This window comes from Oncorhynchus kisutch, linkage group LG14 (assembly GCF_002021735.2).
Source record: "Oncorhynchus kisutch isolate 150728-3 linkage group LG14, Okis_V2, whole genome shotgun sequence".
In the NCBI taxonomy this organism is placed as follows: domain Eukaryota; kingdom Metazoa; phylum Chordata; class Actinopteri; order Salmoniformes; family Salmonidae; genus Oncorhynchus; species Oncorhynchus kisutch.
Window position 1 is genome coordinate 23,101,539 of NC_034187.2, and position 129,129 is coordinate 23,230,667.

At 42.6% G+C, this 129,129-nt stretch overlaps 5 protein-coding genes and 2 long non-coding RNA genes across 9 annotated transcripts in view; 4 read left to right on the forward strand and 3 right to left on the reverse strand.

Annotated features, from left to right (window-relative positions):
- Window positions 1–13,230, forward strand: part of LOC109904172 (protein LBH-like) — a 20,421-nt gene extending 7,191 nt beyond the window's left edge. Inside the window, exons 2-3 of the mRNA XM_020501366.2 lie at window positions 599–701; window positions 11,288–13,230. Of these exons, the coding sequence (XP_020356955.1) occupies window positions 599–701; window positions 11,288–11,485 (301 nt within the window). The 3' untranslated portion in view covers window positions 11,486–13,230. The remainder of the gene's footprint in view (window positions 1–598; window positions 702–11,287) is intronic.
- A 22,672-nt stretch (window positions 13,231–35,902) lies between these two features.
- On the forward strand, window positions 35,903–42,753 carry LOC116353350 (uncharacterized). Its single transcript, XR_004202711.1, has 2 exons — window positions 35,903–39,501; window positions 39,982–42,753. It is a non-coding gene; the product is annotated as an uncharacterized LOC116353350 (long non-coding RNA).
- A 3,354-nt stretch (window positions 42,754–46,107) lies between these two features.
- Window positions 46,108–48,781, reverse strand: LOC109904171 (protein yippee-like 5). 2 transcript variants are annotated; one of them, XM_020501365.2, is made up of 3 exons: window positions 48,472–48,781; window positions 47,962–48,154; window positions 46,108–47,613 (listed from the first exon to the last, which is right to left on the reverse strand). In XM_020501365.2, exons 2-3 carry the CDS (start codon window positions 48,100–48,102, stop codon window positions 47,389–47,391), a joined length of 366 nt encoding a protein of 121 aa, XP_020356954.1. In that variant the 5' UTR covers window positions 48,103–48,154; window positions 48,472–48,781; the 3' UTR covers window positions 46,108–47,388. The 2 variants fall into 2 exon arrangements, with proteins under 2 accessions (XP_020356954.1, XP_020356953.1); XM_020501364.2 differs by having other exon boundaries at window positions 47,962–48,120; window positions 48,472–48,778.
- A 3,497-nt stretch (window positions 48,782–52,278) lies between these two features.
- LOC109904168 (b(0,+)-type amino acid transporter 1) lies at window positions 52,279–57,052 on the forward strand. The gene is made up of 6 exons (XM_020501360.2): window positions 52,279–53,084; window positions 55,670–55,803; window positions 55,893–56,022; window positions 56,159–56,283; window positions 56,374–56,461; window positions 56,620–57,052. The coding sequence occupies exons 1-6, from the start codon at window positions 52,350–52,352 to the stop codon at window positions 56,848–56,850; spliced, it is 1,443 nt and encodes a 480-aa protein (XP_020356949.1). The 5' UTR covers window positions 52,279–52,349; the 3' UTR covers window positions 56,851–57,052.
- A 2-nt stretch (window positions 57,053–57,054) lies between these two features.
- Window positions 57,055–60,664, reverse strand: hs1bp3 (HCLS1 binding protein 3). Of its 2 annotated transcripts, none has more exons than XM_020501363.2 (7): window positions 60,517–60,664; window positions 59,674–59,839; window positions 59,133–59,340; window positions 58,508–58,718; window positions 58,187–58,308; window positions 57,843–57,903; window positions 57,055–57,756 (listed from the first exon to the last, which is right to left on the reverse strand). In XM_020501363.2, the coding sequence occupies exons 1-7, from the start codon at window positions 60,597–60,599 to the stop codon at window positions 57,513–57,515; spliced, it is 1,095 nt and encodes a 364-aa protein (XP_020356952.1). In that variant the 5' UTR covers window positions 60,600–60,664; the 3' UTR covers window positions 57,055–57,512. The 2 variants fall into 2 exon arrangements, with proteins under 2 accessions (XP_020356952.1, XP_020356951.1); XM_020501362.2 differs by having other exon boundaries at window positions 57,843–57,978.
- Window positions 60,665–68,721: 8,057 nt separating this feature from the next.
- On the forward strand, window positions 68,722–112,494 carry apoba (apolipoprotein Ba). The gene is made up of 29 exons (XM_020501358.2): window positions 68,722–68,847; window positions 70,320–70,364; window positions 72,433–72,545; window positions 72,671–72,816; window positions 73,052–73,196; window positions 73,284–73,436; window positions 73,975–74,099; window positions 77,406–77,482; window positions 77,799–78,255; window positions 78,663–78,771; window positions 78,900–79,052; window positions 79,224–79,435; window positions 79,773–79,977; window positions 80,153–80,332; window positions 80,424–80,627; window positions 84,249–84,416; window positions 84,569–84,774; window positions 85,048–85,230; window positions 85,341–85,471; window positions 85,585–85,795; window positions 85,888–86,060; window positions 86,171–86,346; window positions 89,215–89,312; window positions 93,518–93,891; window positions 101,348–108,937; window positions 109,037–109,148; window positions 109,255–109,284; window positions 109,528–109,714; window positions 109,927–112,494. Exons 1-29 carry the CDS (start codon window positions 68,793–68,795, stop codon window positions 111,016–111,018), a joined length of 13,110 nt encoding a protein of 4,369 aa, XP_020356947.1. The 5' UTR covers window positions 68,722–68,792; the 3' UTR covers window positions 111,019–112,494.
- LOC116353351 (uncharacterized) lies at window positions 80,193–81,787 on the reverse strand. Its single transcript, XR_004202712.1, has 3 exons — window positions 81,539–81,787; window positions 80,517–80,656; window positions 80,193–80,304 (listed from the first exon to the last, which is right to left on the reverse strand). It is a non-coding gene; the product is annotated as an uncharacterized LOC116353351 (long non-coding RNA).
- Window positions 112,495–129,129: the final 16,635 nt, after the last annotated feature.

Here is a 129,129-nt window from a genome sequence, read left to right on the forward strand (position 1 = left end):
TTGTACTCTGTCATTCTCGCTGATAGGATTAATTTGCATAACACTTGCCAAAGTAATAGCTACATGTAAATGATATTGCACCAACCTATCCGTTTTCCATTATGCGGCCTCTTGTACAGCACTATGATTGGGACACATGTACCGGCTCTGCATTGATGTAAAGTACTCAAGTAAAAATATTTAAGTCGTTTTAATTTTTTTACTACTTATATTTTGGACAACTTTTACTTCACTACATTCCTAAAGAAAATAATGTAATTTTTACGATTTCCCTGACACCCAAAAGTACTTGTTACATTTTGAATGGTTAGCAGGCCAGGAAAATGGTTCAGTTCACCCATTTAACAATAGATCATCCCTACTGTCTCTGATCTGGCGGACTCACTAAATTACACATGCTTTGTTTGTAAATTATGTTTGAGTGTTGGATTGTGCCCTGGCTATCAGTAAATAAAAACAAGAAAATGGTGCTTCCTGGTTTGCTCAATATAAGGAATTTGAAATGATTGTATTCTGCTCCTCAGTGTGAAAGTTTGGGACTGATATTGTATCCTGAATGGTGGAATAACCCAGTCCTTTCCCTTATGTCTCTGTCCAGCCCAGTGTTTGTGCCGTGCGGAGACATGACTGAGGTGATGATCAGTAGCACCCCCATGGAGGACATAAGGCTCAGCCCCAGCAAGGACCGGCTCTCTTTCCAGGTAACTAACACACATACTAACACCAGTTTTTGTCCTAAAGGGAAATTGGTTTGCAGCAAAATCATGGTATATAACCCATAAGGGCAGGGCTCTACGCTGACTGTTTTTTACAAGAAGTACTTGTATGCTTAAATTGGAACATCTGAGCACACACAGAGAAATATAGGAGCACACTTAAAAATATTTGATGTAATAAAGCTAGAATCATACTTGTATTTTTTTAGGCACTCTGGTACTGCTTAATTCAAATTCCAGGTCGCACAGGAAAATATTTAGGCGCATATGCGAGTAAAATGGTCACACTGTAGATCCCTTTTATATGGGGGAAGCCAAACTAGGAGGCAGAGGGTGAACTAGTTTTAATTGGTTTATGGTACACGTCCCTGTTCAAAGTCCTCGCCACTATTAGTAACCCAAAAATGGTCTTGGATTTTTCACAAAAGATTGAGGTTGGATTAAGGACAGGGCTGCATGTTCCATCATGTTCCATCATGGCAGCTCACCCAGGGGACCATGGGTAAGGAGAGGTTTGTTTTCTAACCAGAAGGCCTAATCATTAGCATTATTATTGTTATAACAATTTATGCAAACAACCTTTTGGGGGGATTTCAAGAGGGTATATTTAAGAAAAAATATATATTTGCCTTGAGATGGAGTGCAGCTTTGCAGGGAGTTCGAGATGATTGCACAGACTTTTAAAAACATGCAAAGGACGTTAATAGGAGTTAGTTGAATCATCCGGTCTTTACTATGGGGGACTGATAGCATGTCACGACAATACAACTCACAGATGGGCAACTTTCTGAGTAGCAGGCCATCAGGTGGCCTTGACAAGTTTTATTGTTTGGAAAGAATCTGAGCCATTTTAAGGCAAAACCACTCCTTTATGAGTGTCTGTGACTGTACGTGTCAGAGACCCAGATGATGCAGACTGACCCTTTAGGAAGGTGAGCTGCCTTCCTCTCACAATTTACACCCAAGCTGTGTCTGTCCTGTGAGGCCACTAGGAAGCAGCACTCCTTGTCCTCTCTTTCTTTCTTTCTCTCTCTCGGAGGACCTGAGCCCTAGGACCATGCCCCAGGACTACCTGACATGATGACTCCTTGCTGTCCCAGTCCACCTGGCCATGCTGCTGTTCCAGTTTCAACTGACCTGAGCCCTAGGACCATGCCCCAGGACTACCTGACATGATGACTCCTTGCTGTCCCCAGTCCACCTGGCCATGCTGCTGCTCCAGTTTCAACTTCCACCTGACTGCTGCTGCTGCTCCAGTTTCAACTGTTCTGCCTTATTATTATTCGACCATGCTGGTCATTTATGAACATTTGAACATCTTGGCCATGTTCTGTTATAATCTCCACCCGGCACAGCCAGAAGAGGACTGGCCACCCCACATAGCCTGGTTCCTCTCTAGGTTTCTTCCTAGGTATTGGCCTTTCTAGGGAGTTTTTCCTAGCCACCATGCTTCTACACCTGCATTGCTTGCTGTTTGGGGTTTTAGGCTGGGTTTCTGTACAGCACTTTGAGATATCAGCTGATGTACGAAGGGCTATATAAATACATTTGATTTGATTTGTGGCTGGTGATTTTAATGCAGGAAACCTCATTTCTTCAAGCATGTCACCTGTGCAACTAAAAAAAAACAGATCACATGTACTCCACACACAGAGACGCATCCGCATGCCTCGCCCTGTATTTGACAAATCTGACCATATCCTACTGATTCCTGCTTCCAAGAAAAAAACTCAAATGGGAAGTACCAGTGATGTGATCCAATGAAGCGGATGTTAAGCTACAGGACTGTTTCGCTAGCACAGACTGGAATATGTTGCAGGACTCATCCAATGACGGTGAGGAGTTTACCACATCAGTCACCGGCTTCAATAATAAGGGTATTAACATTGTCATCTCCTACATGACCGACCATACATACACATCCCAAACAGAAGCCATGGATTAAAGGCAACAGCCACACTGAGCTAAAGACGACCTACCGCTTTCAAGGAGCGGGGCACCAGACGAGCTAAATGCCATCTATACTCGCTTTGAGGCAAGCAACACTCAACCATGCGTGGGAGCACCAGCTGTTACGGATGACTGTGATCATGCTCTCTGTAGCCAAGGGCTAGACGGATTACCAGGACTTGTACTCGGCGCATGCGCTGACCAGTTGACAAGTGTCTTTACTAACATTTTCAACCTCTCCCTGACCCAGTCTGTAAAGCCTACATCTTTCAAGCAGATCGATATAGTCCCTGCGCCCAAGAACGTTAAGGTAATGTCTAAATGGCTATCGCCCCATTGCACTCGCATCTGTAGCCATGAAATTCTTTGAGAGACTGGTCATTGCTCAGATCCACAGATGACGCAATCTCTATTGCACTCCACACTGCCCTTTCCCACTTGGACAAAAGGAACACCTATGTGAAAATGCTGTTCATTGACTACATCTCTGCATTCAAAAACATAGTGACCTCCAAGGTCAACATTAAGCTATGGACCCTGGATCTGAACACCTCCCTCTGCAACTGGATCCTGGACTTCTTAACGGGACGCCCCTGGGTGGTAAGGGTAGGAAACAACACATCCGCCACGCTGACCCTTAACACGCGGGCCTCTCATGGGAGTGTGCTTAGTCCCCTGCTGTAGTCCCTCTTCACCCATGACTGCATGGCCGCGCACGACTTCCAACACCATTAAGTTTGCAGACGACACCGGTGTAAGGCCTGATCATCGATGCCAATGAGACTATAGGGAGGTCAGAGAACTGGCCGTGTGGTGCCAGGACAACAACCTCTCCCTCAACCTCACAAAGACAAAGGAGCTGCTCGTGGAATACAGGGCCGACACGCCCCCATTCACATCGACAGGGCTGTAGTGGTATGGGTCGAAAGCTTAAAATTCCTCAGTCCACATCACTAAGGATCTATCATGGTCCACAGTCTTGAAGAGGGCACGATAATGTCTCTTCCCCCTCAGGGGGCTCCTTCTCAAAATGTACTGTTTTTTAATTTTTTAATTTAACCTTTATTTAACCAGGTAGGCTAGTTGAGAACAAGTTCTCATTTGTAACTGCGACCTGGCCAAGATAAAGCACAGCAATTCGACTCATACAACAACAGAGTTACACATGCAATAAACAACATACAGTCAATAATACAGTAGAACAAAAGAAAACAAAAAGTCTATATACAGTGAGTGCAAATTAGGTAAATTAAGGAAATAAATAGGCCATGGTGGCGAAGTAATTACAATATAGTAATAAACACTGGAATGGTAGATTGGCAGAAGATTAATGTGCAAGTAGAGATACTGGGGTGCAAAGGAGCAAGATAAATAAATGCAGTATGGGGATGAGGAAGGTAGGTAGATGGGCTGTTTACAGATGGTCTATGTGCAGTGATCTGTGAGCTGCTCTGACAGCTGGTGCTTAAAGCTAGTGAGGGAGATGTGAGTCTCCAGCTTCTGAGATTTTTGCAGTTCGTTCCAGTCATGGGCAGCAGAGAACTGGAAGGAAAGATGACCAAAGGAGGAATTGGCTTTGGGGGTGACCAGTGAGATATACCTGCTGGAGCACCTGCTACGAGTTGGTACTGCTATGGTGACCAGTGAGCTGAGATAAGGTGGGGCTTTACCTAGCAGAGACTTGTAGATAACCTGTAGCCAGTGGGTTTGGCGACGAGTGTGAAGCGAGGGCCAACCAACGAGAGTGTACAGGTCGCAATGGTGGGTAGTGTATGGGGATTTGGTGACCAAACGGATGGCACTGTGATAGACTGCATCCAGTTTGTTGAGTAGAGTGTTGGAGGCTATTTTATAGATGACATCACTGACGTCGAGGATCGGTAGGATGGTCAGTTTTACGAGGGTATGTTTGGCAGCATGAGTGAAGGATGCTTTGTTGCGATATAGGAAGCCAATTCTAGATTTAATTTTGGATTGGAGATGCTTAATGTGAGTCTGGAAGGAGAGTTTACAGTCTAACCAGACACCCAGGTAGTTGTCCACCTATTCTAAGTCAGAGCCGCCCAGAGTAGTGATGCTGGACGGGTGAGCAGGTGCCGGCCGTGATCGATTGAATAGCCACGGAAGGAGAGTTTTATGGCATTGAAGCTCGTCTGGAGGTTAGTTAAGTTTCCAAAGAGTGGCCAGAAGTATACAGAATGGTGTCGTCTGCGTAGAGGTGGATCAGAGAATCACCAGCAGCAAGAGCAACGTCATTGATGTATACAGAAAAAAGAGTCGGCCTGAGAATTGAACCCTGTGGCACACCCAGAGACTGCCAGAGGTCCGGACAACAGGCCCTCCGATTTGACACACTGAACTCTATCAGAGAAGTAGTTTGTAAACGAGGTGAGGCAATCATTTGAGAAACCAAGGCTGTCGAGTCTGCCAATAAGAATGTTGTGATTGACAGTCGAAAGCCTTGGCTAGGTCGATGAATACGGCTGCACAGTAATGTCTCTTATCGATGGTGGTGATGTCGTTTAAGACCTTGAGCGTGGCTGAGGTGCATCCATGACCAGCTCTGAAACCAGATTGCATAGCGGAGAATGTACGGTGGGATTCGAAATGGTCGGTAATCTGTTTGTTAACTTGGTTTTCGAAGACCTTAGAAAGACAGGGTAGGTTAGATATAGGTCTGTAGCAGTTTGGGTCTAGAGTGTCTCCCCCTTTGAAGAGGGGGATGACCGTGGCAGCTTTCCAATCTTTGGGAATCTCAGACTATACGAAAGAGAGGTTGAACAGGCTCGTAATAGGGGTTGCAACAATTTTGGCAGATCATTTTAGAAAGAGAGGGTCCAGATTGTCTAGCTCAGCTGATTTGTATGGGTCCAGATTATGCTGCTCTTTCAGAACATCAGCTATCTGGATTTGGGTGAAGGAGAAATGGTGGGGGCTTTGGCGGGTTGCTGTGGAGGGTGCCGGGCAGTTGACCGGGGTAGGGATAGCCAGGTGGAAAGCATGGCCATCCGTAGAGAAATGCTTATTGACATTCTCAATTATAGTGGATTTATCGGTGGTAACAGTGTTTCCTAGCCTCAGAGCAGTGGGCAGCTGGGAGGAGGTGCTCTTATTCTCCATGGACTTTACAGTGTCCCAGAACTTTTTTGAGTTAGTACTACAGGATGCAAATTTCTGTTTGAAAAAGCTAGCCTTAGTTTTCCGTAACTGCCTGTGTATATTTGCTCTTAACTTCCCTGAAAAGTTGCATATCACGGGGGCTATTCGATGCTAATGCAGAACGCCGCAGGATGTTTTTGTACTAGTCAAGGGCAGACAGGTCTGGAGTCAACCAAGGACTATATTCCTAGTTCAAAATTTGAGTGGGGCATGCTTATTTAAGATGGTGAGGAAGGCACTTTTAAAGAATAGCCAGGCATCATCTACTGACGGGATGAGGTCAATGTCATTCCAGGATACCCCGGCCAGGTCGATTTAGAAAGACCTGCTTAAAGAAGTGTTTAAGTGAGCGTTTGACAGTGATGAGGGGGTGGTTGTTTGGTCGCAGACCCGTTACGGATGCAGGCAATGAGGCAGTGATCGCTGAGATCTTGATTGAGAACAACAGAGGTGTATTTGGAGGGTGAGTTAGTTAGGATGACATCTGAGGGTGCCCGCGTTTACTGATTTGGGGTTGTATCTGGTAGGTTCATTGATAATTTGTGTGAGATTGAGGGCGTCAAGCTTAGATTGTAGGATGGCCGAGGTGTTAAGCATGTCCCAGTTTAGGTCACCTAGTAGCACGAGCTCAGAAGATAGAGGGGGGGGAAATCAATTCACATACAGTGCCTTGCGAAAGTATTCGGCCCCCTTGAACTTTGCGACCTTTTGCCACATTTCAGGCTTCAAACATAAAGATATAAAACTGTATTTTTTTGTGAAGAATCAACAACAAGTGGGACACAATCATGAAGTGGAACGACATTTATTGGATATTTCAAACTTTTTTAACAAATCAAAAACAGAAAAATTGGGCGTGCAAAATTATTCAGCCCCCTTAAGTTAATACTTTGTAGCGCCACCTTTTGCTGCGATTACAGCTGTAAGTCGCTTGGGGTATGTCTCTATCAGTTTTGCACATCGACAGACTGACATTTTTTCCCATTCCTCCTTGCAAAACAGCTCGAGCTCAGTGAGGTTGGATGGAGAGCATTTGTGAACAGCAGTTTTCAGTTCTTTCCACAGATTCTCGATTGGATTCAGGTCTGGACTTTGACTTGGCCATTCTAACACCTGGATATGTTTATTTTTGAACCATTCCATTGTAGATTTTGCTTTATGTTTTGGATCATTGTCTTGTTGGAAGACAAATCTCCGTCCCATTCTCAGGTCTTTTGCAGACTCCATCAGGTTTTCTTCCAGAATGGTCCTGTATTTGGCTCCATCCATCTTCCCATCATTTTTAACCATCTTCACTGTCCCTGCTGAAGAAAAGCAGGCCCAAACCATGATGCTGCCACCACCATGTTTGACAGTGGGGATAGTGTGTTCAGGGTGATGAGCTGTGTTGCTTTTACGCCAAACATAACGTTTTGCATTGTTGCCAAAAAGTTCAATTTTGGTTTCATCTGACCAGAGCACCTTCTTCCACATGTTTGGTGTGTCTCCCAGGTGGCTTGTGGCAAACTTTAAACTACACTTTTTATGGATATCTTTAAGAAATGGCTTTCTTCTTGCCACTCTTCCATAAAGGCCAGATTTGTGCAATATACGACTGATTGTTGTCCTATGGACAGAGTCTCCCACCTCATCTGTAGATCTCTGCAGTTCATCCAGAGTGATCATGGGCCTCTTGGCTGCATCTCTGATCCTTGTATGAGCTGAAAGTTTAGAGGGACGGCCAGGTCTTGGTAGATTTGCAGTGGTCTGATACTCCTTCCATTTCAATATTATCGCTTGCACAGTGCTCCTTGGGATGTTTAAAGCTTGGGAAATCTTTTTGTATCCAAATCCGGCTTTAAACTTCTTCACAACAGTATCTCGGACCTGCCTGGTGTGTTCCTTGTTCTTCATGATGCTCTCTACGCTTTTAACGGACCTCTGAGACTATCACAGTGCAGGTGCATTTATACGGAGACTTGATTACACACAGATGGATTGTATTTATCATCATTAGTCATTTAGGTCAACATTGGATCATTCAGAGATCCTCACTGAACTTCTGGAGAGAGTTTGCTGCACTGAAAGTAAAGGGGCTGAATAATTTTGCACGCCCAATTTTTCAGTTTTTGATTTGTTAAAAAAGTTTGAAATATCCAATAAATGTCGTTCCACTTCATGATTGTGTCCCACTTGTTGTTGATTCTTCACAAAAAAATACAGTTTTATATCTTTATGTTTGAAGCCTGAAATGTGGCAAAAGGTCGCAAAGTTCAAGGGGGCCGAATACTTTCGCAAGGCACTGTATGGTATTGAGGGCACAGCTGGGGGCATTGGGAGGTCTATAGCAAGTGGCAACAGTGAGAGACTTGTTTCTGGAAAGGTGCATTTTTAGAAGTAGGAGCTTGAATTGTTTGGGTACAGACTTGGATAGTAATACAGAACTCTGCAGGCTATCTTTGCAGTAGATTGCAACACCAACACCTTTAGTAGTTCTATATTGGCGGAAAATGTTATAGTTAGCGATGGAGATTTCAGGGTTTTTGGTGGTTTTCCTAAAGCCAGGATTCAGACATGGCTAAGACATCTGGGTTGGCAGAGTGTGCTAAAGCAGTGAGTAAAACATACTTAGGGAGTAGGCTTCTAATCTTAATATGCATGAAACCAAGGCTTTTACGGTTACAGAAGTCAACAAATGAGAGCACCTGGGGGTTGGGAGTGGAGCTAGGCACTGCAGGACCTGGATTAACCTCCACATCACCAGAGCAACAGAGGAGAAGTAGGATAAGGGTACGGCTAAAGTCTATACGAACTGGCCGTCTAGCACATTCTGAACAGAGAGTAAAAGCAGCAGGTTTCTGGACACAATAGCATAGATTCAAGGCATAGTGTACAGACAAAGGTAAGGTAGGATGTGAGTACATTAGAGGTAAACCTAGGCATTGAGTAATGATGAGAGAGATATAGTCTCTAGAGATGTTTAAACCAGGTGATGTTGTCGCATATGTAGGAGGTGGAACAAGCTAGCAAGCTAGCAGTTAGTAGACCTACTAACTGCTAGCAAGCTAGCAGTTAGTAGACCGGGTTAGCAAGCTAGCAGTTAGCAGGCCGGGGCGGGCAAGCTAGCAGTTAGCAGGCCGGGGCGGGCAAGCTAGCGGTTAGCAGGGCGGGCAAGCTAGCGGTTAGCATGCCGGGGCAGGCAAGCTAGCGGTTAGCAGGCCGGGGCAGGCAAGCTAGCCTTTGGGAGACGTCGCGATGGGGGTAAGTCTGTTTTTGCCTCTTCGTGCAGTGACGTCGATAGACCAGTCGTGTAATTAGTAGGGATCCAAGTAGCTCTAGGTAGCTAGCAGGCCTAGCTGGTTAGCAGAATGGGCCTTCAGCTGGTGTCGCGCCTGAGGGGCCTGTTGGAGTCCTCGGGCAGATTATGTCGGTATTCCAGTCGTAGAGGATCGGCGGGGTTCCGTGCAGTAGAAGGGGTCCGGATAATTGTACCCCAGGAGTAGGTGGTTGGCCGGGATAGCTTCAGGCTAATTGGTGCTTGCTCAGGGATGTAAACGCTAGCCAGGAGTAGTCACCCGAGATTGCGGTGAGCTAGTTGCGAAGATCCAGATGAAAATGCTCAGTTTGCGGGGATATGGTGGGGTAAATAAATAATAGGTCCGTTATGCTCTGGTTAGAGTCACGTTGTTCGAACTGGCAAGAGCTTTCTGAGCTAAAGGTTAGCTGATGACTGCTAGCAATGGTTTGCTGACAGATAGCTGGATGTTAGCTGGCTAGCTTCAGTTGAGGGATTCCAGATCCGAAGTAAATATAAATACTTTTTGAGAAGAAAAAAAAAACTGATCCATTCCACATTGGGTGAGGTGGGTTGCAGGAGAGCATTTAGAAGTTGAGGTTTAGCAAAATATTTTAAAGATATGTGAAGAAAAAGATGTAAAACGATATATACAAGGGACACGACAGGACAAAGACTTCTGACTGCTACGCCATCTTGGATTACATGTTGACTTTGATACAATTTGTGAATCCATCACCTGAATGCCAACTGCGTCTCTGACTGTTAGGCAACACAGCCTTACATTTTGGAATAACCCCCATGTTTGAGAGTTGCTGTAGAAAGAAATCTGCAAAACAATGAAGCATGGAGGCATTTATAGAGCAAAGTAACTGGATGTTGGTTACAGAGGTGAGGGCTTCTCTGCAGCAGATTCATTTGGAGTCTGCACTTGAGTGATTCCTGATTGCCCAAAGCTCCTATCCCCCCCACCCTACCACAACTGAAAATAGCTGTCATTGTGCCTCGCTAGCGATGTGTTGCCATTTCCTGCAGCTGGAAGTGAACTGAGCTGTGATGATGTTGCTGGGGGTCTTATAGCAAGGTCACTCTCTGCCATCCCCCTCGGTGCTGACGCACAGACCTTCACAGCACAGACATTCACAACACAGGCAAGGATATGCAGATACTAAACCTCCCTGCGCACACATGCACTAACACACATACTCACACACACAGGCACTGACTAACATTCATACCCACTCCCACATATGCACACACTCAAGCTGATGTCTGGAGATGCAAATGCTAAATCTGTCCCACTAACCAGGCACTTGCAGCCAAACATACTGAAACACGGCAGTTTTCAGAACATTTAGTTGTTTTCCTCCTCATCCCCCTCTCATGGTATTCAGGGAGACTTGGACCCTCTCTCTCTCCTGCCTCTCCCTCCTTCTCTTCCTCCCTCTCTCTCACTGTGTCTCCCTCTCAGCCTCATCTAATGCTTTATTTGCACTGGGCTTTTTGCCCAGACAGCAACATCGCTTTCCCCTTCCAATGTCTCCCACTGAAATATGCAGCTCTAAAAATATTCTTCCACTTCATCCAAACAGCAAAAAAATGCTGTTCTTTGACTAGGAATGGCTTTAATCCCTTGTCAGAGTATCTCTCATGCTCTTCATTTTAGATCCAAAAAAGTCTGCACATCGTCCTGGGTTCTTTTTCAGCAAGTCTGGCATTGCACACCCACAACCCATTTAGGTCTAGCTTTTATTGCAGACAAAATCATAAAAAAAGAGCAGACTCCACAGAGATATATTACCCATTGCTTAGCTTTCAGTATCATGCGATTATTGGTTATTTAGTCATCCTATCAGAGTGAACCTGATGATGAACCTGCAAGTAAGCATTTCATTGACTGTAGCCTGTGCATATGACAAATAAACTTTACTTGTCAATATCTACCACCTAGTGTTATGTTGGTTAAGCTAAGAGAAAGCTCTACTGCCTTAAAATGTGCTGTGTGTCTTGACTGTAACAAACTTACTGTAGACTTGCAATACTATGATTAGCTCTCGTATAATCTCCCCATTTGTAAGCACTTAAAAGCAGCTTTGGCCCTATGCCTTCCGAAGCTATTAAATGTAGCCGCATGAAAGACTGATCGGGCACCCAGGACTTTAACTGTGTGTTTTTGTCCTTTCCTCAGATCTTCCCGGACCCCTCGGACTTCGAGCGCTGCTGTAAGCTGAAAGACCGCCTGCCGTCCATCGTAGTGGAGCCCACGGAGGGGGAAGTGGAGAGCGGTGAGCTGCGTTGGCCACCGGAGGAGTTCATTGTCTGTGAGGAGGAGGAGAACCATGGTAAAAGCCAAACAGGACAGCCGATGCAGAACAACAAGCACTAGAAGCCAAACAGACCCCACCCACCCTCCTACACACACCAGCAGGAGATCCCACTCGCACCTAACCACTCAAACAGACTGAACAGGGGCAGACATGTCAGTGATGCTCACTTTCCTTCCCTTGACACCAAAGCATCACTCTCAAGAGAAGCAATATGCAGTACCTTATCTACTCTCCAGATTTCACCTCTGTTGCTTTACCTTACACTCACACTCCATATGCATGAAAGTGTACACACACACACACACACACACACACACACACACACACAGTTTAAACCAACTTCAAAATAGAGTCCCAGTTAAATGGTAGCAGCTCTGGGCTTTATGGACAATTCTAGTACTGCAGGATACTACAGTTCCCACACCATTCGGTCAAATCTGCTGGCCACATGACTCCAGAGACTCCTCATACCCATATAGACTACTGCTGTGGTACCCAAGCGGTCTTCTGTTTTTCATACTTTCCTTCAGTATATGGATTGAAATATACATGACTGTGATTGCCATTGCAGTCTATGGATCTCATAGCCAGTCTTTAAAAGTCAGGGCTTGTGCATAGGTTGGTGGGGTTTGTTTTGTTAGTTTCGGTGGATTCTGGTGGTTGACAGGAAGTAGGGGTTACTGTCTAAACACAAGGAGACCTTTGGTCTCCGTTGGGTAAAGTACTAGTTTTTTACACTGAGATGGAAAGAGAGGAAACGCTTCCCTAATTCTGTAACAATGAATAATATGTACAGTATGTTATGAAGGCTGGTTGTGCCCTGAAGCACTCATGTGCTTTTATTTTGTTCTTATTGTGTACCCCTGATGTCATTGGATAGGTATTGGAAGTGGGAGACAGTAAGAGTCTAAATATTTTTGAGATTATGTAGTGATTTAAAACCAACAGTGTCACTATAATGGACAAAGACTCACTGAAGGACATGTAAATATATGTTTGCCCTCAGAACCAATACCTGAGGTTACTGTTGATGGTTGGTTTATTTTATTATTGTCGCAAAACATTCATGAGACTAAAATTAGTTCTTGGTTATTCTCACCTGAGCTCAGAGTTCCCTAATCTAGTCTTCCTTTTCTTTTGAAATCCATGATGGGTATGTCAGCCTCAATGTTCAAAAAGTAAGGTATAACATGATGCGTGGTCAGTGACTTTGCCAGATAACTTTTGTAAATTTCTGAAGCTCCAATTTTCCAGTTCATAAAATTGGGCATTGGTTCATGGACTCTGCACTGTTACTAACCAGTCCTCAAAAGTAGCTTAATTTTCTGATCTTGAAAACAGTTACCGGTGTCTGTCACTTTGTCAAAGTTAGTTAGTTGGCTAACTCATTGATCGTGTCTCATAAATTGCCACTTGGTTTGTATGCCATTTGAATGACCAACGGTGGTTTGCTCTCTATTTATATTCTACATCACCAGCTCCATGTCCAGGCTTCTTGGAAGGATGTATATTGTTAAAAGCATGTTGTTTTCTGCAGAAAAAACAACTTATATATTTCATTTATGATACTGTATATGAAGCGTTGTGTACGTCTCTCTCTCTCTCTCTCGCACATTTAATTTCCCTGTACATGGCATTAGAACTCTGTACAGAATATCTCTGTCTCTCTCTGCTGTCACCCACAAGTCCTGTGTAGTTTTTGTAAAGCTCAGGGAGATTAGCTGCCATTTTGCTGTAATTTTTTGTATTTAGACCACTTTACTCTGAACAGAGGTTGTAAATAAACATTTGAATTTGCTTTCAACTGTCTGACTGATTCCTTGTGCTATGTCAGAGGTTGCAAAAGCAGATCCACTGCTATGGGGTAAAATCCACTTTTTCTGGGGTAACCCTATAGTCATCACCTATAATTATATTGTGTTTCTTGAAAGCAAACTTCTTTTGTAAAACAACATTTTATCCCCCTTACGTGCCATGGTTACAGGATCTAGTGCCTTTGGTTTTACTTCCTGCACATCATTGCGTCTTTATCCTGCCTTGTTCTTGATGCATGTATACATAATATATATATATAGCAACACAGACCACACGTCTTCCTGTTTTCTAACCTCCCCCCTCGTCTCAGGCACTAAAATGATTTAATCTCTACATCCTACTAAAGCATATTGCTAATTCTGAAGTCAGTTAAGATATTCGTAGATTGCTATGAGTTGCTAGCAACCGTGACATAGTACAATGCTGAAAACACACATGCTTATACTTCACAGGAACAAATGAAAAGTCTCTATGAAAACACACTTTACAGGTCATTCACTGCTTTGTGCTTGTAACATGGTCTGGTCAAGTTTGACTTGTACCTGGAGCTGTCCATCAAAGTGAAGGGGTTGGGACTGAGGGGGGAAAGGGCCTCCCAGATTGTCCAGGGAGCACTCCCAAGGTCTTTGGGACACTCCCTGGAAACAGAACAATGAGCTGACATTTTCTCCTTGCTGGAAAAAAAGCTGTGCATAAAGAGTTATTAATACACAGAGGCTGATAATGATGAGGTCGTGGGACCGCAGGGAGAAGTTTTTATTTTATTTGAGAACAAGATCTCAGTTACAACTGCGACCTCCTGGCCAAGATAAAGCAAAGCAGTGCGACAAACAAGAGTTACACATGGGATACGCAAACGTTCCGTCAATAACATAATCGAAAAATCTATAAACAGTGTGTGCAAATGTAGTAAGATTAGGGAGGTAAGGCAATAAATATGCCATTGTGCCAAAATTATTACAATTTAGCATTAACACTGGAGTGACATATGTGCAGATGATGATGTGCAGGTAAAGATACTGGGTTGCAAAAGGGGGGAAAAATATGAGGTAGTCCGGTGTGCTATTTACAGATGGGCTGTGTACAGGTACAGTGATCGGTGATCTGCTCTAACAGCTGATGCTTAAAGTTAGTGAGGGAGATATAAGCCTCCAGCTTCAGTGATTTTTGCAATTCGTTCCAGTCATTGGCAGCAGAGAACTGGAAGGAAAGGCGGCCAAAGGAGGTGTTGGCTTTGGGGATCACCAGTGAAATATAACTGCTGGATCGTGTGCTACGGGTGTGTGTTGCTATGGTGACCAGTGAGCTGAGATGAGGCGGGGCTTTGCTAGCAAAGACTTAGATGACCTGGAGCCAGTGGGTTTGGCGACGAATATGTAGCGAGGGTCAGCCAACAAGAGCACACAGGTCGTAGTGCTGGGTAGTATATGGGACTTTGTTGACAAAACGGGTGGCACTGTGATAAACTACATCCAGTTTGCTGAGTAGAGTGTTGGAAGCTATTTTGTAGATGACATCACCGAAGTCGAGGATCGGTAGGATGGTCAGTTTTAAGAGGGTATGTTTGGCAGCATGAGTGAAGGAGGCTTTGTTGCGAAATAGGTAGCCAATTCTAGATTTAATTTGGGATTGGAGATGCTTAATGTGAGTCTGGAAGGAGAGTTTACAGTCTAACCATACACCTAGGTATTTGTAGTTGTCCACATGTTCTAAGTCAGAACTGTCCAGAGTCGTGATGCTAGGCGGGCGTGCGGGTGCGGCCAGCAATCGATTGAAGAGCTTGCATTTAGTTTTACTAGCATTTAAGAGCAGTTAGAGGACACGGATGGAGTGTTATACGGCATTGAAGCTCGTTTGGAGGTTTGTTAACACAGTGTCCAAGGAAGGGCCAGATGTATACAGAATGTCATCTGCGTAGAGGTGGATCAGAGAATCACCAGCAGCAAGAGCGACATCATTGATATATACAGAGAAAAGAGTTCGGCCCAAGAATTGAACCCTGTGGCACCACCATAGAGACTGCCAGAGGTCCGGACAACAGGCCCTCCGATTTGACACACTGAACTCTGTCTGAGAAGTAGTTGGTGAACCAGGTGAGGCAGTCATTTGAGGAACTAAGGCTATTGAGTCTACCGATAAGAATGCGGTGATTGACGGAGTCGAAAGCCTTGGCCAGGTCGATGAAAACAGCTGCACAGTACTGTCTTTTATCTATGGAGGTTATGATATCATTTAGGACCTTGAGCGTGGCTGAGGTGCACCTGTGACCAGCTCGGAAACCAGATTGCATAGTGGAGAAGGTACGGCGGGATTGGAAATGGTCGGTGATCTGTTTGTTAACTTTGCTTTTGAAGACTTTAGAGAGGCAGGGCAGGATGGAAATAGGTCTATAAGAGTTTGGGTCTAGAGAGTCTCCCCCTTTGAAGAGGGGGATGACCACGGCAGCTTTCTAATCTTTAGGGATCTCAGACGATACGAAGGAGAGTTTGAACAGGCTGGTAATAGGGGTTGCAACAATTTCGGCGGATCATTTTAGAAAGAGAGGGTCCAGATTGTCTAGCCCAGCTGATTTGTAGGGATCCAGATTTTGCAGCTCTTTCAGAACATCAGCTATCTGGATTTGGATGAAGGAGAAGCAGGGGAGGGGGCTTGAGCAAGTTGCTGCGGGGGGTGCAGAGCTGTTGGCCGGGGAAGGGGTAGCCCAATTTCTGTTTGAAAAAGCTAGCCTTTGCTTTCCTAACTGACTGTGTATATTGGTTCCTGACGTCCCTGAAAAGTTGCATATCGCAGGGGCTATTCGATGCTAATGCAGTACGCCACAGGATGTTTTTGTGTTGGTTTTTGTGTTAGTTCTATATTTTTTGAATGGGGTATGCTTATTTAAGATGGTGTGGAAAGCACTTTAAAGAACAACCAGGCATCCTCTACTGATGGGATGAGGTCAATATCCTTCCAGGATACCCAGGCCAGGTCGATTAGAAAGGCCTGCTTGCTGAAGTGTTTTAGGGAGCGCTTGACAGTGATGAAGGGTGGTCGTTTGACCGCGGGCCCATTATGGACGCAGGCAATGAGGCAGAGATCGCTGAGATCCAGCAGAGGTGAAATACAGCAGAGGTGTATTTAGAAGGCAGGTTGGTCAGGATGATATCTATGAGGGTGCCCATGTTTACGAATTTAGGGTTGTACCTGGTAGGTTCCTTGATAATTTGTGTGAGATTGAGGGCATCTATCTTAGACTGTAGGACTACCGGGGTGCTAAGCATATCCTAGTTTAGGTCACCTAACAGTACGGACTCTGAAGATAGATGGGGGCAATCAATTCTCATATGGTGTCCAGGGCACAGCTGGGGGCTGAGGGGGGTCTATAACAAGCGGCAACAGTGAGAGACTTATTTCTGGAAAGGTGGATTTAAAAAAGTAGAGGCTCAAACTGTTTGGGCACAGACCTGGATAGTATGACAGAACTCTGCAGGCTATCTCTTCAGTGGATTGCAACTCCACCAACTTTGGCAGTTCTATCTTGACGGAAAATGTTGTAGTTGGGGATGGAAATTTCCTAAATTTTGGTGGCCTTCCTTAGCCAGGATTCAGACATCAGGGTTGGCGGAGTGTGCTAAAGCAGTGAATAAAACACATTTAGGGAGGACACTTCTGATGTTAACATGTATGAAACCAAGGCATAATGTACAGGGTATAATGTACAGACAAGGGTATGGTAGGATGTGAGTAGAGTGGGGGTAACCCTAGGCATTGAGTGACAATGAGAGAGCTTGCATCTCTGGAGACACCAGTTAAGCCAGATGAGGTCTCCCCATGTGTGGGATGTGTGACAAAATAACTATCTAAGGCATGTTGAGCTGGACTGGGGGCTCTACAGTGAAATAAAACAATAATAACTAACCAAGACAGCAGAAGACAAAGAAAATTGACATTAGAGAGAGTCATGTGTAGCCGATTGATCATAGGGTCCAATAAGCAGCAATCGGTAAATCAGGGAGCTATTCAGTAGTCGCTACTATGCTAGGCAAGCAGGAGGCATGGTGTTCAGAAAGCTAGCAGGCCAGGGATATCAGATGGGTCTTTGGCGACATCGCAACAGAAAAGCCTGTTGAAACCACATCGGACGATTACGTCGGCAGACCAGTCATGATGGATCGGCGGGGCTCCATGTCGGCAATAAAGGGTCCAGGCCAATTGGCAAAAGAGGTATTGTATCCCACGAATTAGTGGGTATACCGCTTCGGCTAGCCGGGAGATGGGCCTAGCTCGAGGCTAGCTCAAGGCTAACTGGTGCTTGCTTCGGGACAGAGGCGTTAGCCAGCAGTAGCCACTCGGTTGCAGCTAGCTAGCTGCGATCGATGATCCGGTGTAATGGCCCAGAGCTTGCGGCTGGAATCCGGTGATGTGGTGGAGAAAGGCAATCCGATATGCTCTGGGTTGATATCGCGCTGTGCAGATTGGCAGGTATTGACCGAGCTAAAGCTGGCTAGTGTGCAAGCTAAAGGTGAAGACTGCTAGCCGTGGCTAACAGTGACTACTAGCTAGTTAGCTGGCTAGCTTCTGATAGAGGTTACAGTTATAACATATATAAAAATAGCAGATCTGTACCACATTGTGTGAAGTGGGTTGCAGGAAAGTATATTTGGATCATAGGTGGAAAGTGAGATTAAAATATATACAAAAAAATTGACGAAACCGACTATTTACATGGGACAAGACGGGACAAAACAAACACACGTACGACTGCTACACCATCTTGGATTCTCTTAAGGTTGGGCCCAGCCAATCAGTAATCATGACTTGCTTTGTCTTGTCGCCACCGCTATATAGTCATGACACTGGTGATAAGAATGCTAAAAATGTATAGGATACAATACAGTAAACAAACAAAAAAGCCATGGCAGGTTCTAATTGTTTATAGTATATAGGTTAGAGAGGTTTTTTGTTCAAATCAGTTATCTGGCATCATCGTAACAGCAGCATTAAATCCACTCAGTTCAAAGGTCCAACACTCCATCCCTCAATCAAGTTGGAGTAAATCGAGAACTAATCATGTAGTTGTTACATCAAATCAAAGTGTTTATTTGTCGTGTACACAGATTTGCAGGTATCATGGCAGGTGCAGCAAATTGTTTGTGTTACTAGCTCCAACAGTACATAACGCAACCCCTTAGTGAACTGACATCTGATTTTAATCAATTTCTTTCTTTTGCCCTCCATGTTGTTCGATAAATGTCATTTCTTTGGCAATGTCCTTGTGTGAACAACCATTTAAGTACATGGTGGTCAGCAAGGGCGACAGCTTTCATTTGGGCAGCGATAACATCAGAAATTCCACAGTGACACTGGGGACGGATTGTGTCTCGCACACCGTTGTTGGCTTGGGGTGCTGGGTGCTGGAATGTGCCTGAGTGAGTGTGTGTATGGGTGCCTGGCTGTGTATTAAACTGTTGTCGGAGTGCTCGCAGCATATTACTGATAGCTCTCCTAGCCAATTCTTGGAATTCTTTCCTATGGAAACAATCTGCCACAGATCCCAGTGTGTCAGCACAGTCTGACCCCTTCACCCCCCAACTTTTCTCTGATTCCTGCAGTCAACAGCTCACTTCGGTCTCTCATTCACTCACTCTCCCCTCTAACCCCAGCACCATTCCCCACATTCACACACACTCACACCTGGACTCACACCCCTCACATTCACTATACTGCTCTGTAGTTCAAGTAAGTTTGCCATAATTGACTGCCGTTACATACACAGCCTCATGATTCATATTATGTTACATGACATTTTATTATTTGTTTTGTGCCCAACCATGGTATACTTTCTGAGTGTGTGTGTGTGTGTGTGTGTGTGTGTGTGTGTGTGTGTGTGTGTGTGTGTGTGTGTGTGTGTGTGTGTGTGTGTGTGTGTATGTGTGTGTGTGTGTGTGTGTGTGTGTGTGTGTGTGTGTGTGTGTGTGTGTGTGTGTGTGTGTGTGTGTGTGTGTGTGTGTGACATGATCGTTATAATAACTGGACCAAAGCGCAGCGTGATCTGGGTTCCACATCTTTTCATTACTAAGTGAAACTCACAGCAAAACAAATGGACTTACACAGTAATTATGACGACTTCCAGAGAACATCCTCCAACCTATCAGAGCTCTTGCAGCATGAACATCCAATCAAAGGATCAGAGCTAGTACTGAAAGCATAAGCTACAGCTAGCTAGCACTGCAGTGCATAAAATGTGGTGAATAGTTGACTCAAGAGAGAATGACAATAGATTAACAGTTTTAAACTAATTAAATTCTTCAAAAATTAAGGAGAAGCAGCAGAGCGAGAGATGACTATATTTCGTTGTATTTTTTCAGTTTCACTTACTTAGCTAGCTAATGCAGCTAATTTAGCTTACTCAACAACTTGACTCAAACAGAGAGGAATGCTATTTATGTTAGTTAGCTGGCTAAGGCTATCCAACTCTTCCAAGTCAAGGTAAACTTTAGGTTTTATTAATTTACCCAGGGGGGCCCACCGGTGTAACTGCTGTACCTACTGCACAATTGTACATATGGATTGGCAGTGCTGCCAACTCTCAGGCATTGGCCAGGGGCCACCCACATTTGACCCTCTTCACACGCTCACACAGCACACCTCTTATTTCTCAATCATGCTGCTTTTATTTTCTAATTAATCCACTATATATTCAGTGCGTTAACTTTTCAACTGTGCCTGCAAATAATTTTGAAATCGTAGCACATAATATGTGAGGTTTTCACTCAAAATCTCACGATACATGGCCCCATTCATTCTTTCCTTTACACGGATCAGTCGTCCTGGTCCCTTTGCAGAAAAACAGCCCCAAAGCATGATGTTTCCACCCCCATGCTTCACAGTAGGTATGGTGTTCTTTGGATGCAACTCAGCATTCTTTGTTCTCCAAACACGACGAGTTGAGTTTTTACCAAAAAGTTTTTATTTTGGTTTCATCTGACCATATGACATTCTCCCAATCTTCTTCTGGATCATCCAAATGCTCTCTAGCAAACTTCAGACGGGCCTGGACATGTACTGGCTTAAGCAGGGGGACACGTCTGGCACTGCAGGATTTGAGTCCCTGGCGCCGTAGTGTGTTATTGTTATTTTGCCAAAACAGAATGCCATATTACAACGTATGTGTTGTGATAATTGCATTGCTGGCTCTTTAACCTGTTAGTTCATATTTCTTACAACCGTGATATATAAGCCTAAAGGCCGATATAATAATAATAAGAATGGCATAATAAATTCATCCACACCTTTCTTTCATCACAAAACCAGATAGGAACCTCTGTCCGGTGAAGTTCACAAAGCATTTTGCATGTAAAAAACATTTACATGACCTACATCAAGCAAGTGAATGTTTCCCGGCATTTTCAGACCACTAAAGAACTATTGATTTAGAACCACAGAGTTACTACAAGTCGCAAAGAAAACAGGAGCTACCTCCACTATTCCAGCACCATTTAAACTTCAACATTTCATCATCATCAAATTATCTATGCGTAGTCCAATATAGTGACAAATAAAAGATACCAAAAACAATTGTATTTATTTAACTAGGCAAGCCAGTTATGAACAAATTCTTATTTACAATGACAGCCTACACCAGCCAAACCCGGACAACGCTGGGCCAATTGTGCACCGCCCTGTGGGACTCCCAATCACGGCCGGTTGTGATACAGCCTGAATTCAAACCATGGTGTCTGTAGTGACGCCTCTAGCAATGAGCTGCAGTGCCTTAGACCGCTGCGCCTCTCTGAGCATTTAGTCCAATCAACGTAAGCTAAATATGATGTGGCTGTCCATGTTTCTGATTTCGTGTGTTTCTGTGTGCGTGTGTGCGCGTTCGTACAAGAAGTTCAAATAACATATTCTTCTTCTTCTTTGGATTATTATGGCGGTTGGCAACCAACTGTAAGGTGCATTATCGCCACCAACTGGACTGGAGTATGGAAGAGCAAAAGGGACAGTCTAAATCCTACCCAGAATTCTCATATCCGTAAGGAAAGTCAATAGATAATTAAATACTACATCCCCGAAGATTTACCCAGCAGTTCACTTAATCTTGGCTCTTCAACCAAATAACTCCTCAAATCTAATAACAATTTCTCCTTTTCCCCTCCCATATTTCTGGCACTGCAATAGAACATGTTCCACTGTCTCAACTTCAGTTGAACTCTCCTGGAACTCTCCTGGCTGTATGTTCCACTGTCTCCATCTCCTCCTGACAATGATCACACCTCCCAGTTGGATGTTTCCAAACCAATTTCAATGTAATATTGAGCCTTATGTGTCCCAGTCTCAGCCTTGTGATTACTCTTTCCTCCCTTCTCTCTCAGCCTGATGACCTCCCTGTCCCCACCTTTTCCTGAATCTTATACAGGTGTCTTCCCTTTCCCTCCCTTTCCCACAACTCTTGACATTTGTTTTTAACCACTGTTTTTATCAACCCCTTGGCTTCTGCTTTACTGATTGACAATTCCATCTCAACATCAACATGTTTAAGAGCCTGCTTTGTGTTAAGATCCACCTCCTCATTCCCCTCTACTCCCACATGAGCAGGTACCCAGAGGAACAAATACCCTTATCGGTTTTACCCTATGGAAGCACTGCAAAGCCTCATACAATACATCCTGTCTGCTCTGAGACACAAAGGAATTTAAGCTCCTCAGTGCTGCACAGGAGTCAGAGCAGATCACTACTCTGTCTGGCCTCACCTCCTCCACCCACTCTGCAGCCAAGAGTATGGCCATAAACTCCATTGTGTAAAAATACAAATTATCTGATGCTCTTTTTGTCACTGCCACCTTAAACTCTGGAACACTAAAAGCTGCACCTGTCCTGCCTGTTTTAGGGTCCTTAGATCCATCTGTAAATATATTCTGTGTTCTTAAATGTTCACTTACAACTGAATATACTCCTTCCTCATCAGCTCTTACCCTCTCAAGCAACCCTAGATATATCACTGGCTGAGGGAGCAACCAAGGTGAGATAGCAGGAAGAACCACAGAGGGGCTAAACTCCCTCCCAAACCACCCCATCTCTCTCACCATGCCATTGACTATCCACCCAAAACTTGTGTTCAGTTTTTGTTCATGTTCCCAACCCACCGGGAGTATATTTTTTGTAGAATGTGTAACCTTATTTCCTTGTAGATTTACCCAATATGTCATGGCCAGCTGTTGTTTTCTTAACTTTAACGGCATCTCTCCCAACTCTACCTGCATCGCTGCCACCGAGGAGGTCCTGAGTGCTCCATAATATATTCTTAGGGCTTGGGTCTGGATTACATCTAGCGTTTCAAAAAATGTCTGAGCTGCTGATCCTTATGCTATACTTCCATAATCCAGTGATGACCTTAACATATTAACATATAACAGCTATTTATATCATTTGCAATGCCATTGTATCTGCCCTTCACTCCATTCCTGACAGGCAATGCATCACAATATTTTCTTTCCTTTGACAACAACTCTGTTAACATGCTCCGCCCGTGTCATTCGAGTGACAACCCAGACCCCTAGGAATCTAAACCCTCCCTCTACAGATTAATTCATACAACTTCAAGTATTATTTCCACCCCAACCTTCCTTCTAGAAAAAAACTGTCTGTGTTTTCTCAACTGAAAACATGAAGCCCCACCTTGAACTCTCCTGGCTGTATGGGTAATATTATTCCCTCTCTTCCACAGAGCCCCGTCCTCTGCAAACAGTGACCTATCAATATAACGTCTCACCTGAGAGAATACATTGTCAATCATAATGGAGAACAACAAAATACTAATGAAACTTCCCTGAGGGGTACCATTATCTACCTCATAACTTTCTGATTTTGAGTTCCTCATCCTCACTTGTATTGGTCGCCCAAAAAGAAAATCCTTTAACCAGTTAAAAACCCTTCCGCCAAACCCCATGATATCCAGCTTGATAAGTAGGCCTTCCTTCCACATCATACTGTATCATAGGCCTTCTCTACATCAAAGAAAATGGCTACCACCTCCTCCTTTTTTGCCTGTGCCTTCTGTATGACTGACTCAAGACACAGTACAGGATCCATCGTTCCCCTGCCTTTCCTGAACCCACTTTGATCTGGTGACATCAGTCCTCTACTCTCCAGAAAGTAAGTCAGCCTTTTTTGTTATCATCCTCTCCATAAGTTTACATGAGATGTCAATGTTATCGGCCTATAGCTTGAATGACTAGTTGGGTCTTTCCCTGGTTTCCTTACTGGCACTACTACAACCTGCTTCCAACTTCCAGGCAGTTTCCCCACCTTATTGTAAAGGCTCAATACTTTCCCTATTGCAATGTCACTTAGATGAGCCATCATGATGTAACACTTCTCATCCTTCCCAGACGATGCAACCCCAGCTTTAGCTAATGCTCTCTTCATCTCAGCCAATGGAAAAGGGGCATTCAATGTTCTCCTCTGACCCTCTCTCTCCCACTCTGCTCCTCTTCTGTCAGATTATTTGAGCTGTGCACCTTCACATATTCCTGTGCTAACATCTCTGCCATCTCTCACTACAACAATTCCCAACTTTTCAGCTCAGGGAGATCCCAATCTTGTCTGACCCCACTCTTAATCCTCTTAATCATCCCCCATACCTCTCCCACAGGAGTGGTCCTACCTATGTTTCCACAAAATCGGCACCAACTTAGCTGCCTGAATGATCGTCCTTACTGCTGCTTGTGACTGTTTATACTGAATCAGGTGCTGGTAATTATGGGACCTTTTCAACATTCTGAAAGCCCTGTTCCTACTCTTCACAGCTTCTCTACTCTCTTCAGTCCACTAGAGTTACTGCATTACTCTTTCTCCCCCTGTACCCATAGGAATGACCTGCCTTGCTCCTTCTCCCCCCTGTACCCATAGGAATGACCTGCCTTGCTCCTTCTCCCCCCTGTACCCATATGAATCACCTGCCTTGCTCCTTCTCCCCCCTGTAACCATAGGAATGACCTGCCTTGCTCCTTCTCCCCCCTGTACCCATAGGAATGACTTGCCTTGCTCCTTCTACCCCCTATACCCATATGAATCACCTGCCTTGCTCCTTCTCCCCCCTGTACCCATAGGAATGAACTACATCTGCCTGCCATTGAACTTGAGATCAGAGCAAGATCCAGTGCAGATGTATTTCCAGTTCCTGGATCAATCCTTGTTCCCCGGCTGTCATTAAGACTCACAAGCCCTTTCTCATGCAGGAAGTCCTCCAACGATTGTCCATTTACATCAGTCTGTACCCCTCCCCAGAGCGTACTATGAGCATTAAAATCTCCACACCACATTACCCGCATTCTATCTTGACCTTCTACATTCCCAAGGGTAATCAACTCCAGTCTCTCACACAGGTTGGAAAAAATCACTATTACCATATTCCTCCCTCCCAACCACACCTCTACACTGACATACATTTGTCCAACTCCCTCTCATACACACCTATATGGGATCCCCCGCATTATAAAGGTAGCACACCCTCCCACTGCCACCCAATCTCTAAGGTCTGCAGCATAACCTTGTATTACAAAATCTAGAGTAGGTTTAAGCCATGTCTCCTGGAAACATATCACATCAGGTTAGGCTGGTAACACCTCAAGAAACTGTTTGAACTCTTGCCCATTAGCCATCAAACTTCTTGCATTCCATGTAAGGATTAACACCATAATGCAAATTAACCAGTACATGATTCATCTCTGGACTGATTCTCAATCTTATTGAGGTCATCCTGTGCATTTTCCCATGTCAGTCCTGTGATCCCAAGATACTTCACTGCCTGTTCCACTATTATCTGTATCTTCTTATTTTTAGATTTAAATGTTTCTTTGCAATTGATTGCTGCTATCAGAAATGTAACAACCTTCCTCATGTCTACTATCAGTCTTGTGTTCTCCCCCAATCTCAAATCAAGTCAAATCAAATTTGATTTGTCACATACACATGGTTAGCAGATGTTAATGCGAGTGTAGCGAAATGCTTGTGCTTCTAGCTCCGACCATGCGGTATATATCTAACAAGTAATCTAACCTACAATTTCACAGCAACTACCTTATACACACAAGTGTAAAGGAATTAATAATAATATGTATAGAAAACTTATTGAATGAGTGATGGCCGAACGGCATAAGCAAGATGCATTAGACGGTATAGAGTACAGTACATACAGTACATATGAGTAGTGTAGGGTATGTAAACATTATATAAAGTGGCATTGTTAAAGTGGCTAGTGATACATTTATTACATCAAGATGGCAAGATGCAGTAGATGGTATAGAGTACAGTCTATACATATGAGATGAGTAATGTAGGGTATGTAAACATTATATAAAGTGGCATTGTTTAAAGTGGCTAGTGATAAATTTATTGCATCAATTTTTCCATTATTAAATCATTTGAGTCAGTATGTTGGCAGCAGCCACTCAATGTTAGTGATGGCTGTTTAACAGTCTGATGGCCTTGAGATAGAAGCTGTTTTTCAGTCTCTCTGTCCCTGCTTTGATGCACCTGTACTGACCTCGCCTTCTGGATGATAGCGGGGTGAACAGGGTGGTTGTTGTCCTTGATGATCTTTTTGGCCTTCCTGTGACATCGGGTGGTGTAGTTGTTCTGGAGGGCAGGTAGTTTGCCCCCGGTGATGCGTTGTGCAGACCTCACTACCCTCTGGAGAGCCTTACGGTTATGGGCGGAGCAGTTGCCATACCAGGCGTTGATACAGCCCGACAGGATGCTCTCGATTGTGCATCTGTAAAAGTTTGTGAGTGTTTTTTAAAAAATTCAAATTTCTTCAGCCTCCTGAGGTTGAAGAGGCACTGCTGCACCACGCTGTCTGTGTGGGTGGACCATTTCATTTTGTCCGTGATGTGTACGCAGAGGAAATTAAAACTTTCCACCCTCTCCACTACTGTCCCGTCGATGTGGATAGGGGGCTGCTCCCTCTGCTGTTTCCTGAAGTCCACGATCATCTCCTTTGTTTTGTTGACATTGAGTGTGAAGTTATTTTCCTGACACCACACTCTGAGGGCCCTCACCTCCTCCCTGTAGGCCGTCTCATCATTGTTGCTAATCAAGCCACTATAGGGTCGTCTACAAATTTGATGATTGAGTAGGAGGCGTGCATGTCGTGGGTGAACAGGGAGTACAGGCGAGGGCTGAGAACGTACCCTTGTGGGGCCCCAGTGTTCAGAATCAGCGGGGTGGAGATGTTGTTACCTACCCTCACCACCTGGGGGCGGCCCGTCAGGAAGTCCAGGACCTAGTTGCACAGGGCTGGGTCGAGACCCAGGGTCTCGAGCTTAATGACTAGTTTGGAGGGAACTATGGTGTTAAATGCTGAGCTGTAATCGATGAACAACATTCTTACATAGGTATTCCTCTTGTCCAGATGGGTTATGGCAGTGTGCAATGTGATTGCGATTGCGTCGTCTGTGGACCTGTTGGGGAGGTAAGCAAATTGGAGTGGGTCTAGGGTGTCAGGTAGGGTGGTGGTGATATGATCTTTGACTAGTCTCTCAAAGCACTTCATGATGACGGAAGTGAGTGCTACGGGGCGGTAGTCATTTAGCTCAGTTACCTTAGCTTTCTTGAGAACAGGAACAATGGTGGTCTTCTTGAAGCATGTGGGAACAGCAGACTGGGATAAGGTTTGATTGAATATGTCCGTAAACACACCAGCCAGCTGGTCTGCGCATGCTCTGATGACGCGGCTGGGGATGCCGTCTGAGCCTGCAGCCTTGCGAGGGTTAACACGTTTAAATGTTTGCTCCCAATCTGCTCCCTACATCACGCCCAACCTGCATCCCTATCTGCTCTTCTAGGTGCCCCAATTGTTTCTGCGTGAACTGCCTTCACTGCTTCTGCATACTACTGCACTGTTGGAGCTAGGAACACAAGTATTTCGCTACACCCGCAATAACATCTTCTAAATATGTGTATGTGACAATACATTTTGATTTGATCCCCCGCATTATAAAGGTAGCACACCCTCCCACTGCCACCCAATCTCTAAGGTCTGCAGCATAACCTTGTATTACAAAATCTAGAGTAGGTTTAAGCCATGTCTCCTGGAAACATATCACATCAGGTTAGGCTGGTAACACCTCAAGAAACTGTTTGAACTCTTGCCCATTAGCCATCAAACTTCTTGCATTCCATGTAAGGATTAACACCATAATGCAAATTAACCAGTACATGATTCATCTCTGGACTGATTCTCAATCTTATTGAGGTCATCCTGTGCATTTTCCCATGTCAGTCCTGTGATCCCAAGATACTTCACTGCCTGTTCCACTATTATCTGTATCTTCTTATTTTTAGATTTAAATGTTTCTTTGCAATTGATTGCTGCTATCAGAAATGTAACAACCTTCCTCATGTCTACTATCAGTCTTGTGTTCTCCCCCAATCTCAAATCAAGTCAAATCAAATTTGATTTGTCACATACACATGGTTAGCAGATGTTAATGCGAGTGTAGCGAAATGCTTGTGCTTCTAGCTCCGACCATGCGGTATATATCTAACAAGTAATCTAACCTACAATTTCACAGCAACTACCTTATACACACAAGTGTAAAGGAATTAATAATAATATGTATAGAAAACTTATTGAATGAGTGATGGCCGAACGGCATAAGCAAGATGCATTAGACGGTATAGAGTACAGTACATACAGTACATATGAGTAGTGTAGGGTATGTAAACATTATATAAAGTGGCATTGTTAAAGTGGCTAGTGATACATTTATTACATCAAGATGGCAAGATGCAGTAGATGGTATAGAGTACAGTCTATACATATGAGATGAGTAATGTAGGGTATGTAAACATTATATAAAGTGGCATTGTTTAAAGTGGCTAGTGATAAATTTATTGCATCAATTTTTCCATTATTAAATCATTTGAGTCAGTATGTTGGCAGCAGCCACTCAATGTTAGTGATGGCTGTTTAACAGTCTGATGGCCTTGAGATAGAAGCTGTTTTTCAGTCTCTCTGTCCCTGCTTTGATGCACCTGTACTGACCTCGCCTTCTGGATGATAGCGGGGTGAACAGGGTGGTTGTTGTCCTTGATGATCTTTTTGGCCTTCCTGTGACATCGGGTGGTGTAGTTGTTCTGGAGGGCAGGTAGTTTGCCCCCGGTGATGCGTTGTGCAGACCTCACTACCCTCTGGAGAGCCTTACGGTTATGGGCGGAGCAGTTGCCATACCAGGCGTTGATACAGCCCGACAGGATGCTCTCGATTGTGCATCTGTAAAAGTTTGTGAGTGTTTTTTAAAAAATTCAAATTTCTTCAGCCTCCTGAGGTTGAAGAGGCACTGCTGCACCACGCTGTCTGTGTGGGTGGACCATTTCATTTTGTCCGTGATGTGTACGCAGAGGAAATTAAAACTTTCCACCCTCTCCACTACTGTCCCGTCGATGTGGATAGGGGGCTGCTCCCTCTGCTGTTTCCTGAAGTCCACGATCATCTCCTTTGTTTTGTTGACATTGAGTGTGAAGTTATTTTCCTGACACCACACTCTGAGGGCCCTCACCTCCTCCCTGTAGGCCGTCTCATCATTGTTGCTAATCAAGCCACTATAGGGTCGTCTACAAATTTGATGATTGAGTAGGAGGCGTGCATGTCGTGGGTGAACAGGGAGTACAGGCGAGGGCTGAGAACGTACCCTTGTGGGGCCCCAGTGTTCAGAATCAGCGGGGTGGAGATGTTGTTACCTACCCTCACCACCTGGGGGCGGCCCGTCAGGAAGTCCAGGACCTAGTTGCACAGGGCTGGGTCGAGACCCAGGGTCTCGAGCTTAATGACTAGTTTGGAGGGAACTATGGTGTTAAATGCTGAGCTGTAATCGATGAACAACATTCTTACATAGGTATTCCTCTTGTCCAGATGGGTTATGGCAGTGTGCAATGTGATTGCGATTGCGTCGTCTGTGGACCTGTTGGGGAGGTAAGCAAATTGGAGTGGGTCTAGGGTGTCAGGTAGGGTGGTGGTGATATGATCTTTGACTAGTCTCTCAAAGCACTTCATGATGACGGAAGTGAGTGCTACGGGGCGGTAGTCATTTAGCTCAGTTACCTTAGCTTTCTTGAGAACAGGAACAATGGTGGTCTTCTTGAAGCATGTGGGAACAGCAGACTGGGATAAGGTTTGATTGAATATGTCCGTAAACACACCAGCCAGCTGGTCTGCGCATGCTCTGATGACGCGGCTGGGGATGCCGTCTGAGCCTGCAGCCTTGCGAGGGTTAACACGTTTAAATGTTTGCTCCCAATCTGCTCCCTACATCACGCCCAACCTGCATCCCTATCTGCTCTTCTAGGTGCCCCAATTGTTTCTGCGTGAACTGCCTTCACTGCTTCTGCATACTACTGCACTGTTGGAGCTAGGAACACAAGTATTTCGCTACACCCGCAATAACATCTTCTAAATATGTGTATGTGACAATACATTTTGATTTGATTTGACATGAGATCCATCACTGCACTATCCCCATATGCAATACTGTGGGCACCCAAACAATTAAAGCACTTTACTTGGACTTAAAGCACTTTACTTGGACTCATCTTCACATTCCCCTTATGCATGTTCTGCCCCAAACTTTGGACATACAGTTGAAGTCGGAAGTTTAAACCCAAATGTGGAACTGATTCTAGTTGGGGACAGTACATTGAAAGATAATTTGTGTTGAGTGTAGGGGTCAATTTAGCCTGTGCCATCTTGTCCTCAGAAGATTTTCTTATCAGTTTAATTCATCTGGTCTTCCACAATAGCTGATGTAAGGCATTAGAATAATTCTCATCCCCTACATTGGGCTAAAATTACACAATAAGGCCCTAGGGGATGTGGTATATGTTCAATATACCACAGCTAAGGGCTGTTCTTAGGCAAGAGTCAAAGCGGAGTACTTGGACATAGCCCTTAGCCGTGGTATATTGGCCATTAATCACAAACTCCCGAGGTGCCTTATTGCTATTATAAACTGGTTCCCAATGTAATTAGAGCAGTAAAAATAAATGTTTTGTCATACCTGTGGTGTACAGTCTGATATACCATGCCTGTCAACCAATCAGCATTCAGGGCTCGAATCACCCGGTTTATAATATAGAATCATTACTTGTGTAATTATTGCAGCAAAAACGTGTGCTTATTGCAGCAAAAACACTGTCATTCCCGATATTTTTTATTATTTCACTTCTTACCAATTAAATGATAAAATGAGGACAGGCTAATTTGAAATGCCCCTTGCTTCAAATATCCTGTTTTGTCATTTTAGTATTGTGCACAAGCTGCCAGGCAGAAACGGTAAGCGCAATTGCAAAAGATCTTGCCTATGTAGAGTAAGATGATGGCAAGTTTTTGAAAATCAGCCTCAACCACCTGAAGATTGATTTTTGTTAAATGTGGGATCATTTGTATAATGTCAAATGTCACATGAACATATTCAAGCCCGTAGTATTTGGGAAACATAGATCAGAGATGGGCAGCCAACCCTTTTGGAGAGTTACCTCTAGGCAGGATTTTTAATGGTCCTATTTTAGAGGGATCGTTCACCCAAATGTATTAATTATTTCGCCTGTTGGTTTCTTATGGACAAGGAGAAACTGCAATCTGTCCTATGGTTAGCCACTGCCACCTAATATTAATATTAGCTTATTCTAACCAAAAACAAATAGAACTAAATGTCTCCCAGTTAGCATTATCTAAATTCCATGCCCAAATAATCTTCAAACCAAGTCATCGAGTTTTGAGCGTGAATTCAACTTCAAAAATCCTGAATTCACCTGACCTGTGTTTTTTTTTAAATTCCACTCTGGGCCTAAGCCATGTGACAATATGTAACATTTCTGCAAATTAGCTTTAAAACAGATTTTGTTTTTAATTGGGGGAGAGATACGTACATAGGGGCATAACAAGAGAGATAATGATGGGAATGGGTAGAGACATAAAGGAGGGGTGGATGAGATCAGAGTAGTGCTAGGCCAAGAGAGAGTATAGCGAGAGGTACGTTGGCCAAAGGGAGCGAGCATAGCAATGAAGTACATTGGGCCAAGGGGTTCATCAACAGTCACGTGAATGATTTCGTGACATACAAAGTAGGCCAAAAAAGATAACATAAAGTCAAGATAGGATAAGATAAGGAAGGTGAAGATTTGAAAAGATTACAGCACAGCAAAGGAGCTTTGTCACTGTTAATTCAATCACTCTATGTTTGTATATTGTGACACATGATGGTGTGATTTCCCCCCCAAAACATAATCCTTATTGACTGGAGCCCAGAGTAGAATAAACAGCCTCACCTCACCATTCAGAGAGAGAGAGGGAGAGGGAGAAAGAGAAAGAAAGAAAAGAAAGAAAGAAAGAAAGAAAGAAAGAAAGAAAGAAAGAAAGAAAGAAAGAAAGAAAGAGAGAGAGAGAGAGAGATGTGTAATGTTTAATGTTTTTTTCTCATTGTGTATTTCACTTTGGTTTATTATCTATTTCACTTGCTTTAGCAATGTAAAAATATGTTTCCCATGCCAATAAAGCCCTTTGAATTGAATTGACATGCGGTAGAGAGAGAGAGATGAGGTAGAGAGGTGAGCGAGAGAGTTTAGATATAGAGAGGAAGGTAGAGAGAGAGATAAGGTAGAGAGAGAGAAAGATGGGGGAGAGAGATGAGGTAGAGAGAGAGATGGAGAGAGTTAGAGAGCGATGGGGTAGAGAGAGAGAGAGAGATGTGGTAGAGAGAGAGATGGAGAGAGAGTTAGAGAGCGATGGGGTAGAGAGAGAGAGAGAGAGAGAGAGAGAGAGAGAGAGAGAGAGAGAGAGAGAGAGAGAGAGAGAGAGAGAGAGAGATGTTGTAGAGAGAGAAAGAGTAACAAGAGAAAGACAGGAGATAAGGAAATTAGACAATTATGCAAGACCCAGGAAAAGGGGTGGGGTGAAAGGGAAGAAGACTTGAGTTAAATCATCCCTGTCTCTTTTCTGAACCCCATGCACTCCTTTCTCCTCCCCTCTCTTTTCTCCTGTGAAGCTGTCAGGGGCCCTCCAACCACGACCAGCACTACAAGTCAGGTGGTCAGCCTGAAATTCAGCTATCAGCTTGAATCCTTGGGATGGGTCATCATTGGTCCCCTGACGGCTTCCCTCATGAGAAGAAAGGACTATGGCACCATGAGGGTCATCAACCTAATGTCCATGTCCTCACCAGCACCACAAACCAATCAGTCAGCCGGGAAAGCACACTGGCTTGAAGATGAACAGGCACGGCTGACTTCAATAAACTCGTTAAGGGTGTGGCTGGCTACTCAGTCAGGCGCCACACTTATCAGCTGCTGATTTCCCTTCCCACGGGGAAGAGGACTGAGAGAGCAGGTACAGTAGCTCTAGTTGCAAGTTTTATTTGCTGAACATTTCTTGATTCTTGAAGAGATCGTTTAGGTTGGAACCTTATAAAATCTATTTTGTTTTGAATTTACCCTGCCTCATGAGCCTCTGTACTAGAAACCTAGCCTAGCTCTGGTCAGTGACATCACACCTCGCCACTGGCTGCCACATCTCCCGAAAAGTACAAGGGGTCAGAAGGGACAAGAATGTTTAAAAACCACACACCAGAAGAAATGTTTTCTCTCCAATAAAGTCTTGTTATGGCGCTATCTATAGACTCCTTTGAAAATAAACCCAAGACACAATGTCCAATGCCCGAAAAAGACATCCTCTGTCTCACTCACAGTCCGAGTCCGTCGCAGACAAAGTGAAATGACAATGTTCTTACACTGTTATGTGTTGAGTGTTTTCACCCTATTTTTTCACCCAGGTTCTTTCATTAAGAATCTCTTCTGAGAAATGGAAGCATTGAGTGTCGCATTGACATGTTTAATTAAAAGCCAAGTAGGCTATTTCAAGAGGGACTTGTAGTGTCACCTCTTCACGTGCTCCATTAACTTAAATACTCTTGTCAAAAATTCTATGGTATCAAATCAAATCAAATTTGACATGGTTAGCAGATGTTAATGTGAGTGTAGCGAAATGCTTGTGCTTCTAGTTCCGACAATGCAGTAATAACCAACGAGTAATCTAACCTAACAATTCTACAACTACTACCTTAGACACACAAGTGTAAAGGGATAAAGAAAATGTACATAAAGATATATGAATGAGTGATGGTACAGAACGGCATAGGCAAGATGCAGTAAATGGTATCGAGTACAGTATATACATATGAGATGAGTAATGTAGGGTATATAAAACATAAAGTGGCATAGTTTAAAGTGGTTAGTGATACATGTATTACATAGAGATGGCAAGATGCAGTAGATGGTATAGAGTACAGTATATACATATGAGATGAGTAATGTAGGGTGTATAAACATAGTGGGATAGTTTAAAGTGGCTAGTGATACATGTATTACATAGAGATGGCAAGATGCAGTAGATGCAGCAAGATGCAGCAGTTTAAATGAGTACAGTATAAACATATGCATATGAGATGAGTAATGTAGGGTATGTAAACATTATATTAAGTGGCATTGTTTAAAGTGGCTAGTGATACATTTTTACATCAATTTCTATCAATTTCCATTATTAAAGTGGCTGGAGGTGAGTCAGTATGTTGGCAGCAGCCACTCAATGTTAGTGGTGGCTGTTTAACAGTCTGATGGCCTTGAGAGAGAAGCTGTTTTTCAGTCTCTCGGTCCCTGCTTTGATGCACCTGTACTGACCTTGCCTTCTGGATGATAGCGGGGTGAACAGGCAGTGGCTCGGGTGGTTGTTGTCCTTGATGATCCTTTTGGCCTTCCTGTGACATCGGGTGGTGTAGGTGTCCTGGAGGGAAGGTAGTTTTCCCCCGGTGATGCATTGATGCGTTGTGCGTTGTGCGGTGATACTGATGATGGATAAGGTCATCACGTGTTTTCTTCTTCAGTTTGAGCTTGCAGGCACCATTCAACAGGAAGGATGCAGCAACGGCCGGGTGTGTGTGCTCATCTCATCTGTGTCTTTCTCTGTTGTCAAAAGTGAACTAGCAATGAAACAGAACTCATTGAGGTTTTTTCACAGCATAGCTTTCAGTGTCCTTCTGAAGTGATGTGCTGACCCTGGATATGTTAACTGATAAACCCCTACAGCCCACTCAGACACTCAGATAATGTGCATGACACAGGGAGCATGGCACAGGGAGCAGGCCATGGAAAGTTGCTGAGAGAGAGAGAAATAAACACTTCACTGACTGCTGTGGTAATTTAGTAACAGAGGAACTGGTCGCAACTTTGGGTAAAATAACAAAATGACACCAGCTTGATCTTTGTCATTCCTTTAAAAGGCTTGGAGCAGAGATTCCAGATCACAATCATTATGACACACAGTTGATTGCTAATTATATGCATCACAAATACACATAATCACCAACACTATCTTCTTCTCTCTTGTGCACTTGATTAGAGAAGGAAGTCTGATAAAGCTGTTTGAGTCCCCTTAAAGCCTTCAACACAGCAGGCCTGCTGTCCACTTTTCCTCACCCAGCCCACATAAACAGGGTCCCCTGATGGCATGTGCTTGGGTGAGAGTAAAGAGTTGAGAGGTCATTCGAGTTAAAAGGTTAGCTAGCTAGCTATGGCGGCAGCAAAGCATGCATCCATCTCACATTTAACTTTCATAAATGCAATGTTAATATACAAAAATAATAGTTGTGCATCTACCAAGCATGCGTTCACAACAACCAGTGTGTCCGCAAAAGAGGTTTCGCTTCAGCAACTGGTTTTATGCTAGCTTGCTAATGCTAGCTGGCTAGTAGCTATGTTGCAACCAAGTTGTTGACATTTCGTCTTGCCCCACCCGACAGGTGCTCATTTGTAGTGAATTTGAAATGAAGAACATTCAGGTGGGTAACAATTTTTGCCAAATGTTTACATTTCTCATGATCCTCTGATACAGAGTGAAACTTTCTTTTGGTGAACCAGTTTATAAGCCTGTGTTAGCAAGCCAGCCATTGCCAGCAGCTGTTATTTAGGCTAGCTTGCTAACGTTAGGCTAACTGTCTACCAGGACTGACAAAGCTGAAGTAGCAAGCGAATCTAGTGTGCTAACTAAGCAGCTAAGATAAAAGCATATAACTAGTTAGTAAAGAGTATATTACATTTCAGTTAAAGCATTGCTTTAGTTTTTTGGGGGGGAAACTAGCTAGCTAGCAATTATGGTTACAGCTGACACTACTATTTTACAGGAACACACATTACGACCTTTTTTATTTGTTTAGGGGTGGAGAACTAGCCTAGGTATTGCATGTGAAGGTGGAAAAGTTTTAAGTTTTAATGTCACTGTCACGCCTTGGTCTTAGTATTTTGTGTTTTCTTTAATTATTTGTTCAGGCCAGGGTGTGACATGGGGTTATTGTATTGTTTGTTGGGTTTTTTGTAGGCATTGGGATTGTGGTTGATTAGGGGTGTGTCTAGTGTAGGCTTGGCTGCCTGAGGCGGTTCTCAATCAGAGTCAAGAGATTCTCGTTGTCTCGGATTGGGAACCGTATTTAGGTAGCCTGAGTTTCACTTTGTATTTCGTGGGTGATTGTTCCTGTCTTTGTGTAGTGTTCACCAGATAGGCTGTATTAGGTTTCACGTTCCGTTTGTTGTTTTCGTATTTAATAGTTATTTCATGTGTTCACTTCATTAAAGTCATGATTATCCACCACGCTGCATTTCGGTCCGACTCTCTTTCAACAAACGAAGAACGCCGTTACAGTCACGTACACCACCTAATTTAGAGGTCCTGGATGATGTACTGGTTCTGTCCGCACCACCCTATGTAGTGGCATGCGATCGAGGGCGGTGCTGTTGCCATACAAAGCAGTGATGCTTTCCACACTGCCAGGTCATTGCAGTAGCTAAAAAGGATTTAGCTGGTAATTTATATAATCCCTGTCATTGAGTTGAAATCAAGGTGTGCTGTTGGAATGTGAAAATGGCTCAGCTCATGATGAATAAATGAAGTCTACTAACTACTATGCTTTTGATGTTTTTCTTCCAGTTTAGACTGCAGCATCAACCTCATTAAACTGCATTCTCTCTGTCAAATTGAGTTATTTTCCAATAAGCCCATTTGCCCTCTATGTGTTCTGACACCAACACAAATCCTCACAGTGGTGATGTCCATTAACGAAATGAGCAGGCTACCTCCTGGTCACATTCCAAACACTTCTAGGTCTTATCATTCTTGATGAGATTGTTAGAAAGCTTTACACACACTCGCACACACATTCTGCACAAGGTGTTTCTTTCTGGAGGAGGGATGGCAGTGCTTTATGTGGGCCTCTGTGGGCACTTATCTTTCATATCATCGAGAAAGAATCTTTCAAATAAAAAGTATACACTTACTGTAGCCGGTTTGCACAGATCCATACAGTTGTGTCCCTAAAACCGACGAACTACACTTTCACTACAATTCCTCCCCAGTTACACTTACACAAAGGTGTTCGAGCACGCTAGATAGCTAATTAGCACAGGTGGTCGCCTCTGTTTCCTCTGTCTTCCGTAAACAAACACTGTAAAATGGAGATATGGCTGTGTGGGAACACTAACCCCAACCTTATAAAGGTGTGTAGTAATTTAACCTTTTTATTATTATTATTACTTGCTGATATGAAAAATATGTTCCTTATGTTTCCAAAACTGTACCGCAAGAGATAAGTGTTAACAGAACTTACCAGGCCAGAAGATACCTTCACTCGTAGAGGCTAAAGGTGGTTAGCATCTATGAATGGGTTACACTGGCCCCATTGTCCTATTCAAGTGCAATCAGTGTGCCCTGTCTATTACAGGCACAGTTCATATTGAAAGTAGGCTAACCTTACAGTATGTACTGACTACGTCCACAGGCTGTGTATTGATCATTGGCACACAACTAAGCCTTTTTACTGGTGTGAATGTGTGTGTGTATCTGGGTGTGTGTTTGTGTTCTGGCTTTTTTTGTACTCTCCCTGATCTTTATCAGAGATCCAATGGGTAAAAGTTATTAAAGTGTTGTTCTTTTCCCCACTGACTAACCCTCACCCTCCCCTCCCTGCGAACTGCACCACTCATCACAGACAGCAGGCAGCAATTAGCTGTGAGCACAGTGGAGATGGAACCCAGGGGTTCAAGTCCTCTCTGTTTTTCCACTGCAACAAAGAGGGCTGTTCAGCTAGCCTAACTCAGAAGTTGAATTACTCTGCCTAATGGTTTTGAGAGCAGAGAACCAAGAATGGGCACGACTCGGCTTGCTGTTTAGACATGGTTGAATTCTCATTTCCATTTCCTCTATGGTGACATTTGGTCTCCACTCAAAATGATTTCCAGATTATGCAGGGTCAGACTACGAGCAGATATATATGTGCCATTGCAGTTGGGCTAGATCATATTTTGCTATGGTGATTGAATAAACATTTAATCAACCCTCGTTATATGGATTTAATCACATTTTCTATGATTTTATTAGTCCTACACCATTGAACATCGAAAGAAAATGTTTTCCGTGAGCGGGTGAATAGCCTACATCCCTTGTGTCCTGGGGGTTGGAAAAAATCATGATGACTTTATCACTTTTCACCTCTCATCCTCTGGGGACCATAAAGGTGTGTGTGCTCTAGCATGTTCCTGCCGACACGTGTGTGTGTGTGTGTGTGTGTGTGTGTGTGTGTGTGTGTGTGTGTGTGTGTGTGTGTGTGTGTGTGTGTGTGTGTGTGCGTGCGTGCGTGCGTGCGTGCGTGTGTGCGTGTGTGTGTGTGTGTGTGTGTGTGTGTGTGTGTGTGTGTGTGTGTGTGTGTGTGTGTGTGTGTGTGTTATGGGGGAGAGCAGTAACAGGGGAGGCGTAATTGTGACAATTGTGCTGAGCCAGCGTGTTCCTCACCTCTTCCGTGCTTCATATTTTCCATTGCTAAAGAACAACAACCCTTAAACCCCCATCCAAGCTCTGTATGACACACACACCTGAGTTGTTATTCCATCAACCACTTTGAATGCTGCTTACCGGGAGACCTGCCGTGTAATGGTACTGCTGTTGCTAAGCGTGGTGGTAATTACGTGAGGGGGATGGAACCGGGAGACTTGTGCGATTACAGCGGTAATGGAGGTGGAGGAGTGTGAACCACAGTTCAAAACACCTGCTTGGTAGAGCAGAACTCCCTGTAGCCGAGCTCAGGTTCACTCAAGACCAAGCAATAAAGACTAACAGCAAGAATAAAGCCATATGTTCTACTGATTTAGTGTTATGATTTGTTTTTTCTTCATAGGCTTATACTTTTATCCAAAGCCACATGCATAGCATACGTAGCCAAGATCCCCATTTTTAGGGTAATAGGTGACACTGACAGTAGTTCTGGGAAAGTTTGTCCTACCTGCTGGGTTTATACTTTTTGTTAGGATATGCTCATTGGTTCATGCTTGGCAATACTGAGCTGTTAAGGCCCCATAAACCTAAATACGATACACTCCTCCACTCAGCAACAGATTTCTATGAACACTAGTAGACACAAAGGGTCCCTGTGGGGCAAGACTAGATATCATCTGACATGATCATATGGAGATCATATGAGCTGTCAAAGTCTCTGTACACCTACTGTAATACAGCAGTAGCTTTGAAAAGAAAATGGGATATAGGCCAAGGCGTGTGACAGTATTGAGTGGGCCCCAGATGGCATCATTCTCGAAAGCATGATCCAACAAAAGACAGCTGTAGGCTGAGTTATATGCAAAAATATTTAGGCTATTCAGTGGAAATGTGAAATGTTCAGGTCTAAAAAAAGGTTGTCAGGTGAGCTGCATAAAATCCAGTCTCCCTGCTCACAGCATTTTAACAGTAAGAAACTCCTGGCTCCAACCCCTATTTACATTCCACAATAGGAATGTCTGCCTTGGTTTTTCCACTGTTTGTGTGGAAGTGTTTAGGAAGATGAACAGAACAGGAGGGTTTACTAGTTATGAGGACATTGATAACTCCATTTGTCTTACATTAGGCAACTCCATGATTCATCAAATCTTTCCTCGTTACTCCTAAGCTTGCAGTTCCATATCCGCCGAGAATTCTAGACAATTGATTAGCTTACTTTGGAAGTGTTAATGTCCTATGTACAGTATATCTGTTTCATGATCAGTTTAACTGCTTTTACTGTAGTGAACTAACAAGTTCACTGATGCATTAATAAGAGAGTCCAAATATAAATGTGAAATCATCTCTCTCCCTCTCCTCCAGGTATGGCGGTGTCAGTGCAGGGGCTTTACTTTGTGGTGACCCTGTTTCTGGGTAGTTTCCTTGACAGCATGTTAATGCTAGTCCCTGTGCTTCCTCTCATGCTGATGTCACCTGCCTGGTACCCTGGATCACAGACTCTATCTTGGCCACCTGGCTCACCCTGCATGTGGTTCATATATTTACACCAATCTGTTTCTGTCTCTGTCTGTGTTCCTTACCTCTGCATCTTCTTACGTATGTCTGTCTTTTTTATCACCTTTGTTTGACCACTGTGGTTTAACTGCTGTGCCTTTTTGGTTTTGACCTCCTAACCTTCTTTGATGTGTTCCCTAGACCTTTCTTGATCTCTTGCCCTGATGTTTTTTGACCTCTCACTGACCTTGTTTTTTGCACTATTCTTTTCCTTTTTGTTTTTGTCTAGAGATGATGAAATTTAGACGGGGTGCTCTTGTGAATAAGAATGCAAATACAGTAGGACCAAATTAAATGACAGTCTTCCTGTTCCTTCCTTCCTTCCCTCCCTCTGTGCAGGCCTTGCTGGAGCTGGTGTTTGGGGTAATGGTGGTGACTTCATCCCAGGGGAGCATAGTGTGATCATCATGAACCACCTGGGCTGGATGTTCCTGTGGTACTGCCTGCTGAGGTATAGCTACCTGTGCCTGGAGAATATCTACCTCAAGGTGGGTATAGGCAACATACGCACACACACACATAAACATGTGCGCACACACACCTCAGCATGGGTTACACAGTGCTTCATCAAGCGTCAGTGGGAGGAGGACCACAGCCACAAAGAGAACATGCTGGAATACTTCTGTAACATCAGAGAGCCCCTGCAGCTCCTCCTCTTCCCTGACCGGTAACAGCTTTTAGTGACATCAGCCAACCAGGGCAATGATTGCTGAATAGGACATGAGCACCCTGCATCAACCGTTTCCAGCTCTCATCCCCAAGCCTGTTAACATCTGTTTTATACTGTAACTATGTATGTTGCATATGTGGTCTATGTGTATCTCTGTGTATGTACATACAATGTTCTTAAAATTAGTTTGACTTACAGACCCAGATATATGACACATTAGGGTCAGCATCCACATCAGCATCTGCACAGACCCCACAAACAGTGGGTTAACTGCCTGTTCAGGGGCAGAACGACAGACTAGTACCTTGTCAGCTCGGGGATTTGAACTTACAACCTTTCGGTTACGAGTCCAACACTCTAACCTCTAACCACTAGGCTACCCTACCGCCTCTTGTTCTTGTGTACCCCATTATCTCTACTTGCAAATCATCATCTGCACATCCATCACTCCAGTGTTAATGCTAAATTGTAATTATTTAGCCTCTATGGCCTATTTATTGCCTACCTCCCTACTCTTCTACATTTGCACACACTGTACATCGATTTTTTTCTATTGTATTATTGACTGTACGTTTGTTTATATGTAACTCTGTGCTGTTTGATTTTGTCGCACTGCTTTGCTTTATCTTGGCCAGGTCGCAGTTGTAAATGAGAACCTGTTCTCAACTGGCCAACCTGGTTAAATAAAGGTGAAATAAAAAATGTAAAATAAAATGACCCAGGAGCACTGGGCTAAAAGGGAGGTCCGCCTGAGTGACCTCTACACCGCTGAGCCCCTGGGCTTTCCACAGGGAGTGTGCCGCGTGCCCTCCTGTAAGACGGAGCTCCACATGGCTCTGATCAAAACAGCCTCTCTGTTCTACTGGAGCTCCTTCATCACCTAACTTCACAGACCTCTGGCTCTGGGCCTTATCTGATTTTATTTCATATCATTCTTGAACCAGAGTGTCATAATAATAGCCAGAATACTATTTCTTAGTTCAGTTATAGCTATGTGTTTTAAATGGATTGTATTATTGTTTTGTATGTTGTCCATTGGTTATGTATTTATTTATTTTAAGTGATGGAACAGAGCCATAGTATACAGCACTCATACATTAGATGTGTGTATTTTTGCCATTATTGTTCTGTGTTTAGCCAATGTAGATGATCCATTAGTCAAGACAAATTAATCACTGTTTCTGCAAGCAATCATTAGCCAACAAAAAGTGATTACCGGTCAAACTAAATGCTTTCAGTCGAAGTGATGAGTCAATCGTGCACTAAAGTGTTTGCTGTAGGGATCTGAACAGAGTCTAGCACATTAAGGCTACTGTCAATCCATTTACATTGAGCCTTTATAGACGAGGTAAGTTGTTTTCATTGCTTACCTCTCGATAAACCTGTAAACATGATCATTTTTGTATACATGCTGGAAGTAGCTTTTGCACCAGGAAATCCAAAGGCAAAAATCAGCCATGTAATATAAAAAGGAATCAAACGGAATGTAGTAGTCTGCCAGAACTGGGCAGGGCAGTTCCACCATGCATCGCTGCTAAGGTTCTTGTGGAATGCAGCAACACTTTCATGCACTCTTTATTGGAATGGGCGACTGTTCAGGAATCGAGATCTGAGACTGAGCAACTGCAAAGCAGCTTACAAAGAGAGGGTGGAGGGTGGAAGAATGTAATTTAGACAACACCCACAACATCCTAGTGGGACACAGAGGACCAGACTTGGAGTGGAAAGTTGGCCTTGAAGTCGCCCTAATCCAAAAAAGCCTCATGCCCACCTCTTTCTCTTCCCAGCAAACTTGCATCGATGCTCTCAGCGCGCTAAACTCAATTAGCGAATGACAGCTGAGAAAGCTCTACCGATTATGACAAAAAAACAAATCCAACCTTGCCATATATAGAGTTCTGCCAATCCAGAACCATTTTTATGAAGGACACTGTTTGATCTACCGACCACCTCAATGCTGCAGGTCAAATTATAATTTTTGTAAGAAAAGAATGAGTCCTATGTACAAATTCATAGATGGTTATCGATGTGTTTTTGTTTCTTGAAATACGAGGCCCTGTGGTTCAGGTGTATGGGCTGGTTCCAGTCACTGTGATTAGACTGCATTAACAATTCTCTCATCAGGATGTCAATGGCTTACCAAATTACTACTCATCTCTCTATTAATAGAATCTCTGAAACAGCTGGAATTTACATATTTCACCCATCTCTCTCCATCTCTCTCTTATCTGTTCTCTTTGTTTTCCTTTCTCTATCTTTCTTGGTTTCTCAAAATTCTCTATTTCTCTGTTGGGTTGTCTCTGTGTTTTGTTATTATCCATAATATAATCAACTGTTGATGCTGGACTCATTTACAATCACTGTCCTCAGATAAATCTTTACTGGCCAATGTTGTCAGTTATCACGCTGTTCAATAAATATAACATTTCATCCCATGCAGATACCCTGCTCTGTGTGTCTTGTTTGAAAATGTGCAATGTAAAACTCATTCTTCACTGATTGGCGTTCAGGATGCTGACCCAACATTATATCAGCTCACTACCATTAGAATATTGTAGTTGTGGTCTCTTGGAGCAGTCCTAGTAAACATTTTAGTGAATGAATCAATAAGACCGTGCACGCTCATGTTACAGCCATAGTGAGCTCACACCATAGACCATATATATATAAACACACTCACCACACCAGTCTGCTGTGACACTGACAGACAGAGGGCAAGAGATTTGAAGGTGAAGCAGTGTTGCTGTGGCAACCAATGTTGACTCATCCGTTCCCTAGCAACGTGATGCAGAATGATGTCAATGGAAGCATGCTATTTTTTCCTCTACTGCTAACGGTATGATGCCAGTTGTGTATGTGTCAGTGTGTGTGCAGTGCATGGGTGTTGGGTCTATGAGCTGTGTCTGCAAGCATGAGTCTCTGCTCTGATTTTAAATTCCAGCTGCTCATTAATGCTGGAGGTAGAGAGGGAGGGAGTGATGCTGACATCCTTGGCAATAAATGAGGGCGAATGCAGGCCAGGTTGATACAGGACTTTTAGAAATAGCCACTCCAGGGACTATGAATCACAGGGCAATTATACATATGGCTCTAATTATTACCTTAATAACTGTTTTTTTCATCATCCTTGTGCTGTGGCCGAAATGATGTCCACACCCACTATGATAGATATTACAGTGGGTTGAAGGATGATGATACAGCTTCCAACATTCTGTTGGCTGGTTGCAATGACACATCACAAGACATGTTCCTATTCCTTCTCATCCCTGGAGGAATGAAACCAGGAGCTATTTTTAGCATAGCTTTCTTTATCCACAGATAAAAGGGGAAACCTAGTTAGTTTCTAGTAATCTCTTCCTTCAGTCTTCTTCTTCTTTTGTGAACTTTATATGGCGGTTGGCAACCAACTTTAAGGTGCATTACCGCTACCAACTGGACTGGAGTGTGGACCTCAGTTCATCTTTCAATCACCCACGTGGTATATGCTTCTAAAAACCAATGAGGAGATGGGAGAGGTGGGACTTGCTGCATGTCATGCGTCAAACATTTAACCACGTTCTATTTTAGCACCTGGCTACACAGTCGTGCGCAAGTGATTTGGATGAAATGATTGAATAACATGTATGTGTAAATGTATTTTGCAACGCTTGCACACGCAACACGGGCGATGTTGTCAGCATATCAGAGGGGAAAAGGATAACCAATACAATACATATTGGGGACAAGAAACTTGTTTGTTCATCTGATTGTTTCGTCTACCTTGAGTATTGGTGGAGCTGGTTATGTCTGGCACTCAACATGTTGCTATTTTAATCCACCCTCCTTTAACACCCTGACCCTCATCCTCTTTAGTTCAATCACCTGAGATGCCTCACAAGTACACTACTGTGCACAAACCCCAGCTAGTTCTAACAAAATGGATCACGCAGGGTAACCCATTCTGTCCTGCCAAACTTGTGCAGTTAATCAGGATTTGTTAGAGCCTGCCTTGTAAGTGATTGGTAGCACTCTTGCTTGAGTGATTGCAGACCCCTGCTGATTCTACCATCCATAACTCATAAACACACTCAGACTAACACCCACAGACAACGATGGCTTCCAACAGGATCAACTCTAAAAATAACCCCTGTGTTCGGCTCTGTAATATGTATGGGTGGATTAGGAATGCTTTGTCACTGCCTGTTAATAAGCCAATTTCACACACCACCAAACCCCTTTATAGTGGTGATATTTGTGGCCTGTGCCCAGACAGCTGTGCCTGTTTGACTCCTTATCTGGGTGGACTTGGTTCCCATTCTCACATTTTCCACTACTCTTTGTACCCACCTTGACGTTCTCCACTATCAGTTTGATGTGACTTAGTAGTTTTATATTGTAACGGCATTCTTCCTCCTCTTCTGAGGAGGAGTAGCGAGAAGGATCGGAGGACCAATGCGCAGCGTGGTAAGTGTCCATAACGTTTATTTAAAGACATAAACTGAACACTACAAAACAATAAACGTGAAACTAACAAAACCGAAACAGTACCGTGTGGCAACAAACACTCACACGGAAACAAACACCCACAACTCAAAAGTGAAACCCAGGCTACCTAAGTATGATTCTCAATCAGAGACAACTAACGACATCTGCCTCTGATTGAGAACCATACTAGGCTGAACTCAAAATTCAGAACGTGAAATATAGGCTATATAGAAGTAATGACATTCAAATTGAAAATAATTCTACGAAATAAAAGGATCTAATAGATTACAACACATTCCTGTGTTCGAACCTGTAACAAGGCTGCATGGGATTATTACTAATGCGACTCGGCGCATCCAATGACAATGTCCGCAATATGTATACCGCTAAAGCCACTTGCTGATTTGAGTACCCCAATGCAGTTACACCTCCAAACATCACTTTAATAAAAACAATCAATCTGCTATGCCGTTTTCGGTTATTGCAGGTTAAGGCAGATGTGATTGAATCTAGCCCTCATTCTATTAAAAAAACGATTAAAAAGACATTGGCTGTGTTAGAGCATCAAAACCCTGATGTATCTTGGGTAAATCGTGACTGACTCACTGATCTCCAAATACTATTGAGGTTATTTATGATGCAAGGCGATTTGTAGATCACTCAGTCTCGACCCAGCTGCAATGTCAAACGCTTCCACTGTCTAAACGCTTCCACTGGGTTCACAAACCTTTTTACTTGGGGCCCCCCTTCCAGCATTGGGGAAACTCCTGCCCACCCCCTGCGCCACATCTATTTCTACGGGCACAAGCACTGTTCATGACACAAAATGTCACCCCTGGTTTGCAGAGAGAATTGTGCAGGTTTAAAGCTTATTTCCTGCAATTCTACACATATTGTTATGGGGTGCAAAGAACTTTTTGCCGTTTAACTAAAGCAAATCGTCTTTAAATTCTATACATTTGGCCATGTCTAATGTGTTTTCATGTGATATTTGAGTGACAAAAAAAGTACAACAATATCTCTGGGCTAAAAAACCTAAATTAAAAAACCTTAGCTGACATAGGCTAGTTGATCTGGACATTTCTGACAGGTTATAAATAGCTCTCTACGGTATGCAATGACTAACATGACAATAGGAACTGATGATGCACTACCCAATTTCGAAATTGCACGTTGTGCATTCTACTATTACAGTTTGGAAACCACTGGTCTATAGGATAACCATAGTCACATCACAACACGCATTGTATTTTTTAGTATGTAATCAGTTTTCTGGTGCCATCTAGTGATCTAAAGCTCAAACTGTACCAAACAACATTTGGAAACATTACTTTTAGCAAGAATACACACTTTATTCAGAAATCAGAGGAAAAATTTCCCAAGCAGAATAACTGGAAAAAGAGACAATCTTACTCTTTTTTTTTACCTCATATCAAGAAAAACATTGGACGTTGTTTTTTAAAAATACATAAAGAAAAACAATAATCATAATAAAAGCAATATTTTTTTTTACTCATTCCGTAATTTCTTGGTTAATAAAAAAAAAAAAAATAGTATAACACCTGCAAATCTGTGTACTCGACTAATAAACTGATTTGAAAAGCAAACCAATTAAAACAATGACTCATCTGAGAATATAAATACAATAATGATACTAACCATTAATACAATTATAATAATTTCTGATAATCATGTGTTATTTCTATCTATTGAAAATAAAAGAGAGCCGCACACTCTAGGAGCTCAGCTTGGCTGTTGAAACGTTGGTATTACATTTTTGCATCTGAGCTCCTAGAGTGTGCGGCTCTCTTTTATTTTCAAGTTTCTACTCCGCTAGCCAGCACCTCGTCTTAATAGGTGTGCGTTTCTTTTTCTTCTAGATTTCTATCTATTGTACATTAACCTGGGCAGGGATTGGAAACAAAGAACAGCATGACAGAGAACACAGATCCCTTCATTCCAACTGGCTGGGAATTGTCAGAAATTGGGAGGAACAGCAACAGTTCATATGAAGGCCAGCCCAGCAGGCCACCAGTCTTTGGGCATGATACTACCCTGCTCAGCTCCTCACTTACTAAGAGGCAATAGGCTGCTCGCACTCCTCACACACAGAAGGAGGGACTTGTGGGGATGTGCATGGCAACAAGCAGGTCCTCACAATGCATGCACAGGCACAGCATCCAGATAGAGGATAAGGATACACAGTACACACAACACTGGGAGGGAGTTATAGTGACTGCAGCTGTAACGTTGACAAAATATCCAGTCAGTGAATACATCTACTAATCATGCATGTGAGCATGTCAAGTATGTAAATATGAGTCTGTGTGCCTTGCAGTGTGTGTAGTTGCCTACGTGTGTTTGCACGTATGTGAAAGCGGGCCCGTCGATGTCTCTAGGTGACAGAAGGTGGTCTTTGAAAGAGAGAGGGGTTTAGGAGAGGCCAACAATGCATCAAGAGATCCAGCCAATCAGGAGAGGTCAAAAAGTCCTAGCTAGGTCAAAGCTGTGGGTAGAGCCTAGACTATTGACCAGTGTCTGGAATAATGAGCTTGGGGCTATGGAGGGTTAGGGCAGGGGCGTAGGGATGAGCGAGTATTTTGAGCATCAGCTCAGGAATTGTCAGAGGGGACATGTTCTTCGAAGCCCTCGCTCTCCCTGACGAGTGCTCTCTCCAGGATGACGCGGCCCTCCTTATAGCGCTGGCTGTCCTCGGTGGCAAACTCATAGATCCAGCCCAGCTTGCTGTTACAGTTCTTACAGCTGACATCTCGCACCATGTGTCTGCCCGTCAGCATCACGCGGTCCTGTACCTCGCTGTACTGCAGGTTCACCACCTTACAGATAATGAATAAGAATGCAGAGGTTATTACACAGTCGTAACATGGTAATAAACATGTATGTGTTTGCTAGGTGTTACTTCTGTCTTTTGTGGAAGTGGGTTTTCTAGGTGTCACGTGTTGTGTAACTTGCTGTGTAAATAATGTGAGTACACTTGTGTGTTATACATAGCTAAGTATAGTGATAGTGAGCCTGGAATAAAATATATTAGTTTGAGTGTTTATGCATAAAAGGAGTTTTCACATTGGACTATTTCAATCAAGGGATAAAAGTACTCATGTGAAAACATGTCTTTGGCAGTAGCAGGCTGGTGTCATGGTGTTACAAGTGGAGGTGTCGCTTGCCTTGTTGAAGAGGAAGGCTCTGCCGGTGGCTCCGGTGAAGCGGGTGGAGATGAGTTCTGAGCGGTTGGTCAAGATAGTGTCACAGTTGGCGCAGGAGAAGAGGCGTGTGCCCCCGATGTGGTCCAGGAAGATCCGCCCCATGGTTCAGTACACACTCACCTGCAGGACCAAACGGAAGGTTAAACGCTGCTCTCTGAAAGACAGAGAGATCATTTAAATGACATCTCTATACTCTGTTAAAAAAAACTGTTCAATGAAGAACACAAATCCCTGACAACTGTCATTATAAAGTCCCTAACGATAATACTGTCAGTCCCTAACGATAATACAGTCAGTCCCTAACGATAATACAGTCAGTCCCTAACGACGCTGTGTCTCGCGCACGCAGTCTCTCTTTCATGGCCGGTTTGTCAAACTCAGTAACGCCATATTTAGCAAACGACGTCGATGGCATCAAGAGAAGGTCGGAAAAATATGACGTGTTGTTGCCTAAACACAACCCAGTCTTACCGTTTAAAGACTTTTCGACTAGTTGGGTTTTAGCTATTTGTAGCTAAGCCGTCCTTTTCCACGTTAATTATTTTATTCCCCAAAGTCTGTTGGGTTCTTTGTCGCTTTGTTGTTCTCTCCCAGCTGTTCCTGCGGATTCTGTATCAACATCCGGTACGATGACGTGACGTAGAACGTCGCACTGGCACTTACAGCCAGCCACAGCATTCCAGCTATGAACACAGTATTCTGCTCTCTAGTGGGTAGAGTTAGTAAGATTTTTCAACCAAATCGTTTGAGAAGGAGGTAGCTACAGCTCGATATGGAAACCGGAATATGGGCGAGTGGGTGTGTTGAAAGGAAAGTAGCAAGCATGTGGAAGGAAGTGGTTGTGTCCTAAGGAAAGTAGTAGGCGTGTGTAAAGGAGGGGGTGTGTCGAAGTGCTCTCCTATAGGTTAGAACAGTTCTCAACTGGTTCAGAGAGGGAAAGGAAGAGGCCCAACTCGATCAAAAAATAATACGGCCCAACTTCGTGGAAAATATGGCTCCCTCCAGCAGGTGGCATTTTTGCGTTGTTTTACCAAGGAATGCGTTTTAGTATTGAGGTCAATGAGAGAGTGTCGAATTTGGGCAACCGAAATGGCTATTTTGCTACATGAGGTTTATATTATGGAATATAAGTTTCGTAATGCTAACATTGTTTCGAGTGTACTGATATAGGACACGTGACATCCCAGCAGCTTTGATTTAAAAAAAAACACTATATCGGAGTTGTCTCGAGATGGCTATGCATATTCATGTAATGAGGCTAGTAGCATAGCATCTATCTCCATTGAATACAGGTGGTTGACATCAACAACTCTCATAGAATATTCAAAAATAAATTACAATAATGATCTCTATCCACCAATCCAAAGAAAGGATAGGCGGGAGCTAGGCCTCTACAGGATCGGTGTCCACTGCGGGACGGTTGAGCAGACTTTTCCCACATTTTGTTATGTTACAGCCTTATTCTAAAATTGATTAAATAATTCGTTTTTTCTCATCATTCTGCACACAATACCTCATAATGACAAAGCAAAAACAGGTTTTTAAAATGTATTGCAATTGTATGTAAATGTTTTGAACTGAAATATCATATTTACATAAGTATTCAGACCCTTTACTCAGAACTTTGTTGAAGCGCCTTTGGCAGCGATTACAGCCTCGAGTCTTCTTGGGTATGATGCTATAAGCTTGGCACACCTGTATTTGGGGAGTTTCTCCCATTCTTCTCTGCAGATCCTCTCAAGCTCTGTCAGGTTGAATGTGGAGCGTCACTGCACAGCTATTTTCAGGTCTCTCCAGAGATGTTCGATCGGGTTCAAGTCCAGGCTCTGGCTGGGCCACTCAAGGACATTCAGAGATTTGTCCCGAAGCCACTCTTGGGTTTTCTTGACTGTGTGCTTAGGGTCGTTGTCCTGGTGGAAGGTGAACCTTCACCCCAGGATGAGGCCCTGAGCGCTCTGGAGCAGGTTTTCATCAAAGATCTCTCTTTACTTTGCTCCGTTCATCTTTCCCTTGATCCTGACTAGTCTCCCAGTCCCTGCCGGACTGCTGCTGCCACCACTATGTTTCAACGTAGGGATGGTGCCAGGCTTCCTCCAGACGTGACGCTTGGCATTCAGGCCAGAGTTCAATCTTGGTTTCCTCAGACCAGAGAATACTGTTTCTTTAGGTGCCTTTTGGCAAACTCCAAGCGGGCTGTCAAGTGCCTTTTACTGAAGAGTGGCTTTTGTCTGGCCACTCTATCATAATTGATTCATGGATTCATGGAGCGCTGCAGAGATGGTTCTTCCATTTCTTCCCCTTGCTGTCTCTGCCTGGCCGGTTCCCCTCTCTCCACTGGGATTCTCTGCCTCTAACCCTATTACGGGGGCTGAGTCACTGGCTTAATGGTGCTCTTTCATGCCGTCCCTTGGAGGGGTGCGTCACTTGAGTGGGTTGAGTCACTGACGTGATCTTCCTGTCTGGGTTGGCGCCACCCCTTGGGTTGTGCCGTGGCGGAGATCTTTGTGGGCTATACTCGGCCTTGTCTCAGGATGGTAAGTTTGTGGTTGAAGATATCCCTCTAGTGGTGTGGGGGCTGTGCTTTGGCAAAGTGGGTGGGGTTATATCCTTCCTGTTTGGCCCTGTCTGGGGGTATCATCGGATGGGGCCACAGTGTCTCCTGACCCCTCCTGTCTCAGCCTCCAGTATTTATGCTGCAGTAGTTTATGTGTCGGGGGGCTAGGGTCAGTTTGTTTTATCTGGAGTACTTCTCCTGTCTTACCCAGTGTCCTGTGTGAATTTAAGTATGCTCTCTCTAATTCTCTCTTTCTTTCTTTCTCTCTCTCGGAGGACCTGAGCCCTAGGACCATGCCTCAGGACTACCTGGCATAATGACTCCTTGCTGTCCCCAGTCCACCTGATCGTGCTGCTGCTCCAGTTTCAACTGTTCTGCCTGCGGCTATGGAATCCTGACCTGTTCACCGGACGTGCTACCTGTCCCAGACCTGTTGTTTTCAACTCTCTAGAGACAGCAGGAGTGGTAGAGATACTCTTAATGATCGGCTATGAAAAGCCAACTGACATTTACTCCTGATGTGCTGACTTGCTGCACACTCGACAACTACTGTGATTATTATTATTTGACCATGCTGGTCATTTATGAACATTTGAACATCTTGGCCATGTTCTGTTATAATCTCCACCCGGCACAGCCAGAAGAGGACTGGCCACCACTCATAGCCTGGTTCCTCTCTAGGTTTCTTCCTAGGTTTTGGCCTTTCTATGGAGTTTTTCCTAGCCACCGTGCTTCTACACCTGCATTGCTTGCTGTTTGGGTTTTTAGGCCCGGATTTCTGTACAGCACTTTGAGATATCAGCTGATGTACGAAGGGCTATATAAATACATTTGATTTGATTTTGATTTGATTTCCACAGAGGAACCCTAGACCTCTGTCAGAGTGACCATCAGGTTCTTGGTCACCTCCCTGACCAAGGCTCTTCTCCCCTGATTGCTTAGTTTGGCCGGGCGGCCAGCTCTAGGAAGAGTCTTGGTGTTGCCAAACTTCTTCCATTTAAGAATGATGGAGGCCACTGTGTTCTTGGAGACCTTTAATGCTGCATAAATATTTCCCTACCCTTCCTCCAGATCTGTGCCTTGATTACAATCCTGTCTCAGAGCTCTAAGGACAATTCCTTTGACCTCATGGCTTGGTTTTTGCTCTGACATGCATTGTCATCAAATCATGTCCAATCAATTGAATTTACCACAGATGGACTCCAATCAAGTTGTAGAAACATTTCAAGCATGATCAATGGAAACAGGATGCACCTGAGTTCAACTTCTAGTCTCATAGAAAAGGGTCTGAATACTTATGTAAATCAGGTATTTCTGTTTTAATATTTAATGCATTTGCAAAAATGTCTAACAACCTGTTTCACATTGTCATTATGGAGTATTGTGTGTAGATTGCAGAGGATTTGTATTTATTTAAGCAATTTTGGAATAAAGCTATATCGTAACAAATGTTTAAAAGTCAAGGTGTCTGAATACTTTCCGAAGGCACTGTACACACATTCATTTTACAGAAATGCCTGGAGAAAAACCAGACATTGGTGAAAAATAAAGTTATTTATGTTTGTTTGTGTACTTATTTACTGCCCCAGTGACCTCAACCCCCCCCCCCCCCCCCCCTTCAAAAATCTATCTCTATCTAATCTGTAACAATCCCTTGGCACTGAAATGTGGTTGTAAAATAGTCATACTCACTCTTCCTTCTGTAATTATTAACCCACTCAATGGTGGTACAAGTGACTTGGACACAGACTTTAAAGCTTACTTCAGAAAATATCGTGTTGGTCTATGGCAAAACATGACTGGTGAGGACAAATGTCCAGCAGTTGAAGTTCTGGATGGCACATCACCCAAGCTCAGCCTGAAACGGGAAGTGGGACTGGTTGGCGCTGTGTCGCTCGTGGCTGGCACTATGATTGGATCTGGGATTTTTATGTCCCCTCAATTCGTTCTGGTCAACATAGGAAGCCCAGGAGGAAGCCTGGTGGTCTGGGCTGCTTGTGGCCTGCTGGCTGTGCTTGGCTCTCTCTGCTATGCTGAACTGGGGACAGTCATCCGAGAGTCGGGGGGAGAGTACATCTATATCCTACGGACGTCAGGCCCAGTATTGGCCTTCATTTTAATTTTCAGCTCAGTCATATTTGTGAGACCTGCCAGTGTGGCTGGGATCTCACTGAGCTTTGCTGAATATGCATTGGCACCTTTCTACCAGGACTGTCCATGCCCACAGCTGTTGGTGAAGTGTGTGGCTGCAGCAGGGATTGTGGTGACAGCCATTGTTAACTGTCTGAATGTACGATTCGCCATGTCAATGCAAGTGTTCTTCATGGTGGCCAAGGTGCTGGCTCTTTCAGTAATAATTATTGGAGGAGTGGTGTTGCTCGTCAGAGGGGAAACAGAAAGTTTTGAGGATTCTTTTAATGGGACCAACTTGGGCATCAATCCGATAGGTATTGCTTTCTACCAGGGACTGTGGTCCTACGATGGATGGAATAACTTGAATTATGTGACAGAAGAGCTGAAACGTCCTGAGGTAAAGAGATGCATTCACTTCCATTGTAGAAACTGTACATTGAGTTTATATTAGTGCTGATTTTGAGTACATAATACATTATATTTCTTATCTCATACAGGTTGATTACAAAGGAACACTAACACTGGTTTACACATTCTGAGTGTCACTGACCCTGACAAAAAGTGTTTTCAATGGGTGGTGATCTCAAATTTGTTTTATTCCGGATGGATTCTCCTCTGGTTTTCTCCTGCCATATCAGTTCTGTTATATTCACAGACATTATTCTAACAGTCTTAGAAACTTCCAAGTGTTTTCTATCCAATACTGCCAATACAGTCCAAGGACTATTGACATCTACTGGAAGCCATAGGAACTGCAATCTGGGAGGTATTCCATTGATTTTCCCATAGATAGCCATTACAATGAGTGGTGAGCTCATTTTTATTTTTTTTTGGATGGATTCTCCTCGGGTTTTCGCATGCCATATGAGTTCTGTTATACTCACAGACATTATTTTAACAGTTTTCGAAACTTTAGAGTGTTTCCAATACTTCCAATTACTTCCAATTATATGCATATCCTAGCTTCTGGGCCTGAGTAACAGGCAGTTTACTTTGGGCACCACAGTCACCTGAACGTCTGAATACTGCCCCCTATCCCTAAGAAGTTTTTAAGCAGGTCAACATTCACAAAGCCACGGGGCCAGATGGATTGCCAGGATGTGTACGCAAAGCATGCACGGACCAACTGGCAAGTGTCTTCACTGACATTTTCAACATCTCCCTGACTGAGTCTGTAATACCTACATGTTTCAAGCAGACCAACATAGTCCCTATGCCCAAGGAAGTGAAGGTAACCTGCCTAAATGATTACAGGCTCGTAGCACTCACATCAGTAGCCATGAAGTGCTTTGAAAGGCTGGTCATGGCTCACGTCAACAGCGTGAGCCGTTTTCTTTTTTGTACTACTGAGGTTATATTGCAAAGGAAATAAATAAACCAAAAATACAGAATATAGGATATACAGGCAAATCACCTGAGACAATACCTGACAAGTCTACTCTATCGCATCCTGCTAAATGGTTTTGATCTTTGGACCACCCCACCAACAGAGATATAGTGTGCCCTTATCTATTTATTAAATTGCATCTGATACACTAATCAGGATGGAAATATGGTTGAAAATGTATGCAGAACTACGTCATTAGCTAGAGGGCAAGTCTACACTAAAAAGACCTCGGCTGTCATTTTTACATTTACATGGCTTTTGACAGCAATTGCATGTGGCTTTATGACCAACACATATAAGAATGGTGAGATACTGTAGGTCAACCTTGGCCTTAACCTTTCAGACCTTCAGGGGATTGAATTATCCAATTGTACAATGACATACAGTAGCATCCATTTTCTCACTCTCCTAGTCAATCGGACCTCCTTTTTTTTGTTACAGTAATAATTTGGTGAATCTTTAACAAACACTTTGGGGGGGTAATCTGTATGGGCACCATTTTACATCTATAAACAAAGACACAACAATATACATTTTGCAACCTGAGAAGTTAATATTAACTACTAAGTACTTTGCACCCAGCATCAAAGATTTGCCAGGTCTTTGTATGTATTTGTCTTGCTTAAGAAGAAAGGATTGACCATTGACAACATTTTCTCATGTTGTTTGAATCAGTAAGCTGGCCATGGCAAAAACAGAAACAGAAGGGCTTCAACTGAAGTGCAAGTTGGGTTTAGTTGGTGCTGTTTCACTGGTATCAGGAATCACTATTGACAACATTTTCTCATGTTGTTTGAATCAGTAAGCTGGCCATGGCAAAAACAGAAACAGAAGGGCTTCAACTGAAGTGCAATTTGGGTTTAGTTGGTGCTGTTTCACTGGTAGCAGGAATCATGATTGGTATATTCATGTCCCCTCAGTTTATGCTGTCCTACATTGGAAGTCCAAAGGCAAGCCTGATCATTTGGGCCCTGTTTGGCCTAGTAGCCATGCTGGGAGGAATCTCGTAAACTGAGCTAGGAACCATTATTAAAGAATCAGGTGGGGACTTCATCTACATCCTTCAAATCTATGGACCTTTCCCTGCCTTCTTTGAGGCCTTTAACTTCCTACTAGTGGTGAAGCCAGCGAGCATCGCACCAATACCCCTCAGCTTTTCAGAATACGCTGTGGCACCTTTCTACCAAGACTGTTCTCCTTTCAGCTAATAGTGAAATGTGCTGCTGTTGCAGCCATCATGGTTGTAGCCATGGCCAGAATCTTGATGGACATTTATCCATGAGAATTCAGGTGGTCTTCTTGGTGGCTAAGCTACTTATTTGCCCTGATGGTTATAGTAATTGGAGGAGTAGTGAAAATTGCACAGGGGAATGTTACTGTACAAAAAAATGCTTTTGATAGTACAAACTTGGGTGTGAGCTCCATAGGGATGGCTTTTTACTAAGGCCTCTGGTCCGTCACTGGCTTGTACAACTTAAACTATGTGAAAGAAGAATTGAAAAGACCTGAGGTAAGAATGCACTGTAATAAGTAATGTCCTTTGTTCCATGATCTTAAGGACTTAACATATCTTTATCCATCTTGCACCCTCTCAGGTAAATCTGCCCAGGGCAGTTATGATTGCCATCCCCATGGTAACCATGCTCTATCTACTGGTCAATGTGAGCTACTTGGCTGCCATGACACCCAGAGAACTGATGTTGTCGAGTGCAGTGGCTGTCACCTGGGGGTGAGAGAGCTTAACTCCATCCACACACCTCTCTCAAAAAAAAATTCAATGTGTGATGAGATGACAAATGACATTGTTGTCTTTAACAGCAATAAGGTGCTCGGGAGCTGGGGATGGGTGATGTCCATTGCAGCTGCTTTGTCTGCTTTTGGCTCCCTGAATGGAACATTCTTTAGTGGTGGCCGGGTTTGCTTTGTGGCTGCAAGAGAGGGACACATGGTGAGAAACACATGCAAGAGACAGGCAATTTTAACTGACATTTTTCAAAAGGAAACTTTGGCATAGTCTGATGTAGGTGTTGAGTTAGATAGTTTTGTAGTTTTTATGTCAACATTTGTGTTGTCTTTGTCTCCAGCCTGATATTCTTGCCATGGCCCATGTGAATCGACTTACCCCCTCTCCAGCCCTGATCTTCACCACGGCTATTTCACTTCTGGTTCTCATCCCTGGGGATTTCCAGAGCATTGTCAACTTCTTCAGGTAGTTTATGCTTTGACTTCAAAATGTCTCAATACATTTATCAAATTGTTGCTTTATTTATCTTCCATCCCTCTGCATTGATATTACCAGTTTTACAGCCTGGTTCTTCTATACAATCACTCTGTCTGGGCTTCTCTACCTAAAGATCAAGAAACCTGAACTTCCCAGGACATATAGCGTGAGTCTCATAGGATATCTCATTCCTTATTTTATTTATAAAGGTCTGAGTCCTTTTGAACAACACAAGATTGATTTATTAAAATGCAATTGGCCAAATGGACCCATCTGCTTTCTCAACTCTTGTGACAGTACCACTGTTTTTGTTTATTCACCCAGGTTCCCATTGTAATCCCCATCTTGGTCATCATGGCAGCGATTTTCCTTGTGATGGCACCTATCATTGACAACCCAGCAATAGAGTACCTCTACGTCACCATATTCATCTTCAGTGGTGTATTGGTTTATGTGCCATTCATTCACTACAAACTCTGCCCTGGACTGTTGGAGAAAGTCACTGTGTTCCTGCAGCTCTTCCTAGAGGTGGCCCCAGCAGACAAAAATCTATGACAATGCTGTCTTCTGAGTAATACCTGGACCAAAATAATTTACATCTCGGATGGGCACCACCATAACCTGGTTTTCAATAGTATTTAAGATGGAACGTAAAAAAAAAAGAAATTGTTATCAAATTCGGTAAATATCAGACTTAATTTGTACTGATTGTACTGCAATATAGGATGCTTTCAATAAATAATGCAAGTAAACATACCATTTTGTAAAATTGTAGACTTTATTTGGTGAAAAAAAAGAAAAGAGAATTTGTTGTTCAATTGTTTTTTTACATTAATATGTTCCAACAAGACATTTAGTATGATAAATCCAAAATTACTGTGCAGGTATTACAAAAATGAGTTAGATTTCTTTGTGAAGTCATTGCATTTGGAGCCACTCAATCATGGTAATGTATACAGTATTTTCAGTATAAAAAGTAGGAAAGCAATATGGGTAAAAATAAATAACACCACACAGGCCCATTTCCAGCACTGATTGTAACTATACATGTTCAGTAGACTTTTTATTAGAATCAGACTTCCAAAAGTCATCCTTGATGGAATAATCCTGGGTAATGTCAAAATATAATCATAGGCATAATTTTAGGCTGTTATTTTCCTGTGTAGCCTGCTAACAACTTCATGAGTCCTAATCAGTTACTATCATTTAGTTGGCAATTAAAACAGATCCAGATCATCAATAGATGTAGACTCATTTTGTTGGATATACTTGAGAATGTCGATTTGATCCTTCACCTCATTTGCAACTGGAAGAACACCCACAACTGGGCCCCTACCACCTGAGACTAGAGAGGAGGGCTTCACAGGCAGTTTTGGCTTTGGGGCCAGTTTGGGTTTGGGGGCAGGAACTGGCCTGATACTTTTCTTCACCTGGAGGAGCTTGTCAAAGTTGTCTTCTATCCTGAAAAGGGAAACAAGGACAATGTTGAATGGCTAATACAATGTTGTAATAACCCCTTTGTCTCGCAAATAACTATAACTGTATACCTGAAAAGTTCATCTGTATCCTCATCCAGTCCTGAATCTGCAGATGCCACATCCTTGTATGCTGTTGGAAGTAGTAAAGGGTCACCCAACTTCACTTTCCACATCAAGTCTGGCTCCTTAAACAGCTTAACGTTGCCTGTTAGCACAATGAAGATATGAGTTGAACTTAAATTGGACAAGAGGCAAGCTTCCTTGGGAACAGATCTGATATCTTCATTTACGGGATGTCAGTCTGGAATCTCTGACACTGACACTGTTTGTAGAGAGCTAATGACATTGTCATTGCAGTTCCTATGGAAGCAATAAATGGAACACAGAATCTGTATTTAAATATTTATACTAACTGTCTTTGGCTGCAGGTTGAAACAAGTCGTCATCTATATCCTCAGCCTCATCAAACAGAGATAACTTAGGTTGGGTAGCCACTTTAGCCTGTGGAGGCTTTTTCTTCTTCTGCCTCATGCACCTGGGGGAAAGGGTGACAGAAAGCATTAAATACCATACAGTGCCTGTAGAAAGTATCCCCATTTTCAAATATTGTTGATTTACAGCCTGAAATGATATTTTCCCTTCAACCATTTGATCCAGAATACAGATATTTGAGAAGATGCCAAAACCATTGAGAAAAACATCTAAAATGAACACAACCTCAGCAAGGCTCTTACTTTAAATTTCCTAGAGGTCCAAGGTACTGATCATCATCGTCATGTTCCTGCTCCTCTTCCCTAGGTTTCACTGGTGGAACATGTTTGGTTACTTTCGCAGCAGCAGCAGGGGTCTCCTCACTTTCAAAGAAATTATAGCCTTCTTCTTTATCCTGGTCCTGCCAATCTGCAACGTTCCTGGTTTTCGAATCTGCCATTGTGGACTTCGCCCCTACAGAAATATGAACTGTGAGCCAAATATTCTTTTTGACATTATATTCTTGATTAAATAAGGCAACTTCTACACTACAGGGAAGTACTGTTTATTTTTTCTGTTTGGTTAATAATTCATACTTTTCTTAAATAACTAGCCAGGCAGATACATGTCAATTTGAACCCCTGACTGCCTTGATATACAGTAACCTCATTGTAATATCACAGTTTGGTGCAGTAGTATTAGTACTAATCCCCAAGGTTGAAAATTTTCTGACCTATGTAGTTTGCATTAAGATAGAGGGGTGGCATTAGTGTAGGCGAATGAGTTAGAAAGTGCAAGTTTCAGTCAGAGACAAGCAAATTAAACAAGTTATTTACCAAAACTCTATAGAAAAAATACTATTTACTGTAGTGCTTTGTGGTACATTACCTAAGAGCTCCAACACCTCTGGGCAAGTAGCAAGTGTAGAATTCTTGGAGATGAACTTGACCAGTTCGTCAAAGGCCACCCTACGCTCCCGGATGTCTGCCTCGCCTACAAACAGGGCCTTGCGAGGCATGGCTGGTAAGGTGATCTTCGGATATTGACCCATGAGTCTGTAGTAAAACTCATCAATTTCACTGTATTTCTTTGAAACCTGCAAAACACATGTAAAACATGCAGGGTCTAGGTATGCCTGTAGCTTTTATAGCAATGCTTTGGGGTTCAAATCTAACCGTTAGAATTGTATATTTGGTTGTTGTTCAAAATCTTTATGTTATTATGCATTATGTAGCTGTTATAAAGGGTTTAGGAATGCATACTGTACATACTGAATGCTACAGTGAAGTGTTACCACAATTTCACACCAAGCAGTAGCTGCAACACCATCACTTTCAATTTGAGGTGATTAGGGGCACAGGGGCAGGATGCTAAATACTTATGTTTCCACCTAACTTAAATGGGACTGGGACTACCTGTGACTACCTACCACCAGCTGTACAATATCTTCAGGTTTGTGCTTGGCGGATTTGAAGGCAGCCAGCCGAGTCACCACAATAATCTGGTACTCCACATGACCTGTCATCATCGTACCACGGATCTCCTGGTAAAGAGGCACCTGCAGATCTATGCCTGTCACCTCATTCTGCAACAGCCTGGGATGGAAAACATTGTGACATTGACCAAAAGTAATTCAAATCAAATCAAATCAAATGTATTTATATAGCCCTTCGTACATCAGCTGATATCTCAAAGTGCTGTACAGAAACCCAGCCTAAAACCCCAAACAGCAAGCAATGCAGGTGTAGAAGCACGGTGGCTAGGAAAAACTCCCTAGAAAGGCCAATACCTAGGAAGAAACCTAGAGAGGAACCAGGCTATGTGGGGTGGCCAGTCCTCTTCTGGCTGTGCCGGGTGGAGATTATAACAGAACATGGCCAAGATGTTCAAATGTTCATAAATGACCAGCATGGTCGAATAATAATAAGGCAGAACAGTTGAAACTGGAGCAGCAAAGTGCAAGATTCATTCAAGAACAGAACTGTGGAGTGACATCGTGACACTGTTCCAACGGTAAACAGCAAGAAAGGAATCCAGCAAACATGTCAATGACACCTTTTATTTCACTACATGCTGATATTAATTTATATGTGCACAATAGTTTGGTGAATAGTTGCAACTAAGTCAAAGGGACCCCTGGGTTGGTACAGGGAAAAACAAGGACTGGCTTCAACAAGTAAACAACGATGGGGATGTGTTTCACACGTGTTAATGTTATCAGGCAACCTCGAAACGTCAAAGAAAGATAGCTACGAAATGTTCTTTATTTTACCTGCTTGTAATAAGTCCGTCTGGCATTGTGGTAAGATTTCTGTCCTGTCTCTGTTTAGCTGTAATCAAGCTGACCACCCCCATTCCCTACTGTTATGATACAAGTCATGGGATGGGAACTAGATACTGTTTCGGCTGCAGGCATACAAAACAGGAACTTCCGGTTTTAGCCTTCAAAATAAAAGCGCGCTGCTGCACTCGTTCTGCACAGCACAAGCGCCGGGCGGTGAGTTGCGAATATTTTACAGTTGCTTGTCGTCTGGGAAGGAGGCACATCGACTGATAGTAAGTCGAGGCATATGTCAGTAGCAGAACAAGCTCAAATCAAGTAAAAACTAACTTGTTTCGACAGCAAAGCTAGGTAACTAGGTCATCATCTACATTGGCTATGATCAGCTGATAGCCCATCCGTCTTTGCCTTTATGGCTTTTGCGTGCAGCCCTGCTACACTAATAGCAATCGGGCACCCGTGTGAGAACTCGTTGGGCTAGAATACCGCCATACCAGCATAGAACTCTCCATAAGCCACGCCCCAGTGGGAAGCTCTAGGCATGTTGCCTAGAAAAAAAATACATTTACAATGTGTCCGCGGTGGTTCTGTGTAGCCTAGTAATGCTAAAATATTTCAGACCAGTGTATTGTAGTTAATTTCGTCTTTGACTCAATACGTTCAATATATTTGAGTAGTAAACAGGGAAACAACAACGAAGTGAAAGGAGATACCAAGTCAGTTTCATAGCTGAATGCTTTCAACCAAAATGTGTTTGCCGCAACCTTAACCCCCTAGGATCCAGGTAGTTCGCAAAAGAATATACCAGAGGGGGCATCGTTTTACTAGGCTACCTACTAGGCTACATTGGGATCATATGGTTACCACCAGTGTTCGAATACATTGAGTTCGTTGACAAAACAGCAGTGGTGGAAAAAATACCCAATTGTCATACTTGAGTAAAAATAAAGATACCCTTTTATAGAAAATGACTCAAGTGAAAGTCACCCTGTAAAAAAGTACTTGAGTAAAAGTCTAAAGTATTTGGTTTTAAATATAATTAAGTATCAAAAGTAAATGTGTAAATCTTTTCAAATTCCTTATTAAGTAAACCAGAAGGCACCATTGTCTTTGAATTTTAAATATACCTATAGCCAGGGGCATGCTCCAAACCTCAGACATAATTTACAAATGAAGCATGTGTGTGTTTAGTGAGTCTGCCAGATCAGAGGCAATCGGGAAGACCAGGGATGTTCTCTTGATAAGTGTGTGAATTACACAATTCTTCTGTCCTGCTAATCATTCAAAATGCAACGAGTACTTTTGAGTGTCAGGGAAAATGTATGGAGTAAAAATGACATACTTTTCTTTAGTAATATAGTGAAGTAAAAGTTGTCAAAAATATAAATAGTAAAGTACAGATACCCCCCAAAAAACTACTTAATTAAAATTACTTGAAAGTACTACTTAAGTACTTTATACCACTGCAAAACAGACTATTGGACGGAGATGCTCTTAAATACAAGTAAAACTAAATGCATGCTCTTCAACCGATCGCTACCTGCACCTACCCGCCTGTCCAACATCACTACTCTGGACGGCTCTGACTTAGAACACGTGGACAACTACAAATACTTAGGTGTCTGGTTGGACTGTAAACTCTCCTTCCAGACCCATATCAAACATCTCCAATCCAAAGTTAAATCTAGAATTGGCTTCCTATTTCGCAACAAAGCATCCTTCACTCATGCTGCCAAACATACCCTTGTAAAACTGACCATCCTACCAATCCTCGACTTTGGCGATGTCATTTACAAAATAGCCTCCAATACCCTACTCAACAAATTGGATGCCGTCTATCACAGTGCAATCCGTTTTATCACCAAAGCCCCATATACTACCCACCATTGCGACCTGTACGCTCTCGTTGGCTGGCCCTCGCTTCATACTCGTCGCCAAACCCACTGGCTCCATGTCATCTACAAGACCCTGCTAGGTAAAGTCCCCCCTTATCTCAGCTCGCTGGTCACCATAGCATCTCCCACCTGTAGCACACGCTCCAGCAGGTATATCTCTCTAGTCACCCCCAAGACCAATTCTTTCTTAGCCCAAACAACTACCTCTTTCCCAACTGTATTTAATTTTTATTTATTTATTTTGCTCCTTTGCACCCCATTATTTTTATTTCTACTTTGCACATTCTTCCATTGCAAAACTACCATTCCAGTGTTTTACTTGCTATATTGTATTTACTTTGCCACCATGGCCTTTTTTGTCTTTACCTCCCTTCTCACCTCATTTGCTCACATTGTATATAGACTTGTTTATACTGTATTATTGACTGTATGTTTGTTTTACTCCATGTGTAACTCTGTGTCGTTGTATCTGTCGAACTGCTTTGCGTTATCTTGGCCAGGTCGCAATTGTAAATGAGAACTTGTTCTCAACTTGCCTACCTGGTTAATAAATAAATAAAAAACCAAAACTGAAGTAATACTCCTTATTTTACTCAACTAGAGATTGAATTAACTGGTGTTTCTTTGAGAAGATGGGCCTGGCTGACATGAAAAAGACATTAAGTGGAAAGGATCCACACACACCACAGGCTGATTAACAATCTGCAAATCTCTTTATTTACAATGCTGGCTGCCATGGTTAACACAAACGCAGGACATTGAATGCTACCTGAATTGAAAAGTAACACAAATAGGCCTACAGTACCACAGCGAGGTCATACAGGTGTGTGTGTGTTTAGTCAGATTATCCAGTGTCCACAACAGCACGATTGATCATTCTTTGCCCCCAGTGCATGCTCGCAACCCTCATCTTGTCTCCGTCTCCTCTTCCGGAGAGCCTAAGGCTCTTGGACCGTTACTGAGTACATCCTGGCCTGACACCTGGACGTGCCTGGCCCAATCCCACCTGGCCCCCATCTACCTGCTAATCTAATTTTGCACGCCCAATTTTTCAGTTTTTGATTTGTTAAAAAAGTTTGAAATATCCAATAAATGTCGTTCCACTTCATGATTGTGTCCCACTTGTTGTTGATTGTTCACAAAAAATACAGTTTTATATCTTTATGTTTGAAGCCTGAAATGTGGCAAAAGGTCGCAAAGCTCAAGGGGGCCGAATACTTTCGCAAGGCACTGTACACCTTCTGGAGCGCGTGCTACGGGTGGGTGTTGCCATCGTGACCAGTGAACTGAGATAAGCATGGACTTGTAGATGACCTGGAGCCAGTGGGTCTGGCGACTAATATGTAGCGAGGGCCAGCCGACTAGAGCATACAGGTTGCAGTGGTGGGTGGTATAAGGTCCTTTAGTAACAAAACGGATGGCACTGTGAAACTGCATCCAGTTTGCTGAGTAGAGTATTTGGAAGCTATTTTGTAGATGACATCGCCGAAGTCGAGTATCAGTAGGATAGTCAGTTTTACTAGGGTAAGTTTGGCGGCGTGAGTGAACGAGGCTTTGTTGTGCAAGGACTTCTAACAATGTCCACTGAACATTTACAGTTGAAGTCGGAAGTTTACATACATTTAGATTGGAGACATTAAAAATCATTTTTCAACCACTCCACAGATTTCTTGTTAATAAACTATAGTTTTGGCAAGTCGGTTAGGACATCTACTTTGTGCATGCCACAAGTAATTTTTCCAACAATTGTTTACAGACAGATTATTTCACTTATAATTCACTGTATCACAATTCCAGAGGGTCAGAAGTTTACATACACTAAGTTGACTTTGCCTTTAGACCTCAGAAAGAATATTGTAGACCTCCACAAGTCTGGTTCATCTTTGGGAGCAATTTCCAAAGGTCTGAAGGTACCACGTTCATCTGTACAAACAATAGTACGCAAGTATAAACACCATGGGACCACACAGCCGTCATACCACTCAGGAAGGAGATGCGTTCTGTCTCCTAGAGATTAACATACTTTGGTGTGAAAAGTGCAAATCAATCCCAGATCAACAGCAAAGGACCTTGTGAAGATGCTGGAGGAAACAGGTACAAAAGTATCTAGATCCACAGTAAAATGAGTCCTATATCGACATAACCTGAAAGGCCGCTCAGCAAGGAAGAAGCCACTGCTCTAAAACCACCATGAAAAAGCCAGACTACGGTTTGCAACTGCACATGGGGACAAAGATTGTACTTTTTGGAGAAATGTCCTCTGGTCTGATGAAACAAAAATAGAACTGTTTGGCCATAATGACCATTGTTATGTTTGGAGGGAAAGGGGGAGGCTGCACGCCGAAGAACACCATCCCAACCGTGATGCATGGGGGTGGCAGCATCGTGTTGTGCGGGTGCTTTGCTGCAAGAGGGTCAGGTGCACATCACAAAATAGATGGCATCATGACATAGGAAATTATGTGGATATATTGAAGCAACATTTCAAGACATTAGTCAGGAATTTGAAGCTTGGTCACAAAGGGGTCTTCCAAATGGACAATGATCCCAAGCATACTTCCAAAGTTGTGGCAAAATGGCTTAATGACAACAAAGTTAACATATTGGAGGGGCCATCAGAAAGCCCTGACCTCAATCCTATAGAACATTTGTGGGCAGAACTGAAAAAGCTTGTGCGAGGAAGCCTACAAACCTGACTCAGTTACACGAGCTCTGTCAGGAGGAATGGGCCAAAATTCACCCAACTTATTGTGGGAAGCTTGTGGAAGGCTCCCCAAAACGTTTGACCCAAGTTATACAATTTAAAGGCAATGCTACCAAATACTAATTGAGTGTATGTAAACTTCTGACCCACTGGGAATGTGATGAAATAAATAAAAGCTGAAATAAATCATTCTCTCTACTATTATTCTGACATTTCACATTCTTACAATAAAGTGGTGATCCTAACAGACCTAAGATGGGGAATTTTTTCTAGGATTAAATTTCAGGAATTGTGAAAAGCTGAGTTGAAATGTATTTGCCTAAAGTGTATGTAAACTTCCGACTTCAACTGTACAAAAACTAATGTACATGAACAACAGTGCAAAATGTTGTAACATTTTCAAAGGACATTGTTTAAAGTAGTCACTGTGCACAGAGTTGTGTGGTTTGTTTAACATTGCATTTATTGGATTTTGTTTGACATACATTTTAAAAGGAAAAATCAGAGTCTCAGCATCTTGTTATCGTGGAATTGACCCTATGGCAACAGTTTTGCTTAGGAATTCCTCATCTCAAAGCCTATACCATCTGACTTGATAGTGATACTCCAACTACATGCCTGCTTCCCCTGTGTCATATATTGAATGGCTATAGTTGGCTATTGCCCAACCAGGTGAACTATACATTCATTATTTACAGTTTATCAGGGGTCACTAAACGTCAGGCTGTTGTGCTCTCACTGTACAATCAGCATTTTAAAGCTACTGTGCCGTTTGAAAAAGCTTAGAAAGCTTTAAAAAAAATCTTTAGCGAGTTTAGTGACCCGATTTTTAGTTAGGCATAGTAATTGTTGGGAAACCCATTTGCTACTTGTTTAAAGGCAGGCTTACACTGGGGATGTGAGTAGACTAGGTACAGCCAAAAAACAAAGACTACAGTTCATGCCAGAAAAAGTGAAATTTTTGCTTGTTGAAAAAACTGGTACTTTCATACTTACATATTTTCTCACCACCAAGTTTAAGCTAAATTCAAACAGTAAAAGGTCTCGCACCTCCAGGAAAACAAATGTATGGTGACCAATCAGCACACCCGCCTCAACATCCGACTATGGGGTTAATTGAAAGATAAAACATTTAAAAAAGTGCTTTGGCAGACCATGTCAGCTACCTCAGAGGTTATATTCAAATAACACTGTTTACTGAAAAACAAACATTACTTTGCATCTCAGGTGTGCATTAACTGGTGTGTTTGCTGTTAAAAATACAATGTTATCCTTATGTTTGATATCAAGTTACACCTTGTGCCATTTAACCTATGTTCTTTGCCAAGAATAGAATCCTTACATTTTTGTTGACAGGTTGTAGGTTGGCATAAGGTTTTAAACTTCGGCAAAAAAGCATAGAAAATAGGTTGAGTCTGATGGGTCACACGGCTCCAGCCAAAACTACACTTCAAGCATTGAATGTCTGTTTCTTTAATGTCCACCAGCTGTAGTTGAAACACCCCCACTGTAATCAATGAGGCACACTACATACACCAGCCGCAGAAGCAGCATGTCATGTTCCAGGCCGCCTATATAGCAGTAGGGTTGCACAGGTTATCAGATCGTTAAGTCATACTGATAGGGTTCTTGGAATGTTAAACAGATATTAAACTGAAAGTTTATCAGACCTGTATCAGATCTCTGCAAGTTCCAAACTCTTAAAAATACAGAGTACCAGTCAAAAGTTTTCTACATTGTAGAACAATAGTGAAGACATCACATTTATTAAATAACACATACGGAATCATGTAGTAACCAAAAAAGTGTTAAACAAATCCAAATATATGTTATATTTGAGATTCATCAAAGTAGCTACCCTTTGCCTTGATGACAGCTTTGCACATTCTTGGAATTCCCTCAACCAGCTTCACCTGGAATGTTTTTCCAACAGTCTTGAAGGAGTTCCCACATGCTGAGCACTTGTTGGCTGTTTTTCCTTCACTCTGCTGTCCAACTCATCCCAAGCCGTGTCAGTTGGGTTGAAGTCGGGTGATTGTGGAGGCCAGGTCTTCTAATGCAGCATTCCATCACTCTCCTTCTTGGTTAAATAACCCTTACACAGCCTGGAGGTGTGCTGGGTCATTGTCCTGTTGAAAAACAAAAGATAGTCCGACTAAGAGCAAACCAGATGGGATGGTGTATTGCTGAAGAATGCTGTGGTAGCCATGCTGGTTAAGTGTGCCTTGAATTCTAAATAAATCACTGACAGTGTCACCAGCAAAGCACACGCACACCATCACACCTCCTCCTCCGTGCTTCACGGTGGGAACCACACATGCAGAGATCATCCGTTCACCTACTCTGCATCTCACAAAGACACGCCGGTTGGAACCAAAAATCTCACATTTGAACTCATCAGACCAAAGGACAGATTTACACCGGTCTAATGTCCATTGCTCGTGCTTCTTGGCCCAAGCAAGTCTCTTCTTCTTATTGATGTCCTTTAGTAGTGGTTTCTTTGCAGCAATTTGACCATGAAGGTCTGATTCAAGCAGTCTCCTCTGAACAGTTGATGTTGAGATGTGTCTGCTATTTGAATTCTGTGAAGCATTTATTTGTGCTGCAATTTCTGAGGCTGGTAACTCTAATGAACTTATCCTCTGCAGCAGAGGTAACTCTTGGTCTTTCTTTCCTGTGGGGGTCCTCATGAGAGCCAGTTTCATCATAGTGCTTGGTGGTTTTTGGGCCTGCACTTGAAGAAACTTTCAAAGTTCTTGAAATTTACAGCATTGACTAACCTTCATGTCTTGAAGTAATGATGGACTGTCATTTCTCTTTGCTTATTTAAGCTGTTCTTGCCATAATATGGACTTGGTCTTTAACCAAATAGGGCTATCTTCTGTATATCACTCCTACCTTGTCACAACACAACTGATTGGCTCAAACGCATTAAGAAGGAAAGAAATTCCACAAATGTACTTTTAACAAGGTACACCTGTTAATTGTTTAACACTTCTTTGGTTACTACATGATTCCATGTGTGTTATTTCAGTTTTGATGTATTCACTATTATTCTACAATGTAGAAAATAGTAAAATAAAGAGAAACCGTGGAATGAGTAAGTGTGTCCAAACTTTTAACTGATACTGTATATACCAAATCCTACTGTTCAGCGTGCATCTCTATATTAGACTTTTGTGTAATTTAAATCATGTACGAAAACCTTCTCCGACTTTTCTAAAAGCTATACATGGATTAGGGCATCGCTATAATTCCTCATACAGTATACTGACCTACATAATGTGCAACTGGTAGTTGTTGCAAGTTGCTACAGGACAGTAGATCCCTGAGAAACAAAACAGGAGACAATGATATTTTGATCCAAAACAATTGCTAAACGGGAGAATCAATACTGACAAATGTGCAATTCACATATTCTAGAGTAGTGACAATTTTCTCCTTTGTTCAACTAAATCAAAGTTGATGACCTTTGGATTGGCCACAACATTTGCAACATTGATTTATCTACCATAGCTCTCAGTTGGGCTGTCTTTGGGAGGGACTAGGAGAGATATGGGGAGACATTATAAACAATCTAGGTCCTGTGGTTAGTGAATCAGTTACGGTTGAGAGAGAGCTCAACCCAACATAAGGGACAGAGCTTTTTTTGTTGTTGAGCGCCCATCATGGGGGACCCCAAGATCTGGCTATTACTTCTTCTGAGCACCAATGTCTTTGCTCGTAAGTTTTTATATTTTATTACTCTCCGATTTTTATAAGATAGTGAAAACTATTCATCACTTGCATTTTATTTAGTCAATATAGGAAGATACATATTTTAGTAATATATTAGGAAAATAATTATATTCTATACTACAATCTACTTTTATTAATGACATTAAATTATTATATTATTATTAATGTATTATCATACATTAAATTATTTTGGATAGTTTGAAAAATATATGTCTAAAAATGTATGCTCAACTGCATGTCTGACATTTACAAAGATTCAATGTAGCAAAGTATACTGAACAAAAATATAAAAACAACATGTCAAGTGTTGGTCCCATGTTTCATGAGCTGAAATAAAAGATCCCAGAAATTGTAAATACGCACAAAACGCTTATTTCTCTCAAATGTTGTGCACAAATTTGTTTACATCCCTGTTAGTGAGCATTTCTCCTTTGCCAAGATAATCCATCCACCTGACAGGTGTGGCACATTAAAAAGCTTATTAAACAGCATGATCATTACGCAGGTGCGCCTTGTGATGGGGACAATAAAAGGCTGCTCTACAATGTGCAGGATTGTCACACAACACAATGACACAGATGTCTCAAGTTTTGAGGGAGCGTGCAATTGGCATGCTGACTGCAGGAATGTCCACCAGAGCTGTTGCTAGAGAATTAAATGTTAATGTCTCTACCATAAGCCCCCTCCAACATCATTTTAAAGAATTTGGCAGTATGTCCAACCGGCATCACAACCGCAGACCACTTGTTTGGCATTGTTCGAGTGAGCGGTTTGCTGATGTCAACCTTGTGAACATAGTGCCCCATGGTGGCGGTGGGGTTATCATATAGGCTGGCATAAGCTACAGACAACGAACACAATTGCATTTTATCAATGGCAATTTGAATGTATAGAGATACCGCAACGATATCCTGAGGCCCATTGTCGTGCCATTCATCCACCACCATCACCTCATGTTTCAGCATGATAATGCATGGCCCCGTGTTGCAAGATCTATACACAATTCCTGGAAGCTGAAAATGTCCCAGTTCTTCCATGGCCTGTATACTCACCAGACATGTCACCCATTGAGCATGTTGGGGATGCTCTGGATCGACATGTTCGACATCGTGTTCCAGTATCTGCCAATATCCAGCAACTTCGCATAGCCATCGAAGAGGAGTGGGACAACATTCCACAGGCCACAATCAACAGCCTGATCCTTGTATGAGATGTGTCACACAACATGAGGCAAATGGTGGTCACGCAGATGCATATCTATATTCCCAGTCATGTGAAATCTGTAGATTAGTGCCTAATGAATTTATTTTCATTGACTGATATCCTTGTATGAAATGTAACTTAGTCACATTTTTGAAATTGTTGCATGTTGCATTTATATTTTGTTCAGGATAAATAAATGCTACACCAATGTAACATTATTCACAAAAATTAGGACTCTTTTATTTGCTTTTTAGAGAAAGGCAGTGAGAATGCTGATGAACAGATGTCATCATGCCCATGTAAGTCTCTAAGAATTTACTTGAACTGTTAATCTTACATTCAGTAAATAAATGCTTTTAGATCGATGCCTGTCCTGGTTTTTGAGTTTTAGTGGAACTGGAGATAACAGAGATAACATGGCTGGATCTGAACTCTTGCGCCATGATGTTCATGATTTGTACAATTGATGTTATTCACTAAGAGAATTTCCATTTACTCAGTAAAGGTCCAGAGTTCAAGTGGTGACTTGGAACTTCGACTGTGAACCCAGGATGTTGTGTAAAAAATATTGACTTTAATTAAGGGAAAACCCTTCTCTTTTTTTGTTCTTAATTTAAAAAAATGATGTTTTGTTTTGCATTATGTAGAAGTACAGTACCAGTGAAAAGTTTGGACACACGTACTCATTCAAACTTTTTATTTAAATTTTTTTACTATATTCTACATTGTAGAATAATAGTGAAGACATCACAACTATGAAATAACACATATGGAATTATGTAGTAACCAAAAAAGTGTTAAACCAATCAAAATATATTTGAGATTTGAGATTCTTAAAAGAAGCCACCTTTTGCCTTGATGACAGCTTTGAACAGCCTTGGCATTCTCTCAACCAGCTTCACGAGAAATGCTTTTCCAACAGTCTTGAAGGAGTTCCCATATTTGCTGAGCACTTGATAGCTGTTTTTCGTTCACGCTGCAGTCCAACTCATCCAATACCATCTCAATTGGGTTGACGTCGGGTGATTGTGGAGGCCAGGTCATCTAATGCAGCATTTCATCACTCTCCTTGGTCAAATAGTCCTTACACAGCCTGGAGGTGTGTTTTGGGTCACTATTCGGTTGAAAAACAAATGATAGCCCCACTAAGCACAAACCAGATGGGATGGCGTATCACAGCAGAATGCTGTGCTAGCCATGCTGGTTAAGTGTACTTTGATTTCTAAATAAATCCTAGACAGTGTCACCAGCAAGGCACCGCCACATTATCACACCTCCTCCATGCTTCACGGTAGGAACCACACATGGAGAGATCATCCGTTCACCTACTCTACGTCTCACAAAGACACGACGGTTGGATCCAAAGATCTCAAATTTGGACTCATCTAACCAAAGGACAGATTTACACCGATCTAATGTCCATTGCTTGTGTTTCTTTGTCCAAGCAAGTCTATCTTATTATTGATGTCCTTTAGTAGTGGTTTCTTTGCAGAAATTCGATCATGAAGGCCTGATTCACGAAGTGCCCTCTGAACAGTTGATGTTGAGATGTGTCTGTTACTTGAACTCTGTGAAGCATTTATTTGTGCTGCAATTTCTGAGGCTGGTAACTCTAATGAATGTATCCTCTGCAGCAGAGGTAACTCTGGGTCTTTTCCTGTGGCGGTCCTCATGAGAGCCAATGCGCTTGATGTTTTTTGGGACTGCACTTGAAGAAACTTTCAAAGTTCTTGAAACTTTCCACATTGACTGACCTACATGTCTTAAAGTAAAGATGGACTGTCATTTCACTTTGCTTATTTGAGCTATTCTTTCCATAGTATGGACTTGGTCTTTTACCAATTAAGGCTATCTTCTGTATACCACCCCATACATTATCATAACACAACTGATTGGCTCAAATGGATTAAGAAGGAAAGAAATTCCACAAATGAACTTTTACCAGGGCACACCAGTTAATTGAAATGCATTCCAGGCGACTACCTCATAATGCTGGTTGAGAGAATGCCAGGAGTGTGTGAAGCTGTCATCAAAGCAAAGGGTGGCTACTTTGAAGAATCTCAAATATAAAATATATTTTGATTTGTTTAACACTTTCTTGGTTACTACATGATTACATATGTGTCATTTTATAGTTTTGATGTCTTCAGTGTTATTTTATAGTGTAGAAAATAGTAAAATAGAGAAAAACCCTGGAATGTGTAGGTGAGTCCAAAATGTTGACTGGTACTGTACATCTAAAACGTAGCCAGTGGCTAGTAGCTAGTATATTAGAAGTATTGATACAAATTATATAATACTTGATATAATATTTGTACATTCAGTGACATTATTCAAATTGATTTGCCCATTATTTGTGATCTCCAGTGTCAGCAAGGTTTAAGACCTTTAAGAAATATGTGTACCAATACACAACAGAGAGCAAAAATGGTGTGACTGGTACATCCAAACTCAGGAATGGCCCCAAAGTCACATGTCAGGTAAGCCTATGTCTGTTTGTTTTTGTGGCTCCACTTTTTATTGTTTCTCCTGGTAAACGGGGGAGCTCTTGCCCCTCCCTCTCTCTGTTTGCTTCACCTCTCTTGTTATTATCCTCCTCGTTTAGGTTGAACTCGAAGTCCCACAAGAATGCAGCTTCGTTCTTCACACAGCGAACTGTGCTCTCAGTGAGGTGTCGGTCATCGACCCTCAGGGAGAGCCTGTGTATAGACAGGCCGCAGGAGCTGATGCCTTCCAGGCTGCTATGGAGAAGTCAGTGGAAACATTTACCATAAAGATAAAACATGTATTGTCAATTTGATTATTTGAACATAACATTTTCACCTTCACTTTCCATCATTTTTTATTAACCATTTCAATCATTTTTCACTTGTAAAATTAATAACACTATTTATTAGTCTATTATTATAAGTCCAGTGAAAGAACAGATCAACTATAATTAATTTGACCATGTTGACTTATTGTCTGGTGTGTCGTTTGTATTCAGGAACCCTCTGAAAATCACATGGGAGCCGGTCGTCGGGATACGCCTCTACCCAGAGCCAGATGAGCCTGTCAACATCCTGAACATCAAGAGGGGCATCATCTCCGCACTCAACGTCCCTGTCATGGAGGAGAGCAACAACATTATGGTAGGTCAGGTGTTTCTTAGATGTGCACTTTTGCACTGAGGGAAAGTGAGGGAAATATTGATGTATATTTTTCCCTTTCCTCATTAGAACACTGTGCATGGCCTGTGCAAGACTGACTACACAGTCAACTCCAGGAAGGACATTGATACAGATGTGACCCTCACCAGAGATCTGTCACAGTGTGATCAGTTCCGCAGAATGAAGCTCCCCAGCAGCCCCCTGGCCCTCCTCCCAAGCCTGGTGAGACCTGACTTCAAAAACATTAAACCTGTACAACTTCACTGTGTTGAAAATGTTGTGGGTTCCCTCTGGGTCCACACATACAGATATAGGATCTTAATTTGACCAGTTTCTCACAGTAGAAAAATAATCCTACAGCAACAGGAAATGTGAAACATTGTGTGGATTATAATGAATGGACATTTTTGTACAAAAAGTTTTTTTGATACAAAAGTGAAAATTACAAACTTTAGAAGCCTTTTTTACCTTAAATACACTACAAATTTCCTGCAACAACAGGGTGATCAAAATAAAATCCTACACCTGTACAAAAAATGTTGCTCTCAAAGTGACTGCTAAAAGTGACATATAATATGATATTATATGATGTCATGTTATTTTAGAGCAATTATAGTCTATAAATTATATGACATTTCAAGGAAGTCCTGAACAAACCATACAGCCATTTTGATAGATATGTGTCTTTTCTTATAACTTCAAAAGTTAGATAAAAAAAAAAGGTAATAATGTCATTATTTGGCTATCACTCTTTCTTCAGCATGGTCCTTTGTCCAAGCTCATCAGTAGTACTCAGGACTGCAACTATCAGTTTGACAACAGGAGAAAGCATATGACCAATGCTGTGTGCACAGAAAAGCACATCTTTCTGCCCTTCTCACATGAGTAAGTCACCGACAAACATTTATGTGTATGTGCGGTGTGCAAGTGTGCATGTGTGTGCTAGGGTTTAATTGTGGGAACTGGGTTACCATGATTTCCTGCCCAAACCCATTCTCATTTCCCGAGATAAATAATGGCATGATCAATCAACACAGTGTGTGTGTGTGTGTCTGTGTGTGTCTGTGTGTGTGTGTGTGTGTGTGTGTGTGTGTGTGTGTGTGTGTGTGTGTGTGTGTGTGTGTGTGTGTGTGTGTGTGTGTGTCTGTGTGTGTGCGTGTGTGTGTGTGAGTGTGATTGTGATTGTGAGTGTGCGCTGTTGTAGCCTACTGTGGGCCTATTACGCAAAGTCGCCATTAATTCAAAGCACTACGTGTGACGGGTTCTTCTACCATGCCATTGGAAACACTAAGTAGGCCTACATTCTACATCAGATCAGCACTAAAAAAATATGGCCATAGCCTACCCTCCCCAAGAATCCCCCAATATATCACAACTGGTGAGAGAATATGCAGAGAACGGGAAGGGCATATTAGCCTAGATGCAGAAATACAAACTATGCACTTGCAACATATCAACTCGCTGGCTTCATTCATACATTAGTCCAGTCATCACAATGCTAGCAGCTAACCATATTTACTCAAAATGAAGTCCCCAATAGAAAACATCCCTTACAAACTAAGAAAAGAGTGTTCCTCAAGGATTCTTTGAAAAGGGTGAGGGTTCTGTGTGAAACTATAATCAGTCAAAGAACCCTTTGAGCCTTTCAATGGTTCTTTGCGGTTCACAGTGGTGGTTTGCTCACAGCTCTTTTTGTGCAACAGTGAATGAGTGTCATTCCAGTTGATCTAATCTGTTGTGCTATGCCATTACATGTTAAATGTGATTATGTCCAGTGATGGTGTCTTGTGAAAGACTCATATATGGCCTTGCGTCAATTGAGAACTGATGTCTAAATCAGGTTCTCAAACCTCTCCTCAGGGGCCCCCAGCCATTCCAAAGCTAGCACACCTGATTCAACTTGTCAATTAACACAACAATAAAAATGATGGAATTTTAACCATACTTTAACCATGTCATTTGAGGGCTGAGGGGATAGGGTGTGTATTTTAAGTGTTTGGACCGCAGCCATAGACTGTTCTCTTTGCTACCGCACTTAACACTTATTTTTCTTAAAACTGCATTATTGGTTAAAGGCTTGTAAGTAAGCATTTCACTGTAAGGTCTACCTACACCTGTTGTATTCGGCGCATGTGACATTTGATTTGATAAAGAACATTTGAAAAGGGTTCTGTACAGCGGCAAAAATGGATGTAGCGATAGCGGAACCCTTTTTGGTGATAAATATAACCTTTTTTTAATAGTTATTTTTTGGGAACAGGTTCTCTATAGCACCATCACGGTTCCATTTACAACTGTATGAGCATGGTTCTTTATAGAAGCTTCAAAAAGGGTTCAATATAGCACCTAAACGGATATGCCATCTTTACAAGCCAAATAACCCTTATTTGGCACTATATAGAAACATTTTTTTTTGTGTGATAGCTACTTGCATGGTTTCGGTAAATATAATTGCTTACTAAGTGTGCAGGCTACACTCGACCTCTCGACGCAGTTACAGTAGACAATGTCCAATCTCAATATCCATACATTCAAATTTCCAAACTAACGTGTGGCACTGGCAGAGACTCAAAATATAAACTGTTGCTAATCACAAAATGGCAGATACACTGTGTCCACAAATGCGCTTGAGGAAATAGACATTTGCAATTTTGTTTCATGATGTTAGGCCTATGCTAACAAAAGTGAGCTCACGGTGGGATACTGGTCAGATTCACGGGCAATTTATCAACTGCAATATCCATGATTCTCCTCTGCTACCCTAGGCCTGCTTAGCTTATCTGTTTGTATAGCGGAGAATCTCATGTTCCCTGGGACAGAGTTACCACAATAAGTGTATTATCATCAAGTAAAAACAGCCACAACCTCCCCCAACTCCCCAATTGCCAGGTGCAAGCCAGGGAAGAGAAAAGGGACAACAAGCTGTCTGACATCTTTCAGTCAAAGATATACTAAAACAAATGTAATTTTCACTAGACCTCATAATATTTTACCAATCGGCCATCAGTGCTTCACAAGACTACATTAAAACTAGGCTACATCGCCTCCCGAGTGGCACAGCGGTCTAAGACAGTGCTGGAGGTGTCACTACAGACCCGGGTTCGATCTCAGGCTGTGTCGCAGCCAGCCGCAATCGGGAGACCAATGATGCAGCGCACAATTGTCCCAGCGTTGCCCTGGTTAGTGGAGGTTTTAACTGGCCGGGATGTCCTTGTCCCATCATGCTCTAGCGACTCCTTTCCTTGTGGCGGGCCGGACGCATGCACGCTGACTTCAAATGCTAGTTGTACGGCGTTTCCTCCAACGCTGGCTTCCAGGTTAAGTGAGCAGTGTTTCAAGAAGCAGTGCTGCTTGGCAGGGTCGTGTTTCATGGACACATGGCTCTCGACCTTCGCCTCTCCTGATTCCATAGGGGAGTTGCAGCAATCGGACTAGACTGTAATTACAAATTGGGGAGTAAAATGTTTTTAAAAAACTAAAAAAACAACTAGGCTACATCAAATAGTGTGGTGACTTTGAGAGAACTTTGAGTTGATTAAATTGCATCAAACAAATTCAACAACAACGTTAAATTCCTGTGTATATTTCTCCATTTACAGTGGCATAATCATGTCAGTATGGCTGATATTTTATGTTTAAAATGGCACTTCCGATTTGAACCGTGTCACGAACCGGCTCAAAGCCCGTAACAAAAGGGAGACAACGTGGAGATAAGGAGTAACAAAACATGTATTTATTAAATAAGTAACCAAGTACAATGGTGTGTGTAATCAGTAATCAGTAGTGTAAGTGAGTGTTTTGCATGCATGAATGTGATAATGCAGGGTGTTGAAAGATGCCAAAGCAAACAATCAAAAAACCACCACGATACACAACAAAATCTAGAAAGGTGTCTGCATGGAGAGTCTTTTCCATGAATGGAGAATTGTTTTTTTTAATCCTGGGACACACCGGGCCCAGGTGTTTCCCATGTAGCTGACGACCCTCCCAACTCCGCCCACCGGCATCCTAATAAGGAAACAAGAACAAAGAGAGAATACGGCAGACAGAGTGGGAGGGTCGTCACAACAGGAATACCTGAATCCCGGTCATTTCTTGTAATTATCACTGGAAAATATTCAACCTTAAATTGTGCGTGTTACAAAAATATTTGAATTGATTTCAGTAAAGCCAATTTTTACCCATCTGCAGCAATAGTGGAATATCATCTGTGGTGACACAGAGCCTGACCTTGAAAGACTCAGCAAAGATCAACAACAGAGTCGTTGGTAAGGAACATGAAGGCATGTACTGTACTATCAGGAAGTGTGAGTGTTGTGTTTGTTGCGATCTGTGATGGCTCTTGCTAAAAATATCCCCTTGTTATAAGAGCTGCATAGCATTGTGTTAACAATTACATACTGATACCATGAAAGCTGTCAGTTTATAACATTAAATTCAGCTCATTTGGCTTGGGTCATGACCCTGTCGTTTGGCCATTAAATGTCAAGTAAAGTGTCAATTATTAAGCAGATAACATGAGTTGAAGGGAACTTCTTGAAGGATTTTCCATACCTGTTCTTTTCTCCCTGTACGTTGACGTAGAGGTTGAAACCAGCCGCATTCAACCCCTTCGTATGGAGTACCCAGAGGACAAGGCTCCTACTCAGACCAAAGAAGCTGTGCTGAGCACGCTGCGAGACCTCAGCGGTCTGTCTAGCACTGACCAGGGCCAGAGGAGGCCAGGTCTCTTCCAGAAACTGGTCTCCGAGCTCCGTTCCCTTAAGAACGAGACACTGAGCCCGACTGTGGAAGAGATGATGGTGGAGGGTGGTATGCTGACCTGGCAGGCCCTGGCCCAGTGTGGAACACCAGAGTGCACCAGTGCCATCCTCCAAGTCATCAGGACGATGGACAGCAACGCTGTGGAGGGGGATGCCTTTGTGTACGCCCTTAGCCTCCAGTCGAGCCCTGATTCCCACCGGGTCAGAGATATGCTCAGTGTGGCCCAACACAGGCAGAGCAAAGCCATTATGTACGCTCTGGCAAACACAGTCAGGAAGTAAGTGAAATTACACTCTTTACTATTTTAACTCTACCTCAAAATAACTGAAATCATCGATATCTCATCAATTGCCTTTTTTGTGAGGGGGGAATATCGTTGAAGTTTATTTGACTGTAACCATAACAGCTTTGTAACTTTTTAGATTTTGTTATTCAATTAATTGTTGAAGCTAACCACCATAGGGCAATAATTACCATCACAACTAGGGTTGCAAAACTTTCAATAAATTCTCTGGTTTTCCCGAAATCCTGGTTGGAGAATTACAGATTTCCTGCTTAATGCTTATACTCCTCCAACCGGGATTTCAAGACAACCAGGGAATTTATTGAAAGTGCCCAGAATTTTGTAACCCTAGTCACAACACGATTCAGCACTGTTAACATATTCCCAACACTCATCTGCAGGTTCCACCCAGGACATCCCACCGCTGAGGTCAAAGATGTGAAAGAGTTCATGGATACCATGTTGGGAGACTGCTCAGGGAATGAGGATATGACTTTCCTGACACTAAGGGTATACAACCGCTTATACGCATTATTAAAAGTATTGTTTTAAGTATTGTGTTGTTGTATACCTAACATACATATACAGCTAGTCAGTATTGCACCCTGCAACTTAATTCTTTAACAAACATATTCCAGGTAGTAGGTGTAATGGGTAAAGCTATGAAATCTACCGGTGATGTTGGTCTGGGCTTGAAGAAGTCCCTCATGAACTGTATGCAGAAGGGGGCTTCTCTATCTGTCCAGAAGGCAGCAATTCAGGCCTTCAGACTCATGGACATCGACCAGGAGGTGATTCAATGCCCACCACCATACCCACCACCTAAACCTACTCAATAAATTCTCACCGTTCTTCTTTGAGTTCTCTTCAGTTATATACTTTTATTACTTAGCACACTGTTCATAATCCTATCAATAACAATCTGTACGAATAAGCTAAAAGGTTTGTGCTGTGAATGACAGGTCAGAGAAAGTCTCTTGGAGGTGTACCAGGATGCTAAGAACCCCGTCCAGAAACGTGTGGCAGCTTATCTGATGCTTATGAAGAGTCCTGACGATGCACTCCTTAGCAAGGTGATCACCACGCTGAATGACGAGCAGGACCCACAGGTCAGGAGCTTTGTGGCCTCCCACCTTGACAACATCCGGCACTCTGATGATCCCAAAACGCAGCAGTAAGTGACTGTTTTCTGTATGATATGTTCAGTCACTCCCTATTAGTTTATATACATAGTTTACAAGGTTAACTTAATATGTGTGATCACAGTGGTAGAAGGTGTCGTTGTTTTCTGCATCTCCTACTGTATATGTTTTTGACACCTGTGTAAGAAAATCATCTTCATTTAGTTATATTTTTCATATGTCTGTCCAGCTACAAAATCATGGACATGATTGTGTCCAATAGAATCACAGCAACAAAAGAATACCCTTTATTTTCCCAATCCCCATAATCACTTGTGCAACACAAACAAGTTGTGGGTTCTGAAAAGCGCTCTCTCTCTTTTCCTCAAGAACAAGACAGTATATCGAGGAGGCATTGCAAGACCATCAGCATCCTGCTAACCCCTTCACCACAATGTCCCGCAACTACAAAATGGACACTGCCATGGGCTCCATGAAAGGCAACATGATCTTTGATTCCACTGACTCCCTGCCAAAGGAAGTCCTGCTGGAGACCACCCTCAAAGCCTTTGGGTACAATAGTGACATGTTAGAGGTAATGTTTGAAAAGACTTTAGAAACTTATTTGGTAAATATGATACAAAAAGTGTATTTATCTAATAAATGAAAGAATAATTGCATCTATATTGGTGTGATTACATTGATATCTTGTCTCCCCTTTATGTGTTTTAAGTTTTATAACGTATTCACTTCTCACTTCTTTTTTTAAGGTTGGTATTGAAGGTAATGGATTTGAAGCAAGACTTGAGGCCCTTTTTGGAGAGCAGGGTTTCTTCCCTGACTCGGTCTCCAAGGCCATGTACTGGGCGGGTCACAAGATGCCAGACTCAGTCAAGCAGGTGCTGGAGAACTGGATCCCCCCCTTGAGGAGTGACAGAAGGAAAAGACAGGTAAAAGTGTATTATTTTATGAATTGATGTTCAAGGAATAGTTTTTTGGTTTGGCCTTTTAAGGACATGTTTAATCCTTCATATCTTACAGGCTCCACAGGACCTCATGAGAGACATTGGACAGAACTTCCAAAAGCTTGTCAGGGAACTTCGCTCTCAAGACTCCCCTGAGGCTATGGCATACCTAAGGATTCTTGAAAATGAAGTTGGATACATCAAGTCCAGTGAGATGGAACACATGGCCCAGAGCCTAGCCATGTACGCTGAGGTGTTCTTCAAGATCATGCCTCTTAAGGTAAATCATGGTTGACTGAACAGCTCTTTCTGAAGGAAAAAACACATACAATCCCATTGAAAAATGGTGCTATTGTTTTTGGTATGTGAACTAAGTGCGAACTAGATAACTCAACAAAACAGGAAATTACAAACAGAGCTAACCCACTGGACCTGGACTGGTTGAATCAACATTGTTTCCACGTCATTTCAATGAAAGTACACTGAACAAAAATATAAACGCAACATGTAAAGTGTTGATCCAATGATTCAGGAGCTAAAATAAAGGATTGCAGAAATTTTCCATAAGCACAGAAAGCTTTTTTCCTCTCAAATATTGTACACACATTTGTTTACATCCCTGTTAGTGAGCCAAGATAATCCATCCACCTGACAGGTGTGGCATATCAAGAAGCTGATTAAAGGCCTACCGGGTGGCGCAGTGGTTAAGGGCACTGTACTGCAGCGCCAGCTGGGCCATCAGAGACTCTGGGTTCGCGCCCAGGCTCTGTCGTAACCGGCCGCGACCGGGAGGTCCATGGGGCGACGCACAATTGGCCTAGCGTCGTCCGGGTTAGGGAGGGCTTGGTCGGTAGGGATATCAGCGTTCAATTGGCATGCAGGAATGTGCACCAGAGCTGTTGCCAGAGAATTGAATGTTCATTTCTCTACCATAAGCCACCTCCAACGTTGTTTTAGGGAATTTGGCAGTACGTCCAACCGGCCTCACAACCTCGCCCAGGACCTCCACATCGGGCTTCTTCACCTGCTGGATTGTTTAATACCAGCCACCAGGACAGCTGATGAAACTTTGTTTGCACAACTCTCAGAAACCATTTCAGGGAAGCTCTACTGGGTGCTAAGCGTCCTCACGAGAGTGTTGACCTGACTCTAGTTCAGCCTCATAACCGACTTCAGTGGGCAAATGCTCACCTTCGATGGCCACTGACACGTTGGAATCCCGGGTTTGAGCTGTACCAGGCAGATGGCAGACAGCGTGCATGGCGTCGTGTGGGCAAGCGGTCTGTTGATGTCAAAGTTGTGACCAGAGTCCCTCATGGTGGTGGTGTTGCAGGCATAAGCGACGGACAATGAACACAATTGCATTTTATCAATGGCAATTTGAATGCACAGATACCGTGACGAGATCCTGAGGCCCATTGTCGTGCCATTCATCCGACGCCATCACCTAATGTGTAACGGCTTTCTTCCTGGGAAGGAGAGGCGGACCAAAACGCAGCGTGGTTAGGGTTAAACATCTTTAATAAAGACGAATACAGAGAAAACACTACAAATATACAAACCAATAAATGTGAAAACCGAAACCAGTCCTGTGTGGTAAAACAAACACAGACACGGAAATAACGACCCACAAATCCCAACACAAAACAGGCTACCTAAATATGGTTCCCAATCAGAGACAATGACTAACACCTGCCTCTGATTGAGAACCATATCAGGCCAAACATAGAAATAGACAAACCAGACACACAACATAGAATGCCCACGCAGCTCACGTCCTGACCAACAATAAAACAAGGAAAACACACAAGAACTATGGTCAGAATGTGACATAATGTTTCAGCATGATAATGCAAAGCCCCATGTCGCAGGGATCTGTACACAATTCCTGGTAGCTGAAAATGTCCCAATTCCATGGCCTGCATACTCACCAGACATGTCACCTATTGAGCATGTTTGATGTTTGGGATGCTCTGAATGGACGTGTACAACAGCGTGTTCCAGTTCCCACCAATATCCAGCAACTTCGCACAGACATTGAAGAGGAGTGTGACAACATTCCACAGGCCACAATCAACAGCCTGATCAACTCTACTCAAAGGAGATTTGTCATGCTGCATGATGGTGGTCACACCAGATACTAACTGGTTTTCTGATCCATGCCCCTGCTTTTTTTTAAGGTATCTGTGACCAACAGATGCATATCTGTATTCTCAGTCATGGGAAATCCATAGATTAGGGCCTAATTGATTAATTTAAATTGACTGATTTCCATATATGAACTGTAACTCAGTAAAATCATAGAAATTGTTGCATGTTGCATTTTTATTCAGTGTACGTAGAACCATTGTGGAATAGACGTTGAATTGATGTCTGTGCCCAGTGGGAAATTTGATTTCAATTATCTCCATACACTAATTGAGTTAAAGTGAACTTACCCACACCAAAAGCAGTGTCGGTCGGTGATGTTTAAGATGAGGGAGGACGATTTTTTTTGTTATAAGCATACCTTATTTTTATTACAGCATATTGGCTGACTGTCATTCATATTCCATTCACCCAGCTCAACGTAACGTCGATAGGTTTAGGCTACTACATGATACTCTAATTTTCCCTATACCTATCATGAGGTTGCTACGACTTGGCCTATGAATTAAAGTTTACAACTTAGGTGCAAAATTAGAGTAGTCAAGGTGACATTCAATACTGCCTTTCACACTCTTGCCTGCATCTAGATTATCTAGGGTGTAATCATTAGTCCAACAGTTGCAAACGAGAGTTTCAATTGGATAAATTCAGGTATGTTTATCACACGCAAACAAAGCTCACAGCATGATCATTTTGCTCATTTTACAATTACTTCTCGCATCTACGCGTTCTCCTCCTCTCACCTTTTCCCTTCGCTTGTGGACTTCAGTGCACAACACATCAGCTGTCTGTGACCAGGCGAAAAAACCTTTCCAAGCCAAACCTTCATATCATAACCGCTAACCGCTACACACAGCTTACATCATTGTCACCATATTAGCTAATGTCATAGCTAGTCAACATACCTACTAGAACTAACGTGTTAGTAAACCCTCTACAGTCATGTGGTACAGTGTACAGTCAGCAAGCAGTTTAGCACTTACACCGGCAGGCCTCGATGGCAATGAATTAATAAATCCAAAATATTACCTTGACTTGGAAGAGTTCCAGTGTTGGATAGCCATTGCCAGCTAGCTAACATAGCATCCCTCTCTGTTTGAGCCGGCTATTTGAGTAGGCTAAACTAGCTAGATGCATTCGCTAGCTAAGTAAAAATGCAAGTGAAAAAAATACAACTAAATATGTCTCTCTCTCTCTTTCGCTTCTCCTTCATTTTTAATGAAATGAATTTGTTCAAAACTGTTCAACTGTTGTCTTTCTTTCTCTTTGACTCACCACATTGCATGCACTGCAGTGCTAGTTAGCTGTAGCTTATCATTCAGTAGTAAATTGAGTCTCTGATCCTTTGATTGGGTGGACAACATGTCAATTCATGCTGCATGAGCCCTGATAGGTTGGAGGACATCCTCGGAAAGTTGTCATAATTACTGTGCAAGTCTATGGAAGGGGCTTAGAACCATGAGCCTCCTAGGTTTTGTGTACCCAGAGGACGAAAAATAGCTGTCTTCCGGCTACACCATGGTACTACCCTACAGTAGGCTGTTGAGGCTACTGTAGACCTTCATTGCAAAACAGTGTGTTAGTATAGTTTTATAGTTTTATCTAAAAAGGATAACTTTTTAAATGTTTCACTATTTTAATTTGTATGAAATTCACTGAGGAGAATGTTCCTCCCCTTCCTCTTTTGAAGAGCCTCCACTGACCCCAAATTCCTTTTGTTTCAATTAACCTTATTCTCTTTATTTTTGCACAGGTCATGCAGTCTCTAATGTCGAGCACTGACAACGAGCTTTATGCCCACTATATCTTCCTGGATGAGAGCTTTTCTCTGCCCTCCGCATCTGGCTTACCCCTGAAATTCTCCTTGTCTGGTGTCTTTGCCCCTGGAGCCAAGGGAGGTCTGAGCTTCTCCCCTGGCATGGTAAGCTGCCTGCTCTTTTGTTTCTATTCAATTGAATGCATATGCCTTATGGAAGACTTTGAATGTATTCCAATCCTATTTGAACAAATTTTATGATTAATTTAGGATCTTAGGTTATTTTTAAGTGTGAATTATGCCTTTCTTACCTGTAGCAGCAGCTGTCTTTCATGCCATCTGTCGGTGTGGAGTTTATTACGCAAATGGGCATCCAAATTCCTGAGTTTGTGGTGGCTGGCATTGAGATGCACACCAACATGTACCATGAGAGTTCCCTGAACGCCAAAGTCACCATTAGCAGAAATGAGATCAAACTCTCTATCCCTGCACCCAAGGGAACCACTCAGCTATTCAGTGTCAGGTGGGAATTACTCTAACTTCTACTTAACATATGTCTACTTAAAATAATTGTTTTTAAATATAATTGGAACGTTAAGGGTAACTCACATACTGTTGTCAGTGTGAATCGCAGTACAGACTTAAGAATCCAGTTGTATCAAATGCCATCATCTTTTAACATAGAAAAACTTTACATAAACCAGCCTCAACTTGAATCAGTTATATTAAGCATTACTATGTAAAAAGTCATATTAAAGATTTTGTCATTATTTTCCTGCATCTCTTCAAAATCCAGCAACAAGCTGATGTCATTGTCCTCCACCCAGACTAAGATGGTGCCGTCGATAGGGGAGGGTATGACAGACTCCACTGAATGCCAGCCCCTGTTTACTGGTATGAATATCTGCACAACACTGCGTTACACCAATGCAAGCTCAACAGATGATGCTCCGTACTACCCCCTTACAGGGGAGAGCAGGTGAGAGTTGAGTCCATCGCCAGAATTTCCAAACACATTTGATTTCAACTGCATAATTTTATTGATTCAAAAGATAGTCTTTAAGAGACACATGTCTATCAATTCATTAGGCTTGCTGTGGAGATCCAACCAACAGACAAGGTAACAGAATACACTGCTGCCATTACTTCTGAAACTCTAAGAGAGGGTAAGGAGGGACGCCAGAAAGTGGACTCTCTGAAGCTAACCCTGAGGGCGTCAGGTATGTGTGTCAAATTTTTAAAAAAAGAACAAATTAAGACTGGCAAATTATATAGATACCCCAATAGAATGTACATAACATGAATTGAGGCACATCTGTCCTCTTCATATTAGGTTCTGAGCCCACAGAGGCGACCGCAACACTGAAGTACAACCGGAACAAGAACACTCTGACCACTGAAGTCCATGTCCCTGATTATGACATTGAGGCAGGGATTAAGCTGGCAGTCACAGACAGCAATGTGAATGGGAAGAAGATACGTGGCATCACCTTAGATGTGACCAACCACAATATTCCACAGTTGTCTCTAGTTGGTCGTGCCAGGTAAAAGAAAACCCAGAATTATACTTTACCATTTTGGCAAGGTTGGTAATACTGTAACTAACATGCCTTTCTTTGAATGTTTATTAACTTAGACTTGAGTCCATGGAAAATGGAATGCTGCAAGTCCAGATGACCATCCCGGCCCTGAGTTCAGATGCCTCTGTTACTGCAACCCTGAAGAACACCGATGGTCTAGTCATGCAATTAGAGACAGCAGTCAATATTCCAGAGACTTCCTCCATGCAAACAGTCATTGTGAGATATGGTAAGTGTCATACAGCCTTTTCTCTGTACTGTGTGACCCGACAAAGGCAATTGCTAAATGTAACTACAAACAGAAATTATTCAAGTCTTACATGTGGTTTTCCCATACAGATGACAACAAGTTTGAGGTGGAGATGAAGTCTGACCTGAACTCTGAGATCCCAAAACTCATCCCAAACACAGAAGATTACCAGAGGGCGCTACAAAAGTTAATTGATGACATACTAGATCAGAAGGTGGCTAAGACTGATATGAAAGTGCGGCACATTGTTACCAAAGCCATTGAGGTAAGAGTTGTGTTTTTAAAATACAGTGAGTTCCAAAGTAATGGGAATAATCACTTCTATATTAATAAGGATGCTACCATGATTACAGCTAGTTCCAAATGAATTGTGAATATTGATGAGTGAGAAAGTTACAGACGCACAAATATCATACCCCAAGACATGCTCACCATTACAATAACTGGGGAGGTTAGCATTTATTTTATTTTGAGGGGAGGTATGATATTTGTGTGTCTGTAACTTTCTCACTTATCATTATTCATGATTCATTCAGGACTATCCGTAATCATGGTAGCATCAACATTCATGTAGAAGTGTTTAGAAATATATTACATTTTTATTTACAATAAAAGTCACTCCAATTACACAATACATTATTTATCCTTAATTTCTATTGGGCACAAAATAATCTGAAACACAACCAAAACAAATAGAAAATGGATCTGTAACGGCCATTGTTGGTGGAAGAAGGTGAGGACCAAGGTGCAGCGTCGTGTGTGTCCATATTTATTCAAATGAACACGGAAATAACAAAAATACCAAAGAGAAGCGACCGAAAACAGTTCTGGCTGGTGCAGACACACAACAGAAAACAATCACCCACGAAACACAATAGAAAACAGGCTCCCTAAATATGGTTCTCAATCAGGGACAACGATTGACAGCTGCCTCTGATTGAGAACCATACCAGGCCAAACACAGAAATAGCAAACCATAGAAAAACTAACATAGACAACTCACCCAACTCACGCCCTGACCAAAGGTGCGGACTCCGGGCGAAAAAACCTGAACTTATAGGGGAGGGTCTGGGTGGGTGTCTGTCCACGGTGGCAGCACCGGACAGGCGGGAGACTCCGGCAGCACCGGACGGACGGGAGACTCCGGCAGCACCGGAAAGGCGGGAGACTCCGGCAGCTCCGGAGAGAAGGGCGATTCCGGCAGCACCGGTGTGACGGGTGATTCTGGCATCTCCTGGCTGAAGGACGGCTCCGGCAGCTCCTGACTGACGGACGGCTCCGGCAGCTCCTGACTGACTGACGGCTCCGGCAGCTCCTGACTGACTGACGGACGGCTCCGGCAGCTCCTGACTGACGGGCGGCTCTGGCAGCTCAGGACAGACGGGAGACTCTGGCAGCTCAGGACAGACGGGAGACTCTGGCAGCTCAGGACAGACGGGAGACTCTGGCAGCTCAGGACAGACGGGAGACTCTGGCAGATCCGGACTGGAGGGAGACTCTGGCAGATCCGGACTGGAGGGAGATTCTGGCAGCGCTAGACAGGCGGGAGCATCAGTAGGGAGGAGACGGAGAGACAGCCTGGTGTGGGAGGCTGCCACCGGATTCTGGTGCGTGGAGGTGGAACCGGATAGACCGGACCGTGAAGGCGCACTGGAGCTCTCGAGCACCGAGCCTGCCCAACCCTACCTGGCTGAATGCTCCCCGTAGCCAGGCCAGTGCGGCGAGGTGGAATAGCCCACGCTGTGCTGGCGAACCGGGGACACCATGCGTAGGGCTAGTGCCATGTACCCCAGCCCTAGGAGATGCACTGGAGACCAGATGTGCTGAGCCGGCTTCATGGCACCTGGCTCGATGCCCACTCTAGCCCGGGCAATACGAGGCGCTGCTATGTACCGCACCAGGCTATGCCTGCACACCGGGGACACCGTGCGCCTCACGGCATAACACGGTGTCTGCCCGGTCCACCTCTATCCACGGTAAGCACGGGGACTTGGCTCAGGTCTCCTACCTGACTTAGCCACACTCCCCGTGTGCCACACTCCCCGTGTGCCCCCCCCAATACATTTTTGTGGCTGCCTCTCGGGCTTCCTTGACCGCCGTGCCAACTCCGTTCTCTGGTATCCCTCCTCACATTGTTCCAGAGAATCCCAGGCGGGCTCCGGGACTCTCCCTGGGTCGACCGACCACCTCTCGATTTCGTCCCATGTTGTAACCTCCTCCAGATAGCGCTGCTCCTTACCACGCTACTTGGTCCTTTGGTGGTGGGTGATTCTGTAACGTTCGTCGTCTTCCTCTGATGAGGAGTAAGAGAGGTCGGAACAATTTACAGCGTGGTAAGTGTCCATTTTAATAAGACAAACTGAACACTACAAAAATACAAAATAACAAAGTGAAACAAACGAAACGGTCCCGTGTGGTAACTAACACAGAAAATAATCACCCACAACTCAAAAGTGAAACCAGGCAACCTAAATATGGTTCTCAATCAGGGACAACGATAAACAGCTGCCTCTGATTGAGAACAATACCAGGCCAAACACAGAAATCCCAAAACATAGAAAAAGGAACATAGACAACCCACCCAACTCACGCCCTGACCATACTAAAACAAAGACATAATAAGATAACTAAGGTCAGAACGTGACAGGATCAAACAAGTTTCTAGAGTCTCACGCTTTATGTAATCATTCTGTGCTATGAATATGGGAACAAATATAAAAATGTTCACTACTTTAATACACAATACAAATTTGCCCCAATACTTTTGGTCCCCTAAAATGGGGGACTATATACAAAAAGTGCTGTAATTTCTAAACGGTTCACACGATATGATTTCAAATACCCTCAAATTAAAGCTGACAGTCTGCACTTTAACCTCATTGTATCAAATCCAAAGTGCTGCAGTACAAAGCAAAACAACAAAAAATTGTCACTGTCCCAATACTTTGAGCTGACTGTATCTTTTGATTAATGGCATCGGCAGTAATTTTTCAAATGTTCTACTCCCAATTGACATGCCTAGTTAAATAAAGTTAAGATAAATACAAAACGTTAACAAATTGCAACAATTTAGTTTCCATTGATAACATTTCTCTACAACAATTCTCAACCTAAAAAGTACATCTCATTTTAGGCATGCAACATTTGGCTGGACAAAGTTGCTGGAAGAAACAAGAGGATCCTTGCAGAACTCACTCTACCCACCGTGCCTGAGAAACTGTTCCTTCAATCGTAACTATCTGACAATTCACATATTAAGTGGGGTTGGGATTACAGTGCATTCGGAAAAGTATTCAGACCCCTTCCCTTTTACACGTTTTGTTATGTTACAGCCTTATTCTAAAATGTATTAAATAGTTTTTTCCCCCTCATCAATCTACACACAATACCACACAATGACAAAGCAAAAACAGGTTTTATGTATTCAGACCCTTTTCTCAGTACATTGTTGAAGCACCTTTGTCAGCGACTACAGAATTGAGTCTGGGTATGACGCTACAAGCTTGGCACACCTGTATTTTGGGAGTTTCTCCCATTCTCCTCTGCAGATCCTCTCAAGCTCTGTCAGGTTGGATGGGGAGCGTTGCTGCATAGCTATTTTCAGATCTCTCCAGAGATGTTCGATCGGGTTCAAGTCCGTGCTCTGGCTGGGCCACTCAAGGACATTCAGAGACTTGTCCCAAAGCCACTCCTGTGTTGTCTTGGCTGTGTGCTTAGGTTCATAGATGACCAGCAGGGTCAAATAATAATAATCACAGTGGTTGTCGAGGGTGCAACGGGTCAGCACCTCAGGAGTAAATGTCAGTTGGCTTTGCGTAGCCGATCATTCAGAGTATCTCTACCGCTCCTGCTGTCTCTAGAGAGATTAAACAGCAGGTCTGGGAGAGGTAGCACGTCCGGTGAACAGGTCAGGATTCCATAGTCGCAGGCAGAACAGTTGAAACTGGAGCAGCAGCACAGCCAGGTGGACTGGGTCAGCAAGGAGTCATCAGGCCAGGTAGTCCTGAGGCATGGTCCTAGGGCTCAGGTCCTCCGAGAGAGAGAGAGAGAGAGAGAGAGAGAGAGAGAGAGAGAGAGAGAGAGAGAGAGAGAGAGAGAGAGAGAGAGAGAGAGAGAGAGAGAGAGAGAGAGAGAGAGAGAGAGAGAGAGAGAGAGAGAGAGAGAGAGAGAGAGAGAGAGAGAGAGAGAGAGAGAGAGAGAGAGAGAGAGAGAGAGAGAGAGAGAGAGAGAGAGAGAGAGAGAGAGAGAGAGAGAGAGAGAGAGAGAGAGAGAGAGAGAGAGAGAGAGAGAGAGAGAGAAGAGAAAGAAAGAAAGAAGAAGAAAGAAAGAAGAAAGAAAGAAAGAAGAAAGAAAGAAAGAAAGAAAGAAAGAAAGAAAGAAAGAAAGAAGAAAGAAAGAAAGAAAGAAAGAAAGAAAGAAAGAAAGAAAGAAAGAAAGAAAGAAAGAAAGAAAGAAAGAAAGAAAAAGAAAGAAAGAAAAAGAAAGCGAAAAAGAAAGAGAAAGAGAGAAAGAGCATACTAAAATTCACACAGGACACCGGATAAGACAGGAGAAATACTCCAGATATAACAGACTGACCCTAGCCCCCTGACACATAAACTACTGCAGCGTAAATACTGGAGGATGTGACAAGAGGGGTCGGGAGACACTGTGGCCCCATCCGACGATACCCCTGGACAGGGTCAAACAGGCACGATATAATCCCACCCACTTTTCCAAAGCACAGCCCCCACACCACTAGAGGGATATCTTCAACCACCAATTTACCATCCTGAGACAAGGCCGAGTATAGCCCACAAAGATCTCCGCGGGGGGCGCCAACCCGGACAGGAAGATCACGTCAGTGACTCAACCCACTCAAGTGACGCACCCCTCCTAGGGCCTCATGGAAGAGCACTAGTAAGCCAGTGACTCAGCACCTGTAATAGGGTAAGAGGCAGAGAATCCCAGTGGAGAGAGTGGAACCCGCCAGGCAGAGACAGCAATGGCGGTTCGTTGCTCCAGTGCCTTTCTGTTCACCTTCCCACTCCTGGGCCAGACTACACTCAATCATAGGACCTACTGAAGAGATGAGTCTTCAATAAAGACTTAAAAGTTGAAACCGAGTCTGCGTCTCTCACATGGGTAGGCAGACCATTCCATAAAAATTGAGCTCTATAGGAGAAAGCCCTGCCTCCAGCTGTTTGCTTAGAAATTCTAGGGACAGTTAGGAGGCCTGCGTCTAGTGACCGTAGCGTACGTGTAGGTATGTACGGCAGGACCAAATCAGAGAGATAGGTAGGAGCAAGCCCATGTAATGCTTTGTAGGTTAGCAGTAAAACCTTGAAATCAGCCCTTGCCTTAACAGGAAGCCAGTGTAGAGAGGCTAGCACTGGAGTAATATGATCAAATGTTTTGGTTCTAGTCAGGATTCTAGCAGCCGTGTTTAGCACTAACCGAGTTTTTTTAAATGCTTTATCCAGGTAGCCGGAAAGTAGAGCATTGCAGTAGTCTAACCTAGAAGTGACAAAATAATTGATACATTTTTCTGCATCATTTTGGACAGAAAGTTTCTGATTTTTGTAAGGATGCGTAGATGGAAAAAAGCTGTCCTTAAAACAGTCTTGATATGTTCGTCAAAAGAGAGATCGGGGTCCAGAGTAACACAGTTTTATTTGAGACGACTGTACAACCATCAAGATTAATTGTCAGATTCAACAGAAGATCTCTTTGTTTCTTGGGACCTAGAACAAGCATCTGTTTTGTCCGAGTTTAAAAGTAGAACATTTGGAGCCATCCACTTCCTCATGTCTGAAACACAGGCTTCCAGGGAGGGTAATTTTGGGGCTTCGAAATATACAGCTGTGTGTCATCCGCATAGCAGTGAAAGTTAACATTATGTTTCCGAATGACATCACCAAGAGGTAAACTATATAGTGAAAACAATTGTGGTCCTAAAACAGAACCTTGAGGAACACTGAAATTTACAGTTGATTTGTGACAAACCATCCACAGAGACAAACTGATATCTTTCCAACAGATAAGATCTAAACCAGGCCAGAACATGCCCATGTAGACCAATTTGGGTTTTAGCGCTATGATGGGGTCTAAAACCAGACTGAAGCATTTCATATACATTGTTTGGCTTCAGGAAGGCAGCGAGTTACTGCGCAACCGCTTTTTCAAACATTTTTTAGAGGAATGGGAGATTCGATATAGGTCGATAGTTTTTAATATTTTCTGGGTCAAGGTTTGGCTTTTTCAAGAGAGGCTTTATTACTGCTAGCCTCCCAGTCCCTGCCGCTGAAAAACATCCCCACAGCATGATGCTGCCACCATCATGGTTTACCGTAGGGATGGTGCCAGGTTTCCTCCAGATGTGACGCTTGGCATTCAAGAGTTAAATCTTGGTTTCATCATTAGACCAGAGAATCTTGTTTCTCATGGTCTGAGAGTCTTTAGGTACCTTTTGGCAACCTCCAAGCGGGCTGAAATGTGCCTTTTACTGAGGAATGGCTTCTGTCTGGCCACTCTACCATAAAGACCTGATTGGTGGAGTGCAGCAGAGATGGTTGTCTTTCTGGAAGGTTCTCCCATCTCAACAGAGGAACTCTAGAGCTCTGTTAGAGTCACCATTGGGTTTTTGGTCACCTCCCTGGTGGCCACATCTAGGAAGAGTCTTGGTGGTTCCAAACGTCTTCCATTTAAGAATGATGGAGGCCACAGTGTTCTTGGCGACCTTCAATGCTGCAGAAATGTTTTGGTACACACCCCCAGATCTGTGCCTCGACCTCATGGCTTGATTTTTGCTCTGACATGCACTGTCAACTGTGGGACCTTAAATAGACAGGTGAATGCCTTTCCAAATCATGTCCAATCAAATGAATTTACCACAGGTGGAATCCAATCAAGTTGTAGAAACATCCCAAGGATGATCAATGGAAACAGGATGCACCTGAGCTCAACTTTGAGTCTCATAGCAAAGGATCTGAATACTTATGTAAATAAGGTATTTCTTTTTATAATTTTTTATACATTTGGGGTCTGAATACTTTCCGAAGGCAGTGTATTTCCATGTCAATCCTTTCCATTTACTTTAACCATATCTACATGTACATGCTACCTCAATCAGCCTGACTAACCGGTATCTGTATATAGCCTCGCTACTTTTATAGCCTCGTATATAGACTGTCTTACTGTTGTTTTATTTCTTTACCTACCTATTGTTCACTTAACACCTTTTTTGCACTATTGGTTAGAGCCTGTAAGTAAGCAATTCACTGTAAGGTCTACTACACCTGTTGTATTCGGCGCACGTGACAAATAAACTTTGATTTGATTCAATTCAGAAGATAAAATGAAATATAATAATGGCAAAGTGTAAGGGGAAATCAGGATCAATTCTTCGCTAATAGCAATTAACTAATTTGTCACTTTCTTTTTTGTTTTTACAACAGTGACAGTTTATTCAGATACGAGTTCAACCAGAACAAAATGGCAATCTCCCTTGTTTTGCCTTTGGGAGGAAAATCCTCTGAGGAGTTAAACATTCCCGCTACCCTGTCCATTCCTGCCATTGATGTTCCTGAAATAGGTTGGATGGTTCCTGCCAATGAGATCCAAATCCCAACTTTCACCATACCTCGCTCTTTTGACATCGTGCTGCCCTTGCTTGGCCTTGCTGAGGTGACCTCCAAAGTAAACAGCAACTTCTACAACTGGGAGGGATCCATCTCCGGGGGCAACAACACTGTTGATGTTCCCAGCTATATTGCTCATTTTAAAGTCAAGGCTCAGTCTCCTGTCAGCCCACTCGCCTACAGACTTGAAGGTAAACTTTGCTGATCTTTCCATGTTTCATTAGGGGTTCATAGTGAAGCTCTGTAACCTATTGTTATTCTTACATTTTGTTTTTCCTTGACACGGTCAAATAACTCAAGCATAGATTGGTAATTGTTTTTTTTGGGGGGGGGGGGGATACAGAAACTAGAGGCCATGAGCAACTTTGTTAAAAATGACTGAACTGATTGGCCCATAGATGACGCTGGTATGATGCACTTTGCATCATATGATGCAAAACGCAGCATCGTATGATGTAAAATGCATCATTCCGCCTGTATTTCTGTATTTTGGAAGTTATATATCTTGAGAACTTGATTGCTGACATGCAAAACATTTTAGGTCTATATCAACAATGGACTTATGCAACAAATACCAAAAGATCATTTTTGGGTGTAGTTTTCCTTTAAACTCTCATATCCCCCGCCATTTGACCTAGAGTCTTGAAACTTTGTATGTAGTTGTCTGTCATCATGCTGAACAAATTTTCCTCAAGGACCCATAAGGTCCATCAGGATCGATTTTCCTCCATCTTGGACAAAATTAAATAAACATCTTCTCACAAACCAAGTCCGAATTACACCAAATGTAGAATGTAGGTCCATTGTACATGTTTTAACTTAGTCTTAAGTTTGAGAAAAGCTAAGTGATTGATTAAGAGATGGCTGAGTTATTGATAAATCAGGAAATCAGATTTTATACGTCTATCTAAATCCTTTATAAATCCACTCCACAATGGCCTGTTTTCTTGGGGTCATCAGAGACGTTACCTTGATGAACTGTTACATTTTGGCATTGATATCTTAAAAAATAAGAAAACTATTAACAATTAACTTTTTTTAATATGTAATGCTAATGCTTAAATTAATCAGAAAAAAAACTTCTTCTCATGGACTAAACTTAAGATTCACTCAAAATGTGGGCCTTGGACTCATCACAAAAGTCCCTAAAGAGTTTAAGAAAATAACGTTGATGCATTCAAAGATGTACACAGTATACCAGTAGATGCATATTAGCACATATGTTAAAATATGCTACAAATACTTTGAAAATCTTCTTCTCATGAACCATACGACCAAATGACACCAAATGTAGAATGTAGGCCCATGGTACATGTCTTAACTTTGTCTTAAGTTTGAGAAAAGCTAAGGCATTGATCAAAATATCATATATTTTATATGAGTTATTGACAAATCTGATTTTATGTGTCCATTTAAACCACAGTAAATCAACTCCACAGTGGCTGTTGAACTTGAAACGTGTCATCGCTATTATGGATGTCCCTAAGATGAACTACAATGAATTTGGTATTGATATCTCAAAAAACAAGGAAACTATTAACAACAAATTCTTTGCATATGCAACGCTAATGCTCAAAATCATCTGCAATCATCTTCTCCTCATGAACCAAGATTCACTCCAGATTTTGTATTTAATGCTGTCATATAAGATATACAGTATTTCAAATGATATCTGTGTAGTGATTTTCTTGACCACACCTACAGTCTTGCTTCGGTACTTCGGTGCTGCAGTTTAACTCATAGACCGCACAATAGAGAAGTCGGATTTGAAAATTCCTAATAAGACACTTTAGTCTTCACCTTTGTACGCAAAACCATATTTGGTACATAGACTTACCACATTAATCTCTAATGAGTTTAACAAAATAAAGTCCCAGAATTCAAAGATGACCGCAATATACCCATACACTAAGGCTGAAACTATTTCACAAGTCTTAACATTAATCATTTTATTTATTTATTTATTTTTATTTTACCTTTATTTAACCAGGTAGGCAAGTTGAGAACAAGTTCTCATTTACAATTGCGACCTGGCCAAGATAAAGCAAAGCAGTTCGACAGATAAAACGACACAGAGTTACACATGGAGTAAAAACAAACATACAGTCAATAATGCAGTATAAACAAGTCTATATACAATGTGAGGTGAGAAGGGAGGTAAAGGCAAAAAAGGCCATGATGGCAAAGTAAATACAATATAGCAAGTAAAATACTGGAATGGTAGTTTTGCAATGGAAGAATGTGCAAAGTAGAAATAAAAAATAATGGGGTGCAAAGGAGCAAAATAAATAAATAAATTAAAATTAAATACAGTTGGGAAAGAGGTAGTTGTTTGGGCTAAATTATAGGTGGGCTATGTACAGGTGCAGTAATCTGTGAGCTGCTCTGACAGTTGGTGCTTAAAGCTAGTGAGGGAGATAAGTGTTTCCAGTTTCAGAGATTTTTGTAGTTCGTTCCAGTCATTGGCAGCAGAGAACTGGAAGGAGAGGCGGCCAAAGAAAGAATTGGTTTTGGGGGTGACTAGAGAGATATACCTGCTGGAGCGTGTGCTACAGGTGGGAGATGCTATGGTGACCAGCGAGCTGAGATAAGGGGGGACTTTACCTAGCAGGGTCTTGTAGATGACATGGAGCCAGTGGGTTTGGCGACGAGTATGAAGCGAGGGCCAGCCAACGAGAGCGTACAGGTCGCAATGGTGGGTAGTATATGGGGCTTTGGTGATAAAACGGATTGCACTGTGATAGACTGCATCCAATTTGTTGAGTAGGGTATTGGAGGCTATTTTGTAAATGACATCGCCAAAGTCGAGGATTGGTAGGATGGTCAGTTTTACAAGGGTATGTTTGGCAGCATGAGTGAAGGATGCTTTGTTGCGAAATAGGAAGCCAATTCTAGATTTAACTTTGGATTGGAGATGTTTGATATGGGTCTGGAAGGAGAGTTTACAGTCTAACCAGACACCTAAGTATTTGTAGTTGTCCACGTATTCTAAGTCAGAGCCGTCCAGAGTAGTGATGTTGGACAGGCGGGTAGGTGCAGGTAGCGATCGGTTGAAGAGCATGCATTTAGTTTTACTTGTATTTAAGAGCAATTGGAGGCCACGGAAGGAGAGTTGTATGGCATTGAAGCTTGCCTGGAGGGTTGTTAACACAGTGTCCAAAGAAGGGCCGGAAGTATACAGAATGGTGTCGTCTGCGTAGAGGTGGATCAGGGACTCACCAGCAGCAAGAGCGACCTCATTGATGTATACAGAGAAGAGAGTCGGTCCAAGAATTGAACCCTGTGGCACCCCCATAGAGACTGCCAGAGGTCCGGACAGCAGACCCTCCGATTTGACACACTGAACTCTATCAGAGAAGTAGTTGGTGAACCAGGCGAGGCAATCATTTGAGAAACCAAGGCTGTCGAGTCTGCCGATGAGGATATGGTGATTGACAGAGTCGAAAGCCTTGGCCAGATCAATGAATACGGCTGCACAGTAATGTTTCTTATCGATGGCGGTTAAGATATCGTTTAAGACCTTGAGCGTGGCTGAGGTGCACCCATGACCAGCTCTGAAACCGGATTGCATAGCAGAGAAGGTATGGTGAGATTCGAAATGGTCGGTAATCTGTTTGTTGACTTGGCTTTCGAAGACCTTAGAAAGGCACGGTAGGATAGATATAGGTCTGTAGCAGTTTGGGTCAAGAGTGTCCCCCCCTTTGAAGAGGGGGATGACCGCAGCTGCTTTCCAATCTTTGGGAATCTCAGACGACACGAAAGAGAGGTTGAACAGGCTAGTAATAGGGGTGGCAACAATTTCGGCAGATAATTTTAGGAAGAAAGGGTCCAGATTGTCTAGCCCGGCTGATTTGTAGGGGTCCAGATTTTGCAGCTCTTTCAGAACATCAGCTGAATAGATTTGGGAGAAGGAGAAATGGGGAAGGCTTGGGCGAGTTGCTGTTGGGGGTGCAGTGCTGTTGTCCGGGGTAGGAGTAGCCAGGTGGAAAGCATGGCCAGCCGTACAAAAATGCTTATTGAAATTCTCAATTATGGTGGATTTATCAGTGGTGACAGTGTTTCCTATCTTCAGTGCAGTGGGCAGCTGGGAGGAGGTGTTCTTATTCTCCATGGACTTTACAGTGTCCCAGAACTTTTTTGAGTTAGTGTTGCAGGAAGCAAATTTCTGCTTGAAAAAGCTAGCCTTGGCTTTTCTAACTGCCTGTGTATAATGATTTCTAGCTTCCCTGAACAGCTGCATATCACGGGGGCTGTTCGATGCTAATGCAGAACGCCATAGGATGTTTTTGTGTTGGTTAAGGGCAGTCAGGTCTGGGGAGAACCAAGGGCTATATCTGTTCCTGGTTCTAAATTTCTTAAATGGGGCATGTTTATTTAAGATGGTTAGGAAGGCATTTTAAAAAAATATCCAGGCATCCTCTACTGACGGGATGAGATCAATATCCTTCCAGGATACCCCGGCCAGGTCGATTAGAAAGGCCTGCTCGCAGAAGTGTTTCAGGGAGCGTTTTACAGTGATGAGTGGAGGTCGTTTGACCGCTGACCCATTACGGATGCAGGCAATGAGGCAGTGATCGCTGAGATCTTGGTTGAAGACAGCAGAGGTGTATTTAGAGGGGAAGTTGGTTAGGATGATATCTATGAGGGTGCCCGTGTTTAAGGTTTTGGGGAGGTACCTGGTAGGTTCATTGATTATTTGTGTGAGATTGAGGGCATCAAGTTTAGATTGTAGGATGGCTGGGGTGTTAAGCATGTTCCAGTTTAGGTCGCCTAGCAGCACGAACTCTGAAGATAGATGGGGGGCAATCAGTTCACATATGGTGTCCAGAGCACAGCTGGGGGCAGAGGGTGGTCTATAGCAGGCGGCAACGGTGAGAGACTTGTTTTTAGAGAGGTGGATTTTTAAAAGTAGAAGTTCGAATTGTTTGGGTACAGACCTGGATAGTAGGACAGAACTCTGCAGGCTATCTTTGCAGTAGATTGCAACACCGCCCCCTTTGGCAGTTCTATCTTGTCTGAAAATGTTGTAGTTTGGAATTAAAATGTCTGAGTTTTTGGTGGTCTTCCTAAGCCAGGATTCAGACACAGCTAGAACATCCGGGTTGGCAGAGTGTGCTAAAGCAGTGAATAGAACAAACTTAGGGAGGAGGCTTCTAATGTTAACATGCATGAAACCAAGGCTATTACGGTTACAGAAGTCGTCAAAAGAGAGCGCCTGGGGAATAGGAGTGGAGCTAGGCACTGCAGGGCCTGGATTCACCTCTACATCGCCAGAGGAACATAGGAGGAGTAGAATAAGGGTACGGCTAAAAGCTATGAGAATTGGTCGTCTAGAACGTCTGGAACATAGAGTAAAAGGAGGTTTCTGGGGGCGATAAAATAGCATCAAGGTATAATGTACAGACAAATGTATGGTAGGATGTGAATACAGTGGAGGTAAACCTAGGTATTGAGTGATGAAGAGAGAGATATTGTCTCTAGAAACATCGTTGAAACCAGGAGATGTCATTGCATGTGTGGGTGGTGGAACTAATAGGTTGGATAAGGTATAGTGAGCAGGACTATAGGCTCTACAGTGAAATAAGCCAATAAACACTAACCAGAACAGAAATGGACAAGACATATTGACATTAAGGAGAGGCATGCTTAGTCGAGTGATCAAAAGGGTCCGGTGAGTGGAGAGGTTGGTTGGTGATTTAGACAGCTAGCCAGGGCATCGGTAGCAAGCTAGCATAGGATGGAGGTCTGTTGTTAGCCACCTCCTGCGCTCCGTCAGTAGATTAGTGGGGTTCCGTGTGGTAGAGGGGATCAATCCAAATCACACAACAACAACAAAAATAAAAACAATAGATATAGTAGTAGTAGTAGATATAGAGTCAAATTGACTCCAGAATTGATATATAAACTCAGTACATTAAGTAATGACTTTAAGAATGATTACCTGCTGCAATCAAAGATAACAACCTACAGCGCTAGACTAAACTTCACTTTTGTCATTCTTGTGGTATTGAGAGATAAACATGGTAATGTTTCACTGATTGCACATAAAGGAAGATAGTTCCTACATGATAGAGTTTGCAGTTTGCTGTGTTATCCAACTGATCTTGTGTCCTTTCTGTCATCCCGTGAACCCCGTTCATTGCTGGTCGCTGCTATATTTTAATGTACAGTGCATTCGGAAAGTATTCAGACCACTTAACTTTTTCCACATTTTGATCTGTTTCAGCCTTATTCTAAAATAGATTAAATGGTTTGTTTTCTCTCATCAATCTACACACAATACCCCATAATGACAAAGTGAAAACAGGTTTCTAGAAATGTTTGCAAATGTATTCATAATAAAAACAGAAATACCTTATTTATATAAGTATTCAGACCCGTTGCACTCAAGGACTTGTCCCGAAGCCACTCCTGCATTGTCTTGGCTGTGTGCTCAGGGTCGTTGTCCTGTTGGAAGGTGAACCGTCGACCCAGTCTGTGGTCCTGAGCGCTCTGGAGCAGGTTTTCATCAAGGATCTCTTTGTACATTGCTCTGTTCATCTTTCTCTCGATCCTGATTAGTTTCCCAGACACTGCCGCTGAAAAACATCCCCACAGCATGATGCTGCCACCAACATGCTTCACCGTAGGGATGGTGCCAGGTTTCTTGCATACGTGATGCTTGGCATTCAGGCCAAAGAGTTAAATCTTGGTTTCATCAGACCAGAGAATCTTGTTTCTCATGATCTGAGAGTCCTTTAGGTGCCTTTTGGCAAACTCCAAGCGGACTGTCATGTGCCTTTTACTGAGGAGTGGCTTCAGTCTGGCCACTCTACCATAAAGGCCTGATTGGTGTAGTGCTGCAGAGATGGTTGTCTTTCTGGAAAGTTCTCCCATCTCCACAGAGGAACTCTGGAGCTCTGTCAAAGTTACCATTGGGTTTTTGGTCACCTCCCTGACCAAGGCCCTTCTCCCCAGATTGCTCAGTTTGGCTGGGTGACCAGCTCTAGGAAGAGTCTTGGTGCTTCCAAACTTCTTCCATTTAACAATGATGGAAGCTGCTGTGTTCTGGGGACCTTGAATGATGCAGAAATGTTTTGGTACCCTTCCCCATATCTGTGCTTCTACACAATCCTGTCTCAGAGCTCTACGGACAATTTCTTCAACCTCATGGCTTGGTTTTTGCTCTGGCATGCACTGTCAACTGTAGGATCTTATATAGACAGGTGTGTGTCTTTCCAAATCATGTCCAATCAATTGTATTTACCACAGAGGAACTCCAATCAAGTTGTAGCATCATCTCAAGTATGATCAATGGAAAAGGATGCACCTGAGCTCAATTTTGAGTCTCATAGCAGAGGGCCTTAATACTTATTTAAATCATGTATTTCTGTTTTTTATTTGTAATACATTTGCAACATAAAAAAAAAAAACTGTTTTTGCTTTGTCATTATGGGGTAATGTGTGTAGATTGATGAGGAAAATTCTTTATTTAAACTATTTTAGAATAAGGCTGTAACTTAACAAAATGTGGAAAAAGGGAAGGGGTCTGAACACTTTCCGAATGCACTGTATATTTTCCACACATACATTTAAGTACATAGAAGATCACCATATTTCACTGTTTATATAATGACAATGGTTTAATCTCCTTTTGTCTTCATAAAGGCACAGGCATGATTTCAGGAACAGTGGAAGATAATCTGAAGTACCTAGTCAACGGGTCCCTGAGCCACAGTTTCATCGATGCCAGCTTCAGTGTCTTTGAAACCTTGAGCGTTACAGACAAACTGAATGCTAAGGCCAACTACAAAATTGAAGCCTCAAGTCCTCTGGGCCTGCAGACATCTCTGTACTACTCAGCAATGTCAGAATCCACTTCTGAAGAGGTCACAGGGGATGGTAGCTTGGATGGAACCATCAGAGTGGGCTCATGGAAAGCCGACTCCACCTACAGACATAACTATGCCATTCGCCCCCTCGATAGAGAAGGAAGAGGAGAGTCCAATCTGCGGGTGAACTCCCCACTTATCCAGGCTCAGAACATGATCAAGGGAGTGTATGCCAATGACGAGTTGTCCATTGTGTCCAAAACCAATGTGCAGGACGATGCTCTCAAGCATGTGGCAGAGCTCAAGTACAAGGATGGCCAACTATCTCTAAAATGTGATGCTGTTTCCAATGCCCTGGGCAATATACTTAAGAACAAAGTTGAACTTGGAATCTCCAGTGAGGTAATCATTCTGAGAGTTGAGTCCCAGGCTGATGATGCAACAAACCAGGCTTACTCCCTTCTCACAGGTTCCCTGAACATGGACGGTCTTGAAGTCAACTCTGAAGGCTCCCTTACCGTTAAAGGAGGCCGTGGATTGCATAAGGCCACTGTGTCAGTGAACAGAAATGGCCTGGTTACCAGTGGCACCAACAGCCTGCAGTGCAGTCCCTTGACGTTTGAGAACATCTACAATGGGGGCATAGATAGTAGTGGAGCCTCCCTGACCTCCACGACCAAAGGAATGGCTGAAGACAGCAGAGCCGAGCTAAGCTTTGAGGGCAGAATATCAAGTACTGAGGCTTCTCTAGGCAGTGCCTTCAGAGGCAACGCCTATGATTCAAACGCAAGAAGTACAACAAACCTGGTATTGAACAGGCAGGGTTTAATCTTCTCCAACAATATGAAGGGATCTCTGCAGAACATGAAGACAGAAAACACCCATAGTCTGACTCTCACATTATGGACCCTGGCCTTCCGCTCTAAGACAGATAACTCCATCTGTGAGGACGCCTCCTACAAGCATGATATAAAGGTTGACGTGAAGCCTTTTGTTACCTCCATTGACATGAAAAATTATCTCAAGCTCTTTGACGTCCGTATGAACAATGAAGGCCAGTTAAAAATGGAGCCTACCAAGCTGGACCTGAGTGGAAGTTTAAGAGGAGCCTACAGAGATGAACATGAGCTCAGACACACTTATGAACTAAACTATGCTGACCTAGCTGGCGCTCTGAAGTGTAGTACAACTGGGAAGATAATGGATGCACAGATGAGCCACAACTGTGAAATTGAGATTGCAGGACTGACCTCCAAGTCTAACTGTGAGGCAAGGATAAACTCGGAATCATTACGTTTTGTCAGCACTATTCGCACCTTGGCACTGCCATTTAGTGTCACTGTCAATGCCATAATCAACAGTGATGGTGAGGTGGACCTGTTTGGGAAGCACACTGGGCAGCTCTACAGCAAATTGCTTGTTAAAGCAGAGCCTCTTGCACTTGCTTACTCACATGACTGCCGGGCCACAACCACACATATGCTGGAGAGTTGGGAATCTGCTGCTCACCTGGATAACAAGTTTGATGGTCTTCTAACACCCAGTGAACAGTCATTAACCTGGAAAACTAAATCCAAGTTTGACAACCACACTTATAATCATGACGTCAGCACTTACAACAATGCTGAGATGCTTGGAATTGAGTTTGAGGGAATAATATCTACAAACCTTTTAAATGAGGCTGGAGTGTGTGGAGACCAAAGGTCAGAGAAGGAAAACCAAGAATTCATTGTCTCCGGTTTCCTGAAGTATGACAAGAACAGTAACTCACATATCATCGAGCTTCCCTTCATTAAAAGCCTTCCTGCTGCTTTTGATCTCCTCAAGACTGCTGTTGTCAGTGCTCTGGAGGCCATGCAACATTATATCATCAGCTTAGACATTAACCAGCTAATTGGTGAGCTAAGAGTCCATTTGGACAATCTGCCGCAACAAGTCAGTGACTTCATGACAGAGATTGATTTGGAGAACAAAGTGACTGATGTCAAAGAGAAACTGATTATTTTGACACAAGAGTATGCTGTGACACTGGAAGACTTGGAAGCCTCTGTGGAGAATCTTAAGGTGAACATTGAAAAAACACTATTTGATATTGCAACCAAAATCAGAGACCTGATTGCGACAGTCAGGGGCAGCATTGAGAGGGGAGACTTGTCAGACGCCATTTCAAATGTCCTCTCACAAATTAGAAATATGCTTAAGGATGTTGATTACCATTTTAATATCAGAGAAACAATTGTCATAGTCATTGATGCAATTGAGGATGTCATCAGACAGATTGATCTACAGAAGCTCGGAGACAGCAGTGTTGCCTGGTTGGGGGACATTGATAGTAGATTTAGAATCAAAGAAAAACTTCAAGATAAAATTAGTGAATTGAAACAGGTTATTGAGACCTTTGATGTCACAATGTTTTTCCAGAATCTGAGGGACTACACCCTCTCAATCAACTTTGACTTTGTTAAATATGTGGATCAGCTAACTTCTAAGATTCCCACTGAGCAGATGGCCAGGGTCCTTGAATCTATAAAGGATGTAATTGTCAACTGGATTGAAGAATATGAAATTGCAGATAAAATCAATGCTATGTATTCTTATATCAGAGATCTGCTTCTCAGGTATGAGTTTGACAAGAGATTTGAAATATTCATGGATCAGACTGTAGTACTCATCAAGGAATTCCGAATCCAAGAAACTGTGCAGTCACTGGTTGATGCTTTGAAATCTATAGACGTTGAAGTCATGTATGACAACGTTATGCAACTACTGGATGGGTCTGTAAATCAGTTCAAATCAATTGACTTCAAGCAAAGTATTGATGAGCTAAAGGAATATATTTGCTCAGTCATCAAGATTATAAAGGAATTTGATTACAATGTGTTTGTTGATGATGCTAACCAGAAGATCAGTGAACTAACAAGTTATGTTAATAATCAGATTGAAGCCTATCGAATTGCACAAAAAATAGAGGCCTCCAGAGAATTTGTTAGAAAGATCCAGGGTTCTATCTTCAAATACTTGGAACAACTCAAAGAGACAAGAATTGCAGAAGTCGTGAAGATGATGAAAGATGTGATTGACACTACAGCCTTGAACGATATAAAGACGATTGTACAGCAAGCCCTTCAAGACATGAGAGATAGAGTTGATGGCATGAACATTAGAGAGGAGATACTCATGTATCTGCAAAGGGCAAGTGACTCCTATACGAACATGGTTGCCTACATTTCTGTTCAGTTCAACAAACTGATTGAGGAAATCCGCAGGGTGGCTGAGGACCAAGATATATTAAACCAGATCAGTCAGGCTGTGGATGGTATTCTGGATGCACTGAAGACAGCAGATGTTGAGATTCCCTCTTTTGTAGTGCCTCTCACTGACCTCGTAATTCCCGCCATCCAAATCAACTTGAACAGGCTGCAGGACATAAGCATTCCGGCTCAAATCTCAGTCCCTGAGTTCACCATCCTGAGTTCTTACACTGTCCCAGCCATGAACATAGATTTTGAGGAAATCAAACAACAAATAATTGCATTCATCGACCAAGTAAGAGAATATGAGGTTCCAATACCTCCACCCGAGGCCATCTTTGGAGACTTGAGAGCACTTTACTTATCCGACCTCCCAGACTTGACCTTCCCAGAAATAACTATTTTAGAGATCAAGCTTCCAGCCATCAACCTCCCTAAGTTGAATCTGGAGAACTTTGAAATCACAATGCTTCCAATTCCGGAGTTAAAGTTCCCTCAGGTCCACAGTGAAGTTCAAATTCCTGCTTTTGGCAAGCTCTATGGCGAGTTTAGAGTGAACTCCCCCCATTACACTCTTGTGACAGTAGCCTCATTAGAGAACTCAACAACAATTCATTTGAATAAAGATGCACCAGAGACTTCCAAGTTCACAGCCACGCTTACTTCTCAGGCCAAATCAGCCTGTGAATTCCTTGACTACTCCTTGGATGCCACTGCTCGTCTAGAAGCTTCTCAGATGGAAACATTGGTGTTTACTGAGACTGTGAATGTCACCCACATGGTCTTCTCTATAGATCACGAGGGATCACTGACTTTCAGCGCACCCTCTGCAGAAGCAACAGCAAAGACCACTGCTAAGGCCACTACTGAGATGTACACAGCTGATCTGGTGAACAACATTGCACTGTCCCTAAAGAGTGGAATTTCTGCATCAATAGACACTACCTACAGCCACAACTTGAACATCCCAGCTGTTGAAACTTCAAGCCAAGCCACCATGACCCAGACTGCAGCAGCCAGTCTTGAATCTGGTATTATTTCTGTGACTGTTCGAAATGAAGGAAGTGGAAAGTGGTCCATTCAAGACTACTCAGATGAAGGCACACACAAAAACAATCTAGAATTCAACATCAATGTTATCACTGCAAAATTAACCTTTGTTGGAGAAACTGAAAGCAAGGTCTTGAAAATGAAACAAACCATGAATGCTGAATCTGTCATTTTCAGCCACTTCACTGTTGATGCCAGGGCTGAGACAGAACTTCCTTTCGTCAAGAGCAGTATTGTGGTTTTAAATGGAGATGCCCATGTGGGAGACCTAAAGATTGCACTGACAGCCTCCCACAATGCAGAGCTTATGGGAAGAATGAGTGGAACCATATCTAACACGTTGGAATTTTTGGCCCGTCCTTTTGAGATTGTCCTAGATTGCAAAAACGAAGGAAATTCAAAGGTTATCTTCCCATTGAAACTCACAGGAAAGTTTGATCTCCAAAATGAATTTGGTGTGATACTTAACTCTGAAATGCAGCGCGCCTGCTGGGCTGGCCTAGCTCGATTCAATCAGTACAAGTACTATCATAATTTCACCGTGGACAACAATCAGAAAGACATTGGAATCTATGCAGCAATGAACGGTGAAGCCAATGTTGACTTTTTGACCGTTCCCCTCACCATCCCTGAGATGACAGTGCCTTATCTTAGATTGAAAACACCTCACATTCAAGAACTTTCTCTTTGGGAGCATGCTGGCCTCAAGGAACTTCTAACCACCCCTAGGCAATCATTTGAAATGAACCTAAAGCTTCAGTATCAGAAGAACCCTGACATGCACACCATTGATTATGACCTACAACCCTTCTACAATGCAATTAGTAATTTAGACATTTTTAGGGCTCCCTTTGAGTTAGGGAGAAACAAACTTGTAAACCTTCTGACAACCTCTTACAATGAAGCCAAGACACATTTTGACAAATATAAGATTGACACATCCAACCAACCTCCCAGGTTTGTCACAGTCCCCGGATACAAAATACCCATCCTGCATATTGAAGTCTCTAGCTTCAGAGCAGAGTTACCTGCATTTGGCTTTTTCATCCCTAAGGAGGTCAGTACACCAGGTTTTAAAGTTCCAACAATGGGTTTTTCTGTGCCATCTTATACCCTGGTGCTGCCATCTCTGGAGCTGCCAGTCTTACATATTCCTGAGACATTGAGTGAGCTGACCCTTCCCTCATTCACACTACCTGCCATTCAGAAAAACATCATGATCCCTGCCATGGGCAACATGACATGCGATTTCTCTTTCAAGTCCACTGTGATTACCCTGACTGCTAATGTAGGCCTCTATAACCAGTCTGACATTGTTGCCCGATTTGGAGCTTCCTCAACTTCTATGTTTGATATTCTAAAAGGTAAACTTGACGGGTCTACCAGCCTGACCAGGTCAAGGGGTTTAAAACTTGCCACTGCTCTGTCCTGGGAGCACAAGAACATAGAAGGCAGCCACGACTGTACTTTTAGTCTCTCTAAAAGGAACATGGAAGCTATTCTGGCAACTGTTGCAAGAGTCAACCTTCCCTTTGTGAGTCTGGAATTGAGTCAGGAACTTCTTGGAAATACCAAGACGAAACCAAATGTAGCCTCAAAGATTAAACTAAAATACATGCTTAATATGCCACTGATTGAGGCTGTAGGCAAGGGGAACATTGATCAAAACATGGCATTGGAGGGACTTACATCTTATGTCTCACTGGAGACCTCTACCAAAGGAAAAACTGACATAACAGTAAAAAGGATTGTTTACTATGGAGCTATAGACAACGAGGCTAACATTTACCTAAACGCAAATGGCTTGCGATCCACAGTGAAAACTGACCTAGACTCCAACCTTGTTCACGATAAGGTTACCATATTGAATCTGAGCATCAATAACAACCTAGCTCTTGAGGCATCTCTGAGGCGTGTGTATGCAACTTTGAATTACACCTGCAACAATATGGTTAACATTGTTTGGGCAGGGTTTGATACAAATGGGAAGCACTCTGTTAAAGCAAACTTCGACTTTGTTCCTCTAACAACGGTGACAGCTAAGGTAGACATTGGTGCAACCCAGCCATTCAATTACATGGATCTTCCAGGTGACGCAGGAGTGGATCAGAAATGTTATCTTTCCATCACTGCAGATAAGCAGACATTCAGCTGGAGTGGCAGAGAGCAACTTGCCTCTGTTGTACATTCCTGTGACTTACTTCTGTCAAATGATGAGGCTGAAGTGAAGATAGATATTGCTGAATCTGTGGAAGGATCTCTTGCTTTCCTGAAGTCTGTCCGGCTCCCTGTCTACCAGAAGACTATTTGGGATGTGCTTAAGCTAGAGCAGGTCTCCAGAATGGATGAAATGCAATTCCTCAATCTGTCCACTACTGTAGTTTACACAAAGAACAAAGAGGGACTAATTTTCACTTTACCATCCAAATTATTTGAGAATGGGGTCACCTTCAATATCCCAGAATTGACACTAGCAGTGCCTAGCTGGGTGAAAGAGATCCCAAAGGCTGTAAGGATGATTGACATGCGATTCCAAAATATTGATCTCCCAGATCAGGTCTCAGTGCCACCTGTCATCGATGTTCCAGCTTTTGATGTACCCTTCACCACTCTCCATGTGCCAGCCTTCTCAATTGATTTGAAGAATTTGGAGATCCCTACAATGATAAGCACCACTGGCTTTGACATCATGCTGCCTGGTCTGCCCAAGGTGGAAATTCCCAGTTTTGATATTGATATAGAGTTGCTACAGAACAGAATGTCCTTCCTGTCAGTGAAGCTGCCACAGTATGAAATCATTATCTCATCATTTACCTTCTCCAAGTCCATTACCATTGGTGAGCACACCATTAATTTGGATGAGATTGCTAGTCAGATTTCCAACTTTGAAATGCCAACCATTACCATCCCAGAACAGAAGATTGAAATCCCTGAAATCTCCCTGAACTTGCCTGTAAGTGTGTTTATCCCAGCCTTCGGTGCCCTTTCCACCACTGTGAAGGTGTTATCCCCAATTTACAATGTGACATCAACTGCAAACCTGGAAAACAAGGAGTCCAACATTGTCACTTCACTGAAGTCCATCTGTACCTCCACTATGATCTTCCTGGAGTATGACCTCGATGGTAAGATTTAAAACATTTACTTTGGATTACTTCCTCCAAGTACTTTCAGGTTTACATTTATTTTTGTTTACATTTATTTTTGTATATTTGTCCCTGCAGCCACCGCCACTCTTCGTTTTGAGAACGGAGCAGTCCGCATGAATGGGAAATGCAACTTGGTTCACAGTGACATAAATGTCAACTGGCAGCATGTCTTCTCACAAAATCTCAGGTAAAATATGTTATGAAAGTAAGACTGATGCTTTCGAAAATACAACGCTACCAAATAATAAGATAACAACATATTTTTCTGATTTAAATGTAATCTATTTTCTTAGGATGAAACGGCAAGTCTCTCCTGATGCTATGTAAGTACCACAAGATAATTTGATTTTTTTTACTTTACTAGGCAGGTGACTTAAGAAATTCTTATTTAGAATGATGGCCTACCGGGGAACAGCCTTGTTCAGGGGCAGAACAGGGAACACTCTAACCACTAGGCTACCTGCCGCCCCAGACATCCTGTACATTTCTACCTTTCATCCCAGATTTTCCCCAACAGACAGATCATAATCGCATAAAAATCTAACCAAGTGTCCTTTATCTTTCAGTGTATCTCGTCATACTTTGAATGTGGATATCACCAGCCCAACCTTTGTTGATATGAGCTTCCGCTATGCTTCCCGCAAGGATGGCATCACCACTTCCATGGCTTCCCCATCGATTGGTTTCCTCGGATTCCTTTTTACTTGGAGGTCACCTTCACAAGTGTACGGAAAAGTGTTCAGTCGCTACCTGGTAAGACACATCTGAATTACTGGAACTTGTTTTATATGCATACTACACACCTCTGCCTATAAATTGTCAAACTGAAAGCTTAGAGTTTTCAAGATGTTATTTTCTATGGACACAATACATAGCTTTTTTCGTTGTTGCCTTAATCAGTGTTTATACTGAAGGAATGAGACAAACAATTCTAATCCCCTCTTACTTGTTCCTTATCCATCCAGTCTAGCCCTGATAAGGATACGGACATTGTGAGTGTCAAAGCCACTCTGAAGAACTCTGAGAAGTTAAGTGTCCAGGTTGCCTGGAACATGAATACCATGCATTACACCATCGAAGGGCTCAAAGAGCGGATGCCTGCCATCACAGATGCGCTGCTCAAGTTCATAAACAAGTATCACACAGCTCACTTTGGCTTCAGTGTAAACCGTGCCTCCATTAAGCTGAAGAACTCTGTCTCCAACATCATTGAGAGAGCCTATCATGAGGTCCCATTGGGTTTTGATACACTACAGAATTCTATGAGAGAGATGTTTAGGATTGCAGCTGACAGTATACCGTCTATCGACATCACTGAACTGCTTAACAGTGTTCTTACGTTCTTGCGTGAGACTAATTTTGCTCTGCCCGGAATAGAGGAGAGACTTTCTGGACAGGAGCTCTACGAGAGGGCCAGTCGCTCTGTGTCTGCAACCATTGACTGGGCTGCCCAAAGGTTCTCAAATCTCATGGAGACCATAACTGATATAATTGAAAGTTTCATTAAAGGCGTTCAGTTAACAATCCCTGGTAGCAATGTAGTTGTCAACGGAAACAAGATTGTTGCCAACCTGAGGTCTGCCATGAGTGCCATCCAGGATGAGATGACTAAGGTAGTGAGATACTTGGAGGACATGAGTCTGGAGGAGCTGATCCAGGAAGTTCATAACCTCCTGCAGCTATGTTTCCAGAGGGCAGCAGAGTTCATCGCCTCTCTGAAGACACAAGACCTGAAGAAAATGTTGCGTTCTCTTGAGCGTGACATGTACGTGACAAAATCTAAAGCTGGTGAGTACAAAGATACTGCCAAAGTAAAGATCCAGGAAATCTATAACGAGGTTACAGTGGATCGTGTGAACAATGACCTAAAGGAGCTTGTCGATTTTTTCCAGTCTCACTTTTATGGGGGACTCAATGAATTGATCTACCTAATGGAGCAGGCATCGCAAAGCACAGGTCCATACATAAGAGTAACATTGAAAAAGATGGACATTGATGTTCCCCTTCCCTTCTTTTGGAAGTCTTTCAGTGAGTGGCCAACACAGATAAGGCAGTGAGTGAGCGAGCAATGCTTATTACCACCACTTGAATAAGAACAGCTAACTAAATGTACTTTTCTACATGAAAAGAAAACACTATACTAAGCACAGGAGGTTGGTGGCACCTTTATTGAGGAGAACGGGCTTGTGGTAATGGCTGGAGTGGAATCATTGGAATGGTAACAAATACATCAAACACATGTTTTCTGTAATTTATGCTATTCCATATGCTCCATTCCGGCCATTATTATGAGGCGTTCTCCCCTCCGCAGCCTCCTGTGATACTAACATATACTTTATGTTTGAGCTGTGACTTTGCTATGTGGAAAACCCCAAAATATTATACTAACAAATATACATTATATTTGAGCTGTTATTATATATCACTGTGTTTCATTTTTAAAAAAGCTAGTTTTTTTTATTTTTATGCCTGAACAATCATCTTTTTGATGACCATGTTAATTGAGACAATAAAGGGAATTTTTACAGTTATGGTCAACAACACATTTAATATGAGTTATTTCAAGTGAGATTCTTACATCCCAACAAATTAAGGAAGATGGTTCACACACATAAAGTACAGACTCCAAGACTCTTCTTTTGTTCTAGCTCAAGTTAAAATCATGTGGCCTTTAGATGGCAGGGTAGTCCAACTCATTGGAATACTTCTGGTTATAGAATTCTAACTGTCTACATAGAAAGCTAAAAACCTTTGTTTGCTACAGATTTTGGATCTTAATTTGATCACTCTTCGGTTGCTGAAAAACTTCCTGCACTGTAGGAAATGCAGATGAGCTTTGTGATTTACATAAATTAACTGAAAACCTGCACTAATACACGGCTATATTAACAGTATTGCACTTTTCATGTCGTCTAATTTTGGCCAGCTTATAGCTTAACCACCGATCAAGCAACCTTATGGACTAAACGTTCAACTCTTGTTGCTGCGGGATTATTTCACTGAGACAATACAGGTCAAATTAAGATCCTACATCTGTAGGTCCAGTTATTCACCCTTCACCCTGCCTCTTCTCTCCTTTTTGCCCTCCCTTCTTTCTCACTCCCAATATCTCATACAGCCTCTTGCTCTCTTTCATAATGTGTGCCACATTCCCCCTGCTTATTTCCCCTGGTTACCTGGTTGGACACTTAATGCCCCCCACTGCTATTTCATATACTCTATCAAAGAGGGGCCCATAACAAATGTTGCTAAGCTTGGTGGCTGTCATCTGTTTGGAATTCAGGGCTGTGATGGTTGCAAGAGAAAACAGTTTTCCCACAGTAGTCTTTCAAAAAGTGTTGTGTTTGCTCAAAGCATATGTAAAATATCAAAATGTAGAAATGCATTATATCTCATAAATAACTAACATAAGAATAAAAAAGGTTAAAGATCATTGTTGGAACGTGGAGTCAGAAAGGACGTTGGCTTCATGTATTACTTCATTATGAGCAATCTCCTTCAGATTAAAGTGACTAAGTCACATGTCCAATTTGGTCAAGTATCTGTATGAGTTTCATGTTCATTTCAGAAAATGTAAAAAATGAAAAGTTCAGTGTGGCTTTATTTTTAGGAGCAATCATACATCATATTTCTTTAAATATTCATAGCAGTCAACAAATGAGGATGTGTTCTGGTGTTGGATGGTAGTAAATTCATTTTTTGTCATTTATTTCTATGAAGACATAAAGATGAACAGTCAAATGTGGAGTTATACAGTTGTACACACATTTTTTTAAATTTTCAATCCCACCCGCTGCTCTCTCCAGCTGACCCCAAAAATTAAAGAAAAAAACATAACACCCTCATCCTTACCATCCAATACCTCATTTATGTTTACATTGTCATACAAACACGATCACACACGATTAAGTCTCTGGCAAATCAAATCAAATTGTATTAGTCACATGCGCCGAATACAACAGGTAGACCTTACAGTGAAATGCTTACTTACGAGCCCCTAACCAACAGTGCAGTTTCAAAAAATACAGATACGAATAAGAGATTACAAGTAATTAAAGAGCAGCAGTAAAAAATAACAATATATACAGGGGGGTACCGGTACAGAGTCAATGTGCAGAGGCACCGGTTAGTTGAGGTAGTATGTACAGGTAGGTATCAGACAATCATGGAACTGAATCATACTGTATGTCCGCAGGTTACCTGGGCATCTACTGGCCTGCCAAGATGGTGCCACTGTAGGCTGCAGGTAGCCAAACTTAACTGACAAGATAGTCTCTATAACACAAACCATTGCTCAGATGTTAAAGTGACTTCAGAGGTCATTAATAAGATTTCCTATTGTTGAATACCCCTGAATTGGATTACTGCCAGCCATGAGTAATCTCATCTCTGTGAAGGAGTAACAAGGTTGCGAAAGAAAACAAAATGTCTGTGATTTACGAGGTGCGTAAAAGGCAATAAAACATCCACTGTGAAACCCCCACCCCTTTCCCATAATATTCCTCATGCACATTGCCAGCTGTGTGTTGAACTGGACAGTGATAAAACTCATATGACTTATTGTAAATTCTTGCAATGTTTCATCTCTGACCTTCAAGATCAGATGCAGCCTTGCTCTTGAGAGACTTTGTCATTAGCACATTGCATCAGGATTGTATTAGTCAAAAGGTCAGTTTTCTTTCCATTAGGGCCTTGATGAAGACACACTGGCTACTTAAAAAAGACACCAACGCCAGCCAGCTTTCCTCTCGCACCTGTTGACACCCTTCGCTCTTTGAAATTAAAAGGTTTTCCTTAAGTCAATCTGAGTTGACCTAACATAAACTTCACATAAAGGCAAATTAACACAATATTATGCCACTCTGAAATATTATGTCATGATACTCATGATAATTGTGTGCAACTGTAAAGTACCGCCTACCTTATTAAGAAGGATGCCCCCAAGAACAAATCTGCAAATGGAAGAGAGGCCCCACTGGACACACCACATCATTTCAACGTGGACATTTGGGTATTATTTGGAGACGTTGATCAATGACATTTCAACCTTTATTCACCCACTCAAAAAGACAGACAGAAGTTTGTTGAATTCCCAATGTGTTACTACTATTTTTTCAACCATCTAAAAGCACAACCAAATTCAAAAAAAAAAAAATGTAGATTATGGTTTAGTTGTCATCAACATGTGCTATCACTGCATTTTCAACCATTTAAAAGCACAACAAAGCCCTGGATCAGATCAAGCGTTAACAAGAAATAGCTGATGCTTGGCAGTGTCGGAGGTGGAGCTGTCAAATCAAAGTGGTTGTTCGTGTGATCATAGTTACAAAGCCACACCCGTCCCACTCATGTTAGAAGTTCAGAATAAGAAGGTGTAGGCTATATAGAAATAAGGACACTTAAATTTCAAAATCTTCAAAATAGAGGAATTCTATCAGTCTAATTGAGGTGTAGATTACATCTCATGTGCTAGTGTTCGAACTTGTAAATAAAACTGATTTCTCTTAATGTCACACTTTATGTATAATGCCGGGAGCCGCTTGTGGATTTGACAGCTCTAACGTAGGTCCACCTCAGACACTGCCAAAAAAAAACACTATTCAGGTGTCGGCTAGCGCGGATCTGATACAATCTAGCCCAAGGTTCAAATGGGAATACAATGTCAGATATTTTGTATTTTACAACAATTTAATGTCATTGTACTTTGTCTAATAGCACAACCAAAATGGCCTGGATTGCAATTGAAATGACGTTAAAAGTACAAAGTGCAAGGGATTCTGCTCGTATTATTAAAGCAGTTGTGAAGATCTCCACAGACCTGTGACCTTTGTGTGCTATCTTGAGCATGTACACTTTCTATTATTACATAAGAAGATATTTACAGTTGAAGTCGGAAGTTTACATACACCTTAGCCAAATACATTTAAACTCAGTTTTTCACAATTCCTGACATAAAAAAACCCTGTCTTAGGTCAGTTACGATCACCACTTTATTTTAAGAATGTGAAATGTCAGAATAATAGTAGAGAGAATTATTTATTTCAGCTTTTATTTCTTTCATCACATTCCCAGTGGGTCAAAAGTTTACATACATTCAATTAGTATTTGGTAGCACTGCCTTTAATTGTTTAACTTGGGTCAAACGTTTCAGGTAGCCTTCCACAAGCTTCCCATAATAAGTTGGGTGAGTTTTGGCCCATTCCTCCTGACAGAGCTGGTGTAAATGAGTCAGGTTTGTAGGCCTCCTTGCTCACACACGCTTTTTCAGATCTGCACAAAATGTTCTATAGGATTGATGTCAGGGCTTTGTGATAGCCACTTCAGTACCTTTACTTTGTTGTCCTTAAGCCATTTTGCCACAACAAGTATGCTTGGGGTCGGGTCATTGTCCATTTGGAAGACCCATTTGCGACCAAGCTTTAACTTTATGACTGATGACTTGAAATGTTGCTTCAATATATCCACATATTTTCCTTCCTCATGAATGTCATCTATTTTGTGAAGTACACCAGTCCCTCCTGCAGCAAAGCACCCCCACAACATGATGCTTCCACCCCGTGCTTTACAGTTGGGATGGTGTTCTTCGACTTGCAAGCGTCCCCCTTTTTCCTCCAAACATAACGATGGTCATTATGGCCAAACAGTTCTATTTTTGTTTCATCAGACCAGAGGACATCCAAAAACTAGGATATTTGTCCCCATGCGCAGTTGAAAACCGTAGTTTGGCTTTTTTATGCTGGTTTTGGAGCAGTGGCGTCTTCCTTGCTGAGCGGCCTTTCAGGTTATGTCGATATCGGACTTGTTTTACTGTGGATATAGATACTTTTGTACCCGTTTCCTCCAGCATCTTCACAAGGTCTTTTGCTGTTGTTCTGGGATTGATTTGCACTTTTCGCACCAAAGTACGTTCATCTCTAGGAGACAGAACACGTCTCCTTCCTGAGCGGTATGACGACTGTGTGGTCCCATGGGGTTTATACTTGCGTATTATTGTTTGTACAGATGAACGTGGTAAGGATGCCCCAAGGATCCCAAGGATGAACCAGACTTGTAGAGGACTACAATTTTTTTTCTGAGGTCTTGGCTGATTTCTTTGGATTTTCCCATGATGTCAAGAAAAGAGGTACTGGGTTTGAAGGTAGGCCTTGAAATAAATCCACAGGTACATCTCCAATTGACTCAAATGATGTCAATTAGCCTATCAGAAGCTTCTAAAGTCATGACATCGTTTTCTGGAATTTTCCAAGCTGTTTAATGGTACAGTCAACTTAGTGTATGTTAACTTCTAACCCACTGGAATTGTGATACAGTGAAGTGATAATCTGTCTGTAAATAATTGTTGGAAAATGTACTTGTGTCATGCACAAAGTAGATGTCCTAACTGACTTGCCAAAACTATAGTTTGTTTACAAGACATTTGTGGAGTGGTTGAAAAATGAGTTTTAATGACTCCAACCTAAGTGTATGTAAACTTCCGATTTCAACTGTATCGTTACAGTAACCTCAAAATGTGGCCATGAATGTGTTACTAATTTTAAGGTTGAGTAAATGAAGAGTTTCATTCAAAAACGCTATATATCCATTTTCAGAAGTATAGGTAAATGAGCTTTTATTGTTTAAAGAAATGCTCACTATCTAATCATGGCATGGGGTTGTTCAATCACCGACATGCATTTGTTTCAAATCTATCACTTGATTGTTTAATTTGAGTTGAATTGAAACAATAGCCGTTAATGACTTCACAAATGCTACATATGCCTAGTATCATTGACGATATATGACGTATTGTCAAGTATACTCCCTCTCTTCCTTGATTATCTTCCCTATATCTATCACTCACCTTGGCTCTTTCCTCAGGTGTTATTGATTCTGTTTCATGTCGTTGCGTTGTTTGTGTTTTCGTATTTATTATTTTATTTATTAAAACACTCACTCCCTGTACTTGCTTCCCAACTCTCAATGCACACGTTACACGTATAAAGTATGATTACATTTCATTTGCTCTGTTAAGCTGACTCTTTAAATGATTTCAATAAGCAACCGTGAATCTATTTAGTTATTAAGAGATAACGACTTCGATAAGATTCAATAAGATTTCGACTCTGTCAATCACAACATTCTTATTGGCAGACTCGACAGCCTTGGTTTCTCAAATGATTGCCTCGCCTGGTTGACCAACTACTTCTCTGATAGAGTTCAGTCTGTCAAATCGGAGGGCCTGTTGTCTGGACCTCTGACAGTCTCTATGGGTGTGCCACAGGGTTCAATTCTCGGGCCGACTCTCTTTTCTGTATACATCAATGATGTTGCTCTTGCTGCTGGTGATTCTCTGATCCACCTCTACGCAGACGACACCAATCTGTATACTTCTGGCCCCTCCTTGGACACTGTGTTAACTAACCTCCAGACGAGCTTCAATGCCATACAACTCTCCGTGGCCTCCAACTGCTCTTAAACGCAAGTAAAACTAAATGCATGCTTTTCAATCGATCGCTGCCCGCACCTGCTCACCCGTCCAGCATCACTACTCTGGGCGGCTCTGACTTAGAATACGTGGACAACTACAAATACCTGGGTGTCTGGTTAGACTGTAAACTCTCCTTCCAGACGCACATTAAGCATCTCCAATCCAAAATTAAATCTAGAATCGGCTTCCTATATCGCAACAAAGCATCCTTCACTCATGCTGCCAAACATACCCTCGTAAAACTGACCATCCTACCAATCCTCGACTTTGGTGATGTCATCTATAAAATAGCCTCCAACACTCTACTCAAAAAACTGGATACAGTCTATCACAGTGCCATACGTTTTGTCACCAAAGCCCCATACACTACCCACCATTGCGACCTGTACGCTCTCGTTGGTTGGCCCTCGCTTCACACTCGTCGCCAAACCCACTGGTTACAGGTTATCTACAAGTCTCTGCTAGGTAAAGCCCCGCCTTATCTCAGCTCACTGGTCACCATAGCAGCACCCACTCGTAGCACGCGCTCCAGCAGGTATATCTCACTGGTCCCCCCCAAAGCCAATTCCTCCTTTGGTCGTCTATCCTTCCAGTTCTCTGCTGCCCATGACTGGAACGAATTGCAAAAATCTCTGAAGCTGGAGACACACATCTCCCTCACTAGCTGTAAGCACCAGCTGTCAGAGCATTTTACAGATCACTGCACCTGTACTTAGCCTATCTGTAAACAGCCCATCTATCTACCTACCTCATCCCCATACTGGTATTTATTTATTAATTTTGCTCCTTTGCACCCCAGTATCTCTACCTGCACATTCATCTTCTGCCGATCTACCATTCCAGTGTTTAATTGCTATATTGTAATTACTTCGCCACCATGGCCTATTTATTTCCTTAACTTACCTCATTTGCACTCACTGTATATAGACTTTTTGTTTTCTTTTGTTCTACTGTATTATTGACTGTATGTTTTGTTTATTCCATGTGTAACTCTGTGTTGTTGTATGTGTCGAATTGCTATGCTTTATCTTGGCCAGGTCGCAGTTGAAATTGAGAACTTGTTCTCAACTACCCTACCTGGTTAAATAGAGGTGAAATAAATCAAATTTTTTAAAAATCTCTCAATAATAATTCTCACAATAGCACATTTGTAGTAGTCAGTGACAAATATCAAAGCCAAGCAGGGATGGCCTTAGTTACAACCCTGGATGGGAGACCAAAAAGATAACTGTAGATAGTTCAACTCTCCAGGAGGTTCTGCCTATCATTGATTTTTTTCTGATACTGGATATAACGTTGAAAAAATCTTATGTTGTTTCAAAGCTACAAATTCAACAACATTTATCTACGTTTAAAATTGGTTACCATTATGACATAATCCTGTGGTTGAAATATTAGCCTCTAAACAACATTTTCCGTTGATGACTTTTTGCATATCCAACGTATTTTCCACATAGATTCTACGTCACAATACGTTGACAAATTACGTTGAAACAATGTTTATTCAACCAGTTTGTGCTCAGTGGGGCACCTCTGGCAGCAGGAGAGGGACATCCACCTCCTGGGAGGAGGAGGGATTTTATTGCTACACACAAGTTGCTGATGTCCTCTCTCCTTTAGCCCTGGAGCTTTAACAGCACCCAGCTTGTGGTTCCTAAATAATGAGGTCAGGTCTGAGAACTTTTCAGCCATCCCATCACATCACAACACACATCATACCACATAACATCACACCACACCACAACACATCACACCACACCACATCAGACTACATCGCATCACGTCACATTCCGCTGGAAACAGCAGCAGCAACATCACCACCCCTTTTGCCTCCCACAGGCTGCATGTTGCCCCGCAGTCCTCCTCCTCACCCCCTGCACCCTCCCATCCTGCTCTCCCTCCCTGCAGGTTTGGGAGCACATCCAAATCTATTACGCACAGGGCCAAGCCTAGCTACTCTCTGAATGAACTCTTCACAGCTGGACCCAAATGACTTGCAGGTGTCTCTGTAGGCTGCACATCACTGGCTCTCTACTCACGGTCAAAGGGGGCATCACCTTTGCTACATTAGGGATCACAGCTGGTGCAGCGTAACACTCGGCAGGAAATGTCTGACAGCAGCCCGCCAGCGTGAATCTGGGAAGTGCCCATAGAGAGAGAGAGGAGAGTGCGATAGAGAGAGAGAGCAAGGGTTGGAAGTGGGGGGATTGGTGTTTCGTGAATGTGAAGGCCAAACAGGAAATGCTGACCAACTTTTGAATGTGCTGCTGCCCCATCTGACAAGGTGCAAGTGCAACAGCGCGTAACACACTGTGATAGTGAGCAATTTTGCTGGACTATGGATGTGATGCACGGTAGTTGTAAGCATGCTATGGTTCTTATATGTTTCTCAATCATTGCCCAGCTGCTGTTTTATGGACCTGGTCAGGCATATATCAGCCCCTACATAGTTAAAGCTCTGAAATGTTCCTAAGTGATTTAGGTGTAGCGTGTTGGCCAGATCCAACGGGTTGAGGAGAGTTTTATCTCCTCTCCCCAGAGAGAGGCTCTCTCAGTCCTGCATGTTAACTTGTTTCCTGAAATCAAAGCACACACAGGAGCACTCACTGGAACACACACACAGACACACACAAGGCACAGACACACACACACAAGGCATAGACACACACACAAGGCATGATAATTAACCAGCATAAAATATGCTAGAAGAATGTGTGTTTATACTCCAGCTCAGAAGGTGGCGGTAATGCACCTAAACATTGTTTTGTGCACTGGCATTAAATCTCAATGAGAAAGAAGAAGACAAAGAAGGAGGCTGTGTTCCAGACCGCCTACATTGCAGTCATGTTGCTTAGATTATCAAAATGCTAAATCATGCGGATGGGATTCCTGCCATATTAAACACTTCTTACATGTTTACAGAGATCTAAAACAGATGTAAATAGTCTTAGATCCATTCACATGCGATAGTAGTTTTGATCCAGTTTGATCTGATTATTATGGGTGCCAGGTAGCCTAGCAGGTAAATCTTTGGGCAAGAAACTGAAAAGGTCGCTAGTTCGAATACCTGAGCAGACAAAGTGAGAAATCAGTGGATGTGCCCTTGAGCAAGGCACTCAATCCTAATTGCTCCAGGGGCGCTGGACAATAGAGCTCGCCAGCTTGTAGGCTAGTCCTAAAAAACAGAAATGGTTCATTGGCCATTCCTATGGAGGAATGAATGTGGAAAGAATGGGGTTTTGGGATAAAAGCCTGAAATAAGGTCTTAGGTTAACACAGGCTAATGAGATCTTATAAGTCTTGTTCTATGAGATAATATTAATCAGTTAACATGAATTATGAAGCCTGTATGTGCTTGTTTTGATGAAATAAATACTTAAAAATTCACAAACAGTTACGTTATCTGGTGAAGATTATCTGGAACGCCACCAAGACTATCAGACTGGACCAGCTAGAAGCCGGGTGAGCACAAACCACTCGTGCCCCTTCAGTGTCCGTTGGTACTAGGGCATGACCGTCATCAACGTAGCAAAACATTTCATTTCGACAAAGCATTTGGTATGTAATCGCCGCAGTGAAAATCTTAGGAGTAATAGCTAGCTAATTAGGTAGCTAGCTGGCTATCCGATTTCCAACAACATTAGCAACATAATTAGCGTAGCAGCTCAGTCAGGTATGTTCTATGCAATGATATAGCTAGCTGCCCAGGCTGTGACTAAAAATATACATGTTGTCAACCAACCTAAAAACGATTCCCTAGTCAGCTAATTTATTACACTGACTGGGTCGGTGTCAAAGGGAATGAAACGTTAAACTGATAACAAGTAGGTGAACGGTTCAGTGGCCTGTGTTCCAACATGAAATCACACAGAATTTGAATCTCAGTCAAATTGGACAATTTTCTAAAGAAGAACCTCTAGGTACAAAAGATGGATGGCAAATATTAGGCTAGTTCTCTAAATAAATGAATAGGCTATTTCATATGGAGCATGTCTGATTATCTCCATAATAATGGAGGTTATTAATATCTTTGCTACAGCCATGTTATAATCAGGGCTCATGCGGTGGCAATAGCCTTGAGGTTAGTGACAGCAGACAATAATGAATTGTCTGTTCAATTCCCCGCCGTTGTATCTTTGAGCATGGCACTAACCTCAACAAACAACATTGCATATCCAAATAAATGAAATAACTAACATTTCATGCCTCACTCTTTTGCTAGCCATTGACATGGGATCCTCAGCAATAGAGGATAGAGATGAGGCCTTCACAGAGCACCTATACAGCTGTGGGGCTGTCACAGAGGTCCTCAAATTCGTCACCTGTAACCTACACTCTGGTAATCCCCCTTAAAGTGCTTTTTCTCATAATTTCAGGTGAGTCTCTTTAAAGCATTTTCTTAATTAATGGAAAATGCATTATGTTATTCCTGGTTAGATTATTGTGAGATGCCTGTAGTTTTCATCCAAAAACTGTATTGGTAAATCGACTACAGCCCTAGGTATGTCTATTTTGAGTGGGCTATCCCACTCTACCCCCTGACAATAAATATACACCATAACAATATATACTGCAATAAGTTCACAACTACCAGTGCTACTACAGTTTATTGAGAAAGCTGATAGCAGCTGGCATGAAGGAGAGTTTAGACCTATTTGTTTTGAGGGAAGCAACATAAAATCATCAAACAAGGGATGCTGGGAGTCCCTCAGAATGGATGGCTCCTTACGTATGACTATTGTCTGACACAGGTTAGAAAGGTCAGTAAAGCTCATGATCCTGCTACTTTGTTTCACAGTGTTACCCATCCCGTTCTTACTCTTTAAGTTGAATATTTCTAAAACAGCAGATCGTATTGAATGGTAAAATGGATTCAATGAACGGTGAAAGATGGTCATCGGCGTCTTATCCACCCTGAAACGGCAGTTTCCTCAGAAAGAACAAATGCTGATCTCTCTCAACTCAATTTGCTGTCGAGGAAAGTTCCAAGATATTTGTATCGATCGACGGCCTCTCACCATCTATCAGTCTGTATTGGCGGCGGTGAGCTCCTCCAGAAATCAATAGCCACTCCTACTATAGACCACTCAATAGTAGGAGTGGTCACACCATCCAACACTCTCCTCCATCACTGGGCCATGGCTCACCTCAACTTCCTGTCACACTCATGATAACCTTAGTCATCTGCAAACTTAATGGTATGTCTTGTCGTGATTACTCTGACAATCATTAGTGTACAGTACAAACAGAGGGGAAAGGACGCAACCTTGTGGTGAACCAGTGAAGGAGGATATTGTAGGGAACCATTGAATCTCACTGAGTTATTTTGATTTAAAAAATCTGTCAACCAGACTGTTAAAATCAAGAACAAAATTGGACAATAGCCTCTCTGCTAAGATGTGGTTGTATACAATTAAAAGTGGAAGAGAAGTCAACAAATAGTAGTCTGACATGGGTTTTACTGTACTTCCCTCGAGATGTTTAAGGACATAGTTAAGAAGAGTGACAGTTGCATCTTCTATCCCTCTCCCAATCCCATAAGCAAACTGCAATGGGTTTAATCAATCCTGAACCTTGGCCATAATCTCACCCTTAACAATATGTTCAAAGGCTTTTTAAACTGCAGTTTTTAAAAGTGGTGTCGTTAATACAACACGTTTCATCCTATTCCTGATAGAGCAGTTTGCTTTAATTGACCCTTAGTGTCTCATCATCATGTCATGTGATGTTGATATTAAACATCCTATCCTGTGACTATGTTCTCACCACGTCTGGACCAAATAGCACACAAACATATTTTGGGTCTCGTGTGCCTCGATACTACTCTGCCTATGTCACCCCACTTCTTTGTGGTTAAATATGGGAACTTTGAGAAAGATGAGCCATAGAGTCAGGGGGAGAATCTCAGTCATGCCAGTGACCTTTGAAAGGTCGCAGTGACTGGAGCTCGTTCATTGCCCTCTAAATATCACTCAGTATATGGCTCAATGGACCCATTATGGCTGACAGAGACACCGTGAAGGCCCAGTTATTGTAGACCAGCTGCCCTTTTCTCAGTGATCAGAGTAATGATCTTTGTGTCCAATCTTATGGACAAGCAGTGTTTCATACTCTAAAGCACTCACAGGTGTATCTGTATTCTCTGTAGGTGTGTTTTGATTGATGAATGGAAACCATGACGACTTGAATAGAGGTTGACCTCCTCCAATTAAACTTATGTGTTTTTGACTGTTGTGATAGAGCACAGATGCCACAGCCAATCATTCTAAAATCTCAAAGCGTGTAGCCTACTACAATCATAGACATTCGGTATTCCTTGGTGAAAAAAATGGGTTAGTGAAAAGTTTGATGTTTTAAAACCAGCACCTGATATGTTTTAGTCTACTTGATACATAGGCCACCCTCTATCGATACATCGCTCCACCCTCCCTCCAGGCCACCCTCTATTCTCAACAGATGGAGGAGAAGCAAAAAGGTCAGCAAGACCAAGGGAGGGAATAGCAATCAAATGTTACCTCCAGGTTACATTCCACCAAATATTTCAGCAATGCATGAAAATAATCATAACCAATAACTTGGGCTGACATTCCAGTCTTAGCCCTCAATCCACCTGCTGCAATGCTATTAGCAGTACCAGGCATGTCCCTATTAGGTAAACATCTGAATTGAGCCCCTGTAATACCGCTGTGATTAAAGTGAGTTCAAAAACATACTTTAAAGGTGTGGTGACTGCAGTCCGTAAAATGTACCACTGCTCACTGATCATTTCAACCACTTGATTTTTGCAGAATAGGCCTAAAAGGCAAATGTGTTTTGGGAAGTCTAACTCAATCTTTGGAAGTGCAGTGGACGCTCAAAGTGGGCTGCAGGTGCGGGACTACGTCAGTGCTGCGGTACTTCAGGCACGCAGCCGAGAGATCAAAGATGCTACGGAGGGAGGTCTCCACAGTGTTCAGTTCAGCAGACCCACATTCATAGACACTAGAAATGCACCCTTTCTAGTGAAGGAAGAAGGGAGGAAAGACAACAAGTGGGGAAGATGGGGAGGGTTGTTTGACTTTCTTGAATGAATCAAGCCTGGAGTGATTCAGGAGTTGTCCTCTTTCAAAAATGAGACATTTGGTCATGAGACATCTGTATTTAAATAATTAACAGATATCCAATGTGCTATTGTGCTTCTTTTAGCTAAGAGATGAGTCAGTCTCTTATTAAGGCACTTATGTCACTACATTAATAGTGCATCATCATTTGTCACTCTCTTATTGCCAGTGCATGCTCTATGCCTCCAGAAGCACTTGCACAACTGCTGTTGCCAATACTAAAGTGATGTATGATCTGAACTGTGGCTAAAATGGAATTCCCTTAGTGACAGACACACAAGAACAATAATGTATTTTTTATTGAGTTATAATATCTTAGCCATTCTTAAATTAAAATATAATTTGTTGCTATTTCCAACTGTAGCCTACACTGAGTATACCAAACATTAGGAACACCTTCCTAATACTGAGGTGTTGAAAGTGTTTCACAGGGATGCTGGCTCATGTTGACGCCAATGCTTTCCACAGTTGTTTCAAGTTGGCTGGGTGTCCTTTGGGTGGTGAACCATTCTTGATACACACTGGAAACTGTTGATTGTGAAAAACCCAGCAGCTTTGCAGTTCTTGACACAAACCTATCACCATACCCTGTTCAAAGGCACTTTCATTTTTTGTCATGCCCATTCACCCTCTGAATGGCACACATACACAATCCATGTCACAATTGTCTCAAGGCTTAAACTTAATTATTTTACCTGTCTCCTCCCCTTCATTTACACAGTTTGAAGCGTATTTAATAAGTTACATCATTAAGGGATCATAGCTTTCACCATAGCTTTCATAGTAATGGCGCCAGAGGAGATGGCTGCTGTTTTACAGGCTCCTAACCAATTGTGTTATTGTGTGGTTTTTTTGCATTATTTGTTACTTCGGACACAAAGGATTTACTTCAGACACCGAACAAGGCCTAAATCCCCGTCATTCACATGAAGATGAGATAGAGATATAGGGGACGTAGGTCGAGGTGCCTTGTAAGAACCCGACGGCGAGCGGTTAACCCACCTCTACCAACGTGCAATCATTGGATAATAAACTGGATGAGCTCCGATCAAGACTATCCTACCAACGGGACATTAAAAATGAATATCTTATTTTTCACAGAGTCTTGGCTGAACAATGACATGGATAACATACAGCTGGTTGGGTTTTCCGTGCATTGGCAAGAGAGAACAGCTGCCTCTGGTAAGACTAGGGATGGCAGTCTGTGTCTATTTGTCAATAACAGCTGGTGCACGAAATCTAATATTAAGGATGTCTCAATTTTGCTCGACTGAGGTAGAGTATCTCATGATAAGCTGAAGACCACACTATTTACCAATAGAGTTATCATCTATATTTTCCATAGCTGTCTATTTACCAACACAAACCGATGCTGGCACTAAGACCTAACTCAACAAGCTGTGTAAGGCCATAAGCAAACAAGAAAATGCTCAGAGACTGCGCTCCTAGTGGCCGGGGACTTTAATGCAGGGAAACTTAAATCCGTTTTACCTCATTTCTACCAACATGTTACATGTGCAACCAGGGGGAAAAAAACTCTAGACCACCTTTACTCCATACATAGAGACCCGTACAAAGCTCTCCCTCCATTTGGCAAATCTGACCATAACGCTATCCTCCTGATTTCTGCTTACAAGCAAAAACTAAGGCAGGAAGCACCAGTGACTCTCTCAATACGTGGTCAGATGATGCAGATGCTAAGCTACAGGTCTGTTTTGCTAGCACACACTGTATTATGTTCTGGGATTCTTCCGATGGCATTGAGGAATACACCACATCAGTCACTGGCTTCATCAATAAGTGTATTGTGCATCCCCACAGTGACCGTACGTACATACCCCAACCAGAAGCCATGGATTACAGGCAACATCCTCACTTAGCTAAAGGGTAGAGATGCCGCTTTTAAGGAGTGGGACTCTAACCTGGACACTTATAAGAAATCCTGTTATGCCCTCTGACGTACCATCAAACATGCAAAGCGTCAATACAGGACTAAGATTGAATCCTTCTACACCGGCTTCCGATGCTCATCGGATGTGACGGGGCTTGCAAACTATTACGGACTGCAAAGGGAAGCACAGCCGCGGACTAGCCTACATCTGGTGTGGCCTTTGTTGTTGCTGTAGACGGTGTAACTTCGTTGGAGTTTCCAGTCGCTGTCTCATTGAAAACAATGGCATCTGAATTCATCGGGCTATTGTGCTTTGCCTAACAGAGTACAACAATAGGAAACCCTCTTTTCTCCCCCTACTCCAATACCTCTGTCATGAATCATTCAGTTCTCATGTGTTTACCACCACCACTCCTGAAGAGTCTTATTGTGGAGTTAAGGCGTTTCCCTCTGTCACTGACTCTTGACTCAGTAAGACCTCAATCATCTCTCTCCATCAGCTCAGTCATCTCTCTCCATCAGCTCAATCCTAACCCCTTGTTAATTCAGGTTTCTTTCTACAGTATGTGCTATCACTCTCTTTCAGCCCACAGACTTAACATTGTGGCTTTTTTCATGTCCTAATTAAATTTTTTCTCTCTTAATTACATTTTTTGTCCACTTTATTTACCGGATAAAGGGGGACCTGTGCAGTCACCTTCATGACCTCTCTTGAGTGAGCGGTACACTCCTCGCAAAATAGTACCTGCGTATCCCGCCCCTCAATTGGCTGTGAACACCAGATACAGTACATGTATCCTCCAGCGAATCACATTCCAAACTCCTCTTTGCTGATAGAGACAGATGTTGGGGACGAAACTCATACAAATACTGAAGCTTATCTTCATGAAGGCCAAGTATCCGTTGAAAGTTTATTTGTTCACATCCTAATAATGTGTTCAGTTTTGGGTACCTGTCTACTCCTTACAAATGGGTGGTCTGAGGAGTGATCCCAGACTGCTAAAGTATCAAGCGGTTTTCTTTTCTACACTTGCCTCGAGTTCAAAACGGTTCAAGCTGTGTGACAGTGGGATTCGGGGGGCCTTTATTACATCTTCTCTTGGGAGTACAAGCCACCAGCGGGAGAGTGGGGGTGTCTTTATTGTTGTGCCTAGCAAAAATAGCACTGTCATTTCCAATGGCACATCTCTGGTATGGGTCGGGTTTCTGAAAGCCCACTTCTTGAGCATGTCTGGGGCCATCTGGGAGAGATTTGGAAACCCAGCGTGAATAAAAACATACAAATGTATTTAATCAGTAGGCTAGGAGGGGCTGCGGACGGAGTCTAGAAAAGGGTGCTGCTTTTAAGGACAGCCCATCCCCTGCACACTCCCCACTGTCTGGGAGAAAGAGGGAGTTTACTGTTTACTCAGCTTGTGGAGAGCAGGAGACACAATGTTCAGTTGCGGGAGTCTAGCAGATATTGAGAGAGGTGGAGGTTGCCATTCGATGAGAGAAAAGAGGGGGCCTTATCTGTCATGGTTGGTTACAAAAGGTAAAAACAAAGTGACCAGGAAGCTCTCCTAGATAGTGAGATGGACATGGTGTCCATTCTAATGGATCTACTGCAGTAGAGGCATGCACTTCATGAGATTCAAAATTGTTGTTTTTTTCACTGATCTACACAACCTCTGCCTACTACTGTCAATTAAATGAAAAGACCGGAAAGTTTCCGGTCTGAACTATCGCTAGGGGGAATTGTCCTCATAATAACTTGTACGTCATAAATATCTGTACACTTCTAAGTCTTTATTTGTCTCCCATATTTATTTTATATGCACTCTGCTCAGCAGAGAAGCTTGCTCTCCCACAAAGAGTTGCGCAACGTCTTCAGCTGCGCTCGTTTCTTGATTAATGACTCAGGATATGTGAATGAAAATATGAAAACACTAGCGAGAACTGCAACAAGTGTTCTGAACTCGGGCCCACGGTAGTGAGAGTTCAATCTCAGACTACAGGTTTCATGCCATATCCCTCCCCCTCAAACCACTGTTTGTCCTTATTTCCCACAAAATCCTCATCTAGTTCCATGTACTTCATGATTGCCATCACCCACCCTAGAAAAATAGAGTTGAACTCATAGTAAATGTTTTTGATTGTTTCAAGATCACTTTAGCTTTCACAAGGAATCCAAGCCCTTCTGCCAGGCAAAATAAGACAAGTTAATTATTTTTAGGACATTAACTATGTGTGATTGTTACTTATTAGCTTGTTAGCTTGATGGGGGCATGTGGTTAGATGCTTTCACAATGCAATAATTGTGGTTTCAACTCCAAGGCTTTAGAGCTCCTAAATACAAAAACATCTAGATTCCATATCTTGCAATGAGTTTAATTCATCTTGAGGACAGATGTAGGATCTTAATTTGGCCTGTATTGTGGCAGGAAAATAATCCTGCAGAAACAGGATTTGAATGCTTAGTTCATAATGTTGCTTGATCGGTGGTTAGGCAATTATCTGGTCAAAATTAGGCTGCATGAAAAGTGGAATACAGTTTATCTAACCTTCTGTTAGTGCGGGTTTTCAGTGAATTTGTAAATCCCGAAGCTCATCTGCATTTCCTGCAGCACAGGAAAATTCTCAGCAACAAAGGATCCTACAACAAATTAAGATCCTACATCTGTACTAAGTGATACATTTATAGTATGCGGTCTACGTGTTGCCAGATATT

Excerpts from the sequence above, each read along its gene's own strand:
- hs1bp3 (XM_020501362.2), bottom strand. The coding sequence starts at position 60,599 with ATGGGGGTGGTCAGCTTGATTACAGCTAAACAGAGACAGGACAGAAAT. Across the intron at positions 59,341-59,673 it reads AAGATATTGTACAGCTGGTG|GTTTCAAAGAAATACAGTGA; the intron begins GTAGGTAGTCAC and ends TGTGTTTTGCAG. Across the intron at positions 57,757-57,842 it reads GATACAGATGAACTTTTCAG|GATAGAAGACAACTTTGACA; the intron begins GTATACAGTTAT and ends TTCCCTTTTCAG.
- apoba (XM_020501358.2), top strand. The coding sequence starts at position 68,793 with ATGGGGGACCCCAAGATCTGGCTATTACTTCTTCTGAGCACCAATGTC. Across the intron at positions 79,436-79,772 it reads GATGATCCCAAAACGCAGCA|AACAAGACAGTATATCGAGG; the intron begins GTAAGTGACTGT and ends CTTTTCCTCAAG. Across the intron at positions 93,892-101,347 it reads ACTCGCCTACAGACTTGAAG|GCACAGGCATGATTTCAGGA; the intron begins GTAAACTTTGCT and ends GTCTTCATAAAG.
- LOC109904171 (XM_020501365.2), bottom strand. The coding sequence starts at position 48,102 with ATGGGGCGGATCTTCCTGGACCACATCGGGGGCACACGCCTCTTCTCC. Across the intron at positions 47,614-47,961 it reads GAGCCTTCCTCTTCAACAAG|GTGGTGAACCTGCAGTACAG; the intron begins GCAAGCGACACC and ends ATTATCTGTAAG.
- LOC109904168 (XM_020501360.2), top strand. The coding sequence starts at position 52,350 with ATGACTGGTGAGGACAAATGTCCAGCAGTTGAAGTTCTGGATGGCACA. Across the intron at positions 56,023-56,158 it reads CTGCAAGAGAGGGACACATG|CCTGATATTCTTGCCATGGC; the intron begins GTGAGAAACACA and ends CTTTGTCTCCAG. Across the intron at positions 56,284-56,373 it reads AGCATTGTCAACTTCTTCAG|TTTTACAGCCTGGTTCTTCT; the intron begins GTAGTTTATGCT and ends TGATATTACCAG.